This window comes from Zosterops lateralis (genome assembly GCF_965231275.1).
Source record: "Zosterops lateralis genome assembly, chromosome: 4".
Classification (NCBI taxonomy): domain Eukaryota; kingdom Metazoa; phylum Chordata; class Aves; order Passeriformes; family Zosteropidae; genus Zosterops; species Zosterops lateralis.
The window spans coordinates 72,524,082-72,647,815 of NC_139765.1; the positions used below are offsets into that span (position 1 = coordinate 72,524,082).

General features: G+C 45.1%; 1 protein-coding gene across 1 annotated transcript; it reads left to right on the forward strand.

The window, feature by feature from the left end:
* Positions 1-3,219: 3,219 nt before the first annotated feature.
* On the forward strand, positions 3,220-118,791 carry LOC310909073 (uncharacterized protein; the record flags this gene model as incomplete). The annotated part of the gene is made up of 74 exons (XM_083860636.1): positions 3,220-3,268; positions 6,504-6,675; positions 7,193-7,352; positions 8,449-8,542; positions 9,450-9,623; positions 10,634-10,794; positions 12,966-13,095; positions 15,372-15,488; positions 15,990-16,145; positions 17,753-17,869; positions 20,889-21,035; positions 21,165-21,284; positions 22,173-22,331; positions 23,265-23,393; positions 23,608-23,757; positions 25,059-25,196; positions 25,580-25,726; positions 27,114-27,236; positions 29,279-29,513; positions 29,564-29,691; positions 31,648-31,787; positions 33,078-33,201; positions 34,381-34,524; positions 38,110-38,300; positions 38,840-38,914; positions 39,435-39,515; positions 39,604-39,630; positions 39,830-39,874; positions 40,444-40,512; positions 40,609-40,932; positions 41,091-41,144; positions 42,068-42,139; positions 42,380-42,439; positions 42,611-42,646; positions 43,102-43,137; positions 43,770-43,802; positions 45,366-45,428; positions 45,729-45,788; positions 46,448-46,483; positions 47,876-47,938; positions 49,583-49,627; positions 49,942-50,013; positions 51,036-51,089; positions 53,203-53,241; positions 53,414-53,449; positions 55,185-55,313; positions 57,202-57,318; positions 69,717-69,761; positions 70,331-70,366; positions 71,269-71,304; positions 72,910-72,969; positions 73,590-73,715; positions 74,262-74,333; positions 74,488-74,523; positions 74,791-74,850; positions 75,555-75,599; positions 76,663-76,698; positions 78,198-78,233; positions 80,025-80,081; positions 80,190-80,261; positions 83,133-83,204; positions 83,634-83,669; positions 89,385-89,465; positions 91,976-92,029; positions 92,256-92,309; positions 94,107-94,169; positions 94,812-94,874; positions 96,021-96,137; positions 103,959-104,036; positions 105,468-105,521; positions 109,869-109,917; positions 110,505-110,543; positions 117,915-118,085; positions 118,781-118,791. The coding sequence occupies 74 exons, from the start codon at positions 3,220-3,222 to the stop codon at positions 118,789-118,791; spliced, it is 6,690 nt and encodes a 2,229-aa protein (XP_083716762.1).
* Between the last annotated feature and the right edge of the window lie 4,943 nt (positions 118,792-123,734).

Below are 123,734 nucleotides of genomic sequence, written 5' to 3' on the forward strand. Positions count from 1 at the left end.
CACCCTCTCCAGGGGAGTTTTTATCTCCCTGGGAACAAAATTTTCCCCATTTTCCCTGCACCGGCCCCTTTTTCCCTTGCAAACATCCCAGTTCTTTTTATTATCATTTTGCATCCGTGAGGCATTTAAAAAAACCCAACTTTTTAATTTTAAATTATTTTTAATTTTTAATTTAATAATTTAATTTATAATAGTAACTTAATATAAGATAATATAATTTAATAATTGATATTATTGTAATATTATATTTAATATTATATATATTAAATCTTAAAAATAGAATTATTTTAATATATACTAATATAATATATTCAATCTTTAAAATATAAATATATTAAATATATAATAATAGATTAATATATAATATTATATTAATATATTATATGTTGAAATATAAATATATTAAATATAAAAATTAATATTAATGTTACATTTAATATAGTGATAATTTAATATAATAAAATAAATTAACATTATTTTAATATATTTAATATTATTAAATATATTACATCTTGAAAATAGAAATATATTAATTTTATAATAATATAATAATATATATAAGAATATAAATATATTAAATATATAATATAATAATATCTATTATATTATGTATAGAAATATAAATATTTTAAATATAAAATTAATATTCTATTAATGTTATATTTAATATAGTGATAATTTAATATAATATAATTTAACATTATTTAATTTTATATTTAATATTATTGAATATTTTAAATCTTGAAAATATAAATATTTTAAATTTATAATAATATAATTATATATTATATACTAAAATATAAATATATTAAATATATAATAATAGAATAATATTATTTACCATTATTTAATATTATATTTAATATTATATTTAATATTATTTAATATATTAAATCTTGAAAATATAGATATATTATATTTATTATAATATAATAATATATAATATATAATAATATGATATAATATCTAATATGTTATATATAAATAGAAATATATTAAATATTAAAAATTAGTATTATATTGATGTTATATTTACTATAATAAAATTAATGTAATATAAGAATAATTAATAATTTTTAAATTAATTCTTAAATTAATTTCAAAACTAATTTTAAAACTATTTTTAATTAATTTTAAAATTACTTTTAAATGGATTTTTAATTAATTTTAAAACGAATTTAAAAAAAAAAAATAAAATTTCAAATAAATTTTTAAATATTTTAAAATATTTTTTCCCCTTTTCTCCCCCTTTTTTTTCTCCATTCCTTCATTCCTGCCTGGAGCGGCCCCTCCTCCTCCTCCTCCTCCTCCTCCTCCTCCTCCCCTTCCCCCATTCCCGGTGGAAGGAGCCCCGAGGAGCCGGGTGAGAGCAGGGTCCTGTCTGTCCGTCTGTCTGTCTGTCTGTCCGTCCAGGCGTTTTGGGGGTTTTTTTGGCTCCGTTTTGGGTTTGTTTTGGTTTGTTTCCCCCCCCCACCCGCTGTTCAGTCTCAGGTTGCAGTGAAACAACTGAGGAGAGGGAGGAGGAGGGACAGGGGCCGGGGAGGAGGAGGAGGAGGAGGAGGAGGAGGAAGAAGAGAAACAGCAGGTCCCGAGGAGGAGGATGAGGAGGGAGAGGAGCAGCAGTTCTGGATGAGGAGGAAGAGGAGAATGAGGAGGCAGCAGCTCCCAAAGGGGAGGATGAGGAAGATCAAGAGGCAGCAGTTCCAGATGAGGAAAATGAGGAGGATGAGGAAGATGAGGAGGGAGCACCTTCCCATGGGGGAGGAAGAGGAGGAAGAGGAAGGTGAGGAGTGAGCAGCTCCTGAGGAAGAGGAGGATGAGGAGGCAGCAGTTACCAGGGAAGAGGATGAAGAAGATGAGGAGGATGAGGAGGCAGCAGCTTCCAAAGGGGAGGATGAGTAAGATCAGGAGCAGCAGCTCCAGATGAGGAGGATGAGGAGGATGAGGAGGGAGCATCTCCTGATGGGGCAGGGTGAGGAGGAAGAGGAAGGTGAGGAGGGAGCAGCTCCTGAGGAAGAGGAGGATGAGGACACAGCAGCTTCCTGAGGAAGAGGAAGATGAGGAGGCAGCAGGTTCTGATGGGGAAGATGAAGAGGATGAGGAAGCAGCAGTTCTGGATGAGGAGAAAGAGGAGAATGAGGAGGCAGCAGCTCCCAAAGGGGAGGATGAGGAAGATCAAGAGGCAGCAATTCCAGATGAGGAAAATGAGGAGGATGAGGAGGATGAGGAGGATGAGGAGGATGAGGAGGGAGCAGTTCCAGATGAGGAAAATGAGGAGGAAGAGGAGGATGAGGAGGCAGCAATTCCAGATGAGGAAAATGAGGAGGAAGAGGAGGATGAGGAGGCAGCAGTTCCAGATGAGGAAAATGAGGAGGATGAGGAGGCAGCACCTTCTGATGGGGAAGATGAAGAGGATGAGGAGGCAGCAGTTCCCAGGGAAGAGGATGAGGAAGATCAGGAGGCAGCAGCTCCAGATGAGGAAAATGGAGAGGATGAGGAGGGAGCACCTTCCCATGGGGGAGGATGACAAGGAAGAGGAAGGTGAGGAGGGAGCAGTTCCTGAGGAAGAGGAGGATGAGGAGGCAGCAGTTCCAGATGAGGAAAATGAGGAGGATGAGGAGGCAGCAGTTCTGGATGAGAAGGATAAAGGAGGATGAGGAGGCAGCAGCTCCCAGGGAGGAGGATGAAGAAGATGAGGAGGATGAGGAGCAGCACCTTCCAAAGGGGAGGATGAGGAAGATCAGGAGGCAGCAGCTCCAGATGAGGAAAATGAGGAGGAAGAGGAGGATAAGGAGGGAGAGGAGGACAAGGAGGGAGCATCTCCTGATAGGGCAGGGTGAGGAGGAAGAGGAAGGTGAGGAGGGAGCAGCTCCTGAGGAAGAGGAGGATGAGGAGGCAGCAGTTCCAGATGAGGAAAATGAGGAGGATGAGGAGGCAGCACCTTCTGATGGGGAAGATGAAGAGGAGGCAGCAGTTCCAGGTGAAAAGGATAAAGGAGGATGAGGAGGCAGCAGCTCCCAAAGGGGAGGATGAGGAAGATCAGGAGGCAGCAGTTCCGGATGAGGAAAATGAGGAGGAAGGGGAGGATGAGGAGGCAGCAGCTCCCAGAGAAGAGGATGAAGAAGATGAGGAGGAAGAGGAGCAGCAGCTCCCAAAGGGGAGGATGAGGAAGATCAGGAGCAGCAGCTCCAGATGAGGAAAATGAGGAGGAAGAGGAGGATGAGGAGGCAGCAGCTCCTGATGGGGGAGCGTGAGGAGGAAGAGGAAGGTGAGGAGGGAGCAGCTCCTGAGGAAGAAGAGGATGAGGAGGCAGCAGCTCCTGATGGGGAAGGTGAGGAGGAAGAGGAAGGTGAGGAGGGAGCAGCTCCTGAGGAGGAAGAGGATGAGGAGGCAGCAGCTCCCAGGGAAGAGGATGAAGAAGATGAGGAGGATGAGGAGGCAGCAGCTTCCAAAGGGGAGGATGAGGAGGGAGCAGCTCCTGATGGGGGAAGATGAAGAGGAGGAGGCAGCAGTTCTGGATGAGGAACATCACTTTCCAAACCCTTTTTCCTCCTTTATTTTAACCCCCACCTCCTTGAAATTCAACAATTTTCTCACAAATCCCCACCTCTCTTTGGCCTCTCCTTCTTCCCCTGGGAGATTATCCCATTTTTTGGGGATGTATAATCCCATTCCACCTTTTTTAAGGGAAAACAGGAATAAATTAGTGCCCCATTTATTAATGCAAATATCCCATTCTTTATTCCATGAATCCATCTGATGAGCAGTGATTCCTCAAAAAAATTCCTCTTTGGAGTCACCCACCCCAAACCTTCCCTTCTCTCCTGGGATGATTTTTTTTTTTTTTTTTTTTTTTTTTTTTTTTTTTTTTTTTTTTTTTTTTTGGTTTTTTGTTTTGTTTTGTTCAGGAATTGGAGCTCAGGGATGGGCACCAAACTTTTTTTTTTTTTTTTCCCCTCAAATTGTGCTTTTTGGAGAGGGAGGAAAGTTCTGCCTTGGAGATTCTCTTCCCAAAAAAAACACCCCAATGGAATTTTCTGCTTGGAAAAGCCTCAAAATTTAACATTAAAAAGGTGTTTTTTATTGTGAAAATTGGATTTGTTGGGAGCAGGAAAAAGGAGAGGAGGGTCTGGATGTCATTCCCAAGATTTTCCAGGTGTTTTCCTGCTTTTCCCTGGATGCTTCCAGGATAAAAATCCTCCATCCCAAACTCCTTGGGAACATTTCCTTGTCACAGGAATCTTAGAGGGAGGGACTCCTTATTCTCATTAATTCCTGGTTTTAATTGGAATGGAATCTCTGGAAAAGAGCAAAGCTGGATGAAGCCACTCAAAATTAAATTTTATTTAATTTTCCCCCCCCCCCTGAATCCATAGAAGAACTTTTGGTTGCCCATTAAAAAATAAAATAAAATAAAAATTTAAAAAAAAAAAATAATAATAATAATAAAAATAAAATTCCTTTTGGCAGCACCACTTCTGCTCCAAAGGGAGAATTCCCTGTTTTCCAGAGGGGGAATTTTGAATTTTGGGGAGTGATTAAACCATCAGCAATAACCCAGAATTCCAGACTCCTCTGGCACAGTGGGCTGGATCCTCCAGGAATTTCATCCTGGATTTTTGAGCCTGGAGAACAGGGTTGGATGCAGATGATTCCTGATTTTCCTGGCTTTTTTCTCCAGGATTAATGGAAGTGGGAAGTTCTTGTTGTATTTATTCCACCACCAATATTCCCACGTGGGGAGGCAAAGCTGAAACTCTCAGTATTAGCAAAGAAATTAAGGAATTCAAAGATTTATGGATTTTTAATCCAAATTTTCCAAGCCAAAAGGAGCCTTTTTATCCAGAATAAAAATTTTCTTGGTGGTGAGGGTGGGTGAGAGCATCACCCTGAGGTGACTCCATCTCCAACTGTTTCCCTCCTGCAGGTCAGGGACTCTCCAGGCTCTGTCCTGACTCCCAGGAATCTCCAGGAGCTGCTTCCCAAGGGAAATGTTGTGTGTCCAGATCCTCATCCTGGTGGTGGCCACGGGGCCGCTCCGAGCTGGGGCTGTCCATGAAGGTCAGTGACAAGTGGCACCTGGGTCACTCTGGGGAGGAAAATCTCTTTTCCAAGCAGGTTTTCCTGTCCCTGGCGTGGATCCACTCATGGATTTGTAGGGGTGGAGCTTAATTTCCCTTAATTTCCTGCATGGGATCTTCTTAGTGTGGGATCATCTGGAAAACAGAGGAATTCAGGGAATAAATTCTGAGATTTATGGAAAAATCAGGGCTCTGCTCCAGAGGAAAGTGGGGAGAAAAGGAATAAAAACAAATCCCAAATCCTGATTCCTCCTCTGGTTCCAGCCACCAGGAACACAGGAACTGGGAGAGGAAAAAACCTCAAGGAATCCTTCTGCTTTTTTTAGGGATTTGGGATGGCACAAAGATTCACCTCCCTGGCTCCATGCAAACCCACAAAGTTTTTAGGACTCTTAGTTTGGGATCATCTGGATAACAGAGGGATTTGGGGATTTATGGAGAAATAAATCTCAGTGCCCTGCCTCTGCTCCAGAGGAAAATGGGGAGAAAGGGGATAAAAACAAATCCCAAATCCTGATTCCTCCTCTGGTTCCAGCCACCAGGAACACAGGAAATGGGAGAGGAAAAACCCTCAAGGAATCCTTCTCCTGCTTTTTTAGGGAGTTGGGATGGCACAAGGATTCACCTCCCTGGCTCTGTGCAAACCCACAAAGACCTTTTGGGACCCTTAGTTTGGGATCATCTGGAAAACAGAGGAATTCTGGGATTTATGGAGAAATAAATCTCAGTGCCCTGCCTCTGCTCCAGGGGAAAGTGGGAAGAAAAAACAAATCCCAAATCCCAAAGTGGGAAAAAACCAAATCCCAAATCCTGATTCCTCCTCTGGTTCCAGCCACCAGGAACACAGGAACTGGGAGAGGAAAAACCTCATGGAAGCCTTGAATCCTTCTCCTGCTTTTTTAGGGAGTTGGGATGGCACAAGGATTCACCTCCCTGGCTCTGTGCAAACCCACAAAGAGCTTTTGGGACCCTTAGTTTGGGATCATCTGGAAAACAGAGGAAATCAGGGAATGAATTCTGAGATTTATGGAGAAATAAATCTCAGTGCCCTGCCTCTGCTCCAGGGGAAAATGGGAAGAAAAAAGAAATCCCAAATCCCAAAGTGGGAAAAAAACAAATACCAAAGTGGGGAAAAAAAAAATCCCAAATCCCAAAGTGGGGAAAAAAAATCCCAAATCTTGATTCCACCTCTGAATTCCTCCTCTGGTTCCAGCCAGCAGGAACACAGGAACTGGGAGAGGAAAAACCTCAAGGAATCCTTCTCCTGCTTTTTTAGGGAGTTGGGATGGCACAAGGATTCACCTCCCTGGCTCTGTGCAAACCCACAGAGTTTTGGGGATGAGGGGCTGGATCCAAAAATGAGTTTTCCCTCATTCCACGGTGTGGGATGAGCCTCCCTGTGTCCCTGTTGTTGTCCCCCAGCCTGCAGGACAGCAGAGGTGGCCCAGGTCCTGTTCCTGGTGGGGCAGGCGGGGCAGGAGAGCTCCCGGCTGCTCCGGGATTTCATCGGGACCGCGGCCAGATCCTTTGAGAAGGCAGAAATGGGAAGAGGAAACGTCCAGCTGGGCCTGGCTCTCTATGGGGAGACACCAAGGTGGGTTTGACCATCCTGGATTCCTGGGATCCGGCTCAGGGATGAAGAGCTGCTACAGCTCTTCTTGGGGAAGGTCTGAACCTCAGCAGGGTCATCCAGAGGGGCTCGAGCCACAGGGAATCATTTCAGGGCAGGAGGGATGGGTTTAGCATTCAAATTGCAAATTTTAGATCCTGGGTTTTGGGACCACGGCCTGAGGTTCATTCCCTGCCCGCTGTGAAGAGAATTTCTTGGCATGAATTAAATCCATGGAAAGGTTTGGGTGGGAAAGGGACCTTAAAGACCAATTTAATTCCAACTTCCATGGGCAGGGACACCTCCCACTATCCCAGGGTGCTCCAAGCCTGACCTTGGACACTTCCAGGGATCCAGGGGCAGCTTCTCTGGGCAACTGGAAAATGAAATGTCAACATTATTTCTGGTTGTGGTCATTTTCAGTGCATCCCTTGCTCTTAATTCCCCCATTTCTCTTTATTCCCCCATTTCTCTTTATTCCCCCATTTGTTTTTATTCCCAGGATGAGCATTGAGCTCACGGATTACAGGACCATGAAAGAAATGCTGGATGCAGTTCAGGATCTCTCCTTCAAAGGCAGCAGCCTCCAAACAGGCTCAGCCCTGGCTTTTGCAGCTCAGGTTTTGTCCCACCAGGACACCCTGAGAGAGGAGGCAGCAAAGGTGGGTGAGATCCTGAGGTGGGAGCAGCTGGGTCATCCCAGAATCCTGGAATTTTTTGGGTTGGATGGGAACTTAAAGATCACCCAGTGCCACCCCTGTGCCATGGCAGGGACACCTCCCACTGTCCCAGGCTGCTCCAATGTCCAGCCTGGCCTTGGACATTCCAGGGATTCTCTGGCAATTCCAGCCCAGGCAGGAATTCCCAATTCCCAATCTCCCATCCAGCCCTGCCCTGTGGCAGTGGGAAGCCATTCCCAGTTTGTCCCGTTGCTCCATGATTGTTTTGGTTTGGAAAGAAAAGTGTCTGCCAGGGAAAGCTTGGAGCTTCTCTTGGAATGGAGAGTGTAAAACCTCCCCTCCCTCCAAATTATAATTATTTTGGAATTAAGGGGCTGTTCAGGCAAAAATATGGGAATACAAATAACTAGGAATATTAAAATTTTTAAATATTAAAATAAATTTTCAAATTTTAAAATTTAATAATAAAAATTACTATTAAAAATACAAATGTAGAGTATGAAAAAACAACCAACCAACCAAACAAAAATCCTAAAAACACTGACAGAGTCTGACCCCCTATTGGTCAATCCAGCCCTCCTGCAGGGCCAGCTGTGGTTCTGGTGGAGCAATGATCCTGCAGGAGGGTGAAGTTTCCCTCTGAAGCTCCAGTGGGGCTGAGCTGGCTCTGCTTTTCCTCTGGGAATCCAGTGCAGACAGGCTGTGCTGGTGTCCCAAATCTCAGCTTTTCTCCAGCTGGGAATGCTGGGCTCCTCCCCCTGGGTGGAGCATCTCCCCATGGGATGGTGGAATTGGATCAGCCCTGCAGTGAGCCTGGATGGGCCTGGGCAGGAGATTCCCCTGCAGGGAGAATAGGGGTGGAAAGGATAAATAAACGCTTTTCCAGCTGGTTTTAAGTGGGCCATGAACAGAAGATCCCCCTGGAGTTATCAAGGATGGGTCATGGAATAGATAAAGAAAACACCTCCCCAATTGGTTTCAACACATGGAACAGAATAATTTTTTTTTTTTTTTTTTTTTTTTTTTTTTTTGCATAACCCAAGACATCCCATTTCTTCTCTTCTCCCAACTCCTGCAGGTGGTGGTTCTGATCACAGATGGCAAATCCAGCGATTCTGTGGAAGAGGGAGCTCAGATCCTGCAGGATGGGGGGGTGACAGTGTTTGCTGTGGGTACGTGTGGCCACAAATCCCTCTGTGTGACCAACCCTCCTTCTTCTCCCTGAGCAACATTCCTGATTTTCACAGCACCCCCTTCCTAAAAACTGCTCTCATCCCCAAGCTTTGGAAACCACACCAAGTCCAGGAAAATTGGATATTTTTATTGTAGCTAATAACTGATTTATTCAGTGGGAATCGGTGGTTTTGTACCTGTCAAAGCCACTTGGGAATTCAGAAGGAGTCGATTAAATGGTTCCGTAAAAGTCAAAATGTTTTGATGTGACATTTAAAAAAAAAAAATGCTTTTGCTTCTGAAGGTTTCTCTTAATGTTGTTCAGAGACTGACTCAAAAAATGTCCTTCAGAATAATCCCATGAGCAAGGAAAGGTTCCACTCCCTCCCTGCCATCCCCAAGAGTGAAATTCCACCAGTCAAATCCCTTCCCTTCTCCAAATATTTCAGGGAATGACAGAAATTGGGGAAAAATTGGGGAAGGATTGGTTGGTTGGCTGGATTGTTCCCTCTTTTTTTTTTTGTTCAGCCACAGGAACACCCTGGAATTTTCAAACAGCTTCCCAAAATCCCTTTGTCTGCTGAGCACAGGAATGTCTCTATGTCCAATGGGAAGGACAATGTGCTGCCCTGTTCCCTTTTTTTCCACCTCTCAGCCCATTAGCAGCACTGAAACAATCTCTGTGACACCACTGGAGAAACCCTGACATCTTTTCCCTGGTGGAAGAGGCTTCCTCTGCTTCTCCCATCCAGCTTGAGACTCCATTCCTCATTCCCTCCTTTTCCTTGGACACCCAAACCTGGTGTCAAACCCAAAGCCCAGCACATTCTTCCCCCTTTCCCAAGCCTGCCCTGCCCCATGGATGGTGTCTGATGTCCTCTTTTCCTGCTTTTTCCCTCCCCTAAGGGATCAAAGACGCTGACAAGAAGGAGTTGGGCAGGATTGCTTCAGATCCCGCTGCAGAGCACCTTCTTTACGTGGAGGATTTCCAGCTGCTCCCAAAGGTGGCTCTCAAACTCTCCCGGAGGCTTTGCTTCACCGCCTCGGAGCCACCACGTCCCGTCAAGCAGAGGCTGCAAGGTGTGTCCAGGGCTTTCCTTTGATCCCGTTTTCCATCTGCTCAAAACAGTTTCTGGATGTGTTTCCATGGGGATGAACTTCCCTCATCCCTCTGAGGGAGTTTGAGGGGTTGGGTGATCCGAGAGGAGCAACAAGTTCATGGAGCAGCTCCTGCTTTGGGATGGTGCTCCTGGGTGGTTTTTTCTGCCTCTCCATGGTTTGTTTAGAATTCCCAGATCCTGGGAAAGTTTGATGCTGGACCAAACAATGGGATGGAGCAGAATTTCTGTTCCTTGGGGTGTTACACTGTGGGATTGTCACAGGGAATTCTGGCAGCACAGCTTGGGGTCTGGGGAAGAACTTTATTACCTGCTGAAGATGCAAAGAGCAGTCAAAGGGATCTCCAAAGAGGTTTCCAAAGAGATCCAGACCTCTCCTCAAACAGATCCCACCACTGCAGTGACTCCAGAGGTGATAGCACTGAATTCCTGCCCCTTCTTGGCTCACGAGCTCATGAGAGGCTGAGTTAAAAGCTTGGGGTAGAAATGGGGAGAATTATCACCTGAGACTTTAAAGGGTCTTTTTTTTATTTTTTTTTTTAATTTTATTTTATTTTATTGGCTTCTTCTGCGGTTCTGCAGCACTTCAGGGCTTCCTGTGACATTCCGTGGAAAATCCAGGCTTCCTGTGTCATTCCATGGGGCGTCCAAGCTTCCTGGCAGGTTTCTCCAGTGTCGGGAAGGAGAAGGGCAGGGAGGAGCTGCTGCCCCGTGCATTAACTGGGACTTCACTAGGGAAACGTAACCAGAACCAATTTTGGTTTCCTGCTTTGTGCTGGCAAAAAAAAAAAAAAAAAAAAAAAAAAGGAAAAAAAAAAAAAAAATTCTGCTGGAGCATCTCCTGTCTGGCAACAGATCCCAAGTGTCCCTGTGATCCCAACCTGGGCAAAACCCACGGTTTTCTTTGTATAGAATTTGTTGACTCCATCCATGAACTTCCAATCCAAACTCTTCCCTTTATGTTTTTTGCAGCTGAGCAGATCCTGGGCCCTCGGGAGCTGCGTGTCAGCGAGCACAGCCACAGCTCCCTGAGGCTCTCCTGGGTGGCAGCCACGGGCAGGGTGACAGGGTACAGTGTCCACGTCCACCCCTCGCTGCCACCGGGGCAGCCGGAGCCGGAGCAGCAGCGCCAGGTGGGGCCACGTTCCCGTTTTCCAGGGCACCAGTTGGGGTTCAGTCCCCAATATTGGAGGGTCATCCCATGTTGAGGGCACAGCTGGGTTAGGAGGTCACACCACATCCCTCAGCCATCCCAGGCACAGCAGGATTGGCAGGAATTCCTAAGGGTTGAAGTGAAGCTGTGGATCCACCATTGGGATCTGCCAGTTTCACTTCCCAGTGTTGGGTTTCAGTTCCCAAAGTTGAGTTTCTCAATGTTGGGATTCATCCCGTGTTGAGGGCACAGCCTGGTAAGGAGCTCATACCACATCCCTCAGCCTTCCCAGGGACAGCAGGATTGGCAGGAATTCCTGAGGGTTGAAGTGAAGCTGTAGATCCACCATGGGATCCGCCAGTTTCAGTTCCCAGTGTTGGGTTTCAGTTCCTAAAGTTGAGTTTCCCAGTGTTGGGGGTTCATCCCATGTTGAGGGCACAGCTGGGTTAGGAGGTCACACCACGTCCCTCAGCCATCCCAGGGACAGCAGGATTGGCAGGAATTCCTGAGGGTTGAAGTGAAGCTGTGGATCCACCATTGGGATCTGCCAGTTTCAGTTCCCAGTGTTGGGTTTCAGTTCCCAGTGTTGGGTTTCAGTTCTCAGTGTTGGGTTTCAGTTCCTAAAGTTGAGTTTCCCAGTGTTGGGGGTTCATCCCATGTTGAGGGCACAGCTGGGTTAGGAGGTCACACCACATCCCTCAGCCATCCCAGGCACAGCAGGATTGGCAGGAATTCCTGAGGGTTGAAGTGAAGCTGTGGATCCACCATTGGGATCTGCCAGTTTCACTTCCCAGTGTTGGGGTTCAGTCCCCAAAGTTTAGTTTCTCAATGTTGGGATTCATCCCGTGGTGAGGGCACAGCCTGGTAAGGAGCTCATAGCACATCCCTCAGCCTTCCCAGGGACAGCAGGATTGGCAGGAATTCCTGAGGGTTGAAGTGAAGCTGTGGATCCACCATGGGATCCGCCAGTTTCAGTTCCCAGTGTTGGGTTTCAGTTCCCAGTGTTGGGTTTCAGTTCCCAGTGTTGGGTTTCAGTTCCTAAAGTTGAGTTTCCCAGTGTTGGGGGTTCGTTCCATATTGAGGGCACAGCTGGGTTAGGAGGTGACACCACATCCCTCAGCCATCCCAGTGACAGCAGGACTGGCAGAAATTCCTGAGGGTTGAAGTGAAGCTGTGGATCCACCATTGGGATCTGCCAGTTTCAGTTCCCAGTGTTGGGGTTCAGTTCCCAAAGTTGTGTTTCAATCCGAGTTGAGAGCACAGCCCGGTTAGGAGGTGACACCACGTCCCTCAGCCATCCCAGTGACAGCAGGACTGGCAGAAATTCCTGAGGGTTGCAGTGAATCTGTAGATCCACCATGGGTGTGGATCCACCATGGGATCCACCAGTTACAATTCCCAGTGTTGGGTTTCATTTTCCCGATGTTGTGGGGTCACTCTTGGTTAGGAGGTGGCACCCAATCTTCCCAATATCCAATCCTTCCTCACCTTATCTTTGTGATGCCACCACTCAATCCCATCCTTGGCAGCATCTCCTGCTCTTCCTGCTGCCAGAATTTTGGTAAAAACTCTGTGGATTTTGGGATTTTCCATGTCCTTGTGTGAGGGATGCTGCTGTGTGCCCCAGCTCATCCCACACCGCACAAAGTTTGAGAGTAAGACTGAAGGGTGGAAGATATTTGCCCTAAAAGCTTTGATTCCTAATAATAGAACAAAGCTATGAAAGCTTAAATTATTAAGGTGAAGAATATTAATTGTATTAATTATTAAAATTGTATTTAACTGGAATGATCATCCTTGGCAGTTTTTGTGTTTTCCCTGCTATTATGAGATCCTGAAGTTCTGTTTCCATCTCTTGCCCTCAGGGTAGATCAAAATTTCCTTCTCTGAGCTTGAAAGGAAACTTTCTTGGTTGTTTTTGCTTCATTTTCTTTGAAGGATTTTGAGATCACCTTTACCCTTTATGCACTCACTAATGTTTTATTTCCTGGGCTATTCCATGGGCTATTCCATGGGTTGTTCCACAATTTTGAGGACCACATCTGGGTGAGGGTTTTAAGAGGTTCCTGCTCGTGGAAGTCACCTTGAGCAGGTGTGGAATGTTGTGCTGTGGTGGTGTAACAGTGTCCCTTGTCCCCCCGTGTGTGACAGGTGGAGGTGGATGGGGACACGACCACGGTGCTGGTGACAGGTCTGAGGCCCAGCACCAAATACGTGCTGACGGTGAGGGCCAGGTACGGAGGGGCCCTCGGGGAGCCGGCAGCCACCAAAGGGAAAACAAGTGAGTGTCCCCCGGGGCATCCCTGAGGAAAACACCCACAACAAAGCTGGAGAGTAAAGGGAGGGAGGGAGGGAGGGAGGGAGGGATGGAGAGAGGGATGGATGGATGGAGGGATGGATGATGGATGGATGGAGGATAGATAGATAGATAGATAGATAGATAGATAGATAGATAGATGATAGATAGATAGAGGATGGATGGCTGGATGATGGCTGGATAATGGATGAAGGATGGATGGCTGGATGGATGGAGGATAGATGGATGGATGAAGGATGGATGGAGAATAGATGGAGGGATGGATGATGGATGGATAATGGATGATGGATGGATGGATGAAGGATGGATGGATGGCTGGAGGAAGGATGGATAGCTGGATTCATAGATGGACAGATGGATGATGGATGGATGGTGGATGGATGGACAAATGGATGAGGGATGGATGATGGAGAGAGGGAGGAATGGATGGAGAGTGGGATGGATGGACGGAGGATGGATGGATGGATGATGGATGGACAGATGGATGAGGGATGGATGATGGAGAGAGGGAGGAATGGATAGATGAGGGAGGGAGGGATGGATGGACGGAGGGAGGGATGATGGATGGATGGACAGATGGACGGATGATGGATTGATGGATGGACAGATGGATGGTGGAATGATGGGATGGAGGGATGGACGGATGGACGGATGGAGGGATGATGGATGAAGGGAGGGATGATGGATGGATGGATGGACGGATGGATGGTGGAATGGTGGTATGGATGAATGATGGATGGTGGGATGGATGGATGGATGGATGGATGGATGGATGGATGGATGGATGGATGGATGGAAGGATGGTGGCATGGGTTTGGAGCTTCAAAGTTTATTAGAGAAGCTCCCATTGAGTCTCGAGGTGCAGGAAGGACTCCTTGTCTTTCCAAACTCCTCCAAGAGGAGCCTGGATGGGGCTGGATCCATCCCAACCCCGGATTGTCAATGGATTAAATCTAAGGAATTACAGAGGTGTGGCTGAACCTTTGTCCAAGGATTAAAGATGGCAAACCACATAGATTTATATTAAAATTAATTCTTTCTTATGATAAATGAGTAGATAAAAATATCTTAATCAGAATTATTTACTAGACAGTGGAGAAGCTAAAACTACCAGGGTAGGATGGAACCGTGCACTTTATCAAAGTAATTATACTATAGTAATTATATTAAATTAATTATGTTAAAATAATTGTAATAAAATTAGGAAAAAAAAAATCCCAATTATTGAAGGAGAGATTGATGTCACTCACCCAGACCAATGTCCAGGGACAAATCTCTTTTGCTGACCCTCAAGGGGTGACTTTGAGTTTTGTAAAGAATTTTTTCCTTTCTTTTCCCTGCCTTTTGTTCCTCTCCCCCACCACCCCTCCCTGCAAGGTTCTGGAATTGTTTGTCTTCTTGAGGAAAGATCCCTGACAGGATGAATAAATAAAGCTCCTCAATGAGGTTTGACTCATCCGTACTTGCCAGGAAGAAGATGGAATGTCTTTATGGGTGGAAATAAAGCCGTTTGATCTCTCCTCTTATTATCCCCAACACGAAGCCAGAGGCAGGAGCTATAAATCCTTCTGCCATGGCTGGCTGGATCCAAACGGGCTCTTCTCTCTTGGAATTGTGGCCGTGGGAGCAAAGCAGGCTTTGATTCATGGCTTTGATTCCTCAGCCTGCAAGAACTGCAGAATTTCCCCTGCCCAGGTGTCGCCCTGGTCTTTTTCAGCCTTCTGATGTTTGAATTTTTGTAGTGGAGTTTCTCACAGATTTTCATGTAAATGAAGTGATGTTTACATTCCTCAATTGATGGACTTCTAGTTTGACCAGTGGAGTTGGAAAGGTGGCAGACTCATCCTCCAATCCCTGATCATTGTCCAAAATCTATAAAAATCAAAGTAGGAAAATAAACTTCCCTCTTTTTGCCCTGATGACCTGACTGCATGCATGTCATTTTTTTTTTATGTCCTATAGCAACACCCAGGGTAAATTTCCTCTATTTCTAACAAGATATTTCAGATCCCAACACCATTCCCAGAGAAAACTCCCAAAATTTCTGCCTTGGGATGTTTTATCCCTATTTTCAAATGGAAAAAGGGTTGGTAGAAAGGGATTTATTGGTTTTAAGGATCAGCTGAGGGAGAGTTGGTGCTTCTCCTCTTTGTGTCTCTCTATCCCTGAAGACTAAAGATTTTTCCAAGGATCTTTTCCATTATTCCAGCACTTTCTGCCCTATTTTTGTCTCCCCAAAGCTCCTGTGCCTCCAGTCACCAATTTCCGTGTGATAGAGGAAGGACTTTTCAGCCTGAAGGTGGCTTGGACACCTCCCCTGGGCAAACTGGAGGGCTACAAGATCTACATCCCCAGGGGTGAGTTTTATTGATTTTTAATTAATTTTGTTAATTTTAATCAATTTTTTATTATTTTTTTTCTTGGTGTTTGGTTTAAAAGGAGCAGTGATCCAAGGACAGGGAATGTGCCAGGGCATGACTCTGTAAAGAGTCCAGGATAGACTTTTCCAAATATTGTTGTTTATCCAGGATGGAGGAGAGTCCTTGGAAAGGACTTTTCCTTGGAAGAACAAGTTGAAGGTGATGCTGTGACTTTTTTTATTTGCCCTGGCACATCCTGATGTTTTTCCCCACTCCAGTGCCTGCTCTGGTGGGGATTTGGGATGAGTTTGAGCCTTTGGGATCCTCTCTGTGGGATCCAAGGGCTGGGACAGCACAGCCAGAATTCCAAGCGACACCAAATGGATTGGGAGACTCCAACCACATTCCTGATCCACCTCCATGGTGTCAATACCTCCCTGTGGTGGGATTCAGCCTCATGGAAAAGCTTCACCATCCCTTTTCTCCTTGATTTTTCAGCCAACAAGCCCGGGATGACCCTGGAGCAGATCCTGCGGGGCGACGTCTCTTCCCACCTGCTGGAAAACCTGCAGGAGGACAGGGAATACAGCATCAGCATCTATGCTGTGTACCCTGAGGGCCCCAGCCAGCCCGTGGCTGCCCTGGGGAGGACATGTAAGAGCTGTGAGCCCGTGGTTGGTCACTTTTGTCCCCAGGGTTGGTGTCCTGTCCAGGTTTGGGAAGACAGGGGAAAGCTGGAGCTTCCCTTGGAATGGGGAATGTAAACCCCTCCATCCAAATTATTGTTATTTTGCAATTCAGAGGGATTTCAGGCAAAGATATGGGGATAGAAATAACAGGTTTTTACTAGGAATATTAAAAATACAAAGGTAGTAATACAAAAAAAAAAAAAAAAAAAAAAAAAAAAAAAAAAAAAACCAACCTTGACAGGGTCAGAACACAACCCTGTTGGTTCAGGGTGTTGGGAGCAGCACAATCCAGTCCTCCTGCAGTGACAGATTGGAGAATGGAGAATGTAAAGTTTCCTCTCTCCAAGTTATTATAATTTTGAAATTAAAGGGGCTTTCAGGCAAAGATATGGGAATAGGAATGACAGTTATTTATTAGGAATATTAAAATAAAAATGCAGTAGTACAAAAAAAACCCCTAACACAACCTGAGCCCCTATTGGTCAATCCAGCCCTCCTGCAGGGCCAGCTGTGGTTCTGGTGGAGCAATGATCCTGCAGGAGGGTGAAGTTTCCCTCTGAAGCTCCAGTGGGGCTGAGCTGGCTCTGCTTTTCCTCTGGGAATCCAGTGCAGACAGGCTGTGCTGGTGTCCCAAATCTCAGCTTTTCTCCAGCTGGGAATGCTGGGCTCCTCCCCCTGGGTGGAGCATCTCCCCATGGGATGATGGAATTGGATCAGCCCTGCAGTGAGCCTGGATGGGCCTGGGCAGGAGATTCCCCTGCAGGGAGGAGGGGCCTGGAAAAGATAAATAAACACTTCCCCACCTGGTTTTAACATCTGCCCCATTAACAGAAGATTTCCCCAGAGTTATGAGGAATGGGTTCTACAAGAGAAAAAGAAAACACCTCCCCAGCCAGTTCCAACAGATGGAAAATAGAATATACACTTTTGGTTACATATTGCAACCCAAGACATGCCCTCACACACCAAGACCTTCCTAGTTTTGTCCTAACTCTGCCCTCATGGACATCCTCAACCCCATCCTGCAGTTTGGGGGAAGGTGGGAGATCCTTTTCCCTCCTGTTCTGCACCCACATTTCACAGGATTGGTGCTCGGGGGTGTTTGGTCCTGGACAGTCACAGGTTGGGCTGTTCTGCCTCTGGTTTGTGAGATTTGTGAGATGCCTCCTGGAAATCCCTCTCATGGAATCATTAAGGCTGGAAAAACCCTCCAAGATCCCCAAATCCAACCATTCCCAGCACTGCCATGTTTCCAAATGCCAGATCCACATGGCTTTGAAATCCCTGCAGGGATGGAGGATGGATTTCTCCAGGGATGTGACTCCAGCACTCTTCCAATGCCTGACCACCCTTTTCCATGCAGAATTTTTCCCCAATATCCAACCCAAACCTCCCCTGGCACAGCTTGAGGCCGTTCCCTCTTGTCCTGCCCCTCATTCTGTGGGAGCAGAGCCCAGTCCCACCTGGCCACCTCCTTTCAGGTGTTCCCTTCACCCACCTGAGCTGGAGGGACATTCATGGAGGGATTTCAAGTGGAAGCTCATAAAAGTTTCTTTCCTTTCCTCCTTCCAGTGAAGCTCCTGCCTGTGGAAAACCTCCTGCTGCAGAACGAGACCACGGACACGCTCCAGGCCCGGTGGAGCCCTGTCAGGGGAGCAACGGGGTACAGGCTCACCTGGACATCTGCAGGTATGGATAGAAATGGGATTCAGGCTCACCTGGACATCAGCAGGTATGGACAGGGGTGGGATTCAGCTCACCTGGACATCAGCAGGTATGGACAGGGGTGGGATTCAGGATTCAGGCTCACCTGGACATCAGCAGGTATGGACAGGGGTGGATTCAGGCTCACCTGGACATCAGCAGGTATGGACAGACATGGGTGGATTCAGGATTCAGGCTCACCTGGACATCAGCAGGTACAGACAGGGGTGGGATTCAGGCTCACCTGGACATCAGGTATAGACAGGGGTGGGATTCAGGCCCACCTGGATATCAGCAGGTGTGGACAGGGTGGGATTCAGGATTCAGGCTCACCTGGACTTCAGCAGGTATGGACAGGGGTGGATTCAGGCTCACCTGGACATCAGCAGGTATGGACAGGGGTGGGATTCAGGATTCAGGCTCACCTGGACATCAGCAGGTACAGACAGGGGTGGATTCAGGCTCACCTGGACTTCAGCAGGTATGGACAGGGGTGGAATTCAGGATTCAGGCTCACCTGGACATCAGCAGGTATGGACATGGGTGGATTCAGGATTCAGGCTCACCTGGACTTCAGCAGGTATGGACAGGGGTGGGTTCAGCTCACCTGGACTTCAGCAGGTATGGACAGGGATTGGATTCAGGCTCACCTGGACATCAGCAGGTACAGACAGGGATTGGATTCAGGCTCACCTGGACATCAGCAGGTATGGACAGGGGTGGATTCAGGCTCACCTGGACATCAGCAGGTAAAGACAGGGATTGGATTCAGGCTCACCTGGACATCAGCAGGTACAGACAGGGATGGGGGTGTGTATCAGTGAGCAGGGCATGGAGAGATGGGAGCTGTGAGATTCCCAAGGTTTTGGATGCCCTTTGGATTGGATTCCATCTTTTCCCAGAGGAAATTTGGGGTTTTTTTTGGAGGGATCTGTGACCAGTGGAGTTTTCTCTGCCACAGACACAAAAATTCCTGCTGTGGCTCTGCACGAAGCAGGCTGGTGGATATCCGTGGAATTAGTATTCCATGGATTTGCTGGACCTGAGCAGCCTTGGAAATAGCTGAGAGGAGCTGGGAAAACCCTCCCTGCAGAGCTGCCACAGCCCCTGAGGATTTGGGGTCACCCCTTTTTTAGGGGACAGCTGAGTACGTGATTTTTGGGGCCTGGAAGTGCCTGTGCTCATTTTGCTTTTCTCTCTTCCTCCCCCAGAATCCTCATTTTTAGGCAAATTTGGGAGTTCAGAGACAGATCCACCTTTGCAGCTGGAGCTTTTCCCCTGCCCTGAACCCAAACATATTTTCCCTGGTGCTGGGAGGGGGAGCAGGAGTGAGGAATTCCAGTTTGGTGGCAGATTTTGGCCTTGGGAGATGGATGTTTGTGGGGCTCAGGGATGTCAGGACACCTGGGCTCTGTGAATAAAATCCACATTTTCCTCTCCCTCAGCTCTGCTGGTTGTGATGGAAGAAGACATCTCCCACCAGGAAAGGGAGGGGGGATTAGTGGGAGAACAGCTCCAAAGGTCGCCAGGAGGGAAAAATCTTCTCAGGGAAGACATAAAACAGCTTTTATGGCTTTGTGAAAAGAAAGAAAACCCCAAAACTCAGCCTTTTCTCCAGGCTGTGCCCAATATCCCAGCTGGGAATGGAGCTGGGAGTGGGGACACTGAGGGGACAAATCCTCCTCAAGGTAGAACAGGAAGAACCCATCACCTCCACCCCGAATTTCCAGCTGCTTTTTCACCTGCCACCAGCTCACCCCCAATTCCAGGGGTGGAAAAATCCCAAGGGCAGCTCTGCCCCATCCTCTGGATCCTCTTCCCACATTCCCAGGATTAGGGATGTAGTGATGGGATCCAGACCCTGCAGCCCATCCCAGGCACCAGGGAGGGGTTTGGTTTTCCTTCTCTGACTTTTAAAACCAGGATTAGATAAACACAAACTGGAGATGGGGGATGTGGGGAAAAGGGGGATGTGGAAAGCAGGTGGAAAAAAGGGAGATGGGGCTCCGGCTGCTGCTGGAACAGAAAATGGGGACGTGGCACCATCCAGTGACCAAACAGGAAAAGGCATTTTCCCTCTTTTAGAGGTTTTCCTCAACATCCTCCCACCTGCACCTCCCTGCCCTTGGGAATCAGGGGTGGATCCACAGGAATTTGGTTTTAATTCTCCTCCTGCCAGGCACGTTTAGCTGAGCTGGGTTTAGCCCACAGCAAGAACATTAAAACTGGGATTTGGAGGATCACTGGCTTCAATTCCTGCAGGGAATGCAGGATGATTCCAGCATGGAGTTACCCAGGGCTGGGCAGGGTATGGATCCTTTTATAGGATCACTCCTTGACCTCAGTGTGCCTGGTTTGGGGTTTTCCTGGTTTATTCCCTTTGCTCTGCAGGGAATGCAGGATGACTCCAGCATGGAGTCACCCAGGGCTGGGCAGGGTGGGGATCCTTTTATGGGATCACTCCCAGAGCTCAATGTGCCCGGTTTGGGGTTTTTTCCTGGTTTATTCCCTTTTCTTGGCAGGGAATGCAGGATGATTCCAGCACAGAATCACCCAGGGCAGGGCAGGGTGGGGATCCTTTTATGGGATCACTCCTAGACCTGAACATGCCCAGTTTGGGGTTTTCCTGGTTTATTCCCTTTTCTTTGCAGGGAATGCAGGATGACTCCAGCACGGAGTCACCCAGGGCTGGGCAGGGTGGGGATCCTTTTATGGGATCACTCCTAGACCCCAATGTGCCCAGTTTGGGGTTTTCCTGGTTTATTCCCTTTTCTTTGCAGGGAATGCAGGATGACTCCAGCACAAAGTCACCCAGGTCTGGGCAGGGTGGGGATCCTTTTATGGGATCACTCCTAGACCCCAATGTGCCCAGTTTGGGGTTTTCCTGGTTTATTCCCTGCAAATCCATGAGTTGATCCCTGAGCTCTTCTCGGGTGGATGTGGATTATTTCCACCTGCACCCACTCAAGATGGACTGAGCAGGGGACACCATTTCCCTTGACAGAGGGCAGCATCCAGGACGTGACCCTGGGCAGCTCCTACAGCTACTACATGATCCAGGGGCTGGAGCCGGGCCTGGAGCACACGGTGACCATCAACCCCATCTTTGGGGACATCGAGGGACCGGTGGTGACTGGCAAGGCCACCACGGGTGAGTGTCCATGCAGACTTGGGGGTGCTGGCACAAAGCTGGTGTCACTCCTCTGTATCATTGGAATTTGGGGACGTCTTTGAAGCTGTTGGGACCTCAATGGAGCTGGGCAATTTTTCTGTCTTGCAGTGGCATCCAGCACTGTCCAGATGCTGAAAGTGAGTGAGATTTCCATCAACAGCCTCCTGGTGTCCTGGGATTCGGTGGCAGGAGCCACTGGGTACAGGGTGGCCTGGGGTCCCACAGCAGGTGAGATCCATCTCTGCTTTCCCTGGAACAGGAGAACCTCAGGAGTGCTGGGATAGGGCATGTCCAGCTCATGAACTGTTCCCAGCAGCCTCTCCCACAATTCCAGAGTGAATAAATCCAGGGGTTATTCCTGGCCGTGATTATCCAGCCTGGCCCCAGCCCAACACAGAGCGAGTCCCCAGGAAGGAGACAGGGAATGTTCCCAGATTCCTGTGGTCCCTGGATGTGAGATGGTTTGGATTCAGTTCCTCTCAACTGGTTTGGGTGATTTAGGTGTTAAAATTCCAAAATAAATAACCACTCCCTTGCTAAATAAATATGTAAACTAAATAAATATATAAACTAAATATATATATAAACTAAATGAATATATATAAGTAATATGTTAAATAAAGATATAAATATAGATAGATAGATGGATATAAATATACATTGTTATATAATATTATAATATAATATTATAATTCTATTTTAAATTTATATATTATAATTACACTTTATTATATTATTATTATATAATATTATAATATTATTATAAAAATAATATATATATATTATAATATATAATAAATAAATAAACTCTCCCATGCCCCGGTGAGCACATGGAATCCCAGCATCACTGAGGTTGGAAAAGACCTCCAAGTCCAACCTGTGCCCAATCCCCACCTTGTGATGGAAGTGCCACCATCCAGATGTTCCTCGGACACCTTCAGGTGTGGGGACTCCAAACCTCCCTGGGCAGCCCCTGCCAATGCCTGACCACCCTTTCCATGAGGAAATCCCTCCTGAATTATCCTGGAGCAGCAGGAACGCGGCGGATTTCCCAGGATACACCATAACTGCTCTCCAGACTCTTCCTCTTCTTGTGTTTTATTTTCTCTTCCAAAGAATTCTTTGGCAAGGACCGTCCCCGTCACCTGGCTCTCAACAAGTCGGTGACGTCCCACCGGCTCCGCGGGCTGGCCCCTGACACCGAGTACCTGATTTCTCTGTCCGTGCTCTTCGGCCCCGGGGAGGGCCCCGGGATCACCACCTCGGCCAGGACGGGTGAGTGCAGGTGGGATGTGGAGTAGATACTACAGAACACAACCTCTGAGTATCTGCTTCAACCTTGTGTATCCCTGAGTGTGTCTGTTCCTGTGCTATGGGCTTGGGAAGAGCTTTGGAGTCGTAAGAGCCCAGATTGGTTGAGGGTGGAAGGGTTGGAAGGGTTTGGCAAGGTTGGAAGGGTTGGAAGAGTTGGAAAGGTTTGGAAGAGTTGGAAGGGTTGGAAGAGTTGGAAGGGTTGGGAAGAGTTGGAAAGGTTTGGAAGAGTTGGAAGGGTTGGAAGAGTTGGCAAGTTTGGAAGGGTTTGGAAGAGTTGGAAGGGTTGGAAGAATTGGAAGGGGTGAAAGGGTTTGGCAAGTTTGGAACGGTTGGAAAGGTTGGAAGAGTTGGAAGGGTTTGGCAAGTTTGGAAGGGTTGGAAGAGTTGGAAGGGTTGGAAGAATTAGAAGGGTTGGAAGGGTTGGAAATTTTGGAAGAATTGGAAGGGTTTGGAAGGGTTGGAAGGGAAGAGTTGGAAATTTTGGAAGGGCTTGGAAAGGGTTGGAAGAGTTGGAAGGGTTGGGAAGCTTTGGAAGGGTTGGGAAGCTTTGGAAGGGTTGGGAAGAGTTGGAAATTTTGGAAGGGTTGGAAATTTTGGAAGGGTTGGGAAGAGTTGGAAGGGTTGGAAGGGTTTGGAAGAGTTGGAAGGGTTGGAAATTTTGGAAGGGTTGGAAGGGTTTGGAAAGGGTTGGAAGAGTCGGAAGGGTTGGAAGAGTTGGATCTGGGCAGAACATGCTCCTTGATGACCTCAAGGAGTGGTGAGGAGGAGGAAACACCAAGAATAACCAAAAAACACCATTTTTAACCCTTTGATACAATTTTGACTCATTATTGTGTCAATGACGAGCCCTTGGGCAGGAATTAGGACGCTCCTGATGTTCTCCCCATCCCGCAGCTCCTCTGGGATCTGTCTCCAACTTCAAGGTGATGTCCCACACCAGCACCAGCCTGTCCTTGGGCTGGAGTGCCACCGCTGCCGCCACCAAATTCAAACTCACCTGGAGCCCCGTGGGAGCAGGCAAAGGTGAGCAGGGGAAGGACATTCCAACCATCTTCCCAAATTCCTGACCCACTCCTGGAGGTAGAAAAGAGATCCCACAGCCTGGAAATTTGTTGGTGACGGCTCCTCCTCTTTGTTTTCATGGTTTTATTTATGGAGATCATCCCCAGAGCTGTGGGACAGCAGTGCAGCAATTTCCTTGGGAGCTCCAGGCTGTGAAATATCCCTGTTTTTCCAGGAAAACAGGTTGCCAGGACTCGGTACCTGGGCAGCAGAGTGTTGGCCCATCGGATTGAGCACCTGGTGCCCAACACCCTGTACAGCGTCGGTGTCCGGGCTGTGTTCAGCAGGACCGAGGGGCCGGAGGTGATCCTGACTCACCACACAGGTAAATCCTGCTGGGAAAAAACCATCCTTGAGGTGGGATGCAAAGCTTGGATTGGTTTTGGGATTGGCTCAGTGGGTCTCAGGGCCTGGTGGTAAAAACACTGAAATTTTGGGTTTAATCATCGTGTTTATCTGTTTGAGAGTGGGACTCCGTGATTCTGGTGGATCCAACTCAGGAAGTCCTGTGGATGGTGGAGGTGTTAGTGTTGAAACACGTAATCACAGAATTATTATCTGCAGGTGCTTTTATTGAAGAGCTCTGGGAATACAGACCCAAATCTGACTCCCACATGGATTTGAAATGGATTTTATACCATTTTTGAAATTATTTTATACCCTTTCATTATATAACTATATATATTTATTATTAAACCCATATTGTTCTATTGTATACATTGATCTTATCCAAGCATTAATTCTTGTAGTTTCCATCAGCACCCCCCCAAATATCATTTCTCATGATTCTTGTTTAAGATAATAATCATATTCCATCACCAAACAATCATTACAATTTAACAATCACATCATTTATCAGATGATGATGATGATGACGCGGGTACAGTTTCACATGATTTAGTAAAGACAAAACCCAACCTTTGCTTCCACTGCCTACATAGTTTTGGTTCCATTTCCCAGACCTATCCAGGCCCAACCTTTTTTTCCACCTCCCCTGAATCTATTGTATTCAATTTCCATGGAAAAATATGGAATTCCATGGGAATATTTAGAAATATTTTAATGCTGTGCTATCAGAGGCACCAGCAATAATCCATGGCTGTTCCCATGGGAAGGAGTGGACACATCCTTCTGGCACGTTGGACAATCCTGGATTTATCAACACAATTCCCAGAATTATTTATCCACAACCACCTCAGGAATGCAGGAGCCTCTCTTTAGGCACACCCAGGGTCACTCACCAGCCTCCACTCTTGAGGTTTTGGGAATTTCTTGGATTGTGGCTTTGCCTCTTCTGACACGGAGCTCTGGCTCCTTTCTGTGTCTTTTTCACCTGAGTCCATCTCAGTGAGTTTTTCATGGAATTTGAAGATGTGTCTGGATGATCCAGACACATCATGTCCTTCCCTCTGTGTGTCACCAGTTTGGTGTGTGGGTGGGAGATGTGGATGAGATTCCTCGGCTTGGAATTCGTGGATCCATTAGGAATTTCAGCCTGGCATCCTGGATAATGTTTGGAAAGTAGATCTTGAATAAATACACAATTTTTTTCTCCTCCACCACAGCTTGGAGTCGTGGTGCTGCTCTGGGACTGAGCTGAAATCTTGTCCTGGTTTGTTTTTCCAGCTCCTTCTGGAGATTCCAACCCCATCCCGACCATCCAGGACCTGAGAGTTACCAACACTGCTGTAAACACTTTGGAGCTGGCCTGGAAAAAGCTTCCTGGGATGAGTCACTACAGGATCTCCTGGGAGCCATCCAATGGTAGGAATCCCGATCCATTGGTCAGGGAGCACAGGGAACCCAAAAAAATTAGGAATTAGGCTCAGGAAATTCCTTTTTCCATGGGTGGTCAGGGAAAGTGGGGATTTTAATATCCACAGGGACAGGCTGAACTCCTCTAAATCAACCCTGAGCTAAGCTTTAGGCTCTAACCAAGGATATAAATATAGCTGGGATTTGGGAATTCCAAGAATTAATTCCTTTCCGCATTTGCGACCGGATCTCTCCGCTGCCTCAGTTTCCCTGTGGGCAAAATGAATTTCTGCCTCTCCTCCCTGGCCAGGTCCTGTCAGATGTGTGTAGCAATGACTGTGACACTTCCCTTTCCGTGGAAATCGTGGATTTTTTGGGATGTCTCCTCCCAGGTGACTCGGAATCCTCCCGGCTGGTGTCGGCGGAGGCCGATTCCTTCGCGATTCCCAAACTGAAGGACAACACCACCTACACCATCTCCGTGTCTGCACTGGGACAGGGACAGGAGGGAGAGCCCACGGTCCTCAGGGCCAAAACCTGTGAGTGTGGGATTCATGGATTGGGATAAGAACATCTCCATAAAGAGAAACCCCACGGTCCTCACGGCCAAAACCTGTGAGTGTGGGATTCATGGATTGGGATTCATGGATTGGGATGAGAACATCTCCATAGAGGGAATCCCCATGGTCCTCACGGCCAAAACCTGTGAGTGTGGGATTCATGGATTGGGATTCATGGTTGGGATGAGAACATCACCATAGAGGGAATCCCCACAGTCCTCACGGCCAAAACCTGTGAGTGTGGGATTCATGGTTGGGATGAGAACATCTCCATAAAGGGAAACTTCACAGTCCTCAGGGCCAAAACCTGTGAGTGTGGGATTCATGGATTGGGATGAGAACATCTCCATAGAGGGAATCCCCATGGTCCTCACGGCCAAAACCTGTGAGTGTGGGATTCATGGATTGGGATTCATGGTTGGGATGAGAACATCTCCATAGAGGGAATCCCCATGGTCCTCACGGCCAAAACCTGTGAGTGTGGGATTCATGGTTGGGATGAGAACATCTCCATAGAGGGAATCCCCAGTCCTCACGGCCAAAACCTGTGAGTGTGGGATTCATGGATTGGGATTCATGGATTGGGATGAGAACATCTCCATAGAGGGAATCCCCATGGTCCTCACGGCCAAAACCTGTGAGTGTGGGATTCATGGATTGGGATGAGGGCAACTCCATGGAGAGTTTAAAAAAAAAAAAAAAAAAAAAAAAAAAAAAAAATATTTTGGCAGATGGACACCTCATTCCTGGAATTCCAGAACATTTTGGGTTGGAAGGGGCCTTAAATATCATCCACTTCCAGCACATTCCATAGACCAGGTTGCTCCAAGCCTCATCCTTATTTCTTCTCAGATCCCACCAAAAAACAGGCATTGACCCTTTCTTCTTATTATTGAGGAATACTGGGATTTTCCTGTCTTTTCCTGCCAATAATCCCCGTTTTTGTGGCACATTATCTTGGAATTCCCTCTTTATTCAATTTCTTGACCGTTTCCAGCAGCTAAAGGCTGACATCCCTCATGAGCTGTGCCAAAAAAAATGGGCAGGTTTGGAGATCAAACACAGGAAAAAGTCGGGGATGTGGAGCCAACATTGGGATTTCAGGGAGCATCTGGGAAAACAAAATAAAAATCACAGGAAAAAATGCATTACCCACCCCAAAATCTCAAATTTCAGTCAGTTTAGAGTCCAGACTGAAGATCTGGAAAAATTCCCATCAAATGAGGGCCTGGTTTGATTCAGCTTCATGGAAAACATCTGGAGTGCTGGAGGAACTCCTTCCTCTCACCAGAACCATGGAATTTGGGAGACAGAAACTTCCCCAAAGCTGTTTCCAGCCCCTAAATTTTGTTTCTTGATTTTCCAGCAGCGAATTTGCCCAAAGTGACGGAATTCAGAGTGCAGGAGGCCACGGATTCCAGCGTTTTGTTGTCCTGGGATGATGTTCCTGGAGCATCCCTGTATTTACTGACGTGGGGATTGTCCTCAGGTAACGTTTGGGGTGGGAAGGAAATCCTGATCCACCTCCTGAGCTCCTCTGGGGCCAGTTTAGCAGGAAAATCCTGGGGGTTCCTTCATCTCAGCTTCTCCATCTGGCTGGAAAAAAGAGGGAAAAATGGGAGCTGGAGGAGGCTCATAAAATGTCCCATTTGGCCATTGCAAAATCCTTGGAGGGGAGGAAAAAAGGAGGGGTGGGAATAGCTCAGGAAAAAGGAATTTGGGCATTTTCTGTGTCCTTTCCTGTCCATCAAATCCACCAAAAAAAAAAAAAAAAAAGGTGGATTTTTTTTGTCATCCATAAAACCTCGTTCTTACCTGTTAAAAATCTCTGCTCTAATTTTTAAAATTCCTTAATCATTCCTCACCATTCCTTTTCCCAGTTGATTTGGATTTTCAGGATTTGCCCTTTTAAAGCACCGAGTCCATTATTTTTATTTTTTTTTCCTGGACTAAAATCCTCTTTGAATTTGGAATTTTCTGTTCCTGTGGCTTCAACAACAAACACTTTTTCCTGAGATCAGTTCATGTCCAAAGTCAATAAAGAACCCAAATCAAACAGAATTCCCTGTGCTCCCTGCAGAGCTTTTGGAGCTTTAATTTTGATTTTAATTCCAAGGATATTCCAGGATTGGCAGCTCCATACTTGCAAATTGTGTCAGTCAGGATGAACTTCCCTGTGACAGCAACTTTTTTGGGGGGCAAAATATTATGGAAAAGCGATTTAGGAATGGAATTTTTGGATCTCTGGGGTGATTTGAGTGGTCTAAAGCCACTGTTCCCCTTTCCTGTGCTGTGCTGTTCCAATATTGATCCAGAAATCTTTTTTGAAGGATTCAGAAATCCCTGATTTCAGAGTTGTCTGGGACTCAGGAATGGATAATCCCACATCTCATAGTCCCCTCTGTGCCCTCCCTCCATCGACCCTCCTGAAATGGGTTTATAAATATTGATTTCCCATCACCAGCAGGTGAATCCTGACCCCACTTTTTCTCCACAGGATAAAATTTATGCTCCTGACAGAGTAATTTCAGTTTTTCCTGGGTAATTATCCCGGCTGCCAACGTTGGTGTGTAAAAGCAATTAAGAATGTGGTCCTTGTTTTTTGTCTTGATTAATTTTCATCCACACAAATTGATTTTTTTTTTCCTAAATTAAATTTCAAGATGAATTTTACTATTTTATTTCAAGGAGGAAAACCTCCCTTTCAAGGATTTTTTTGTGGAGATTTGAAAACAACAAACTGGATTTGATCTTTGGAGATCTTTTCCAATCTTAATTCTGTGATTTGATGGCAGCAGAGCAGATTATTTGAGCTGCTCTGATTTTATTTATTTTTTTGCCATACAAACTGAGATTTTTGGGTGATTTTTTTTTTTTAAGCAAAATGTTATTTCAGAATAAAAAAAAGGTACAAACTCCACTTAGAATGGTGTCAAATTCATCATTTATCATTTCTAAAGTAAAGCGCTTAGGAAATGTCAATCATTATTATTCTGACATTATTTTCTTATCATTATTTTAAAGCAAAACTATGAATTGTGTGCAACTGAATTTCTCAGTCAGGTTTGATTATATTTTTCATCAAACTTTCCATTCATTCCCAAAAAAGAATCTCATTTCGTATTTCGTATTTCGTATTTCGTATTTCGTATTTCTTATTTCTTATTTCTTATTTCTTATTTCTTATTTCTTATTTCTTATTTCTTATTTCTTATTTCCTATTTCCTATTTCTATCCTTAAGAACCACTTAAGGATAGAAATTGGTCTCTCAGCCTTGAGCCCTGTTTGCACCAAATTCCCTAAATTTTTGCATGAATTCCAAATATTTTTTCCTTCTTAATGCACAAAATCAACCTCATTTCATCTGGTTTAGGACCTGACCATTGCACTTTGAAAAAATTATTTATTTTTACTTCTTCTCCAAATCCCAGGAATCGTCCCCAAATTCCTTTTTGTCACCAACGATGCCACAGAAATGGGAATTACTCTGAAATGGGAATTAAAGTCATGTTTCTCCTTGTTTTCCACAGCTCCAGCTCTTTCCCAGGAATTGTTACCAGCAGCTTCCCGATCCCATCGAGTGACAGGGCTGAGCTCCAAGGAAATGTATTTATTTTCCATAAAACCAGTGTTTGGAGACTCGGAGGGACCGGAGACAACACTCCTTGGACAAACAGGTGTGAAGGATGGAGATGTGGATTTTCCAGGGAAATCTGCTCCTTTTTGGGTTTTCCACCCTTTTCCTCTTTGCTGGAGAGTGACACGGTGGCTAAAAAAAGAGGTTTAAAATTCACTTTTCTGTTTGGATCCTACAGCAGAGTCACCGACTGCTCCAGTGGCTCCTGCGCCGTTGGATACCGGGAAATCTCCATCGGGATCTCCCAGCAGTGTGGGGACCTCTCCTCTCCCAGTGCCCACCAGCACAAAGCTCCCAGAGCTCCCAGTATGGACCAGCACGGTGTTGGCACCCCCGACAACCCTGCCTGGGCCAAGTGAGTGTGGGGATCATGATGATGATATAGAGATGACGTAGAAATGATGATGACGTAGAAATGATGATGACGTAAAAATGATGATGATGTAGAAATAGCCAAAAACTTCCAGAAGCCATGACCTTCTCTGGTCCCAGGAGCTAAAATGGGTCTTAAATCCTTGGATAATGAGAGTGGACAATGTCAGGGAAGACCCAAAGCCCATAAATGTGGTGAAACCATCTTAATTCCTTGAATAACAAGAGTGGACAATGTCAGGGAAGGCTCAAAGCTCATAAATGTGGTGAAACCAATCTTAGTTCCTTGAATAACAAGAGTGGACAATGTCAGGGAAGACCCAAACCCCATAAATGTGGTGAAACCAGTCTTAGTTCCTTGAATAACAAGAGTGGACAATGTCAGGGAAGGCTCAAACCCCATAAATCCAATGAAGGCCTCAGCAGGAGCTAAAACTGGTCTTAATTCCTTGGATAATGAGAGTGGACAATGTCAGGGAAGACCCAAACCCCATAAATGTGGTGAAGCCTCAGCAGAAGCTAAAACCAATCTTAATTCCTTGGATAATGAGAGTGGACAATGTCAGGGAAGACCCAAACCCCATAAATGTGGTGAAGCCAGTCTTAGTTCCTTGGATAATTAGAGTGGACAATGTCAGGGAAGACCCAAACCCCATAAATGTGGTGAAACCGGTCTTAATTCCTTGAATAACAAGAGTGGACAATGTCAGGAAAGGCTCGAACCCCATAAATCCAATGAAGGCCTCAGCAGGAGCTAAAACTGGTCTTAATTCCTTGGATAATTAGAGTGGACAATGTCAGGGAAGACCCAAAACCCATAAATGTGGTGAAACCAGTCTTAAATCCTTGGATAACAAGAGTGGACAATGTCAAGGAAAGCTCAAACCCCATAAATCCAATGAAGGCCTCAGCAGGAGCTAAAACTGGTCTTAATTCCTTGGATAATGAGAGTGGACAATGTCAGGGAAGACCCAAACCCCATAAATGTGGTGAAACCGGTCTTAATTCCTTGAATAACAAGAGTGGACAATGTCAGGAAAGGCTCGAACCCCATAAATCCAATGAAGGCCTCAGCAGGAGCTAAAACCAATTTTAATTCCTTGGATAATTAGAGTGGACGATGTCATTGAAGACCCAAAGCCCATAAATGTGGTGAAAGCCTCAGCACTGCCCTGAGAGGTGAAGGTGCTGGTGGTCACCCAAAAATTGGCATCACAAGAGGTTTGGTGATGCTTTTTATCTTCTTTTTCTGCCAGAGTCAGGATTAAATGCTCGAGACTGTATTTCTTGTTCAGACTCAGATGTTTATTAATTTTTATCTATGTTACAGTCTCACAAACTGTGAGTTCTACAGCACTTCTAGTTAACAAAGTAAAAATGGAGCCACATCTCTCTCTCTTCAAGGCCTTTCAAGGATAAACTGTTCAATTAAGAAATGACACCTAAATTATTTTTACTTTTAACCCAATAACCAAACACCTGTGGCCCACAATGCGGATTTTTCTATCCAATTACAAAATATCACTCAAACCCATGAAGAAGAAGGAGAAAAAAGAAGGACTCAGCTTCTGCTCTAAATCCTTCATCTTGCTTTATATATATTAATATATTCTAAACCCTTGAACTCTAAGTTTTCCACCCTGTGTTATCACACACTTCTATCCAAACCCCACACCCACAATCCCAGTGCTGTCACTCAATTTTGGGAACTTTTTCTGAGGCTTCAGGTCAAATGCAGTGTTTGCCTGTCAGCACAGAAATCCTAAAATTCTCAGTGCCCAGAGTTCCAACAGTTTTGGGTTTGTTTCGTTGCTCTGAACACACACAAAAAAACCAGGATTCTGCTTTTAGGAGCCCTCAGTTTATGGAATTCCTCCCTTCCCTCTGCAGTTTGTGGGAAGCTCAAGGCAGACGTTGGGTTCCTGGTGGATGAATCCTCGAGTATCGGCCAGAGCAACTTCAATAAAGTGAAGGATTTCCTCTTCCGGATCGTCTCCTATTTCCCCAAGATTGGGCCTGAAGGGGCACAGGCAGGATTTTACTATTCCATTTCCTGAAGTTGTTTTCCTTCTGTTTTCTCCTTCTGCTCAGCCCTGCCTGGAGCAGAGTCTGCTCACCCAGGAGTTGTGGAGCAGAGAGGGCAGGGAAAGACTATTCCTGTCTTTTTTATTTTGCTGCGTGGAACAAAAAAGACAGGAATTAAAGTCTCCTCAATGTCAGATTTCCCATTTGGATAAATTTCCATTTCTTAGTTATTTTTCCAAGACTGAATCATTGGGAATAAAGCAAATTCCACACCTGAAATCCCATCTAGGTTAGCCCAGAGATCTGTTGGGTGCATATTCCCCTCTCAGATCCCATTTCCATCCAGAGTGGGAATGGTTGGAAATCCACAGTGGGGAATTTTTGAAAATCCAGAGTGGGAATGGTTGGGAAACCAGAGAGGGGATAGTTGGGAAATCTGGAGTGGGAATGGTTGGAAATCCACAGTAGAAATTATTGGGAAATCTGGAGTGGGAATGGTTGGAAATCCACAGTAGAAATTATTGGGAAATCCAGAGTGGGAATGGTTGGGAAACCAGAGAGGGGATGGTTGGAAATCCAGAGCGGGGAATTGTTGAAAATCTGGGGTGGGAATAGCTGGAAATACAGAAAGGGGATGGTGGAAAATCCAGAGGGAGAATGGTTGGGGATCCAAAATGGGGATAGTTGGGAATCCAGAATGGAAACGGTTGGGAAATCCAGAGTGAAAATGGTTGGAAATCCAGAGTGGAGATGGTTGGGAAATCCAAAGTGGGGAATTGTTGGAAATCCGGAGTGGAGATGGTTGAAAATCTGGAGTGGGAATGGTTGGAAATCCAGGTGTGGATCCAAGTGGGAAATGCAGCTCCCGGCATCTCCCTCTTCCAACAGAGAACCAAAGCCTCAGGTCAGGATGGGAATCACCTCCAGGGCAAATGAAGCCTGAAGGATTTAATGACAGCAAAGCCAATGGAAAGACTCAGTTCCTCATTTATTTGGGGTCATTTATTTAATTCATGTCACATTTAAATGAGGAAGGGAGAGTTACAGAGCTCAGTTTAAGTCAAGCAGGAAATGAGAATTCCTTGGGCTCTGCTTGGAGGTTTTAGGTGAAGGATGAAGTTACCCTGGGTCAACAAATAACTGAAAGCATAAAAAATTTTTGGTTTAGGCGAAGATCTGACTCCCTTTTCCCAGAGAATTCAACCTCTTCCCATTCCAGGCACACCACACTCCCACTCGGGGCAGTCAGTCCCATTTCCCGTGGATTTGGGGATTCTAATCCCTGTTTTTGGCAGGTCGCTGTTGCTCAGTACAACGAGGAGCCCAGGGCAGCTTTTCACTTCAACCAACACCGCGACCGCAACGGGGCCCTGGGAGCCATCAAAGGGCTGAGCTACACCGGAGGCAACACCAGAACAGGTCTGGGAGTGGGTTTGGACACCTGGGATGATCCTTCTGGCCCAGGACAGAACCTGGAAGCCGAGGAAAATATTCCTCTGAGTGGTTTGAAGCCGTTTCCTTGGTGGGAATGTTGTGCTCAAAGTTGTTTTAAATTAATTTTCGGGAGTCGTTTTTTCAACCACTTGGCGCTTTATCCATGTCCTGGTTTTTCCCCTGGGTTTTTCCTGATTATTTTATGATTTTGCCTGCACTTGAAGGAAGTTTTTACACCATAAATCTCAGGATGGCTGATTTGAAGAGTTCTTGCATCCCATAATCCAGATATTTTGTCTCATTAAAAAAATTCAGAGAGAGATGACACTTTCCATGTGCTCATTCCCAGCTGGACACTGGGAATACCTGGTTCCCTGGAGGAACACAACCAGGAATGATAAATTAAAGATGGTTAATTTTAATTTAATCCTTTAGCCCAGCTGGTTGGTGCCAGTAATTCCAAGATTTAATCCCCCTATGGACCATTCAGGAACTGGACTCGATGATCCTTGTGGATCCTTTCCAACTTTGAATATTCTGCAATTTTGTGATTTTTAATGAATTCTTCACATCAGCAAAGCTTCGAGGCACCTAAATCCCTTATCCTGCCTCAGTGGTATTGGACAAAGAGCACAAAAAACCAGGGATAGTCAAAATACAGGAATTTTCATGGGATTGCTTAGGGAAAGAAGGCCTGGAATTGGTCAGGCTGGAAATTCCTGGCTAACCTTGTTTCTAATCCTTTGTTTTATGGAGTTTGTGTCAATTTTACTCCATGTAGGAATCTTTCCACAGCATTTTGGAGCTTCTTGACTATTTCAATCTGTGGGAGATTCCTTTGTGAAACTTTCTTGGTCTTTTCCAAAGACATTTGGAAATGGGAATTCTGTGGGTTTTTTTTTTTTTTTTCCCAGAGGTGCAAGAAAAGCGCTTCAATTTTCTGAATATTTTGGTTTCCCTTTTCCAAAACTATCTGCTGATTCCACCAGAACCATTCCAGCCAAGCTGATTTCCTGCTGTTATCCTTCAAAAGACGTTTTTCCCATGCCCAGGGCTTTCCACTTATGAAGAATTCCCTTCATCCTCCACCTGTGGAAGGAGATCCAGAGTCCAAACCTTTGGAATTAATCCAGACTCCCACCCTGTCTCTCCCTGTCTGCTCAGGCCATGCCATATCCTACGTGCTAAAGGAATTATTCCAGCCCTCCAGGGGGATGAGGCCGGGTTCTCCTCACATCCTGGTGCTCGTGACCGATGGACAATCCCAGGACGACGTGCTGCCCCCAGCCAGAGCAGCCCATGCTTTGGGTAGGTGTTCCCAGTTGTGTTTTCTTTGGTTCTCCATGAATTTCCAAATGGTTGAGGTTACTCCATTGTGTTTTCCTCATTCTCCATGAATTTCCAGAGGGTTGAGGTTGCCCAGTTGGGTTTCTCTTGGTTCTCCATGAATTTCCAGAGGGCTGAAGTGTTCCTATTGTGTTTTCCTCATTCTCCATGAATTTCCAGGGGTTGGAGGTAGCCCCATTTTGTTTCCACGATTCTCCATGACTTTCCAGAGGTTTGAGGTTGCCCCATTTTGTTTCCATGGTTCTCCATGAATTTCCATGGGTTTGATGTTGCCCCATATTGTTTCCTTGGTTCTCAAGGAATTTCCATGGGTTTGATGTTGCCCAATATTGTTTCCATGATTCTCCATGACTTTCCAGAGGTTTGAGGTTGCCCTGTCTTATTTCCATGGTTCTCCATTAATTTCCTCAGGTTTGAGGTTGGCCCATTGTGTTTCCACGGTTCTCCATGAATTTCCAGGGGGCTGATGTTGCCCCATATTGTTTCCCTTGGTTCTCCATGAATTTCCAAAGGGTTGAGTTTACCCTGTTTTATTTCCATGGTTCTCCATGAATTTCCATATGTTTGATGTTGCCCCATTGTGTTTTCCTCATTCTCCATGAATTTCCAGGAGATTGAGTTTACTCTGTTGTGTTTCCGTGGTTCTCCATGAATTTTCAGGGGGTTGAAGTAGCCAAGTTGTGTTTTCCTCATTCTCTATGAATTTCCAGGAGGTTGATGTTGCCCCATTTTGTTTCCATGGTTCTCCATTAATTTCCATGGGTTTGAGGTTACCCTGTTGCGTTTTCCTCATTCTCCATGAATTTGCAGGGGTTTGAGGCAGCCCCATTTTGTTTCCATGATTCTTCATGACTTTCCAAGGGTTTGAGGTTGCCCTGTTTTATTTCCATGGTTCTCCATGAATTTCCATGGGTTTGAGGTTACCCCATTGTGTTTTCCTCATTCTCCATGAATTTCCAGAGGGTTGAGGTTGCCCCATTTTGTTTCTATGGTTCTCAAGGAATTTCCATGGGTTTGATGTTGCCCCATTTTATTTCCATGGTTCTCCGTGATTTTCCGGAGGTTTGAAGTAGCTCCATTTTGTTTCCATGATTCTCCATGACTTTCCAGAGGTTTGAGGTTGCCCTGTTTTATTTCCATGGTTCTCCATTAATTTCCACAGGTTTGAGGTTGGCCCACTGGGTTTTCCTCAGTTCTCCACGAATTTCCAGGAGATTGATGTTGCCCCATATTGTTTCCTCATTCTCCATGAGTTTCTAGGAGGTTGAGGTTGCCCCATTTTGTTTCCATCGTTCTCCCTGGATTTCCATGGGTTTGATGTTGCCCCATTGTGTTTCCGTGGTTCTCCATGATTTTCCATGGGTTTGAGGTTACCCTGTTGTGTTTTCCTCATTCTCTGTGAATTTCCATGGGTTTGATGTTGCCCCATTTTATTTCCATGGTTCTCCATGAATTTCCGGGGGGTTGAGTTTACCCTGTTGTGTTTCCATGGTTCTCCATGAATTTCCAGAGGTTTGATGTTGCCCCATATTGTTTCCATGGTTCTCCTTGAATTTCCAGGGGGTTGAGGTTACCCTGTTGTGTTTTCCTCATTCTCCGTGAATTTCCAGAGGGTTGAGGTTACCCTGTTTTGTTTCCATGGTTCTCCATGAATTTCCAGGGGTTTGAGGTTGCCCAGTTGGATTTCCCTTGGTTCTTCATGAATTTCCAGGGGGTTGATGTTGCCCCATTTTATTTCCATGGTTCTCCATGGATTTCCAGAGGGTTGATGTTGCCCCATTTTGTTTCCATGGTTCTCCATGAATTTCCAGGAGGTTGAGGTTACCCTGTTGTGTTTTCCTCAGTTCTCCATGAATTTCCAGAGGTCTGAGGCAGCCCCATATTGTTTCCATGGTTCTCCATAAATTTCCAGAGGTTTGAGGCAGCCCCATTTTGTTTCCATGGTTCTCCATGAATTTCCATGGGTTTGATGTTGCCCCATATTGTTTCCTTGGTTCTCAAGGAATTTCCATGGGTTTGATGTTGCCCAATATTGTTTCCACGATTCTCCATGACTTTCCAGGGGTTTGAGGTTGCCCTGTTTTATTTCCATGGTTCTCCATTAATTTCCTCAGGTTTGAGGTTGGCCCATTGTGTTTTCCTCATTCTCCATGAATTTCCAGGAGATTGATGTTGCCCCATTTTTTTTCCATGGTTCTCCATGAATTTCCAGAGGTTTGATGTTGCCCCATTTTTTTTCCATGATTCTCCATTAATTTCCAGGGGTTTGAGGTTGCCCCGTTGTGTTTTCCTTGGTTCTCCATGAATTTCCAGAGGTTTGAGGTTGCCCAGTTGTGTTTTCCTTGGTTCTCCATGAATTTCCAGAGGTTTGAGGTTGCCCCATATTGTTTCCTTGGTTCTTCATGGATTTCCATGGGTTTGAGGTTATCCTGTTGTGTTTTCCTCATTCTCCGTGAATTTCCAGGGGTTTGAGGTAGCTCCATTTTGTTTCCACGATTCTCCATGACTTTCCATGGGTTTGATGTTGCCCCGTTTTATTTCCATGGTTCTCCATGAATTTCCAGAGGTTTGAGGTTGCCCTGTTTTATTTCCATGGTTCTCCATTAATTTCCACAGGTCTGAGGTTGGCCCACTGGGTTTTCCTCAGTTCTCCACGAATTTCCAGGAGATTGATGTTGCCCCATATTGTTTCCTCATTCTCCATGAGTTTCTAGGAGGTTGATGTTGCCCCATTTTGTTTCCATGGTTCTCCATGATTTTCCATGGGTTTGAGGTTACCCTGTTGTGTTTTCCTTGGTTCTTCATGAATTTCCAGAGAGTTGATGTTGCCCCATTTTGTTTCCATGGTTCTCCATGGATTTCCAGAGGTTTGAGGTTGCCCCATATTGTTTCCTCATTCTCCATGAATTTCCAGGAAGTTGATGTTGCCCCATTTTGTTTCCATGGTTCTCCATGGATTTCCAGAGGTTTGAGGTTGCCCCATTTTGTTTCCATGGTTCTCCCTGGATTTCCATGGGTTTGATGTTGCCCCATTGTCTTTCCATGGTTCTCCATGGATTTCCATGGGTTTGATGTTGCCCCATTGTCTTTCCATGGTTCTCCTTGAATTTCCAGAGGTTTGATGTTGCCCCGTTGTGTTTTCCTCATTCTCCATGACTTTCTAGGAGGTTGATGTTGCCCCATTTTGTTTCCATGGTTCTCCATGAATTTCCAAGGGTTTGAGGTTGCTCAGTTGTGTTTCCCTTGGTTCTCCATGAATTTCCAGAGGGCTGAGGTTACCCTGTTTTATTTCCAAGGCTCTCCATGGATTTCCAGAGGTTTGAGGGTGGTGCGCTGTGTGTGGAGTCACTTTGAGAGCACAGTTCATTCCTTCCCTCCTTTCTCCTTTCTCTTTTCCCACCTTGTCCTGGTTTGCTGTAACTCACACCCATCTCCGGGTGACTTCTCTGTTTGTTCTACCCCATCCCACCAGAGATTTTTTACCAGGTGTGGGTTTGGAAACTCTGATCCCAAGAATTAGGAGTGGTGGAATCCGTGTCATTCCAGGGCTCCATATCTTTGCTGTGGGGGTGTCAGGAGCTGACCCCGTGGAGCTCCACAGGATCCTGCTGCAGCAGAACCCCCAGAACGTTTTCTACGTCAGCACCTTCGATGACTTCCCCCAAATCCTCCAAGAGCTGATAGAGGCCATTTGTTCTGATCCTCCTCTCCCAGGAACCCAAATCCCACCAGGAAAGGTGAGTTCCTACTCCTGGGATTAAATCCAGCTTGGAGTGAGTCAATAAAAAAGGTACAAATTCCACTTTGAACAGTATCAAATTAATAATTTTTTTTTTCTAAAGTAAAGTACTTAGGAAATGTCAATCATTATTGTGACATTCTTTTCCTACCATTATTTTAAATCAAAACTATGAATTGTGTGCAACCGAATTTCTCAAAGAGAAGCTTCTCAAGGAAAAGCTTCTTGGGAATGTTTTGTTGGATAAAGCCACTGCTGAACACTTAGATACATTAAAAATTCATATTATAAATTCATAGATATAGATTTTAAATGCCTGAAAATTCTCCTGGATGGTCAACTTCACTTTTCTCTTTTTTTTTTTTTTTTTTTTTTTTTTTTTTTTTTTTTTTTTTTTTTTTTTCCTAACCCAAGGAATGTTTCAGTCTGTGTTTCCTGATCTCTGTGGTTTATTCGCCATCCTTTGGTGGATATTAATTTCCTGATAATTTTTTTTTTCTCTTTTCTATTTTCCTTTTTTTTTTCCTCTTTTCCAAGAGCTCCAGGGTCTCAGCAGCTCACAGGGGTTATGATCTCCACAGCTTCACTACGAAGGGAGAGAAAGGGGAGCGGGTGAGTCACAGAACATTCCCAGTTGGAATGGACCCACATGGATCATCGAGTCCAATTCTTAAGGAAATGGCTCCACAGCATGATCCACTTGGATAATTAATGTTTGGAATGGTTTGGGTTGGAAGGGAACTGAAAGATCATCCAGTTTCAACTTTGACACCTTCTACAATCCCAGGTTGCTCCAAACCCAATGTCCATCCTGCCCTTGGACATTCCAGGGATCCAGGGGCAGCCACAGCTTCTCTGGCATTTCCAGCCCAGCCAGGAATTCCTTCCCAAAATCCCATCCATCCCTGCCCTGTGGCAGTAAATTCAACCAAATTATGACCCAGGGAGAGTTCAAGCAAAGAATCACCCTCAGATCTTTTCTATCAATGTTATGATCTTCTTGGAAAATCCAGGAAAAGGGAATTTCTCTGGGATTTGGGAATGCTCTCAAGTGTTTCGGTGCTACATGAAGCTGTTTGGGTTTGCAGACCTGAGGTCATCCCCCCCATGCTGTGGTTTTCCATGTTTTTAGGGTTTCCCTGGGAAGGATGGCATTCCTGGGCTGCCGGGCAGGCCGGGCCGGCCGGGTCCTCCAGGTCCCCCTGGAATCGTGGTATGGATTGCTCTTAAAAAACTCTTCCCAAGGGCCATTCCCAGACAAAAGTGACCAGTTTCGTCAAAAGCTCTGTCTTGTTTTGCAGGGGCTCCCTGGCAGCCAAGGTGATATTGTGAGTATTTGGAACTTCGGGTTGGTTTGGGTTGGAAGGGACCTTAAAATTCATCCCATTCCATGGGCAGGGACACTTCCCATATCCCAGATTTCTCCAAGCCCCATCCAATCCAGCCTTGGACACTTCCAGGGATCAGCAATCACAGTCTTGTGGGTGTTTTTCTGTTTAATATTGCAGAATTTATTTTTAATTCCAGGGATCTCCAGGTTATCCAGGACCAGCGGGGCCAAAAGGAGACAGAGTGAGTTCCATTCCTGGATTTCACTGGGGAAAAAATCCATTTCATTGCTGTGCCCTCTGTTTTCCAAGCATTTTCACCAGGATCTTTGGTGAACGTGGAATTTTTAAGCTGTGTCTACCTAATTCATCCTCAGCTTGGGGAGTTTCCCTCAGGAATTTTATTTCTATATGGAGAAAAGTGCTCAATCCTAATCCCAGGCTCTGGGCACACTTAATTAGTTAATTAATTGCAGGAGAAGGTGGGGTCATTCTGCTTGAATTTCCATAATTAACAAACTTGCTGTAATCCATTCAGGACAGTAAAATATTTCAGTATTAACTATGGACAGACCCCAGGAGCAGCTCCCTGCCCCTTCTCCCAATCTCCATCCCTCCTCTTTCCTTGGATTGGGAATGGATCCTGCTGAAATCCCACTTCCATTTTTCCCTTGGGATTAATTTTTTTTTCCATGCCAGGAAGCAAAACTCAGGTCATGGCCATGTGGTTTTGGGTACCAAGTGCTTGGGATTGTTGGGATTTCCCCTAAATCACCAAATTTCCTGTTTGCTCCTGGATTTCTTTATCCACAGGGAGAGCCAGGCTATGTCCTGGGAGGAGTGGAGGTGATTCCTGGCCGGAATGGGCAGCCTGGTCCCCCTGTGAGTATCAAACCCCAAATTTGGGGGACCCTTCAGCCTTCCCAAGGGTTGGGAGAGATCCCAAATCCCTCCCTCTCCTGCTTTTCCTCATTGCAGGGACAGAAGGGGCAGCCGGGCGTTCCTGGAGTTCCAGGGCCACCAGGTTCTCCAGGGCCACCAGGAATCTCCATCAAGGTGAGTTTGGAGAAGGAAAAGGAGACTCAACATCAAATCCTGCAGGGTGGAGGTGTCTGGAGACCTCTCCTGAAGCTCTGCCTTCCTCTGGGAGTGGGAATTTCACTCTCTTGGATTGTCAGACTGCAGTTGTTGTTTTTTTTTTTTTTTGCTGGGATGAAATTTGGTGAGGAGCCTTTAATTTCCCCATGGGAATTCTCCTTGTCCTTTGTGTTTCAGGGTGAATCAGGAGATTCAGGAATCAGGGTGAGTACCTGAGATCAGCTTTCACTTTGAGATGAAAAACCCTTTTTTTCCGTAACGATTTCCAAGCTGCCCAGGAAGTTCTGCCATGCAAACTTCCCAAAATTCCATGGAGATCCATGAAGGGATCATGGAGTGAGATTTCCCTGTGCTTCATGCAGGGTCCCCGTGGGAGGAGTGGCCTCAAAGGTGACAGAGGGGACACGGGAGAGCCGGTGAGTGGCCCCAGGAAATCAGGAAAAAAAACTGGGGCAGATCCAGAGGAGGGAAAAATGTGGATCAAGAGGGTGGAACAGCAAATGGCCCGAACTGGCAGCAGATCCAAAACAAAATTCTTTTCAAAATTCAAAACTATTCAAGATTTCAAGATCCAAAATAATTTCTTCCCAGAAATCATCTCACAATGAGGTTTGGGGTGTGGGAAGTTTGAGTTCAAGGGGGGATATGAGAAGGAAAAAAGTCTGTGGGAGATTATTGACACCAGGATTGGTTTGGGAATTCTCTGTGTTATAAATAACATCCATGTGTTGTTTTTTCATCCCTCCTGGATCTGTTTTTGGGGTTTTTTTTTGCCATATTGGAGAGCTGTATCCCATAAATCAGCCCTTTCCATGAGTCTGGATTCACCATTCCAGACCAGCAAGGGCTCCCAGCCTCTGCCTTCCATTGTTTCCTCTTCCCAAGAAAAGCCAGGGATTTGTAACTGATTTTTAAAGGGAAAAGAAAATTTGGGAATACACAGACAGATCTGTAATTTTTCAGTTTTAAAGGAATTGCTCAGATGGACAGATCTGAATATATAAATTAATAGGATCTGTATATAATAAATAAATATAAAATAAATATAAAATAAATATAAATTTTAAATCATATATATTATTAATATTATATATAATTAATATTATATGTACTAAATATTATATATAATTAATATTCTATATACTACTAATAATTTTATATGTTAATCCTTTATATAAATATATATTTATATTAATATAAATATTACTCCTGTATATAAATATATCCTATAAATTTATATATAGGACAAAAATATTTACCTGCAGAATTAAAAATAAATGTTTCAAGTTTGGAGGAAAAAAATTAAAATAAAGATTTGATGATGTTCCTTCTTTTCCAGGGAAAACCTGGTTTGCCAGGCCCTGTGGGGCCCCATGGGCTTCCTGGACTGCCTGGACCACGGGGAGAAAAGGTTGGATATTTCCTGAATCCCTGGATATTTCCTGAATCCCCCTGAAGCCCAGGGGGAAAATGAAAGGAATGGCAGAGTAAACCTTGGCATGTCCCAATATTCCTGGAATTTACTGGCTCTGCTCAAAGCCAAACATTTCCAGAGGAAATCTCTCCCCTCTTGTTTTGCTAGGAGCAGAAATCTGGGAAGGATGGGTGCTCTGGGATCAGAATTCCTGAGGATTCTGTGCTTTCCTTGCAGGGAATGGCAGGAATTGGCATTCCTGGCACTGCTGGCACCAAGGGGGAAGAAGGAGAGCAGGTGGGTTGGGAATCTTATAGTGAAATTTGCATTAAAACCCTCTCAGAGTGTTCAGAATCTCCAGTTTTTAGGTTTTCCTTGGAATCCTGCGGTTCCACATGGAAAAGGTGAGAGAATAAAGGATTTGGGGTTAAAAATCAGAGCTTTCACTGTTTCCTCTGTTATTTTCAGGGAATGATGGGACCTCCAGGAGCACCAGGACCAAAGGTGGGTGCTGAAATCTGAGTTCCCAGGCCTGGAATTCACATTCCAAGGAAATAATGAATCACCATCATAATTCCTGTGGGAACCACAGGATCATGGAATGGTTTGAGTTGGAAGTGACCTCCCAAGGCCACCTGGTCCAAAGGGACATCTTCAACCAGGCCAGTTTTCCGTCAAAATCAAAAAAAAAAAAAAGGAATAATTTTCCACTCCCTGGACTCAGGAATTCCTTGCTGCCAGGAGAGACCCAGAATGGCAGCAAAGGGGGATATTTTAAAATAAAAAACTGGCATTTTTGTGGCCAAGGAGACTCCAGAGTTCCAGACTGGAAGAGCTGTCCTGAAATTAATGAAAAATAGGGTTGGAGAGCTCCATCCTTCCCTCCCTCCCACTGGATGGAACCAAAACTGCTGGATCTGTTTTCATTCTGGTGGAAATTCCTTTCTGATTTTTTCCAGGGAAATCCAGGACCTCCAGGGCAGAAGGGAGACGAAGTGAGTGAATCAGTAAGGGAATATTTGACCAGCTCAGATGGAATTATCCTGATTTTTCCTGACTTGTGGGATCCCAAAGGAATATCCTTGAGCTCAGCCAACCCCTCTCCTTGGTTCTGGTGCTTCTGAGATGATTTTTGGGCACTTTTAAGGAATAAATATTAGGAAAAGGATGAGGAAAAAGTTTTTCCTACCTCATATTTATCATTCCATTGGCCACCCCCATTCCTTCCTCTTGCCTTGCAGGGAAATCCAGGATTTCCAGGTAACTTGGAGTGGCTTAGAGCCACTTCTTGTCCTTCAGCTGTGCAGCTTCCATCCCAAAATTCCAGGAATCCAAGAGTTTTTCCCCCCAGAACCACGGGAAAAACTCCCAGACCTTTTTCCCCCCTCACCTCTGTGTGCCATAAGATTCCTTATCCCATAACAATTCTTATCCCATAAAAATCCTCATCCCATAACAATTCTTATCCCATAACAAATTTTATCCCATAAAAATTCTCATTCCGTAACAATTCTGATCCAATAACATTCCTTGCTTTGGAAAAGGTACCATGAAAAGGATATTTTTAATTTTTTTTTTCCCCCACCAGTAAATGAGGATTTCTGTGATTGTTTTTTCTTCTCCTCAGGTTTTGGGACCTCCAGGCACTAAAGGTGTTAAGGTAAATCTGTTAATTGATTGTTTAATTAATTAGCATTGCTTAAAAAGGTGACTGGGTTTTTTTTTTGTTGTTGTTGTTGATTGGGTTTTTTGGGGTTTTTTTTGGTTGGTTGGTTGGTTTTTGTTTGGGGTTTTTTGGGTTTTTGGGTTGGTTGGTTGGAGTTTTTTGTTGATTTTTTTTTGTTTGTTTTGTTTTGTGGTTTTTGTTTGGTTTGGGGGGTTGTTTATTTGTTTGTGGGGGTTCGTGGGGGTTTTTTGGGGTTTTCTTGGGATTTTTGTGGGTTTTGGTGAGTCTTTTTGTTTGGGTTTTTTTGTGGGTTTTTTGTTTGGTTTTTTTGGTGGGGTTTTTTTTTGGGGGGGGGTTGGGTTTTTTGGTGGTTTTTTTTGTTTGGTTGGTTTTTGGGGAGGGTTTTTTGTTTGGTTTTTTGGGTTTTTTGGGGGTTTTTTTTGGAAGGTGGGGAGGTTGTTCCATATTTCCTGAATTCCATCTCCCTTGTGATTGACAGGAGAGCTTGGAAAAGTCTTGTCCTGGGGATATTTCTCTTGCCTTTATTCACATTTTGTGCCTGGAATTCCCATTCTAGCCCAAATCTGGAGGGAAATTTGGGATTTCAGAAGGGAGCCCAATCCCAGAAAATACTTCCAGCCAAGGGAGGCTGAAATCAGGGACAGAAGAGGCTGGAAGGGATTTTTGGAGATCTCCAATCCCACCTTTTACTCAACTCCAAAGCTGGGTCAGCTCTCCTGTGCTGAGAATTCCCATGGATGGAGAATTCCCACATCTTTAAGCCCCTGATGTAGAATTTGGCCTCTCTGAGAGAAAACTGAATGTCCCAGTCACTTTCTCAGTGGCTCTGAGGTGGAACATGACCTGGAATATTTTAAATTGAATTTTTTACCTTTTTTTTTGTTGTTTTTTTCAATATTTCTCTCTCATTGCCATCCTGCCCAGAACCTTCTCTCTGTGAGAAGGATTTACTGCAGGACTTTACTGATTCCCTGTGGCTTTTCCATGGAAATTCCCTGTAATGATTCAGACCTCCCTCATTCCCATTGACACAATGAATTTTCACGTTTTTCTGCTGGGATTGGATGTTGGAATCACCTCCTTTTATTGGTCCTATTTCCCAGACTGCTTAACCTTGGCTGGCAAAAATCTCTTTTCTTTTAGGCTGAGGTTAAATAATATCCTAGGAATTTTGTGGTGGAATGTGGCCTGGAATATCCTATTATTATTATTATTATTATTATTATTATTATTATTATTATTATTATTCCTGACACTTCACTGCCAACCTGCAGAGAAATGGCAGGTTGAGAATTTTATTCAGTTTAAACCAGTAAAAAATGCATTTATGGTGCTTTGTAGTGTGGCAACGATTGTGGTGAATTTTAGATGGCAGAAGGCAGGTGCCATGGAAAAAAAATCCCTATAAATCCAGGATGGGTTGGAATTTTTTCCAGGCTGCACTAGAAGTGTAAAATTCAGCCCTAAGAAATCCCAGGAACAAGATTTGGTTTCCTGCAGGATATTCCTGATTTCAGGCGTGTCTTTTATTCCCAGGGAGATCCCGGACCGGCTGGACCACGAGGAGACAAAGGAATCCCGGGAGAAAAAGGGGAGAAGGTGATGAGTTTGCCCTTCCTTTAGGGATAAAAGGATTTATTCTTTTTGTGGCCACCAAGGAAACTCTGAGGGAGATGGAATTCCTCCCCAAGTCATCCATCCGGGAATCCAAGGTGGAGAATTCCACGTGTAAAAATCCAAAGCTCCTGGAAAGGAAATCAGGGAGGGAATAAATTCTCAGCTCCCTGGTTGTCCATGGGGATGGGAATATCTTGGATCTGATCTGGCTTTTTCTCTCTTTTTGGAGATTTGTCCTGAACTTGGAAAAGCTGACCCTGTATCCCTTTGAGTTTTTTTCAGGGAAGTCCAGGATTTGGAATTCCTGGCCAGCCTGGGCTAAAGGGAGACATCGGTGACAGGGTGAGTGGGACAGTGGGGTGGGTGTGGGATGGGAAGGGCTCAGGGGACAAACCAGGAGCTTCAGGGACAAAATCTCTCCTGGATTTCATGTTGGCCCTCAGCCCTGAGCAGGTGGACACCGGGGAGGTGACAAGGAATAGGAGAGGTGACCCTGTGGAGGTGACAGGGGCGTGAGCTCTGTCCTCAGACCAGCTCCAAAGGTGAGATCCCCCAAAATGTGGAGAATTCCCCATGACGGAGGAAAACAAGGATGGTCAATGATCAACTGGTGACTCTATGGACAGAATCCAAGGAAGTCCCATTTCCAATTATTTCCTCTCCTAAAAATCACTTTCATCTTCCTGAATTTTGTGTCTAGGAAGGTGTTGGTGGCTCCCATATGACCCCACTGATATCTGCTGTCCTCTCCTCCAGGAATATCTCAATCCCATTCATTTAAAACCAGCAAAAACTGGCAAATCTCAATATTACAGATGAATATCTTTGGAACAGGAGTGAGAAGCTCAAAATATTGATGGTTTCAAAGTGAGGGAGACTCTGGACAAGGTTGAACACGGTGCAGCTCCTCATGGGACATTCCCTGATTTTCCAGTTCTCTGATTTTAGCTGCTGACTCCTGGAATTATCTTACCCGTGTTATTCCTTCTGTGTTTCTGCAGGGAAATGTGGGATTGTCTGGGAAGCCGGGTCAGAAGGTGAGTCCATGGAAAGCTTTGTTTCTTGGGAGGGAACAGAATTCCCAGAGGAGCTTTGGCTGCCCCTGGATCCCTGGAAATGTCCAAGGCCAGGTTGGATGGAGCTTGGAGCAATCTGGGATAGGAGAAATTGTCTCTGCCTATGGCAGGGGGTGGAACCAAGTGGTCTTAGAGGTTCCTTCCAACATCTTTGATCAGGCCTTAAAAAAAATTCCTGCTAATCCTCACCTGCAGGATTTTTCCTGCAGGAAAAGTTCAAAAACCAGTCAGGAAATTTCTGGAAAAGATCCCACCTGTGGCATTTGTGTGGGTGTTCCTCAAACAGGGATCTCCCCAGAGTTGGCTGGAGGAGGGTTTGGATTTGGGAATTGTTCCATAGATCAGTGGATGGGATATCTATATTCCAGGGCATGGAAAAATGGGATTTCACAAGAGATAAACAGGATGAAGCCAAGCCAGGAGGTGTTAACGAGATGTTTTAATGAGGTTGCAAAGTGGAGGCAAGGAAAAGGTGTTTGGGGTTGGGAGAAGGCCTGGAGAGGTGGTGTCCCAAATTTCCCAGATTTCATGGAATATTCTGAGTTGGGAGAGACCCACAAGGATCATCCAATCCAGCTCTTAAGGAAATGGGATCAAATCCACAAATTTGTGGGACAAACATCAAACAGAGCAGATGAGGACCCATCCATGAGAGCTCAGCTGATTTAAATGGGAATAAAAATTAAAACGTGGAATGGGAACTGATCTTGTGTCCACAACTGGATCCATCCATGAGAGCTCAGCTGATTTAAATGGGAATAAAAATTAAAATGTGGAATGGGAATTGGATCCATCCATGAGAGCTCAGCTGATTTAAATGGGAATAAAAATTAAAAAGTGGAATGGGAACTGATCTTGTGTCCACAACTGGATCCATCCATGAAAGCTCAGCTGATTTAAATGGGAATAAAAATTAAAATGTGGAATGGGAACTGATCCTGTGTCCACAACTGGATCCATCTCAAGTCTCTGCTAATCTGAGCTGCTCCTGGAGGTGGAGAACCTCAACAGATCCTGTCCTGAGTGAATTCCAGGGATGACTGTGGAGTCTGGATAGATGAGGATAGAGCTGGATGCTTTCCAGCCCAACAATCCTACAACAATAATAACACTATAATTAAATAAACGGAAATACTATAAATATATATTATTAAATAAATCAAAATAAAATAAATATTAATAATGCAAATCCTGCAATCCCAGCCTTTCCTAGCACAGGGTAAATACTCTGAGCCCAAACTTCATCCAGGATTGTGGAATCAACTCCATGACCCTGGATGTGCTGCTGGAATGGCTGAAGTGGGAGGGCTGTGGGATGAAGGATAGGAATGTGACAAGTCTTGTTTCCTTCAGGGGGAGAGAGGTGAACCAGGATTCCCTGGAAAACCAGGAGAGGCCGGGCTGAGAGGAAAAGATGTGAGTAAAGGGAGGATCCAGGGGGGATGGAGCTGCTGATCCCTCGGGACCAACCAACAACTCCAGCTCTGCCCTGCAATGACAAACAAGGGACAACTTTTCTTCCTTGTGGTTCAACATCAGTGACCAGAGCAGCTGTGGCTGCCCCTGGACCCCTGGAAATATCCAAGTGTCCAAGTTGGATGGAGCTTGGAAAAACTTGGGATGGTGAAAAGTGTCCCTGCCCATGGCAGCGGGTGGAATTTAAGTCACCATTCCATGATTCCATGATGAAAGCCCAGGTTTTCTCACCCGAGATTCAGGTTGTTTAAAGTCCTTGGCCCTCTAAAAGCCCCGAGTTGTGTCGGTACAAAGAAGCGGAGTCTTCAAGGCCTTGTTTTCTGGTTTCTTGAGTTGTTTATTATTTGATATCTCAGAGTTTTTTCTCCGCTCCCAGCCGAGGTCTGGACAGGGCTGGGACATGAGGGGACTGACCATTGATGGGGGTCGCCTCACATTTATACAGATAATTACGTGTGGGTTATTTACTATTTTGTACCAATGCCCAGGGCTCACACTAAAAGGGTCAGTTCTGTTTTGACCCAACCCACTCTCACTACTTTATTATCATGGTAAGATGGAGGACGAGGAAGAAGGAGAGGGACACGAGGCACCACCCAAATCCCACCATCTTGTCCCCCATTTACCTCTATTCTAAGAATCCTAAAACTACTGAATTTTGCACATTCTACTGTGCTAAATTACTATTTTCACTTCCTGGTGATTTGCAATTCCTCTCCTTGTGCTGGAAGTTTCTCCCATGGGCTGAGATCAAACTCAGTGTTTTCCTGGGCTGTGCCAAGGTCTCCAAACCCCCTGGAGCAGCTCCACACCCCCTGCCCAGGGCTCAAATTCCCTTTCCTGGGTCCCAGCTCATCCAAAGGGATGTCCTGGACTCCAACAGCCCTGGATAAGCTTTGAGATCCCTTCCAACCCAAACAATTCTGGGATTCTTTGATCAGGGTTTTTGTCACTGGATGTGGAATTTTAGCAGGAGGTGCAGCCACACCAGCCCTGAAGGGCTCGCTGCTGGTTCTGAGCCTCAGGTGAGCTTAATTTGGAAAGGATCCATAAAAATCATGGAGCTCAGTTCCCTGCTCCTCACAGAACTGCCCCAAATAATTCCCTCTTAGGGCCAAACCAGGTGGGTCCTCACAAAAACATCAGAACAGGCTTTTAGAAATTTCTCCTGAGCCCAGTGAAAAGCTTTTCTCAGCTTTGAGGGCTGGGTTGGTCCCTGGAAATGGAATAGGATCCCTGTTGAGATTTCCTTCTTGGGATCAAAGGAGGTGGGTCCTCACAAAGACAAGGTAGTGCCTCACGAAAGCAAAATGGTCAGTCACAAAAACAAGATGGTCGCTGATAAAAACAAGATGGCGCTTCACAAAGATGGCCCCTCACAGAGACAAGATGGCCGCTCACAGAGACAAGATGGCCGCTCACAAAAACAAGATGGCGCCTCACAGAAACAAGATGGCCGCTCACAAAAACAAGATGGCCGCTCACAAAAACAAGATGGCGCCTCACAGAAGAAGATGGCCCCTCACAGAAACAAAATGGTGCCTTGATGGAAAAACCATTTGGAAAGCTGTTCCTCTCTTTTAGGGAGAAGCTGGAGTCCCTGGAGAGCCAGGAGTGAGAGGACTCAGGGTAATAATTCCATTTTTTTCTCACTATTATTATCATTTCCTGCCCTGAAGAGTGGTGGGGCTGCTGTGTTTCCCTTCTCCATCCCAATGGGAACCCTCACTTGGAAATATCCACTTCCAAATATTCCTTTCCTGTGGGAAAAAAAAATGTTTTCCTTGATTTTTTTCCTTTTTCAGGCTCTGTTTGTGATATATATATATATCACATAATTATTATTATTATTATTATTATTATTATTATTGTTATATATATCACATTATTATTATTATTATTATTATTATTATTATTATTATTTTCTCAATCTCTTCTTGCAGGGCCCTCCTGGACTCCCAGGACGACCTGGAGAGCAAGGAATGAAAGGAGATCCAGGAGAACCTGGAAAGGATGTAAGGAATCCCTGAAAGAGAAACTGGGAGAGCTTTTACTTATTCCCAGTGTTATAAATGGGAATAAGTAAATATTTATTTCTTATAAATGTCAGGGTTGGATGGGTCCAACATGGATAGATCCAGCAGAGATGGATTCACTCCATCCTTTTTTCATCCCCGTGGGGGGAAAAAAAAAAATCAGGGAAAATGTTACCAAGTTTCTCATGATTTTACCTAAATCCTATTTGGGAGATTTTCCAAAAATATTGAAGCAACTCCTCTCCCACTCTTCTCCCTGTGGCCATTTTAACAAGAATTGGGAGTTTAAATTTGTAATTTAATTATTTAATTTGCTTTATTTAAATATTTAATTTACTTCATTTAATTATTTATTTATTTTACTTAATTTATTTTACTGAATTATTGAATTTATTCTATTTAATGATCGAATTTATTTTTAATTTGATTTATTCCTGCTGTTTATTTTGTGGGGACAGGGAAGGACACGAGGCAGAGCAGCCACAGCAGCAATTCCCAAGAAATTTTGCTGTCCTGGGAGGGAAAAAAACTCAAAGGGTGTTTTTGGATGGATCCTTTGCAGCTATTCCTGCCAAATTCCTGATTTTCCTGCAGGACTTTTTCTAAGTCACAGGAAAAGTGGGACTGGGAGAAAAACTGTAGGAAACATCCCCATGGATCCAAAGCAGATCCAATCCCAAAGAAATGGAGTTGTTTCCTCAGTCAAGATGTGGTGGCAGGGAAATAAAAGAAAAATTTGGGTTGCACAAGACATAATTCCATTATTCCAGGTGGGATAGCAAAGGAAAAAGTAGGAAAAACTCCCAGGAACATGAACCCTCCCAGAGGTCAAGCTTCAAGGGAAGAGCAGAATTGCCCCAAATTTAACTTAAAAATGGGAATTAGGGAGACACAAGGAGGGGTTGGTTGGTCCCTCTGGAAAAGGTGGTGTTAGTTTGGGATCAGCACAGCAGGAAATGGGAATTTTAGAGGGGAACTAACACATTCCTGCTGGTTTTCAGGGAGATCCTGGGAAGGACGGCCTGAGAGGTGAAAGAGGCCCCCCAGGCCCAAAGGTAGGTCCTGAATCCACATTTTTGTGGTGGTGGCACCACCCTGGGCAGGTCAGAGGGGAAGGAAAACCCAGCTCAGGTCTCCTCTGAGCCCACAAAAGTTTGGGATTTCAAAGCAGAGCTCCTGGGATGGGCTCAGGAACTTGTGGTTGTCGTGGTCCCAAATCTCCACAGAGCTTCTTCAGGAAGAACAATGTTCTTCAGGAGTCAAACAGGATAAATTTCTGGAATATTCACGGATTGTTCCTTCCTTTTCTCCCTCCTGGATGTTGGAGAGCACGTGGAAAAGGGTGGAAGGAATGGCTTCAGATCCCACACATCCAAGATCTTCAGAGGTGGAAACAACTCCTGAATGGAGAGGAAAACGCTGCAGGAAGCAGCACCAGTGGGGACAGGGAGATTTCCTGGTTTCCATGAGAACCCAAACTTTTGGAAAAGCAAAGATTTATCCAGGGGACAGGGCATCCCAAATCCTCCCTGGAGGAGAGGCTGGAGACGCCGTCGGGGCCTTCCTGGTGCCCTTCATTCCACCGGAATCCGTCGATGCAGAACCCGGATTTCAGTGGAGTGAAGCCCCTCAGAGAGGCGGGTCAGCCCCACCTCGGCAGAGGTTCCTCACCCCAGGAGCCTCCAGGATGGGCCTTCCAAATCCCCGTGCAGCTCATCCATGATTTCATCTGTGCACCGTCCGAGATCTCTCACCCAGAAATGGAATTCCATCACTGTGACCTTCTGTGGGAGCCCATCCCACCGGAGATGTTGGACCCAGACACATGTGGGGTCACCAGCACCACGGCCACCTCCAGAAGTGACCACCAGCCACAGGGACACCTTGGCCATTGTCCTCCTTGGTGGCCTCTGCACTGATGGCACTGATGGCACTGAGGGACCTCAAAAATCTTTCCACAACCCCCCTGCAGCCCATCCACGATTTCATCTGTGCACCATCCGAGATCTCTCACCCAGAAATGGAATTCCATCAGCGTAACCTTCTGTGGGAGCCCATCCCGCCGGAGATGTTGGACCCCAGACACGTGTGGGGTCACCTCCAGAAGGGACCACCAGCCGTGGGGACGGCTTGGCCATTGTCCTCCTCAGTGTCCTCTGCACTGCTGGCACTGAGGGACCCCAAAAATCTTTCCTTTTCCACAACCCTCCCTGCAGCTCATCCATGATTTCATCTGTGCACAATCCAAGATTTCTCACCTGGAGATGGAATTCCATCACTGTGGGAGCCCATCCTGATGGAGATATTGGACCCCAGACACGTGTGGGGTCACCTCCAGAGGGGACCACCAGCCACAGGGACAGCTCAGCCATCGTCTTCCTCAGTGTCCTCTGCACTGATGGCACTGAGGGACTTCCTTTTCCACAACCCTCCCTGCAGCTCATCCATGATTTCATCTGTGCACAATCCAAGATTTCTCACCTGGAGATGGAATTCCATCACTGTGGGAGCCCATCCCGCTGGAGATGTTGGACCCCAGACACATGTGGGGTCACCTCCAGAAGGGACCACCAGCCATAGGGACAGCTCAGCCACTGTCTTCCTCAGTGTCCTCTGCACTGATGGCACTGAGGGACACCAAAAATCTTTCCTTTTCCACAACCCTCCCTGCACCTCATCCATGATTTCATCTGTGCACAATCCAAGATTTCTCACCTGGAGATGGAATTCCATGACTGTGGGAGCCCATCCTGATGGAGATATTGGACCCCAGACACGTGTGGGGTCACCTCCAGAGGGGACCACCAGCCATAGGGACAGCTCAGCCATCGTCTTCCTCAGTGTCCTCTGCACTGATGGCACTGAGGGACCCCAAAAAATCTTCCTTTTTCCACACGTTTTTGGAGAAGGAGATGGAGCAAAGCTCTGGCCCAAACCTCACTTGGATGCTGCTCACGGGCCAGGCTTTCCCTACAAAATCCAGTTGTGCCTTTGTCCAGTGGAAGGAGCCCATGGAGCAGGGTGGGATTCAAACCCTAAATGGGATTTATTTGGGATTAGGGAATGGGCTGGTGGCAGATGAAGGGCCAGATATGGGATTACTCCCCTTCCTCTTCTTTCTCCTCATGGAAATTACAGAATTAATGATCTGAACCACTTTATTCCAAGGGAGAACCTGGCCCACCAGGAAAAGCGCTGGAAATGAAGGTAAATAAATCAAAATTAAAGACCTTATAAATGTTGGGAGTGCCCCCCTCTCTGTCTGGGTTGGGATGGCAGAGGGGACCCAATGTGTGTCCCCTTGGCCATCAGCCACCCCCAGGAGAAACCTCCTGGAGAGCAGAGGGGGAGAAGTTGGGACCTTTCTTTCCCCTTGCAGGACCTGGAGAGGCTTTTTGAAGCGTACGGGATCAAGGTAGGGGATCCTTTGTCCTTCCTCCTGACCAGGGGTTGTAATTTGGCTTTTCCATCTCCTCCCTCTGGAATCCTGGAGGTGACATTTGCTCCCACAGCAACCCCAGGAAGGTTCATTCCATTTCCTTTTCCAGGTTATATTTTAGTGTTTCTGGGAGAGATATTTTGGTTTTTTCCTGCCATTTTATGGGGTGTTGGTGGCTTTTAGGCCCTTGTGACAGTGACACTTGGGTCTTAAACCCTCTTTAATTCCAACCTCAACACCTTCCACCATCCCAAGTTGCTCCAAACCCCATCCAACCTGGCCTTGGGCACTACCAGGGATGGGGCAGTCACAGCTTATCTGAGAATTCCATTTCAATCCCTCCCCACCCTCCCAGGCAAAAATTCCTTCCCAATACCCATCCTAAATCCTCGTTCAGTTTAAAACTCCTCCCTCTTGTCATATCCCCCTATTCCCACAGAAAAAAGGCACTCTTCCTCTTTTTTAAAATCCCCTTGAAGTCCTGAAAAGCCACAAGTGTGGGAGTTTTATTTAGGATGAGGAGAGACCCCAGAAAAGCTCTATGAGATCAGCATCTTGATCCCAAACTTGAATTTAAACCATCCCTTGGTTGTCCCTGCCCTGGGAATCTGTCATTCCTTGTTTTGGGGTGGCTGCTTTGGGATTGTCACCTGTTGGGGACAGAGGGATGTCACTGGGCTGTCCCTGTCCATGGGAATCCATCATTCCTTGTTTTGGGGTGGTTACTTTGGGATTGTCACCTGTTGGGGACAGAGGGATGTCACCGGGCTGTCCCTGCCCTGGGAATCCATCATTCCTTGTTTTGGGGTGGCTGCTTTGGGATTGTCACCTGTTGGGGACAGAGGGGTGACACTGGGCTCCTCACTGGACTGTCCCTGCCCTGTGAGCACCCCTGGGAATCCGTCATTCCCTGTTTTGGGGTGGCTGCTCTGGGATTGTCACCTGTTTAGGGACAACAGGGTGGCACTGGGCTGCCCCACTGGGCTGTCACTGTCCATGGGAATCCATCATTCCTTGTTTTGGGATGTCTACTCTGGGATTGTCCCCTGTTGGGGACAGAGGGATGTCACTGGGCTGTCCCTGCCCTGGGAATCCATCATTCCCTGTTTTGGGGTGGCTGCTCTGGGATTGTCACCTGGCAGGGGACAGAGGGATGTCACTGGGCTGCCCCACTGGGCTGTCCCTGTCCTGGGAATCCGTCATTCCTTATTTTGGGGTGGCTGCTCTGGGATTGTCACCTGTTGGGGACAGAGGGATGTCACTGGGCTGTCCCTGTCCATGGGAATCCATCATTCCTTGTTTTGGGGTGGCTGCTCTGGGGTTGTCACCTGTTGGGGACAGAGGGATGTCACTGGGCTGCCCCACTGGGCTGTCCCTGCCCTGGGAATCCATCATTCCTTGTTTTGGGGTGGCTGCTTTGGGATTGTCACCTGTTGGGGACAGAGGGGTGACACTGGGCTCCTCACTGGACTGTCCCTGCCCTGTGAGCACCCCTGGGAATCCATCATTCCCTGTTTTGGGGTGTCTGCTCTGGGATTGTCACCTGCTGGGGACAGCAGGGTGGCACTGGGCTGCCCCACTGGGCTGTCCCTGCCCTGTGAGAGCCCCTGTGAATCCATCATTCCTTGTTTTGGGGTGGCTGCTCTGGGATTGTCACCTGCTGGGACAGGGGGGTGGCACTGGGCTCCTCACTGGTGTGCCCTGGTTCCAGCTGGCGCTGCTCAGGGATCTCTCCAATGCGATCCTGCGGGATGGGCTGGACGGGCTCCTGGGGCACCGGGGTGGCTCCAGCACCACCAAAACTTCCAGGGAAAACTTCCAGGCAGCTGTGCCTGTCACCGTGAGTAGAGTCACCTGCCAGGGGGGGACACAACCTCCAGGGAATGAGGGAGGTGGGAGTGAGACACCAAAGGAGGTGGGAGAGGGGATGGCTGGCACCGGGATCTGGGATCTTTGGGATAAAGGGATAAAAACCACACTCTTTTTTTTTTTTTTTTTTGTGGGAATGAAGGGATCAGTCAAGCTTTGTTGTCCATAGAAGCCATTCTGGGATCTTTGGAGTAAGGAGATACAAATCATTAATTTTTTTAGTGAGAGTGAAGGGATCAGTCAAGCTTTGTTCTCCATAGGAGCCATTCTGGGATCTGAGATCTTTGGGATAAAGGAATACAAACCATTAATTTTTTTAGTGGAAATGAAGGATCAGGGAATCAGTCGAGGTTTGTTCTCCATAGAAGCCGTTCTGGGATCTGGGACCTTTGGGATAAAGGGATACAAACCATCCATTATTTTTAATGGGAATGAAGCTTTGTTGTCCATAGAAGCCATTCCCAAAGCCCCCAAAGTGTCCTTGTGCTCTCAGGGAGCTTTTGGAGTGGTGGAAACACCAAAAGGGGTCATGACAGCAAAAGGGACCCCAGGGAGGGAGGAGGATTTCTTTGGAAGGGAAGTTTGGATGTGGCCACCAAGGAATTGCTGCCCCATCCTGGCTCAGAAATGTCACCGAGTGGGACAGAGTGTGCTGGATATTTGGGAAAGTTTGGAATGAAGGCACCAGGATCCAGCTCCTCATGGCTATGGCTGGCACCAGGATCTTTGAGATCTTTGGGATAAAGGGATACAAAACATTCATTATTTTTAGTGGGAATGAAGGGATCAGTCAAGCTTTGTTGTCCACAGAAGCCATTCTGGGGTCTTTGGGATAAAGGAATACAAAACATTCATTTTTTTAGTGGGAATGAAGAGATCAGTCAAGCTTTTTGTCCATAGAAGCCATTCCAGGGTGTGGGATCTTTTGGATAAAGCGATACAAATAATTTGTTATTTTTAATGGGAATGAAGGGATCAGTCAAGCTTTGTTGTCCACAGAAGCCATTCCCAAAGCCCCCAAAGTGTCCTTGTGCTCTCAGGGAGCTTTTGGAGTGGTGGAAACACCAAAAGGGGTCATGACAGCAAAAGGGACGCCAGGGAGGGAGGAGGATTCCTTGGAAGGGAAGTTTGGATGTGGCCATCAAGGAATTGCTGCCCCATCCTGGCTCAGAAATGTCACCGAGTGGGACAGAGTGTGCTGGATATTTGGGAAAAGTTGGAATGAAGGCACCAGGATCCAGCTCCTCATGGCTATGGCTGGCACCAGGATCTTTGAGATCTTTGGGATAAAGGGATACAAAACATTCATTATTTTTAGTGGGAATGAAGGGATCAGTCAAGCTTTGTTGTCCACAGAAGCCATTCTGGGGTCTTTGGGATAAAGGAATACAAAACATTCATTTTTTTAGTGGGAATGAAGAGATCAGTCAAGCTTTGTTGTCCATAGAAGCCATTCCAGGGTGTGGGATCTTTTGGATAAAGCGATACAAATAATTTGTTATTTTTAATGGGAATGAAGGGATCAGTCAAGCTTTGTTGTCCACAGAAGCCATTCCCAAAGCCCCCAAAGTGTCCTTGTGCTCTCAGGGAGCTTTTGGAGTGGTGGAAACACCAAAAGGGGTCATGACAGCAAAAGGGACGCCAGGGAGGGAGGAGGATTCCTTGGAAGGGAAGTTTGGATGTGGCCACCAAGGAATTGCTGCCCCATCCTGGCTCAGAAATGTCACCGAGTGGGACAGAGTGTGCTGGATATTTGGGAAAGTTTGGAATGAAGCCACCAGGATCCAGCTCCTCACGAGTGTGGTCCTGGGATCTCAGGACTGTCACTGTCACCCCAATCCCTTGTTTTGGTGTTGCAGGATCCGCTGGTGTCCGACACTTCCCGCCCTGTCCCGGCCACCACCGAGGTGACAGGAGAAGGACAGAGCCTGGAGCTGGAGCCTCTGGAGGTGTCTCTGCCTGGAGGATTCCCTGAGGTGAACATAAACAGCAGGAAAGATGAAATTGGGGGGTTTATTGTGTCCAGTTCTGGGTTTTTCCAATCAGGAAGGACATGGAGCATGTCGAGGGGAGGGAATGGAGCTGGGGAAGGGTCTGGAGCCCCAGGAGGGGCTGAGGGAGCTGGGGAAGGGTCTGGAGCCCCAGGAGGGGCTGAGGGAGCTGGGAAGGGTCTGGAGCCCCAGGAGGGGCTGAGGGAGCTGGGGAAGGGTCTGGAGCCCCAGGAGGGGCTGAGGGAGCTGGGGAAGGGTCTGGAGCCCCAGGAGAGGCTGAGGGAGCTGGGGAAGGGTCTGGAGCCCCAGGAGAGGCTGAGGGAGCTGGGGAAGGGTCTGGAGCCCCAGGAGGGGCTGAGGGAGCTGGGGAAGGGTCTGGAGCCCCAGGAGGGGCTGAGGGAGCTGGGAAGGGTCTGGAGCCCCAGGAGAGGCTGAGGGAGCTGGGAAGGGGCTGAGCCTGGAGAAAAGGAGGCTCAGGGGGGATTTTGTGGCTCTGCACAAGTCCCTGACAGGAGGGGACAGCCGGGGGGGATTTGGGATTTAATCCCAGAGAACAGGGACAGGAGGAGAGGGAATGACCAGGGGAGGCTCAGGGTGGACATCAGCAGGAATTTCTCCATGGAAAGGGTGCTCAGGCCTTGGAAGTGCCCAGGGAGGTTTGGAATTCCCATCCCTGGAGGTGTCCAGAGAACACCTGGCTGTGTCTCTCTTGGTTTGGAAAGAGGAAAAAGGCAGGAGCCTCCCTGAAAAATGGAAAATATAAATCCCCTCCCTCCAATATACATAATTTTGAAATTCAGGGGCTCTCAGGCCAAGATATGGGAATAGGAATAACAGTATTTTTCTGGGAAAATTAAACTAAAAGTGCAAAAACAATTAAAAAGCGTTGACAGAGTCAGAACACAACCTGGAATTTTGACTTGTGCCTCTATTTTATTGCAATGGAAAAAGAAATTAGAGAAAGGATAAGGATTTCTGCATGGATCAGTGTCAGGGCTTGGGAAAGGGTCCTGCTGTCCTTTTTTTCCCAGTTTTTCTCAGTTTTTTCCCATTTTTTTCCCAGTAATTAATGGCATTTAGTCAGCATCTATCCATCCCTCTCTGCAGAGCTTGGCTGTGACCCCACCACATCCAGGAGATCTGCAGGAAAACCATTCCCTGGATTTCCTCCAGCCCTTGGAGGAGAGGCTGGAACACCAGCAGGACACCAGCCAGGTACGTTTTTCCAAGGATTTCATCCCAATCCATCCCAGTGATGGACTGGGATGCAAATCTTAATCCTGGGGTGGCTTCTCCATTATCCCTGAAAAACACCAGAGCTGCTGGAATGGTCAGGAAGCTGATGGGAGTGACAAAAAATCCCTTTTGGAATATTTTGTTGGTTAATTCCACAATTTTTTTAGAGGGGGGGGAAACCAGGATAATCCCATTTTGTCTGATCCCACCTGGCCACACCATCCTTGTGTTATTCCAGCTGAGTGAAGAGTTGATGATTCCCAAGATTTTTCAAATAGGGATAACGCAGACTCCAAATGGGGAATTTAAAATAATCCTACAAGAAGTTTCCTTTTCCTTCCTGCTTTCCATGGACGTGGAAATTCATGGATATGATCTCAGGATATTCCTGCTGTGCTCTGGAGCATCTGAGTTGTTTCAAGAGGAGGAATTTAGGGTTTAGGCAGGAATTTTGGGATTTTTTCTGATCCCTAAATTCCGTCTGCTTTCCTGCCCTCCTGAGCAGGGATTCCCTTCCAAAATCCTGCTCCATGTCCAGTTTGGACATTGTTATATCCCTGTGGAATTCTTGGAAATACCCAGAAGTGGGACAGCAACAGAAGTGAAAAAAAAAAAAAAAAAAAAATCCCTTGGATATTTCCTTGGGAAACCAGCAAGGATATTTTTAAGGATGGCAAAATGGGAATAAGTGGAAGTGGGGAGATGCTGCTCCAGGAAATTTATCCCTGAGTTTGCCCAACTCTTCCTTCTGCTCCCATCCATTTATCCCTGCCTTGGATGGGGAAATGAATTCCAGGGTTAATCCTGGAGCTCAGCAGCCACGAGAGGGCTCCCGGCTCAAAGGAAAAATCCTGGAGTGGAAATTGCGGCTCTGGAGACTCCGGGATGTGCCAGGAGCATCCACGGGCTCTGCTTTCCCTCCTGGAGGCAGCAATTCCCTCTCCTGGGAATGGCTGAGCTGGAGAAACACAGAGGATGGAGCCTGAATCTCTCTGTGGTTTTTAGAATCGTGGAATGGTTTGGTTGGGAGTGGTTTGGGATTTTAAGGATCATCCCATTCCATCCCCCTGATATGGGCAGGGAATCTTCCACCATCCCAGGGGGCTCCAATCCTTCCTTGGACATTCCAGGGATTCTCTGGCAATTCCAGCCCAGACAGGAATTCCCAATTCCCAATCTCCCATCCAGCCCTGCCCTGTGGCAGTGGGAAGCCATTCCCTGTGTCCTGTCCCTCCATTCCTTTTCCAAATTCCAGCTCTCCTGGAGCCCCTTTAGGCCCTGGAATGTTCTGGAAGCTCTCCCTGGATCCTTCCCTTCTCCAGGCTGGCAATTCCCAGCTCTCCCAGCCTGACATTGGATCCATCTCCTCTCCAAGAAATCAATGCACTGAGGGGCTTCACTTGGAATCTCAGGAATCCATGAAGGGTCTCCCTTCCCTTTCCCTCTCTTTTCTCTCCCCATTTCCCATCCAAACCCCTCGGGATGGATTCTGAGTGTCCCAAATCCCAGAATCCCAGGAGCAGTTTGGGTGGGAAGGGACCTCAGAGCTCATTCCAGGGACAATTCCATGATCCCAGGGGGCTCCAATCCTTCCTCCAGCCCTGGAGCAGCTCCCTGGATTCCTCTGGATTTGCTCCAGCAGCTCCTCCAATGATCCCTGTTTTATCAGGAGCTTTATAAACATAGAAAAGCCCCCAGAAAAATTCTGGGATGCTCCAAACTCCCTCAGCAGGATGGGATCTGCATCCCAAGGGTGTTTTCCTCGCTCACATTTGGAATAAAATCCACTTTATCCTCATGAGAAGGGAACAGGAGATTCCAAAGAGCAGCTCCCACATCCCAGAGATGCCAGGGAGGGATGGAGTCAGTTTTCCTGATGGTTTTTCCTGCTTGTTTTCCCAGAAGCAGCAGCAGGAATCACAAATTTCCTGTTCCAAGGTTGGTGGAGCCTGGAACAGCCCAGGAGCTCCATCCCTGAGGAGAAATTCCTGGCAGGAGTTAATTGGAAGCCAAGGAAAACTCTGGGAAAAGTGGGAAAAGAGCCCAGAGCAGGGCTGGATCCTCATCCATGGATGAGCCACTGATTTGAGGTTATGGGACCATCCCAAAAAAATTCCTCCTCCTCCATCCCTGGATTTAAAATTATTCCTTTCCAGAGTTAATTTGGATAAATCTCCCTCATCTCCATATGGATAAACCCACAATTGCTTCATTTTTCTCCCTGAAATCCTGACTTTTTTTTCCTATTTTTCCCTTTCCTTTTTTGCAGGAATATTTTGTTTTTCCCTCTCCCTTTTATTTACATTTTTCTCTTCCCTCCTTTTCTCCCTTCCCCTCTTTTCCTTCCGTTTTTTTTTTTTTTTTAATTTTTTTTTCCCTGCCAAGAACAAATCATTCCTTGAAAAAACAGCAGCCTCCCAATTTTTCTTGGAAGTGCCTCATTCCTGGAGCAGGAAACTGCTAAAATCACAGAGGAATTACAGAATGATTGGAGCTTCATTACTCCAAACAATTTCCCAGTAAATGGGATCCCAGGGAACATTTCCAAACCTCAGCCAGGTCTTGGCAACCTCTGGAATCCCGGGAATTGCCTCCACGAGGATCTGTGGAGTATTTTAGAGCCATTCCCAAGGAAATGAGCAGTTCCTGGGAAGGAGGGGTGGGGAAATCCATGTGGTGCCATCTCATGGTGCCATTTCTGGGAGAATTTCCCTCCTTTATCCCAAAAAACCCACCTTGGGAAAGAGGGATGGAAAAATCCATGTGGTCCCATCCCATGGTGCCATTTCCTGGAGATTTTTCCCTCTTTTATCCCAAAAAAACACTCTGGGAAGGAAATATCCATGTAGTGGCATCCCATGGTGCCATTTCTGGGAGGTTTTTCCTCTTTTATCCCAAAAAAACCCACTCTGGGATGGTAAAATCCATGTCGTGCTATTCCATGATGCCATTTCCTGGGGATTTTTCCCTCTTTTATCCCAGAAAACCACCCTGGGAAGGAGGGATGGTAAAATCCATGTGGTGCCATTCCATGATTCCATTTCTGGGATGTTTTTTCTCTTTTATCCCAAAAAAAACCACTCTGGGATGGTAAAATCCATGTGGTGCCATCCCATGGTTCCATTTCTGGGAGATTTTCCCTATTTCTTTTCCCAAAAAACCCACCCTGGGAAGGAAGGATGGGAAAATCCATCTGGTGCCGTTCCATGGTGCCATTTCTGGGAGATCTTCCCTCCTTTATCCCAAAAAAAAACCCCAAAAACCCGCCCTGGGATGGGAAAATCCATGTGGTGCCATTCCATGATTCCATTTCTAGGATGTTTTTCCTCTTTTATCCCAAAAAACCCACCCTGGGAAGAAGGGATGGGAAAATCCATGTGGTGCCATCCCATGGTTCCATTTCTGGAGATTTTCCCTCTTTTATCCCAAAAAACCCCCTCTGGGATGGGAAAATCCATGTGGTGCCATTCCATGATTCAATTTCTAGGAGATTTTCCCTCTTTTATCCCAAAAAAGCCACCCTGGGAAGGAGGGATGGAAAAATTCTGGGAGATTTTCCCACCTTTATCCCAAAGAAAAAACATCCTGGGAAAGAGGGATGGGAAAATCCGTGTGGTGCCATCCCATGGTGCCATTTCTGGGATGTTTTTCCTCTTTTATCCCAAAAAAACCCACTCTGGGATGGGAAAATCCATGTGGTGCCATCCCATGGTGCCATTTCTGGGAGGTTTTTCCTCTTTTTTTCCCAAAAATCCCACCCCAGGAAGGAGGGATGGGAAAATCCATGTGGTGCCATTCCATGATTTCATTTCTGGGATGTTTTTCCTCTTTTATCCCAAAAAAAACCCACTCTGGGATGGTAAAATCCATGTGGTACCATCCCATGGTGCCATTTCTGGGAGATTTTCCCTATTTCTTTTCCCAAAAAACCCACCCTGGGAAGGAAGGATGGGAAAATCCATCTGGTGCCGTTCCATGGTGCCATTTCTGGGAGATCTTCCCTCCTTTATCCCAAAAAAAAACCCCAAAAACCCGCCCTGGGATGGGAAAATCCATGTGGTGCCATTCCATGATTCCATTTCTAGGATGTTTTTCCTCTTTTATCCCAAAAAACCCACCCTGGGAAGGAGGGATGGGAAAATCCATGTGGTGCCACCCCATGGTGCCATTTCTGGGATGTTTTTCCTCTTTTATCCCAAAAAACCCACCCTGGGATGGGAAAATCCATGTGGTGCCATCCCATGGTGCCATTTCCTGGAGGTTTTTCCCTCTTTTATCCCAAAAAAACACCCTGGGAAGGAAATATCCATGTAGTGTCATCCCATGGTGCCATTTCTGGGAGGTTTTTCCTCTTTTATCCCAAAAAATCTGCCCTGGGAAGGAAGGATGGGAAAAATCCATCTGGTGCCGTTCCATGGTGCCATTTCTGGGAGATCTTCCCTCCTTTATCCCAAAAAAACCCCCAAAAACCCGCCCTGGGATGGGAAAATCCATGTGGTGCCACCCCATGGTGCCATTTCTGGGATGTTTTTCCTCTTTTATCCCAAAAAACCCACCCTGGGAAGGAAGGATGGGAAAATCCATGTAGTGGCTCTCATGGTGCCATTTCTGGGAGATTTTCCTTCTTTTATCCCCCCAAAAAAACCCGCTGGGAAGGGAAAATCCATGTGGTGCCATTCCATGATGCCATTTCCTGGAGATTTTCCCTCCTTTATCCCAAAAAAACTGCCCTGGGAAGGAGAGATGGGAAAATCCATGTGGTGCCATTCCATGGTGCCATTTCTGGGATGTTTTTCCTCTTTTATCCCAAAAAACCGACCTTAGGAAGGGAAAATCCATGTCGTGCTATTCCATGGTGCCATTTCTGGGAGATTTTCCCACCTTTATCCCAAAAAAACCCACTCTGGGAAGGGAAAATCCATGTGGTGCCATCCCATGGTGCCATTTCTGGGATGTTTTTCCTCTTTTATCCCAAAAAACCGACCTTAGGAAGGGAAAATCCATGTCGTGCTATTCCATGGTGCCATTTCTGGGATGTTTTTCCTCTTTTATCCCAGAAAAAAAAAACACTCTGGGATGGGAAAATCCATGTGGTGCCACCCCATGGTGCCATTTCTGGGATGTTTTTCCTCTTTTATCCCAAAAAAACCCACCCTGGGATGGGAAAATCCATGTGGTGCCATCCAATGGTTCCATTTCTGGGAGATTTTTCCTCTTTTATCCCAAAAAAACCCACCCTGGGATGGGAAAATCCATGTGGTGCCATTCCATGATTCAATTTCTAGGAGATTTTCCCTCTTTTATCCCAAAAAAGCCACCCTGGGAAGGAGGGATGGAAAAATTCTAGGAGATTTTCCCACCTTTATCCCAAAGAAAAAACATCCTGGGAAAGAGAGATGGGAAAATCCGTGTGGTGCCATCCCATGGTGCCATTTCTGGGATGTTTTTCCTCTTTTATCCCAAAAAACCGACCTTAGGAAGGGAAAATCCATGTCGTGCTATTCCATGGTGCCATTTCTGGGATGTTTTTCCTCTTTTATCCCAAAAAAACCCACCCTGGGATGGGAAAATCCATGTGGTGCCATTCCATGATTCAATTTCTAGGAGATTTTCCCTCTTTTATCCCAAAAAACCCACCCTGGGAAGGGAAAATCCATGTCGTGCTATTCCATGATGCCATTTCCTGGAGATTTTTCCCTCTTTTATCCCAGAAAACCACCCTGGGAAGGAGGGATGGGAAAATCCATGTGGTGCCATTCCATGATTCCATTTCTGGGATGTTTTTCCTCTTTTATCCCAAAAAAAACCACTCTGGGATGGTAAAATCCATGTGGTGCCATCCCATGGTTCCATTTCTGGGAGATTTTCCCTATTTCTTTTCCCAAAAAACCCACCCTGGGAAGGAAGGATGGGAAAATCCATCTGGTGCCGTTCCATGGTGCCATTTCTGGGAGATCTTCCCTCCTTTATCCCAAAAAAAACCCCAAAAACCCGCCCTGGGATGGGAAAATCCATGTGGTGCCATTCCATGATTCCATTTCTAGGATGTTTTTCCTCTTTTATCCCAAAAAACCCACCCTGGGAAGGAGGGATGGGAAAATCCATGTGGTGCCATTCCATGGTTCCATTTCTGGGAGATTTTCCCTATTTCTTTTCCCAAAAAACCCACCCTGGGAAGGAGGGATGGGAAAATCCATGTGGTGCCATCCTATGATTCCATTTCTGAGAGATTTTCCCTCTTTTATCCCAAAAAAAACCCCTCTGGGATGGGAAAATCCATGTGGTGCCATCCTATGATTCCATTTCTGAGAGATTTTCCCTCTTTTATCCCAAAAAACCCACCCTGGATGGGTTTTCCCCATGCCACCATATCCTTCATCCCTCTTTTATCCCTTTTTTTCCCTCATCCTCTTCCAGTAAAGAATTCCAGTTTTAATTGTCTCAAAATTAGAGTTTTTTTCCTCTTTGTGAGCCAGAAATTTGTTGGGTTTATTATCCGTGGGGTGGAATTATCCCGTGGTTTGTTAAAATCCAGGAAAACAGGATGATCATCCCTGAAAACCTCACTGAGCTGCTCTCTCAAACATTCCCTGGAATAGGATTTATTTTTGCTGCTTAAAACATCCAAAAATCCATGAAATTAATGGAAGTAAATCCAGATCTTTGTTCCTAAAAAGAAAAAAAAAAGGGAATATCCCTAAATAAATCCACCACATCCTGATTTTTCATTTTATTTCTTGTACTCCTCAGGACTTTTACGGCAAATAAATCCAATTTTTGCTTTCAGATCCAAACATCCTCCCAAATATTTGGCTCAGGAAATAATTGCTGGGAATATTCTCGATAGGAATATTCTCATTTTTCCAATGGGTCATTTCCCTATTGCTGCTATGGAAAAGCAGGAGCAATTTAGGAGCCGAGTCAGGAATTATTTGCTTTACTTTGCCTTAAATATTCCAAATTATCACCGAGGGGTTGATTAACATATGGTTAATTGGTATTATTTTATAGTTTATTCCAATTGGATGCTCCAGCTGCAATAAAAATGGAGTTGCCCGGGAATGGCTGAGTGGGAAAGGATTTTGAGTTTTAGGTGGGGTTTTATTCCTTTGAATTGGCCGTGGATTTGTGGCCTGGTGATAAATTGAGAAATGGAATCATGGAATTCTTATGGTTGGAAAAGATAATTTTGGTTTATTTGTATTAATATTATCTAAATTATTAATATTACAATAATTTGTTATTATTGATAATAATTAATATATTAATATTGGTATTAATGTTATAATTATATTGATCTGTATAGATATATATTAGTAATATAATATTGTATATAGTAATAATATATACATATATACAATATATATAGTATATAATATAGTCATAATAATTAATTAATCTGTGTAGATATGTATTACTATATAGATAGAGTTTTTTATATATAATAGTTATACATATGTAACTATTATTTTATAGTTCAAATTTCATGGAATCATGAAATATATTCATGGAATATATATAATATATATAATAATATATAGTTATTATATAGTTATGTATGTATGGTTATATATATATAAAATAGTTTTATATATAACTATTATTTTATAGTTCAAATTTCATGGAATAATGAAATATATTCATGGAATATGTATAATATATATATTAATATATAGTTTTTATATAGTGTTATATATAGTTTTATATATATATAATAATTTTATATATAACTATTATTTTATAGTTAGGATTTCATGAATCATGGAATATATTCATGGAATATATTATATATATTAATATGTAGTTATTATATAGTGTTTTATATATAGTTATATATATATATAAATAGTTATTTATGTAACTATTATTTTATAATTAGGTTTTCATTGAATCATGGAATATATACATAGAATATATATAATATATATATAAATATATAGTTATTATATAGTGTTATATATATAGTTATATATATATAAAATAGTTTTATATATAACTATTATTTTATAGTTAGGATTTCATGGAATCATGGAATATATTCCTGGAATATATAAAATATTTATATTAATATATAGTTATTATATCGTGTTATATATATAGTTTTATATATATATAATAGTTTTATATGTAACTATTATTTTATAGTTAGGATTTCATGGAATCATGGAATATATTAAATATATCTATATTAATATATATGTATATATAAATATATAAATATATATGTTTGATTTTTATTTATATATATAATTATATTGGGTGGAAAAATATTACTTTAATAAATAATAAAACTATTATTTTATAGCTAGGATTTAATGGGATCATGGGATGGGAAATCCACGATTTCTCCATAAAACCTTTCCCTGGGCTTTCCCATTCCCTGGGTAAGGAATTCTCTCCTCACATCCAACCCAATTTTCTTCTCTGTTGGTTTTAAACCATTCCTTGTCAATTTATCAGCTTTCCATCCCCACAGGAAAACGGGAATTCCGACAGCGGCTCCGCCATCCCAAGGCACCGATCCAGGAGATCTCCCGGCCATGATGGACACCCCATAAAGATCCCATTCCAAAGCCATCCCCGTGATCCTGGAGGAATCAATGCCCCTTCCCTGGATGCTCCATCCCCAGCTCATCCCCCCGGTGCTCCCGGAGCTCAGAAATTCCAGTTGGGATTCACGGTGAGTGATGGAAGTGGATCCCTGATTTCCCACCTGGGCACAGACACGATAAATGTGGAGATTTAGGGATTAATATCCATAAATAAAGCAGGAAGCAGCTACTGCAGGGACCATTTTTAACAGAAAAACAGATTCTTCTCTGTGAATTTATCCAGGGAAATGAGGGAAAGAAATAATCCAGGTTTTGGGAGAAAAACAGAACAACTGGAATCCCCTTGGAATGTCCAAGAGATTTCCCTGTGGGTGTGGAGATAAACCCACCCATTCCTGACACGCCTGGACATTCCAGGGATGTTTAACACAAGATCCCAGAAATGGGGAGAAAAAAAAAAGGTTGATTTTTATAAAATTTAACAGCAAAAAGTTCCTATTCCCAGCAGTTAAGGATGGAAAATTCGGGATGGTTTTCCCATGAATGGATTTCTTTGAAAGCAGAGAATTCCCAGGAGGAATGAGCTGAGCTCATCCACACCTTCTCCAGATATTCCAGGGTTTAAAATGGGACACCAGTGCTGTTGCCAAAAGCCTGGAATTCCTCAGGAATTGCTCAGGAATTCCTTGGAGCTGGCACAGCTCCCAGATGTCCCATCCAGGCTGGAGCAGATGAGGAGCCTGGAGGCCACCCCAAATCCAACCAGGAACTTTCCAAAGGGTCCTGGTGATCCCTGGAAACCCCCAGATTCCCTCTGGGATTCCTCACTTCCTTCCTCACATCCCGTTCCTCAGAGGTGTCTTTTCCACGGCTCAGGGAAAAGCTTTTCCAGCTGCTCTCACACTTCCCTCTCCTCTTTTTGAATCCAAGGCGTATCCAGGCCCTCATCGTCCAAGGAGAATTAAGGTAGGGAATTCCTCCTGTCCTGCTCTTATTCCTGGGAAGAGGCAGCTGCTCCTTCTTCCCATCCCATGGATCCCATGGGTACCATCCCATCCCATCCTATGGATCAGATCTCATCCCATCCCATGGATCTTATGAATCCCATCCCATGGATCCCATGGGTACCATCCCATCCCATCCTATGGATCCCATCCCATCCCATGGATCTTATGAATCCCATCCCATGGATCCCATGGGTACCATCCCATCCCATCCTATGAATCACATCCCATCCCATGGATCCCATTCCATGGATCCCATCCCATCTCATGGACTCAATCCCATCCCAAGGATCCCATGGATACCATCCTATGTATACCATCCCATCCCATGGATCCCATCCCATGGGTCCCATTCCATCCCATGGATCCCACCCCATCCCATCCCACAGATCCCATCCCACTCATCTCATCCTATCCCATTCCATGGATCCCATCCCATCCTATGGATCCCATCTCTTGGATCCTATCCCATCCCATGGATCCCATCCCATGGACCCAATTCCATCCCATTCCATGGATCCTATCCCATCGATCCCATCCCATGGATCCCATCCCATCCCATGGATCCCATCCCATCCCATGGACCCAATTCCATCCCATTCCATGGATTCTATGGATCCCATTCTATGGATTCCATGGATCCCATCCCATGGATCCCATCCCATTGATCCCATCCCATCCCATGCATCCCATCCCATGGATCCTATCCCATCCCATGGACCCAATTCTATCCCATTCCATGGATTCTATGGATCCCATTCCATGGATTCCATGGATCCCATCCCATGGGTCCCATCCGATCCCATGGACCCAATTCTATTCCATTCCATGGATTTCCATCCCATTCCATGGATTCCATGGATCCCATCCTATCCCATGGATCCCATCCCATCCCATGGGTCCCATCCCATGGATCCCACCCCATCCCATCCCATCAATCCAATCCCATCCCATCCCATGGATCCATCCCATCCCATTGCTTTTTTTCCTCACAGAAGGAGGGAAGTGTCCCAGCAGATCCCTCCTCCCGTGGCCCAAAGGTCAGTGCTTTTATCCCACTTTTCAATGCACGTTCCCGGGATAATGATCCATTTTCCCAGAACTGTCTCACTTTGGAAAACTGAGGAATGACAGGAAAAAAAAAAAAAATCAGGAAATTCAAGATGAAATCAACAGTTTTACTCATTGGTGATGAGAAGAAATTCCAGGGTGGGATCTTTCACAGCTGATCCAAAAGTGGGATTTGTGTTTTGGGAATCCTCAATTGGTTTGAGATTCCTCCTGTCTCCTTCAAATTCCTGGAATTATTGGAATTCTTTAACACCCACAGTATCCTGGGACAGGGAAACCCTTGATTTGTCACTTATCCTTGGCCTTTGCTCCAGGATTTTTTGTTTTCCCTCTGCATTCCCAATAAGGCGCAGGATAATTCCCAATCCATTGTGGGAATGTGCTGGAAATCAGGGATTCCTCCATGGATATTTGCCAAAAAAAAAAACTGGAGCAGGAATGAGGGCTGCACCCACCTGGTGCAAAGAGGGAAGGGAAAATTCCTTGGAATAATGGATTTTTGGGATTGATGGTTTTCCAGGGAGAAATGGGAGCTCCTGGAGCCCGTGGAGACAAAGGAGAAAAGGTAGGGATGGGCTTTTTCCAGCCTGATCCTTTCAAATCAAAATTCCATGTGCTGAGAGGGTCTGGAAAGGGAAAAGAAGTTGGGAATTGAGGAGGGGACAAAAGCTCCAATGAAAGCCAGGATTGGCACATTCCCAACTTTTTCTCCCAAACCTTTCTGAGGATTTTTTCCCCAAATTCCAGCAGTTTTTTCCACTCATGTGCCACGCTCAGGAGGAAATACAAAATTTCAAGGTCGGATTTAGTGATTTTTGGGGGGAATTTTCCAGCTTAAATTATGGAATTATTTTGTTCTACGAGACCAAAAATTCAAGGGAGGAAGTTCCCAATGTTCATTTTCTGCTGGATAAGAGAACAAAAAAGACAAGATGGACAAGGAAAATCCAGGAAAGGGATGGGAAAAAATGCCACAAAAAACCTCATTTGGGCAATGGAAATTCATAGGGAGCAGTTGGCAGATCCAGTGAGGTGGGACATGGAATTTCTGGAGAAAATCAGAATCCCATGGGGAATTTTGGATGGAATCTTGGGAGAAAAGAAGTGGCTGGAAAAGGGAATTTTGTCTTGCAGGGACAGCCTGGGGATGTGGGAGAACCTGGAGAGAAGGTGAGTGCTGGAATCAGCTCCAAAGTTTATTTATTTATTATTTATTGGGAATCTCCTCCAAGAGCAGCCTGGGTGGGGCTGGATCCAATCCCAGCCCTGGAATATCAATGGGATAATATTCCCATTGATAAGAGTATAATAATAATAATAATAATAATAATAATAATAATAATAATAAGCATTGTGAATAATTATAAATATTATAAATAATTATTATAAATATTATAGATAATTATTATAAATATTATAAATAATTATTATAAATAATTATTATAAGTAATTATTATAAGTAATTATTATAAATAATTATAAGTAATTATTAATAATATTAAGGAATAATAAATAATTCTAAGGAGTTACAGAACTGAGGATGAACCTTTGTCCAGCAGGATTATTGGTGGCAAACCAAAAATACTGATATAACAATTATTTATTTAAATTATTAAATAATTAGACAAAAAGATCTTCATCAGAATTATTTCGTATGGAAAAGCTGAAACGCCCAGGATAGAGAACAATGCATGATATCAAAGTAATTAAATTAATTTAAATTAATCATTTTGGTGTTTGAAAATTTAAATTACTGAATGAATTTTTGAGTTTTATTATAATTAATAATAAAATTATTTCTTTTAAAGTGATTATATTAAAATTAATGTAAAAATTACATTTTTATGTGATGCAAAAAAACCCAATAATTGAAAGTAGGGATTGATGTCACTCACCCAGACAACAACCTGAGAGGGGAGTTTGATGTTCCCTGTCATCCCATCACTGAATTCCTTGGAATTAGGGCTTTTCCCAGGGTTTTTTTTCCCCACATTCCAGGCAGAGAATCCCTGGAAATCTCTTCCTCAGATGTGACAATTCCATGACCTTGGAATCCTCTCTTTATCCCCCAGGGCACCAAAGGAGACCGAGGGGAGGAAGGTCAAAAGGTAAAGGACAAAGTTGGTGACTTTTCCTCCTTTTCCCAGATCCCACCTCGGGATCAGTGTCCAGGTAACCTCCTGAGGCCTGGATGGGGAACAGGGGGAGATTCCAGGAGAATCACACGGACAGGACACCTTGGGAATGAGCATTCCCAAATATGAGTGTGCCCCGGGATCAGCCTTGGGGAATAATCCCAAAGATCTGCTGGGAATGGACTGGGAGAGCCCCTGGATCAGCCTTTGGGAATAATCCCAAAGATCTGCTGGGAAAGCACTGGGAGAGCCCCTGGATCTGCCTTGGGGAATCATCCCAGGATCAGCCTTTGGGAATAATCCCAAAGATCTGCTGGGAATGGGCTGGGAGAGCCCCTGGATCAGCCTTTGGGAATAATCCCAAAGATCTGCTGGGAATGGGCTGGGAGAGCCCCTGGATCAGCCTTTGGGAATAATCCCAGGTTTTCCTGGGAATGCAGTGGGAGAGCCCCTGGATCAGCCTTTGGGAATAATCCCAGGATCAACCTTTGGGAATAATCCCAAAGATCTGCTGGGAATGTTCAGGGAGAGCCCTTGGATCAGCCTTTGGGAATAATCCCAAAGATCTCCTGGGAATGGACTGGGAGAGCCCCTGGATCAGCCTTGGGAATAATCCCAAAGATCTGCTGGGAATGGACTGGAAGAGCCGCTGGATCAACTTCTGGGAACAATCCCAGGATTTAGGAATGGACCGGGAGAGCCCCTGGATCAGCCTTTGGGAATTATCCCAGGTTTTCCTGGGAATGGACTGGGAGAGCCACTGGATCAACCTTTGGGAATCATCCCAGGATCTGCTGGGAATGGACTGGGAGAGCCTCTGGATCAGCCTTTGGGAATAATCCCAGGATCAGCCTTAGGAAATCATCCCAAAGATCTGTTGGGAATGCAGTGGGAGAGCCCCTGGATCAGCCTTTGGGAATAATCCCAGGATCAGCCTTAGGAAATCATCCCAAAGATCTGTTGGGAATGCAGTGGGAGAGCCCCTGGATCAGCCTTTGGGAATAATCCCAGGATCAACCTGTGGGAATCATCCCAGGATTTGCTGGGAATGGATTGGGAGAGCCCCTGGATCTGCCTTGGGGAATCATCCCAGGATCGGCCTTTGGGAATAATCCCAAAGATCTGCTGGGAATGTTCAGGGAGAGCCCCTGGATCAGCCTTTGGGAATTATCCCAGGATTTCCTGGGAATGGACTGGGAGAGCCCCTGGATCAGCCTTTGGGAATTATCCCAGGTTTTCCTGGGAATGCAGTGGGAGAGCCCCTGGATCAACTTTTGGGAATAATCCCAGGGCCCTGTCACAGAATTCCCAGGGAATGTGTCTAACCCAGAGTCCTTGAACACCATTCCCAGGAATATTCCAGCTCCCTCTTTTCCAAAACGGATTCCAGCAGCTTTATCTCTCCAGCTCAGACCATCCAGAGGAGATGAGGGCCCTGTAGGATCCCTTGGAATGGGATCAGCTCTGTGGGATTTCAGCTGGATCTCCCTGGAGCAGCACGAACCAACCTCTCCCTGTGCTGGCTTTACACTGGAAGGAAAATTCCTGATTTTTTTTTTCCTGACTTTCCGTCCACAGGGAGAACCAGGAATTGGGTTCAGAGGTCCCATTGGCCAGGCTGGGCCACCTGGATTGAAGGTAAAATTTGATCTCACTTGGAATTTTTTTTCCTTTGAGTTTTTCCTCTTTGTCATCCTGATTTTCCACTGCTGGATGTGGAGCACGGAAGTGGCTTCAAAGAGAAAGTGCCAAAATCATCCTGGAAAGGCAGGAGAAGGATTTGGGATAGAGGGAATTCTCTGTGTCCTCCAAAATATGGAATCATGGAAGGGTTTGGGGTGATTTCTCTGCAAACAGCAGGTACATCCTCAGGCTGGGAAAAGAAAAAAATCCAGGGAATTTTGGGCTCAGCAGGAATGAGTTCTGAGGATCCCTGGGATCAGGAGCTGAAGGCTCTGTCCTTATTTAACCATGGAAAAACCCTTTTGTCACCAAAACTTGGGAAGAAAAGACATCCCAAAGTTCACTGATGATTTCTCCAGCCCTTGGATCTCCTCATGGATCAGGACTGGGAGTGGTGTCCCAAATTCCATGCGTGGGAATTCAAGGAGACATCCCAGACTTTCTCCAGGACCTCCAGAAAATCCCACCCAACATCCCAAAATCCTTGTGATTCCTTTATCAGGGTAAACCAGGAGCCCCAGGACCTCCAGAAAATCCCACCCAACATCCCAAAATCCTTGTGATTCCCTCCCCAGGGTGAGCCAGGAGCCCCAGGACCTCCAGGAGCTCAGGGCATCCAAGGAATCCGAGGCAACGCCGGCATTCCCGGATCCCAGGGGGACACAGGGGCTCCAGGTGTGCCTGGAATTCCAGGACAGAAGGTGAGGAGACTCCATGGGATGTATTTGTCACCCTCAAGATGACCACAATGAATTATTGATGCCCAGGTGGGTTAAACCACCACAATTCCAGGTCTTCCTGAGCTTGGAGGTTGTCAGGGAAGTGGGGATAAATCCTGGTTGGGAAAGGAAATTATTGGAAGTTGTTCTTCCTGGGAATTTAATGGTGTGGCTGGAGGAAGGAATGGGAAGGGGTGGCCATAGAATGGCAGCTGGAATTTTGGGGTCATTAATTCCCCCTGGGAACAGAGGGAGGAATCCCAGGATCACTGAGGTTGGGAAAGCCCTCCAATGTCATGGAGTCCAAGCTGTGCTACATCCAGGAATTCCTTGGACACCTCCAGGGGTGGGAACTCCAAACCTCCCTGGGCAGCCCCTTGCAATTCCTATCAACCCTTTTCCATGAGGAAATTCCTGCTGGTGCAGGGAACACTGGGATCACCAGCTGCTGCTTTTGTCTGGATCAGGGAAATCAGGGGAATTTCCCACCCTCTGTGTGTTTTCTTTTCAATGGATTTTGTTTTCCAGGGGGAACGTGGCAGGAGAGGCCGGAGTGGATTTCCTGGTCCTGTGGGACCATCAGGATCCCCAGGAAAAGAGGTGGATTTGTACATAATTCCCTGTTCCTTTTGGGAGGGATGGATGAGGGATCTGGGCTGGATGGGCTTTGATCCTTTGGGAATGTTGGGGTAGGAGAGCCCTGAGCACTCCCAAAGCAAATCCTCTCTTTTATTTTGTCCTCCTTGTCCTGCAGGGAATTCCTGGGACACCTGGACCCAAAGGCAACAAGGTCAGCGCCACCTTCCCAGGAAAACAGAAACCCTGGGATGGGAATGGGATAAATCCCTGCCTTCTCCTGGCTCCTCATCCCTGATCCCATCCTGCTCCATCCCATTCCACCCTCCCTCCCTTCCTCCTGTGGTTCTCCAGGGAGAGAACAGCAAAAAATCCACAGAATTGAGTCTTCCTGGGATTTCAATCCTGGCCAGACTAATCAGGAATTGTTGGTGGGGTATCCCTGCTCTGAGTGGCACCTCTGGAATTCTCTGTTTTCCAGGGAGAAGTTGGTGTTGGAGCTGCTGGCCCAAGAGGTCCCCGTGGATTCCCCGGTCCTCGGGTAGGTCCATCCATAAATATTCCAAGCTTGGATTCCTTGGATTCATCCCTTTTGGAGGCAGATTTATCCATCACCTCCCTCCCCACCCGTGCCAGAAATTCCCTGAAGGGTTTTCAGGCAGCAAAATTCCCTTTTCCTCCCATATCCCTGAGAAGTTTTGGTTTCCTTCTGGCAAGGTTGTGATTGGAATTTGAGGCCGTGTTTAAATTTGCTGCTCCCACAAATAAATCAGGATTTTATGGCCCAATCCATGGGGAAAAAACTCCCCACCTGCTTTAGGATGAGACCCCTGAGGCAAAACATTCCCTGAAAATGTCAACAGCTGTGGGTAAACCTTGCTGGAGCTCCATTATCCAAAAGAAATGATGGAATAATGTTTCTGCTCTTCCGACTGCGGCATAAATCTGAATCCCGGGATCTCAGTTGCCTTGGCTTCACATGGGAAACCTAAATCTGGCCTCAATTATTTGGAATTTGGACAATTCCCCAGTTTAAAGGCTGTAGGGTCAGCTCGAGGAGGTCATAAAAGGCCTCCATGGAGCCTCCAGCTCATCCTAATCCATAAGGAATCCTGATGGAGGGATGAGGAGGTTGGAGAAGTCCTCTGGAGACAGGGAATTCTGCCTGCCCCATTCCCATGGGGATGGATTTTTTTTGGGATTCCCTGTTGTTGTTGTTATCCCTGACCCCTCTGCCTCCCCCAGGGTGATGAAGGCATCGTGGGAATGCGGGGTCCCCCTGGAATGATGGTGAGTCTTCCAATAAAATGGGATTTTTCCAGTGGGAAATAGAGATTTGGGAACAGAGATTGCAAATAGAGAATTTGGAATTCAAGGAACATCCCCTGAATTCCAGTGGGATGAGGGAGTGGGAATGTTGGGAATTCCTTACTGTCCTTGTCCATTTGGGTGGCTCATCCCAAGGTTTGGATTCCCTCCTGGAATATCAGTCCCTCCCTGCTGTTGTCAGGTTTGTGGGAATTAATTTCAGGAATTTCAGGAATTTCAGGAATTTCAGGACAGGAATTTCAGGCTCTTGTTCCCTCTGGAGTAGGGAGAGACACAAATGACAGCTGGAATTTGGATAAATTAATTATTTATTAATTATTATCTATTAGGCTGTTATTTTTTCATGGAATGAAAGGAAGAAGATTTTTTTTTTTTTTTAATAAGGACATGGAGCAATAGGAAAGGGGTGAATGGTTTAAAATATGGTTTTAAAATGGTTTTAAATCCCTGGAATAGAGCAGAGATAAATGGGATATTGGGAAGAAATCCTTCCCTGTGAGAGTGGGGAAGGCCCTGGCACAGAATTCCCAAAAAAATTGAGGCTACCTCATCCCTGGAAGTTTCCAAGGCCAGGTTGGATGAGGCTTGGAGCATCCTGGGATGGTGGAAGGTGTCCCTGCAGATGGAAATTCCTATTTTCCTGCACATTCCCAGGAATTCAGCAAATTTAGGGGTGACCACGATGACTTTTCACCTCTCCAAATTCACTTCCCATCCTGGCCTGGCCTCCCCTGGATCTGGAGATCCGCACCAAGGATCCACCTCCACCTTGGAGGAACCTCTTGGAGCAACTCGGCTTTTCCTTGATGCTGAGGGTCCAAAAATCCCCGTGGGATTCTCCAAATTAGGGAATTTGGCTGAATTTATCCACCTGAGAGGAGAGGATTAAAGTGGGAGCTCCTGTGCTGGTTCTTCCAGTGGTTTTTCCATGCTGGAGCCCATCCCTGGAATTCCCACCTTCCCATTTTCCTCCTGATATTGTGGATCCTCACATATTTTTTATGTGTTTTTTTTTTTTTTCCAGGGTCCCAAAGGCTTCCCAGGTGTGAAGGGCCAAAGAGTAAGAACTGATTTTATCTATAACTCTTATCTGCAAATCTTATTTTACCTACAATTTTTATCTTATTTTACCTACAATTTTTGTCTTATTTTACCTACAATTTTTATCTTATTTACAACTTTCATCCACAACTCTTGTCTGCAACTTTTATCTACAATTTTTAGTTTATCTACAACTCTTATCTTCTCCACACCGTTCCCTGGTGTTGTGGGGAGTGTTTTTCCCACTGGTTTTAATGTGTTTTTCCCATTTTTAAACCTGTGGGAATAATCCCAAAGATCTGTTGGGAATGGACTGGGACCAGCTCCTGGATCAGATTTGGGAATAATCTCAAAATCTGTTGGGAATTGCCTGGGAGAGCCCTTGGATCAGCCTTTGGGAATGAGCTCAGGATTTCTTGGGAATGAACTGGGAGAGCCCCTGGATCAGCCTTTGGGAATAATTCCAGGATCAACCTTTGGGAATAATCCCAAAGATCTGCTGGGAATGTTCAGGGAGAGCCCCGGGATCAGCCTTTGGGAATAATCCCAGGAGTTCCTGGGAATGAACTGGGAGAGCCCCTGGATCAACCTTTGGGAATAATCCCAAAGATCTGCTGGGAATGGACTGGGAGAGCCCCTGGATCAACCTTTGGGAGGGAATCATCCCAAAATCTTCTGGGAATGCAGTGGGAGAGCCCTTGGATCAGCCTTTGAGGATAATTCCAGGATCAACCTTTGGGAATAATCCCAAAGATCTGTTGGGAATGTTCAGGGAGAGCCCCTGGATCAGCCTTTGGGAATAATTCCAAAGATCTGCTGGGAAAGCACTGGGAGAGCCCCTGGATCAGCCTTTGGGAATAATCCCAGGATCTCCTGGGAGAGCCCCTGGATCCACCTTTGGGAATATCCCAGGATCTGCTGGGAATGGACTGGGAGAGCCCCTGGATCAGCCTTTGGGAATATCCCAGGATCTGCTGGGAATGACTGGGAGAGCCCCTGGATCAGCCTTTGGGAATATCCCAGGATTTCCTGGGAGAGCCCCTGGATCAGCCTTTGGGAATATCCCAGGATCTGCTGGGAATGACTGGGACAGCCCCTGGATCAACCTTTGGGAATATCCCAGGATCTCCTGGGAGAGCCCTTGGATCAGCCTCATGTCCAGCTCCTATCCCATACAATTCCATTAAAAGATTTGAGGGAGAAATTTGGGAAATCCCTCATTTTCAGGATGCCACCCCACCCCTGCAGGATGGAGATGCCGAATCCCATCGGGATGGGAAATCCAGCAGGAATTCCACCTTGGTCCTCTGGGGTTTTATTTATTGTCAGTGGTGTAAATTTGGGTTTTTCACAGCATTTCATGGGGAGCTGAGACTTTTCCAGAGTGTCCAGAGGATCTGAATTCCAGCTCCAGGAGGTTTTAGTGGCTTGGAGTGGGAATCAATGGCCTGAGCAGCACAAGAGGGAATAAAAAGGGAATAATTCACCTATTTTATTTTTTTTTCTTTCCATTTTTAGGGTGATCGGGGACTTCTGGGACCAAAGGGAGAACGGGTAAGACATTCCAGATTTTTTTTTGGATTTTTTTTCTTTCCAAAAAAAGTCTGGATCCATCCTCTCCTTGTTGTGCCTATGAAAATAAGAAGGGACAACCCCTGGATTCTCCCCTTTCTTTTTTGGGGGGTCTCCACCAGTTTAAATTAAAAAAAATTATTCCATCCTTGCACTGGAAACATCTCTGGGAGCTGAGTTTGTGGGATGGATTTGACAGGGATCCTACAAAACACACACACACAAAAAAAAAAAAAAAAAAAAAAAAAAAAAAAAAAAAAAAAAGAGAGAGAGAAGAAAGTAATTTTGGAAATTATTTTCTGGGGCACAAAAATCCTGAATTAAGGGAAGAAGAAAATTTCCCCCCTAATTTTTTTTTGGGAATGAGCAGCTGACCCCAAAAAGCCAACCCTCATTTCCAACAGTAATGGGAAAATAACTCCTCAAAATGCTCCTGGAAAATGCTCAGAAATCTGCTGAACTCCTGCCCAGCATTTTTTTTTTTATTATTATTAAAGTCCCTTCCTGGCTGGAATGGCTGGTTTGGAAAATGACGTTTGGGAAAAAAAAAAAAAATAAAAAAAATAAAACAAGCTCAGTGATGATACTTTTGAGTCACGCAATATTCGCAATATTCGGTGATTAAGGGCCCATTTGTCTCCCGAGGAGGCTCCTCTGGAAAAGAACTCACCCCGGAGGCCAATCAATTCTTAATTTGCTTCGTGAGGAGGCCTGGGAGCTCTTCCCCAGCCCGACGGAATGTGGGATGCATTTTTCCATAAGGAAAAGATAAGGCAGAGAAGGAGATAAAACAGGAGCGGGAGGGGGGAAAATTGGCTCGGGTTTGTTCTGTCTGATTTGCAGCTTAATTTTCTGTCTCATTCTCCCTGGATCAGAGTAGGGATAACTCTGTGAATCCCAGGGTTGGATTAAACATTAAACTGCAGGGTTTTAAATGTCCCTTTTATTCCCAAAAATTTGTTGAGCTCCATTCTGTTAGAGAGCTGGGAAGTAGGAATGAGTCTGAAATCAAAATTGTCTTGTGGTGAGGGGTTGGACAGAGCCCCCAAAAAAGTTGGAATTTTGGGGAATATTGATGGATGTGGAGTTGGTAAAACCCCAGCAGGGCAGATAGATCAGGAATATTTGCACCAGAGGGAGTGGAGTGAAGGGAATTTTCTCCAAAGGAAACACCACCAGACGGTTCCTCATCCCTTTGGAGACACGACCAGAGCAGAGACATTCCTTGGAACAGCCTTGGAATCTTGGAATAACCTGGATTCCACTCCCTGAGGAGCTTGGCATGGGATTCCTGTGTCCCTGTGGCTCCCAGGGGTGACATTTAGGGAGTGTCACCCCCCAAAATCCTCCCTCTGATGGGTGACCTCACTCCCATTCCGAGTGCATCCGTAAACTGGGATACCATGGACAGCTCCATTCCCTATCCCGCCCTTCCCACAGCTGAGAACAGCTGGAATTCTTTGTCTGAGGGACAAAGCCTCATGTCACTCATGTCACTCAGTGTCCCAGCACTGGCAGCCTGGGATCAGGGAATGATCCTGTTGTCCATTTCCATCCGGGAGAGAACTCCACTGGGATAACACCAATGGGAATCCAAAGTTTTTTAGGGACAGGAGCTCCCTGGGAAACTTCAGGATTTGGAATTTTCTGGGCACGTTCACAACCCAACTTTTAATTAAGGGTGATTAACCCTAACAATTAACGTCATTGTTAATCACTGTGTTCCCAGTGGGATCCATGAGCTCCCTTTCCCTGTCTCTCCTTTCTCCCCAGGGTGAATCCATGACTATTTTTGGACCCCAAGGCTACAAAGGCACCAAAGGAGATCCCGTAAGTTGGACTTTTCCAAGCTGTCCCTTCCCTGCCTGGGATCCAGCTGGATCCTTCCAGGAGAGGTGGAAGAACTCAAATTCCACCAATTCCTGGTTTTCCTTTCAGGGCGAGCAGGGGCTGCCGGGTTTTGACGGAGAGAAAGGCGAGAAGGGAGAGGACGGACCTGTGGGGGAAAAGGTGGGAATTTCCCAAAGCTTGAGGGTGGTGAATGGAATTCCCAGAAAAATTCTGGACTCCCTTGGATCTCTGGAAGTGTCCAAGGTTGGCTTGGACAAGGCTTGGAGCAACCTGGGATGGTGGAAGGTGGGATGGGAGTGGGGGATCTTTAAAGTCGTTCCCATCCCAAATCATCCCGGAATTCTCTGCTTTTTGCTGGAAAACACTTCCACATCCAGCTCTGGCACCAGCAGAGAGAGGAGAGGGCTGGAAAGGGCCTTGGGGACACCAAACACATCCCAATCCTCAGGTGTCCCACCAGGAAAAATGATCATTGCATTCCCACATCCCCCTCTCCCTCCAGGAGCTGCTCCCAGAATCTCTGGAATGCTCTTGGGAAGGCTTGGATGGCTCCTGGTGTCCCCTGGGTGGTGGCTGAGCTCCTCCCTCTCCCTCAGCTCATCCCAGGTCCCAACCCCAGCCCCGTTTTCCCGGGAGAAATCACAAAATTCTCCCACTCCCAGCTGAGTCACCGCTCCCATCTCCGTGTCCGACTCATCCCAATTTCCGTCTCCCGGAAACGGCCTCGGCCTCCCCGGCCTGACCCAGGACTGAATAAATTGTAGAAATTCCTGCAGCAGCAGCAGTGACACATCCAGCTCCTGTTATTTCCCACGGGAAGTTGGATCCTGCTCTAGTCCCGGTGGGAATTGTCTGATCCAAGGTGGGCACGTCCCTTGGGAAGAGGCAGATCCGGCTCTTTTCTGGTCCCGTTGCTCAAGTCCTCAAAGTCAAAGAAACTCTTGGAGTTTCTCTCGGTTCCTGTGTTTTTTAAAGTTGGATAAAATTCCATGTGTTTTATTTGTTCGATTGGACTCTGGTGAAAAATACTCCATTAAAAAAATTCATTTAAAAATCCATTTTAAAAAAATCCATAAAACAATAATCCATTTTAAAAATCCGATTTAAATACTCCATAAAAAGTACTCCATAAAAAATAATCCATAAAGAATACTCGATTTAAAAATACATTTTAAATACTCCATTTTAAAAATCCATTAAAAATACTCCATTGAAAAATACTCCATAAAAAATACTCCATTTAAAAATCCATTTTAAATACTCCATTTAAAAAATCCATTAAAAATACTCCATTGAAAAATACTCCATAAAAAATCCATTTAAAATCCATTTAAAATACCCTATTTAAAATAATCTATTGAAAATAATCTATCTAAAAATCTATTAAAAATACTCCATAAAAATAATCCATAAAGAATACTCCATTAAAACACTCCATTAAAAATACTCCATTGAAAAATACTCCATAAAAAATACTCCATTTAAAAATACATTTAAAATACTCCATTGAAATACTCAATTAAAAATCTATTAAAAATAATCCATTAAAAATAATCCATTAAAAATACTCCATAAAAAAAGAATCCATTAAAAAAAAATCCATGAAAATACTCCATTAAAAATATGCCATTAAAAAATAATCCATAAAAAATCCATTTAAAATACCCTATTTAAAATAATCTATTGAAAATACTCCATAAAAAATAATCCATAAAAAATACTCCATAAAAAATAATCCATAAAAAATACTCCATTGAAAATTACTCCATTAAAAATACTCCATTAAAAAATAATCCATTTAAAATACCCTATTGAAAATAATCTATTGAAAATAATCCATTTTAAAATCTATAAAAAATACTCCATAAAAATACTCCATAAAAAATAATCCATTGAAAAATATTCCATTTTAAAAATCCATTGAAAATTACTCCATTAAAAATACTCCATTTAGAAATACATTTAAAATACTCTATTGAAATACTCCATTAAAAATCTATTAAAAATACTCCATTAAAAATAATCCATTAAAAATACTCCATTAAAAAAGAATCCATTAAAAAAAAATCCATGAAAATACTCCATTAAAAATACGCCATTAAAAAATAATCCATAAAAAATCCATTTAAAATACCCTATTTAAAATAATCTATTGAAAATAATCCATCTAAAAATCTATTAAAAATACTCCATAAAAAATAATCCATAAAAAATACTCCATAAAAAATAATCCATTAAAAATACTCCATTGAAAAAATCCATAAAAAATCCATTTAAAATACCCTATTTAAAATAATCTATTGAAAATAATCCATCTAAAAATCTATTAAAAATACTCCATAAAAATAATCCATTAAAAATACTCCATTGAAAATTACTCCATAAAAAATACTCCATTCAAAAATACATTTTTAATACTCCATTTAAAAAAATCCATTAAAAATCCATTTAAAATACCCTATTTAAAATAATCTATTGAAAATAATCCATCTAAAAATCTATTAAAAATACTCCATAAAAATACTCCATTAAAAATACTCCATTTAAAAAATCCATTTAAAATACTCCATAAAAATACTCCATTAAAAATACTCCATTGAAAAATACTCCATAAAAAAATACTCCATTTAAAAATACATTTTAAATACTCCATTCAAATAATCCATTAAAAAATCTATTAAAAATACTCTATTAAAAATACTCCATTAAAAATACTCCATAAAAAAAGAATCCATTAAAAAAAATCCTTTAAAATACTCCATTAAAAATATTCCATTAAAAAAATAATCCATCAAAAATATTCCATCAAAAAATGGAATATTCAAAAAAATTCCATTGGAATTCCCAGAGGTTTCTGCCAAGTCCTGGCACTGGTGGCTTTTTTCCCAACCCTCCTGGGATGGAAATTTTAAAATTTTATATGAAAATTGTACTTTTGGTCATCTTTGTTACCTCCACGGATTTTTCCATGAATAAATCCCAAAGGGTAGGCGCTCAAAAATTATTTATTTAATTTATTTTATATTTTAGGGAATCAAAGGAGAAGCTGGATCCAAGGGAACGATGGGACTTTTCGGGAGCAGAGGACCCGTGGGACAAAAGGTGAGCTCCAAACTTGAGTTGGAAACTTGAGGTGGAAAAATCCCATCCCCGTTTTCCCATGGAAATATAAAATCCCTCATTCCCTCCCCCAAAACTGCTGATTGGAATGATGGAGGCTCTGGAAAAACAGGAACAGCTGGAAAAATCTTAAAGATTTTAAAAGAGCAGAGCTCTGGGAGCTGTTCCATGGTCAAAAAGGAGATGTTGGAATTTCAATATTCCAGGAATTTCAATATTCCAGTTCTCCAATCTCCATTTAAAGCTGATGGAATTTGTAATTTTCCAGATATTTGGGATATCCCACTGTTGTTGTAAGGAGCTCCTCAAAAGCTCTTCTCCAGTCCCTTTTCCAGAATTCCTACAGCATTCCCTGTTTCCTGAGGGATCTCAGCTCTTCCCCAGGATAATCGATCCGTGTTTTCCTTGCAGGGGGAGCCAGGAGAGCCGAGCTCGCCGGGATCTGCCGTGAGTGGGAGAAAAATTCCCTGTTTTTCCAAATCCAGGAATGTGGGAAGGGGTGGGAAGAGGCTTTGGGAACTCAGAGCTGCTCCCCAAAGTCTGAGTTCCAAGAGGTTTTGCTGGAAAAGCAGAGTGGATATCAGGGTTTGGGATTATGGAAGAAATTCCTCTCTGTGAGGACAGAGAGACCCTGGCACAGAATTCCCAGAAAAATTATGGATGCTTCATTCCTGGAAGTGTCCAAGGACAGGTTGGACAGGACTTGGAGCACCCTGGGACAGTGGGAAATGTCCCTGCCCTTGGGATTGGAACTGGAAAGGTTTTAAAGTCCCTTCCCACCCAAACCATTCCGTGATTTTGCACTGAGGAACACAAGAAAAAATACATTTATTTAATAATTTTAATGCCTTTGGTGTGTTCGCCCCAAGTGGAAAAGTCTCTGAGCTCCAAAGATCCTCAGAATCACAGGATCATGGAATATTTGGAGTTGGAAAAGACCCACCAGGATCAAATCCAGCTCTTAAATTAAGGACCCAAACTCCAATTTTCCAAGGTTGTCCAAAGAAATAAGTCCCTGTTGATTCCTGGTCACAACCACAGAATTATTGACAAGCCTGGAATCCAGACTGGGAATTTCTCCCTAAGGAAAAGACCTTCATCTGATTTAATTAATTTATTAATAATAATTATTATTATTATTATTATAAACAACCTTCTGAGCACTTTGTCAAAGCCTCAAGGCCGGAACAAGACCTGGGATCAGCAGTAGGTGTTGGATTGAGGATATTTATGGAATTATTTTGTGTGGAACCCCTGAATCCATCACAGGGTGAATCCATCCAGGAAAGGAGCAAAGTCTGCTCAGTGCAAAGGGATCCCAAAATTCCTGCCTCACCCTGGATTTTTAGGGATAAAAACTCCCACAAAGTCCCCCAAAAACTTCCACAAAGTGTCCTGCCATCCACCATCCCAGCAAATCTTCCTCCTGGAAATATCCTGGGATTTGATCACCTCCACCACATTCCCAAAATCACAAAAAAGCCGGATCCGAGCTGTGACTCTGATGGAAAATCCAGGATAAACTCTGGAATTCATCCCACCTGGGGCTGCCTCTCCCACTGTTTTTATTGGAAGATTTTGGGAATTCTCACCCATCATTCCCATCCATTCAGGGAAAATCCTGATGGGAATTAATTAAGATCCCACTTTGGTTATTCCTTCCCTGTCCATCATTCCCCAAAATCCTCTTTTCCCAAGGACAGAACTCCCATCCTGCCTGGATCCAACACCAAATTTTCCAGGTAAATCCTCGAGCTCCTCATTTTTTTCCTTCATTTCCCACCTTTTATTCCCACAAATTGCCAGCAATTGCTGCTCCTGCTGAATTTCAGCTCCTTCCTCAATTTCCTCTCCCGATTTTCTGATCCCTGGGAGTTCCCATTTGTGTCTCCCCCTTGCAATTATTCCTCAAAAAATTTCAATATATCTTCCTGACCCCATAAAAAAATTCAGTTTTGATATTCCAGGCACCTCCTTTCTCCTCTTTTTTCCTCTGCTCCCTTTTTATTTTGCTGCTCCTGCCTCCTTTTTCCCTCTTTTATGTTCCAATTGCCGCCCCTTATTCCCATTAAATCATCATTTAGATAATTTGGATTCAAGTATTGAGCTCCTCTTCTTTATTCCCTGAGATTGTGCGTTAAAATATTAAAATTATAGTGAGTTAACCCATTGTTCTCCCCCAAAACTCTGATTTTTTTAATGCTCTTTTCCTCTCATTTCTTGCTTCCTGTTTTGGTTTTCCAAGGATTTTGAATTCCTGGAGTCTGGAGCTCACCAGGTTTGGGGTGAGAAGGAGTGGGAATGGTTTATAAACAAGAATTTAAGTTTTTTATGGATATTAAGTTGCCCAGGAAAACTGGGATCACACAAAATCCTGAAATCCTGAGGTTTGGCTCATTCCCTTCCAGATCCTCTCATTCCAAACCCCCTGCCAAGGGGAATTTCCCATTAAACCACCAATTTCCACCCCCAAACACCAAATTTATTTTTTTTTTTTTGGGTGGGAAAAGGAGCTCAAAATCACAGGGAACAATCCTGACCAGATACATCCCTCCAAAATCCAGCAAGGAAAAGGATTAAATGAAAATTCCATTTGCATCATCCCATCAAATATTGAGGAGTAGGAGCCCAGGAGGTGAAAAAAAAAAAAAAAAAAAAAAAACAAAAAACTTTTATGGAGAAGTTTGGGGAATTCATCCTCTTTTTGATGTGTGGCTTCAAACAGCCTTTTAGAGGGGGGAGAATCCCAAAAGATTCCAGCTTTTCCCAGGATGTCCCTGCTCATTCCCAGCTTGAATTTTTGCCTGGAGCATCCAAGGATTCTCTGCGTCACAGGATTGGTGACTCAGCCCCTCCTGCAGTTCAATTCCAGCCAGGATTTAACCCCAAACCCAAAGAGCCCCGTTTCCAGTATTCCCACAGTAATTGCCTTTAAATTGCCATTTAAATTTTAATTTTAATTTACTCCCGTTTTATTGTCCAGCCTTGGTTTCCCTGGGATGGAAATCCAGGAGAACAAATTTCCATTTGGCTTCTTTGCATTTTCTTTTTATTTTTTTTTCCTCCTTTTTTATTTTTTTTCCTCCTTTTTTTTTTTTTTTTTTTTTTTTTTTCCTCTTTTAATTCCTTCTATCCCATCCTGGGAAAGCATCACCTCTTTGAGCTTCTTCCTCTTCCAATTTAAACCTTCCAATCCACATTCCAAAACCTCTCCAGCCCAGGAAAGGCAGGAAACCACTTATGGACAATTAAAACCCAATAATAAAATGAATAAATCTTATTTTTGTTGCCTGGACTGACTGGGGCAGGCTCAGACCCAGCACATCCTCAAGTGAGTTTAACTTTTCCTTAAATTTTAATTTCCTCCTGTTTTATTGTCCAGCTTTGGTTTCCCTGGGATGGAAATCCAGGGAACAAATTTCCATTTGGCTTCTTTGCATTTTATTTTTTTTTTTTCCTTTTTTTTTTTTTTTTCCCCATTTTTTTCCCCCTTTTTTTTCCTCTTTTAATTCCTTCTATCCCATCTTTTCCCTATCCTGGGAAAGCATCACCTCTTTGAGCTTCTTCCTCTTCCAATTTAAACCTTCCAATCCACATTCCAAAACCTCTCCAGCCCAGGAAAGGCAGGAAACCACTTATGGACAATTAAAACCCAATAATAAGATGAATAAATCTTATTTTTTTTTGCCTGGACTGACTAGGCCAGGCTTAGACCCAGCACATCCTCAAGTGAGTTTAACTTTTCCTTAAATTTTAATTTCCTCCCGTTTTATTGTCCAGCCTTGGTTTCCCTGGGATGGAAATCCAAGGGAACAAATTTCCATTTGGCTTCTTTGCATTTTATTTTTTTTTTCCTTTTTTTTTTTTTTCCCCCCATTTTTTTCCCCTTTTCTTTTTCCCTCTTTTAATTCCTTCTATCCCATCTTTTCTCTCTCCTGGGAAAGCATCACCTCTTTGAGTTTCTTCCTCTTCCAATTTAAACCTTCCAATCCACATTCCAAAACCTCTCCAGCCCAGGACAGGCAGGAAACCACTTATGGACAATTAAAACCCAATAATAAAATGAATAAATCTTATTTTTGTTGCCTGGACTGACTAGGCCAGGCTCAGACCCAGCACATCCTTAAGTGAGTTTAACTTTTCCTTAAATTTTAATTTCCTCCCGTTTTATTGTCCAGCTTTGGTTTCCCTGGGATGGAAATCCAGGGAATAAATTTCCATTTGGCTTCTTTGCATTTTCTTTTTTTTTTTTTTTTTTCTTTTTTTTTCCCCCATTTTTTTTTCCTTTTCTTTTTCCTCTTTTAATTCCTTCTATCCCATCTTTTGTCTCTCCTGGGAAAGCATCACCTCTTTGAGCTTCTTTCTCTTCCAATTTAAACCTTCCAATCCACATTCCAAAACCTCTCCAGCCCAGGAAAGGCAGGAAACCACTTATGGACAATTAAAACCCAATAATAAAATGAATAAATCTTATTTTTGTTGCCTGGACTGACTAGGGCAGGCTCAGACCCAGCACATCCTTAAGTGAGTTTAACTTTTCTTTAAATTTTAATTTCCTCCCATTTATTGTCCAGCCTTGGTTTCCCTGGGATGGAAATCCAGGAGAACAAATTTCCATTTGGCTTCTTTGCATTTTCTTTTTTATTTTTTTCTTTTTTTTTTTTTCTCCTCCTTTTTTTTTTTTTTTTTCCCATTTTTTCCCCTTTTTTTTCCCTCTTTTAATTCCTTCTATCCCATCCTGGGAAAGCATCACCTCTTTGAGCTTCTTCCAATTTAAACCTTCCAATCCACATTCCAAAACCTCTCCAGCCCAGGAAAGGCAGGAAACCACTTATGGACAATTAAAACCCAATAATAAGATGAATAAATCTTATTTTTGTTGCCTGGACTGACTAGGCCAGACTCAGACCCAGCTTTCCTTCAGTGAGTTTAACTTTTCCTTAAATTTTAATTTCCTCCCGTTTTATTGTCCAGCTTTGGTTTCCCTGGGATGGAAATCCAGGGAATAAATTTCCATTTGGCTTCTTTGCATTTTATTTTTTATTTTTTTTCCCTTTTTTTTCCCTAATTAGGGAAGGCTGTTTAGGAGAATTTTAATTAATGTCAGGGTTTTTTTAGTGCACAAAAAGAAGCTTTTTGACCCATCCCAGGTCTGAGATCCTTCAGAACTCCAGGCACTCAAAGGTATCCTGGATTTGTGGGATTTAACAATCACACAAATGGTTCATTACCCTCCAATCTGTCCCAGCAAACAGAGACATTCCCATTTTCCCCGGGGGTTTTATGGTTTATTTACAACCCCAGATGGGATTTTCTATTGATTGTGTCAATAAATAGTTACCAATAAAGAGATTTTTGTGCCTGATAGTGCCTGGGACGTGGAGGAACACGGATTTTCCCTGATCCAGGGAGTCCCTGGAACACAAATCTGATCTTTTATTTTTATCTTTATCTTTATTTTTATTTTTATCTTTATTTATTTATTTATCTTTTATTTATTTTTATCTTTATTTTATTTTTAATGATTTTTTTTTCCTCCCAACAACCAAATTCCAAGCAGAGAATTCCACTTTTTCAGCTTCCAAGCAGCCAATTTATTCTCCCCTAAAAGAGCTGAGGGGCTCAAGTGGGATAAATCCAATTTTTCCTTCACATCCAGTGCTGGAAAATGCCATCAGAATTGGCCAGGAGGGATAAGGAGACTGTGGCAACCTTGGAAAAAAAAATTAAAATTTAAAAACAAAAAATAAATGAAGATTTTTTTTTTTTTTTTAGCAATTTTATTTGCTACCACAACAAAGGGAGACTCCATGAAAAGAGGTCCCAGTGCTGGATGTGGCTCCAGAAAGCCAAAAAATTTCAAAAAAAATTGGATAAAAAACTTGGATCACACATTCCTTAAATCCCTTTTCCCATTCCCAACCCCATCCAAATCTCCTCGGGCACAATTTCCCGAGCTGGAAATCCAAATTAATCCTTCCCTGGTTTTATTTGCCAGGGATTCACAATCCCATGGGATTGGGGTGAGGAATGGGAATTAAATCCCAACCTCAGCCCTTGGGGATGTTCCTGGGGCCACTTCCATCCTGGATTATCCTTATCCTTCTTCCCTGAAAAAAAAAAAATGGGTTCTGGGATGGATTTTTCCCAATTTTCTGGCAGGGTGCAGCAGGACTGGATGGGAAGAACGGGATGAAGGGAGCCAAAGGTGACAGAGGATTTCAGGGACAGAAGGGGAAAGCGGTGAGTGGCAGGAGAGGACAGGGATTGTTTGGGATTGTCCTTCCTGGATCCCACATTCCTGTCTGCTCCTCCCCAAATCCCACATTCCTGTCTGCTCCTCCCCAAATCCCACATTCCTGTCTGCTCCTCCCCAAATCCCACATTTCTGTCTGCTCCTCCCCAAATCCCACGTTTCTGTCTGTGCCCTCCCAAATCCCACATTCCTGTCTGTGCATTCCCAAATCCCACATTCCTGTCTGTGCCCTCCCAAATCCCACATTCCTGCTCCTTCCTGGATCCCACATTCCTGGATCCCACATTCCTGTCTGCTCCTTCCCAAATCCCACATTCCTGTCTGTGCATTCCCAAATCCCACATTCCTGCTCCTTCCTGGATCCCACATTCCTGGATCCCACATTCCTGTCTGCTCCTTCCCAAATCCCACATTCCTGTCTGTGCATTCCCAAATCCCACATTCCTGCTCCTTCCTGGATCCCACATTCCTGTCTGCTCCTTCCCAAATCCCACATTCCTGTCTGTGCATTCCCAAATCCCACATTCCTGCTCCTTCCTGGATCCCACATTCCTGTCTGCTCCTTCCCAAATCCAACATTCCTGTCTGTGCATTCCCAAATCCCACATTCCTGCTCCTTCCTGGATCCCACATTCCTGTCTGCTCCTTCCCAAATCCAACATTCCTGTCTGTGCATTCCTGGATCTCATATCCCTGTCTGCTCCTTCCCAAATCCCACATTCCTGTCTGTGCCTTCATGGATCCCACACTCCTGTTTGCTCCTTCCCAAATCCCACATTCCTGCTCCTTCCTGGATCCCACATTCTTGTCTGTGCCTTCCCAAATCTCATATTCCTGTTTGCTCCTTCCCAAATCCCACGTTCTTGTCTGTGCTTTCCCAAATCCCACATTTCTGTCTGTGCCTTCCCAAATCTCATATTCCTGTCTGTGCATTCCTGGATCCCACATTCCTGCTCCTTCCCAAATCCCACATTCCTGTCTGTGCCTTCCCAAATCCCACATTCCTGGATCCCACATCCTTTTGGTGCCTTCCTGGATCCCACATTCCTGTTCTTTCCTGGATCCCACATTCCTGTCTGTGCCTTCCCAAATCCCATATTCCTGCTCCTTCATGGATCCTACATTTCTGTCTGCTCCTTCCCAAATCCCACATTCCTGTTCCTTCCTAAATCCCATATTCCTGCTCCTTCCTGGATCCCACATTCCTGTCTGCTCCTTCCCAAATCCCACATTCTTCTCTGCTCCTTCCCAAATCCCACATTCCTGCCTGTGCATTCCTGGATCCCATATTTCTGTTCTTTCCTGAATCCCACATTCCTGTCTGTACTTTCTTGGATCCCACATTCCTGTCTGTGCCCTCCCAAATCCCACATTCCTGGATCCCACATCCTTTTGGTGCCTTCCTGGATCCCACATTCCTGTTCCTTCCTGGATCCCACATTCCTGTCTCCTCCTTTCCCAAATCCCACATTCCTGTCTGCTCCTTCCCAAATCCCACGTTCCTGTTCCTTCCTGGATCCCACATTCCTGTCACCTCCCTCCCAAATCCCACATTCCTGTTCCTTCTCAAATCCCACATTCCTGTCTGTGCCTTCCCAAATCTCATATTCCTGTCTACTCCTTCCCAAATCCCACATTCCTGTCTGTGCCTTCCCAAATCCCACATTCCTGTCTGTGCCTTCCCAAATCCCACATTCCTGGATCCCACATCCTTTTGGTGCCTTCCTAAATCCCACATTCCTGTCTGTGCCTTCCTAAATCCCACATTCCTCTCTGCTCCTTCCCAAATCCCACATTCTTGTCTGCTCCTTCCCAAATCCCACATTCTTGTCCGTGCCTTCCTGGATCCTACATTCCTGTCTCTGCCTTCCCAAATCCCACATTCCTGTTCTTTCATGCATCCCACTTTCCTGTCTGTGCTTTTTTGGATCCCACATTCCTGGTTCCCACATTCCTGTCTGCTTCTTCCCAAATCTCATATTCCTGTCTGTGTCTTCCCAAATCCCACATTCCTGTTTGTGCCTTCCTGGATCCCACATTCCTGTTTCTTCATGGATTCCACATTCCTGTCTGCTCCTTCCCAAATCCCACATTCCTTTCCCTTCCCACCCCCTAAAGGCCTCAGGGCCTTCCTCATGGTCTTTCCCAAATCCTGGAAAAGTCTCCAATGCACATCCTGGCCTGGTTTTTAGGGGTTGTCCCCCTCCATTTCCCAGCGTGTCCATATCCCAAAATCTCTTACTTATCCCACATTTCCCAGCCTGAATTTTCCTCTGTTTCTTACCAAAACCCAAATTTCATTTCCCTTCACATCCCAAGTCTCTCTGTGCCTGATGGAGAGCAGGAATCCTTCCCTAAATCCCTCCTGGATCTCACTTTCCTGGGATCACCTCCCCTTTTTGGGAGACTCCCAATAAACTTCCTGCACCTGGATGGGATTTTAGCCCAAAATTCCTAAAAAAATTCATCTCCTTTATCCCTTTTTTTTTCCACACAGGGAGCAAAAGGTGACCCTGGGACCACTGGTGACACCGGGCAGAAAGGGACAAAGGTAGGACACGGATGAAATCCCAGAAAATCCATCCTTGGAGATGCCCCAAATCCTTGGGAACAGCTTTGGATGGCACTGCTTGGATCGGGGGTTGGATAAACCTTCTCCCAACCTCAACCACTGGGAAATCCTGGGAAATAAACTTTGGGAGATGGGGAAGGAGCTCCCAGCACACTCAGAATTCCTCCTCTACCCTCATTCCCTGTGGATTTTCCTTTTTTCCCAGGGTTTGAGGGGGTTTCCAGGCCGGATCGGCACTCCCGGAGCCAAAGGTGCCAAGGTGAGCCAAGCCCAGCTTCCCACCCTCCTGCTGCCCCATTCCCAGAATGGGAATTCCACTCATTCCCAGGGAAGGTTTGTGCATGGAATCCTCAGGAATCCACCCCATTCCTGTGGGAAAATTCCTCTTGGAAGGCCCAGGAGGAGCAGAGAATCATGGATTGGGAAGATTTGTAGGGAATTTTGGGATAATCTGGGGTTAAAAACTAAATCTACCCAAATCCTTCCTGATCCATGGCATGGAATCCTGAGGGATCCAGCCCATCCCTCTCAAAGGCCCATGAAGAGCAGGGAATCATGGATTGGGAAGATTTGTAGGGAAATTTGAGATAATCTGGGGTTAAAAAGTAAACCAAACCCAGTCCAAATCCATCCTCATCCATGGAATGGAATCCTGAGGAATCCACCCAATCCCTCTCAGAAGGTCCATGAAGAGCAGGGAACCATGGATTGGGAAGCTTTGCTGGGAATTTTGGGATAATCTGGGGTTAAAAACTTAGGAAGAGCAGGGAATCACGGATTGGGAAGTTTTAAATCTTGCAGAGAGCTTTGGGATAATCTAGGATTAAAAACTAGACCCAGCCCAAATCCTTCCTGATCCATGGCATGGAATCCTGAGGGATCCAGCCCATCCCTCTCAAAGGCCCATGAAGAGCAGGGAATCATGGATTGGGAAGATTTGTAGGGAAATTTGGGATAATCTGGGGTTAAAACGAAAACAAACGCAGCCCAAATCCATCCTCATCCATGGAATGGAATCCTGAGGAATCCACCCAATCCCTCTCAGAAGGTCCATGAAGAGCAGGGAACCATGGATTGGGAAGCTTTGCTGGGAATTTTGGAATAATTTGGGGTTAAAAACTAAACTAAATCCTGCCCAAATCCCTCCCTGATCCATGGCATGGAATCCCAAAAAATCCACCCCATTTTTGTGGGAAAATCCCTTTTGGAAGGCCCAGGAAGAGCAGAAAATCATGGATTGGGAAGATTTGTAGGGAATTTTGGGATAATTTAGGGTTAAAAACGAAACCAAACCCAGCCCAAATCCCTTCTCATCCATGGCATGGAATCCCAATAATCCACCCCATTTCTGTGGGAAAATCCCTTTTGGAAGGCCCAGGACGAGCAGGGAATTATGGATTGGGAAGTTTTAAAGCTTGTAGAGAACTTTGGGATAATTTAGGGTTAAAAACTAAACCAAACCCAGCCCAAATCCCTCCTGATCTGTGGCTTAGCAACAGCTTGGGCTCAGTTCTAAATTCGTGCCAGGCTCTTATCAGCCCCATTAGTCCCTTATCAGTAAACAACGCTAATGAGCCTTAATGGGCTTTTTATGGAGGCTTTGGAAAGCTTGATAAGAGGAATGGGAGCTGTCGTGACAGGGCCCATGTTGTTGTTGCTGTTATTATAATTTTTAATTAATATTATTTTTATTATTGCCGTTATTAAGATTTGGAGTCTGTTTTGTAACTGAGTTTTTTATCTCGGGAATTTCCCACCTCTTGGAGTTGGGATAACCTCCAATTTTAAGGATTTCCAATTATCTCAGTTATGAGTTAAGTTAGTGTTAATTAGTTAATTTATCTCGTTCGTTATTAGTTAAATTTTAGTGATCTGAATTTTCTAGGCTGAGGTGACGACTTCGTCATCCTGGGATTATCCCTTTCCTTGCTTTTCCAGAATTTTCCCAATTTTTTGGGGTTCTTTGTCCTCACAGCCCCTAACCCTAACCCAAATTTTTTAAATTTTCGTGGCCTGAGAGTTCCACGATGCTCCATTGCTGCTCTTCCATCCACAGGGAGAAACTGGCAGTGCTGGAAAACCGGGAATTCCGGGATCCAATGGACAACGTGGATCAAAAGTGAGGATCTGAGTCATGGAATGGTTTGGGAAGGGACATTTAACGTCATCCCACAAGGGTTTTCCCAGAAGTTTTTCCAAATCCACCTCTGGAAAATGCTCGTTTCTTCCAAAGGGCGTAAATTGGGTTTTCTGGGATCTGTTCCCATAAATCAGCAAGGATTGGGTGAAGATTCTTGGATATTGGGATTGGGATTGGGATCTTTACTCTTGGATATTGGGATTGGGATTGGAGTCTTTATTCACCTCCTCAACCGAGTCCATCCACCCCAATCCTGATAGAGCTCCACAGGCTCTTTTCCCAAATCCACCTCTGGAAAATGCTCATTTCTTCCAAAGGGCATAAATTGGGTTTTGTTGGATCTGTTCCCATAAATGAGCAAGGATTGAGTGAAGATTCTTGGATATTGGGATTGGGATTGGGATCTTTACTCTTCTCCTCAACTGAGTCCATCCACCCCAATCCTGATAGAGCTCCACAGGCTCTTTTCCATTTTAATGGGAATTTTTCCCTCTCCTGGAATACCACCAATGCCCAGACTGAGGTGACACTCAGTAAATAACTCCAATCCAAGGAAAAAAACAGTTTATTCCCAAAATTCCAGCTTTTCCAAGCTCATGATTTTACCTTGGCTCCCTCCAGGGCGAACCAGGAGCCTCAGGGAACGACGGCGCCTCGGGAATTCCTGGGGAAAAAGGAGAAAAGGTTGGTGCTGACCAGGCTGCCATTTCCAAGGGACAAATCCCACATCCATCAGCTGGAATTAACAAAATTTAACATTTTCCACATCACTGGTGCCCTTTCCAGAGGGGAAATGTCAACTGGCCGGAGCGTTGGGGTTGGGAATGCAGGTTGGAAAAGGGCAGGAGGGAGAGGTCGAGTTAAATTCACCTCTGTCCATGGATAAAATCCCAAAGGAACCAGTTGAGTGTGAGGAAATGAATCCTGGGATTCATTGGCAGAGTTTATTCCACCAGCATTCCCAGGGTAAATCCTTGGGATGGTCTGGGGTAGGAAAAGTGGGTCGAGCTGTGGCCACCTTGGCTTGGGAAAATGGGAAAGGTCTCCAAACTCCAAACTCTGTCTCCAAACAGATTCCGAGTTCTGTTCTCACCTCCCTGAGGGATTCCCACCTGGATCACTCCCCACCAATCCTCCTTCTCTTCATTTCCTGCTTTGTTCCTTAAAAAAAACACCCCACACTTAAAGTTGTACTTTTCCATAGGGGGGAAAAAATTGGGATTTCTGTTAAAAAAGCAAATTTTTAAGGAAAAAAACAAACTAACACAATGTCAGCAGCTTCCATCAAATCTCTGGGCATTTTCCAGCCCCTCAAGCCCGTCCTGAATTCCAGTCTCCAGCAGATTTGGGATCTTAAAGGATTTTATTGATGACAAATCTGTTCCTCTTTCCCTTCAGGAGGTCAAACACCTCAAGAAATCATTCCCAGGGAATTCTCATCCTCTCCTGGGCTTCTCCTCTCCCACAAATTTATTTTCCAACCACCGCTGAGTGTTGGGTTTTTCCTTCTGCTGAGTTTCATGGGAATATTTTCTGTTCCAGCAGCTCCAGGAGGAAGCTCAGTGGTGAAGAGGAGTGGGAAATTTATAGGATTGGGGTTGGGATCTTCCTCTTTCCTCCTTTTTTCCCAGGGTTACAAATGAAAGGGTTGGGAGAGTTGGGAATTTTGGAATTCTTGGGAATAACTGGGTGGAAAATCCACATCACCAGGAAAGGTGGAGAGCAAAGCTCCCACACCAAAGGAATGTGGAAAGTGTTCCCATATTCCCAATGCTGTGGAAATGTTTGGATGATGTTTCTATATTCCTAAAAACCTCCTGTGATTCCCAGGGAGCCAAGGGAGTTCCTGGACTGGGAGGATTCAAAGGACAACCGGGATTTCCTGGGAAGCCTGGAGGGGCTGGAGCACCCGGACCTCGAGGGCCACAGGGCGAGCCAGGCCTGAAGGTGAGCAGTGGGTCCCCAATCCCACAGATCCCAAATCCCACAGGATCCTGAATTCCACAGGAATCCAAACAGGGGCTGAATCCCACAGATCCTGAACCCCACAGATCCTGAATTCCACAGGTCCTGAATCCCAGAGATCCTGAATCCCACAGATCCTGAATTCCACAGGTCCTGAATCCCACAGGAATCCCACAGGTCCTGAATCCAAGAAGGTTCCAAATCCCACAGATCCTAAATCCCACAGGAATCCCAGCAGGTCCCGAATCCCACAGATCCTGAATCCCAGAGATCCTGAATCACAGCAGGTCCCAAATCCTACAGGAATCCCAGCAGGACATGAATCCCACAGATCCCAAATCCCAGACGTCCCAAATCCCACAGGATCCAAATCCCACAGGAATCCCAGTAGGTTCCAAATCCCACAGATCCTGAATCCCACAGGTCCCAAATCCTACAGGTTCTGAATCCCACAGATCCCAAATCCCAAAGGAATCTCAGAAGGTCCTAAATCCCACAGATCCTGAATCCCACTGGCCCTGAATCCCACAGGAATCCCAGCAGGTCCTCAATCCCAGCAGGTCCTGAATCCCACAGATCCTGAATCCCACAAATCCTGAATCCCATAGGAGGAATCCCAGAGGGTCCTGAATCCCAGAAGGTCTCGAGTCCCAGAAGGTCTCAAATCCTACAGGTCCTGAATCCTACAGGAATGCCACAGATCCCGAATCCCACAGATCCTGAATCCCAAAGGAGTCTCAGAAGGTCCTGAATCCCACAGATCCTGAATCCCACAGGGATCCCAACAAGTCTATAATCCCAGAGATCCCAAATCCCACAAGAATCTCATCAGGTCCTAAATACCAAAAATCCTGAATCCCACAGGAATCCCATCAGATCCTGAATCCCACAAGAATCTATAGGCCCTGAATCCCACAGGTCCTGAATCCCACAGGGATCCCAATAAATCCTGAATCTCACAGGAATCCCAGCAGGTCTTGAATTCCACAGGAATCCAAACAGGTCCTGAATCCCACAGATCCTGAATCCCACAGGGATCCAAATAAGTCTATAATCCCACAGATCCCAAATCCCACAGAACCTGAACCCCACAAGAATCCCATCAGGTCCCAAATCCTTCAGGTCTTGAATCCCACAGATCCTGAATCCCACAGGGATCCCAACAAGTCTATAATCCCACAGATCCCAAATCCCACAGAACCTGAATCCTACAAGAATCCAATCAGGTCCTAAATCCCACACAGATCCTGAATCCCATCAGATCCCAAATCCCACTGATCCCAAATCCCACATGTCCTGAATCCCACAGGAATGCCACCGGTCCTGAATTCCACAGGAATCCCTATAGGCCCTGAATTCCACAAATCCTGCATCCCACAGGAATCCCAGCAGGTCCTGAATTCCACAGATCCTGAATCCCACAGGGATCCAAATAAGTCTATAATCCCACAGATCCCAAATCCCACAGAACCTGAATCCCACAAGAATCCAATCAAGTCCCAAATCCCTCAGGTCTTGAATCCCACAGATCCTGAATCCCACAGGGATCCCAACAAGTCTATAATCCCAGAGATCCCAAATCCCACAAGAATCTCATCAGGTCCTAAATACCAAAAATCCTGAATCCCACAGGAACCCCATCAGATCCTGAATCCCACAAGAATCTGTAGGCCCTGAATCCCACAGGTCCTGAATCCCACAGGAATCCCACAGATCCTGAATCCCACAGGGATCCCAATAAATCCTGAATCTCACAGGAATCCCAGCAGGTCTTGAATTCCACAGGAATCCCAATAAGTCTATAATCTCACAGATCCCAAATCCCACAGGAATCCCAGCAGGTCCTGAATCCCAGAAGGTCCCAAATCCCACAGAACCTGAATCCCACAAGAATCCCATCAGGTCCTAAATCCCACACAGATCCCAAATCCCACAGGTCCCAAATCCCACAGATCCTGAATCCCAGGAGGTCCTGAATCCCACAGGTCCCAAATCCCACAGATCCCGAATCCCACAGGTCCCAAATCCCACAGATCCCAAATCCCACAGGTCCCAAATCCCACAGATCCTGAATCCCAGCAGGTCCTGAATCCCACAGATCCCGAATCCCACAGATCCCAAATCCCACAGATCCCGAATCCCACAGATCCCAAATCCCACAGATCCCAAATCCCACAGATCCCGAATCCCACAGGTCCCGAATCCCACAGATCCCGAATCCCACAGATCCCGAATCCCACAGATCCCGAATCCCACAGGTCCCGAATCCCACAGATCCCGAATCCCACAGATCCCAAATCCCACAGATCCCGAATCCCACAGATCCCAAATCCCACAGATCCCAAATCCCACAGATCCCGAATCCCACAGATCCCAAATCCCACAGATCCCGAATCCCACAGATCCCAAATCCCACAGATCCCAAATCCCACAGATCCCGAATCCCACAGATCCCGAATCCCACAGATCCCAAATCCCACAGATCCTGAATCCCACAGATCCCAAATCCCACAGATCCCAAATCCCACAGATCCCGAATCCCACAGATCCCAAATCCCACAGATCCCGAATCCCACAGATCCCGAATCCCACAGATCCCGAATCCCACAGATCCCAAATCCCACAGATCCTGAATCCGACAGATCCCGAATCCCACAGATCCCAAATCCCACAGAACCTGAATCCCACAGGAACCCCATCATATCCTAAATCCCACAAATCCCAAACCCCACGTTGATCCACCTCTGGACACCCTGTTATGACCCCCTAAATCATCCCCACATTTCCCCATCTCTCCCCCGTTCTCTCATTCCGCGGGAATTTCCTCCATCCACGAATTCCATCTCGCGCTTCGTTTCCCTCCGGAGAATTTTTTTTTTTTTTTCCTTCCCCTCCTTTCCCGTCAAGGTCTGACCTCTCCATGGAGAAATAATTCCAAATGATCAGGACAACGAGTGGTTAATTATCCCAAGATCAGGATGCCGAGGCTCGGTGCCTCTCAATTCTCATTTTTTAATGAATATTTTTGCATTCCGACCACGTCGGGAAACCTTTAGAAAGGCAAGAGGTGGGAGAAAAAAAAAAAATAAAATAAAAATCCTGGGAAATGAGATGTTAATTCTGTCCCTGAGAAGGATCACCCTGCCCTGGAAGTTTTCTTGAGACAGCTCAGAGGAATAAAGAAGTTTTTGAAGTGAAAAAAAAAAGGGCTGGAAATGAAAATTTTCTCCGCGGTTTTGATGGGAGAGTTTCGGGCTTGGATTTAAAAAAAAATCCAGATAAAAATCCAATAAAAAATCCAGGAATAAAAGAAAAGTTGGAATAAAATAACTAAAAAAAACCAAATTTTATCCGTAAGCCCTGTTTGATTCCTGACAATGACGGCAATAATTTAATTTGGATTTTCCCGATAATTTTCCCAATTTTCTGTGAAAATCTGAATGAATCTGGAAAAATTCCCTCAGTAGTTTTGATGGGAGAGTTTCAGGTTTGGATTTAAAAAAAAATCCAGATAAAAATCCAACAAAAATCTAAGAATAAAAAAAAGTTGGAATAAAATAACCCAAAAAAACAAATTTTATCCACAAGCCCTGCTCGATTCTTGACAATGACGACAATAATTTGGATTTTCCCAATAATTTTCCCGATTTTCTGGGAAAATCTGAATGAATCTGGAAAAATTCCCTCTGTGGTTTTGATGGGAGAGTTTCGGGCTTGAATTAAAAAAAAATCCAAAAATGACAAAAAAAATCCAAGAATAAAAGAAAAGTTGGAATAAAATAACCAAAAAAACCCCAAATTTTATTGATTCCTGACAATGACAGCAATAATTTGGATTTTGGAGGACGGAATTTGGGGCAATTCCCGATTTTCTGGGAAAATCTGAATGAATCTGGAAAAATTCCCTCCCTGGTTTTGCTGGGAGAGTTTCAGGCTTGGATTTAAAAAAAAAAAATCCAAATAAAAATCCAACAAAAAATCCAAGAATAAAAAAAAAGTTGGAATTAAATAACCCAAAAAACCGAAATTTTATACGTAAGCCCAGCTTGATTCCTGATAGTGACAGCAATAATTTGGATTTTCCTGATAATTTTCCCGATTTTTCTGGGAAAATCTGAATGAATCTGGAAAAATTCCCTCCCTGGTTTTGATGGGAGAGTTTCGGGCTTGGATTAAAGAATCCAAAAATTACAAAAAATCCAAGAATAAAAGAAAAGTTGGAATAAAATAACCCAAAATCTCAAATTTTATCCTTAAGTCCTGCTTGATTCCTGACAATGACGACAATAATTTGGATTTTCCCAATAATTTTCCCGATTTTCTGGGAAAATCTGAATGAATCTGGAAAAATTCCCTCCCTGGTTTTGATGGGAGAGTTTCAGGCTTGGATTTAAAAAAAAAAATCCAAATAAAAATCCAACAAAAAATCCAAGAATAAAAAAAAATTGGAATAAAATAACCCAAAATCTCAAATTTTATCCTTAAGTCCTGCTTGATTCCTGATAGTGACAGCAATAATTTGGATTTTCCCGATAATTTTCTCGATTTTCTGGGAAAATCTGAATGAATCTGGAAAAATTCCCTCCGTGGTTTTGATGGGAGAGATTAGAGAATCCAAAAATTACAAAAAAATCCAAGAATAATAAAAAAATTTGGAATAAAACAACCCCAAAAACCGAATTTTATTGATTCCTGATAATGACGGCAATAATTTGGATTTTGGAGGATGGAAGTTTGGGAAAATTCCCAATTTTCTGGGAAAATCTGAATTAATTTGGACCTCATTAGATCCACTCTCCTCATCCTACAGATTTTTGCAGGAATTTTTGCAGGTTCACAAAAAAAATCTCTATTCCACCTCATTCCAACAGATTTTTTTTTTTTTTAATTATTTTTAATTATTTTTTTAATTTTTTTTTTAAATTTTTTTTTCCCCAAGCCAATATCCATTGACAACTTTTCCACATCAGGATCAAATATTGATGGGATTTGGGTAAATTCCATATGAAAATTAATGTTTGAATTAATTAAATCATTAAAATATCAATATCTGGAACGGGAGATGTTGATCAGAACTCAAGACTGCTCTTCAAAATGACAAAAAAAATGGGAATTCCCATGGAATTCCCCAAAAAAAAAGGGATTTAAGGCAAGAACAGAAAATATGAATGAGGAACTCAACCCACATCCAGCAATTCCCAATAATAATTTTAATTTTTTTTTGGCACCAGATCTCCTTAATCAACTCCTTTATCACAAAATCCACTTTAAAACGACTCCCAAATATTTCTTTTTTTTTCCCCAAAAAGAAACTTGGATTTTCTCCCTGTTAATTTTCCTTATGGAAACTGAATTTTACCTGGAAAAAAACCTCTGAAAATCAACTTTTTTTCCTTAAAAATAAGAGCTTGGAGTCACTGAATAAAGATGCTGTGACAGAGATATTTAAAAAAAGGAATTTTGAAGGGTGTTTTTAGGAAGAAGGTGGGAAAAGGTCCTTCCAGAACAATAAAATATGGATTAAATCCCCTCTCCAGCTCATGGAAAAACAAAATTATTTCTCCTCCTCTTGCTCCCCAGGCTGTGCCTTGCCGTGAAAAATAAATCAAAGGAATCACAGGAGGGGAGGAGAGAGCTGAAAGTACAACATTCCCTCATGGATATTTAAAAAGGCTGGAATTTTTAATGTTATTACCGAGCACAGAAAAAGCCTGTCTGGGATAATAAATGATTTTTTTTATTATTTATTTATTTTTTTTTTTTTGGACACTGATTAAAGAGAGGTGCCCCTTTTCCCACCCACGCTGCTCCTGGAATTCCGGCTTCTCCTGGAATTAAAGGAGAAACTCTGGGAATTTGTGGGGTTGGGACAGAGGGGGAAAAAATTCCAGAGTATTGATCCCATCTGGAGCATCTTCTGTTATGGCCCAGGTTGGGTTTTAGGGGGGAAAATCCCAAAGAAATGTGGGATATCTCTGGAAATGTTGACTGAAGTCTCTCCTTTTCATGGATATTTAAAAAGGCTGGAATTTTTAATGTTATTACCAAGCACAGAAAAAGCCTGTCTGGGATAATAAATGAATTTTTTTTTCCTTTTTTTTGGACACTGATTAAAGAGAGGTGCCACTTTTCCCACCCACGCTGCTCCTGGAATTCTCCTGGAATTAAAGGAAAAACTCTGGGAATTTGTGGCTTTGTGGGGTTGGGACAGAGGGGGAAAAAATTCCAGAGCATTGATCCCACCTGGAGAACACCTGAGCATCTTCTGTTATGGCCCAGGTTGGGTTTTAGGGGGAAAAATCCCAAAAAAATGTGGGAAATATCTGGAAATGTTGACTGAAGTCTCTCCTTTTCATGGATATTTAAAAAGGCTGGAATTTTTAATGTTATTACCGAGCACAGAAAAAGCCTGTCTGGGATAATAAATGAATATTTTTATTATTTATTTCTTTTTTTTTTTTGGACACTGATTAAAGAGAGGTGCCCCTTTTCCCACCCACGCTGCTCCTGGAATTCCGGCTTCTCCTGGAATTAAAGGAGAAACTCTGGGAATTTGTGGAGTTGGGACAGAGAGGGAAAAAATTCCAGAGCATTGATCCCATCTGGAGCATCTTCTGTTATGGCCCAGGTTGGGTTTTAGGGGAAAAAATCCCAAAAAAATGTGGGAAATATCTGGAAATGTTGACTGAAGTCTCTCCTTTTCATGGATATTTAAAAAGGCTGGAATTTTTAATGTTATTACCGAGCACAGAAAAAGCCGGTCTGGGATAATAAATGGCTTTTTTTTTTATTTATTTCTTTTTTTTTTTGGACACTGATTAAAGAGAGGTGCCACTTTTCCCACCCACGCTGCTCCTGGAATTCTCCTGGAATTAAAGGAGAAACTCTGGGAATTTGTGGCTTTGTGGGGTTGGGACAGAGGGGGAAAAAATTCCAGAGCATTGATCCCACCTGGAGAACACCTGAGCATCTTCTGTTATGGCCCAGGTTGGGTTTTAGGGGGAAAAATCCCAAAAAAATGTGGGATATCTCTGGAAATATTGACTGAAGTCTCTCCTTTTCATGGATATTTAAAAAGGTTGGAATTTTTAATGTTATTACCGAGCACAGAAAAAGCCTGTCTGGGATAATAAATGAGGTTTTTTTTCTTTATTTCTTTTTTTTTTTTTTTGGACACTGATTAAAGAGAGGTGCCCCTTTTCCCGCCCACGCTGCTCCTGGAATTCTCCTGGAATTAAAGGAAAAACTCTGGGAATTTGTGGCTTTTGTGGGGTTGGGACAGAGAGGGAAAAAATTCCAGAGCATTGATCCCACCTGGAGAACACCTGAGCATCTTCTGTTATGGCCAAGTTGGGTTTTAGGGGAAAAAATCCCAAAAAAAATATGGGATATCTCTGGAAATGTTGACTGAAGTCTCACCTTTTCATGGATCTTTAAAAAGGCTGGAATTTTTGATGTTATTACCGAGTACAGAAAAAGCCTGTCTGGGATAATAAATGGCTTTTTTTATTATTTATTTCTTTTTTTTTTTTTTTGGACACTGATTAAAGAGAGGTGCCACTTTTCCCACCCACGCTGCTCCTGGAATTCCGGCTTCTCCTGGAATTAAAGGAGAAACTCTGGGAATTTGTGGCTTTGTGGGGTTGGGACAGAGGGGGAAAAAATTCCAGAGCATTGATCCCACCTGGAGAACACCTGAGCATCTTCTGTTATGGCCCAGGTTGGGTTTTAGGGGGAAAAATCCCAAAGAAATGTGGGATATCTCTGGAAATATTGACTGAAATCTCTCTTTTTCCTCCCCAGGGTCCACCAGGGAAAAGAGGAAAATCCCAGCTCTGCCTCCAGGGCCCCCCAGGTGTGGATGGGCCAAAAGGAGAAGTGGTGAGTATGGGAATGATCCTTCCCAAAATCCCAAACTGGGGTGGGATGGATAAATCCCAACCTGGATGAGCCTTGGAGTTTCCAGGTTTCATTTCTCAGCTCTCCCAATTTTACACCCAAAGAGCAAATCCCAAATTCCAGGTGTTGGACACGGGCAATGCTGCCCCAAAATTCCTGCCTGGAGGTGGGAAAAAGATCCAAATTTTGGATCAGCACATCCTCCAGGCAGAGCAGGAATTAATCAATAATCAATAATCAATAATCAATAATCAATCCAAGGCAATTAACGTGTAATTAACAGAGAATTCCAACAAGAGTTTCAAATCCCAATCCCCAATTTTTTTGGGGTCAGTCCCTACACTCTACAAATCCCAATGTCCCCCCAGGGGGTTTTAGGGTCACTGCTTTAACTCCATGTGCTGCTGGTGAATAATTTGATTTTTCCCCAGCGTGGATTGAGAAAAATGATCCTCTCGGCTCTAATTGGGATCATCCTTCTTGTGCTCCTTGTCCTTTTTAATGTTTTTGAGTGTCCTTAATCCACAAATCCAGTTTCAGGATTTTGTCAGGGTGTTTTTTATCCCTTGTTGACAAAACTCAGCATCTCCTGGTTTTTTCACCTTTCCAGGGCTGGAATTGCAGCTCCGGTTTCAAATCATGTTGGGATTAATTAAATATATTAAAAATTATATAAATTATATATAATTTTAATTATATAAATATTTATTATAAAATATATATAAAATTATATAAATATTATGTTTATTATATAAATATTATATTTATTATATAAATATTATATTCATTATATAATTATATATATATAATTTTTATATATATAATTTTATAAATTATATATTGATATTTAGAACAGGAGGTGTTGATCAGAACTCAAGGCTGCTCTTCAGAAAGACAAAAAAAAATATGTGATCCCATGGAATTCCCAAAAAAAAAAACGGGATTTAAGGCAAGAACAGAAAAGATGAACAAGGAATTCAACCCACATCCAACAATTCCCAATAATAATTTTTTTTTGGTTCCACCAGATCTCCTTAATCAACTCCTTTATCACAAAATCCACTTTAAAAAAACTCTCAAATATTTTTTTTTCCCCTCCCAAAGAGACTTGGATTTTCTCCCTGTTAATTTTCCTTATGGAAGCTGAATTTTACCTGGAAAATACCTCTGGAAATCTTAAAAATAAGAGCTTGGAATCACTGAATAAAGATGCCAGAAGAGATCCAGATATCCCAAAAATTTATAGGAAATTTTATAGGAAAATTTATAGGAAAATTTATAGGAAAATACATGGGGCTTTCCCAGCCGTCACCCCTAAGGATTTCTCATTCCCAGAGCATTCCATGGAAAAATTTCCATGGAATTTGGAGATTTGGTGATGATGGAAATGGGTTTGTTTGTTTTTTTTACCAGGGGGAAAACGGTCCTGCTGGGCAGAAAGGAGCCAAGGGAGAGCCAGGCCTTTCTGTGAGTGATTTATCCCAAAATTATTTCCCATTCCAGGGGGGAAAAATGGAGGAAATCGGCCAAACTCGGCCCTGAGTTTGGGAGGGGAGGAGGGAAATGCTCAGAAATGGATTCACTCTGAGAATTTTTGGAAAATCAGGTTGTTGGTGTCACAAAAATGGGGAAAATCTGCTTCCTTGGGCTTCTAAATCCTGAGGAAGAAGGAAGGGGTTGATCCACACGGATCAGGACAAAATTCCAGCTCCTTCCACTCCCCTTCATCCCAAATTTTGTGCCACTTGATTGATACAAGGCAATAATTCCATTTTTTTTTCCAGGATGTGGATTAATTTCCCAAACAGGATTGATTTTAGCAGGGAGGGGGATTTGTGGGAAAGGATCTCCTAAATCTGAGCTGCTGAAAATTCCAGCAAAATGCCCCGAAATTTGGAATTCCAAGAAGGATAAGAGGTGATGACCCCAGCGGGACATCCACCATCCCACAGGGAAAATTCCCAATGGGATCAGTGACCTTTGGCTGTCCCAGGCATGAGGGATGAGCTCCAAATCCATGAGATTGGAGGTCCCATTCCATGGGGAATGTTGTTGGCTGGGAAAGAGGGAGAGAAAAGCAGGAGAAGGTGCAGCTCCAGATCTCCAGGTGTGGTCCCACAGCTCGTTCCCAAGGGGAAATCCTGGAGGATCATTTGGATGGAGGTGGCTCCGGGGGCTTTTCAGAGATCAGGGAAGTCTGGGAGATTGTGGCTTTGGGGACAATGACAGGAGGGTGGGGACAATCCTGGAAAACCAAACAAGGCTGAGGTGGGACATGGGTTGGGATCCCATTCCCTGTGGCCAGGAATTCCTCCTGGCTGCAGGAAAACCAGGAATTTCCAAAGGGAATGAGGTGCAAATCTTGAACCGAGCTCTCTGTGACACCAAATCTCCAATCATTGCACCCAAAATGAGGTGACTCCACCTCAGTGGGACAATCCAGGAGGGTGGGGACAATCCTTGGAAAGCCAGCCCAGGTGTGACATGGGTTGGGGTCCCATTCCTCATGGCCAGAGGAGCTGGCTCCAGAAAAAACAGGAATTTCCAGAGGGAATGAGGTGCAAACCTTCAACAGAGCTCTCTGTGACACCAAATCTCCAATCATTGCACCCAAAATGAGGTGGCTCCACCTCAGTGGGACAATGACAAGAGGGTGGGGACACTCTTTGGAAAGCCAGCCCAGGTTTGAGCTGTGACATGAGTTGGGGTCCCACTCCTCGTGTCCAGGATTTCTTCCTGGCTGCAGGAAAACCAGGAATTTCCAGAGGAAATGAGCCACAGACCTTCAACAGAGCTCTCTGTGACACCAAATCTCCAATCATTGCACCCAAAACGAGGTGGCTCCACATCAGTGGGACAATCCAGGAGGGTGGGGACAATCCTTGGAAAGCCAACCCAGGTGTGACATGGGTTGGGGTCCCATTCCTCATGGTCAGAGGAGCTGGCTCTAGAAAAACCAGGAATTTCCAGAGGGAATGAGCCACAAATCTTGAACAAAGCTCTCCAAATCTCTTCTCTCATTACACCCCAAAATGAGGTGGCTCCACCTCAGCGGGACAATGACAAGAGGGTGGGGACACTCCTTGGAAAGCCAGCCCAGGTTTGAGCTGTGACATGAGTTGGGGTCCCACTCCTCGTGTCCAGGATTTCTTCCTGGCTGCAGGAAAACCAGGAATTTCCAGAGGAAATGAGCCACAGACCTTCAACAGAGCTCTCTGTGACACCAAATCTCCAATCATTTCACCCAAAACGAGGTGGCTCCACCTCAGTGGGACAATCCAGGAGGGTGGGGACAATCCTTGGAAAGCCAACCCAGGTGTGACATGGGTTGGGGTCCCATTCCTCATGGTCAGAGGAGCTGGCTCCAGAAAAACCAGGAATTTCCAGAGGGAATGAGCCACAAATCTTGAACAGAGCTCTCCATCAAACCAAATATCTGATCATTGCAGAGAAATAAGGTGGCTCCACCTTGGTGGGACAGTGCCAGGAGGGTGGGGACACTCCTTGGAAAGCCAGCCCAGGTTTGAGCTGTGACATGAGTTGAGATCCCATTCCTTGTGGCCAGAGGAGCTGGCTCCAGAAAAACCAGGAATTTCCAGAGGGAATGAGGTGCAAATCTTGAGCTGAGCTCCCCATGACACCAAATCTCTGCTCTCATTGCACCCAAAACGAGGTGGCTCCACCTCAGTGGGACACTCCTCGGAAAGCCAGACCAGGTTTAAGGGGTGACATGGGTTGGGGTCCCATTCCTTGTGGCCAGAGGAGCTGGCTCCAGGAAAACCAGGAATTTCCAGAAGGAATGAGCCACAAATCTTGAACAAAGCTCTCTGTGACACCAAATCTCCAATCATTTCACCCAAAACGAGGTGCCTCCACCTCAGTGGGACAATCCAGGAGGGTGGGGACACTCCTTGGAAAGCCAGCCCAGGTGTGACATGGGTTGGGGTCCCATTCCTCATGGTCAGAGGAGCTGGCTCCAGAAACACCAGGAATTTCCAGAGGGAATGAGCCACAAATCTTGAACAAAGCTCTCCAAATCTCTTCTCTCATTACACCCCAAAATGAGGTGGCTCCACCTCAGCGGGACAATGACAAGAGGGTGGGGACACTCCTTGGAAAGCCAGCCCAGGTTTGAGCTGTGACATGAGTTGGGGTCCCACTCCTCATGTCCAGGATTTCTTCCTGGCTGCAGGAAAACCAGGAATTTCCAGAGGGAATGAGGTGCAAATCTTGAACAGAGCTCTCCATCAAACCAAATATCTGATCATTGCAGAGAAATAAGGTGGCTCCACCTTGGTGGGACAGTGCCAGGAGGGTGGGGACACTCTTTGGAAAGCCAGCCCAGGTTTGAGCTGTGACATGAGTTGGGGGTCCCACTCCTCGTGTCCAGGATTTCTTCCTGCTGCAGGAAAACCAGGAATTTCCAGAGGAAATGAGCCACAGACCTTCAACAGAGCTCTCTGTGACACCAAATCTCCAATCATTGCACCCAAAATGAGGTGACTCCACCTCAGTGGGACAATCCAGGAGGGTGGGGACAATCCTTGGAAAGCCAACCCAGGTGTGACATGGGTTGGGGTCCCATTCCTCATGGTCAGAGGAGCTGGCTCCAGAAAACAGGAATTTCCAGAGGGAATGAGGTGCAAATCTTGAACAAAGCTCTCCAAATCTCTTCTCTCATTACACCCCAAAATGAGGTGACTCCACCTCAGTGGGACAATGACAAGAGGGTGGGGACACTCTTTGGAAAGCCAGCCCAGGTTTGAGCTGTGACATGAGTTGGGGTCCCACTCCTCATGTCCAGGATTTCTTCCTGGCTGCAGGAAAACCAGGAATTTCCAGAGGAAATGAGGTGCAAATCTTGAACAGAGCTGTCCATCAAACCAAATATCTGATCATTGCAGAGAAATAAGGTGGCTCCACCTTGGTGGGACAGTGCCAGGAGGGTGGGGACACTCCTTGGAAAGCCAGCCCAGGTTTGAGCTGTGACATGAGTTGAGATCCCATTCCTTGTGGCCAGAGGAGCTGACTCCAGAAAAACCAGGAATTTCCAGAGGGAATGAGGTGCAAATCTTGAGCTGAGCTCCCCATGACAACAAATCTCTGCTCTCATTGCACCCAAAACGAGGTGGCTCCATCTCATGGGACACTCCTTGGAAAGCCAGACCAGGTTTAAGGGGTGACATGGGTTGGGGTCCCATTCCTTGTGGCCAGAGGAGCTGGCTCCAGGAAAACCAGGAATTTCCAGAAGGAATGAGCCACAAATCTTGAACAAAGCTCTCTGTGACACCAAATCTCCAATCATTTCACCCAAAACGAGGTGCCTCCACCTCAGTGGGACAATCCAGGAGGGTGGGGACAATCCTTGGAAAGCCAGACCAGGCGTGACATGGGTTGGGAGTCCCAATTCCTCATGTCCAGGAATTCCTCATGGCTCCAGGAAAACCAGGAATTTCCAGAAGGAATGAGCCACAAATCTTGAACCAAGCTCTCTGTGGCACCAAATCTCCAATTTCATTGCACCCAAAATGAGGTGACTCCACCTCAGTGGGACAATGCAGGAGGGTGGGGACAATCCTTGGAAAGCCAACCCAGGTGTGACATGGGCTGGGATCCCACTCTTCATTGCCAGGAATTCCTCCTGGCTGCAGGAAAATTAGGAATTTCCAGAGGGAATGAGCCACAAATCTTGAGCTGAACTCCCCAAATCTCCGCTCTCATTACGAGATGGCTCCACCTCAGTGGGACAAAGCAGGGAGATGACACCAGGGTTGGAATTCATCCCTAAATTCTGTTTTTCCCTCTCTGGCACAGGAGGAAGAGGTGAAGGAAGTGCTGAGGAGCGAAATGAGAGGGATGTGTGGTGAGTTGGCCCCGTGGTGACCCTGCCAGCTGCTAAATTGGAGCCATTTCTGTGCCAGCACGGCTCCAAATGTCACCCATTAGCTGCAAGGTGGAATTCTGGGGCCCTGCACATTCCTGACCTCCTGAAAACTCTTCATTTTTATCCCTCAACATCCCCCTCCCCTGTCTCTTCCCATTTGGTTTTGTCAGCAAAACTTTCCTCCATTTCCTCGTGGATTGAGAAACAGAATTTTCCTTTCCCACAGGGAATAACTGCCACCAGCACCACAAAAAAAAATCCAAATTTGGAGATTTTTTTATCCCACTATCCCAATATTGAATGTTTTTGGGGTCTTGCTTTCCTTTCCTTGCAAAAATCCATTTATTTCAGATCCAGCAGAACCTTCCTGCCCCATTCCCTGGGTTTTCCCTATGGATGTGGAAGGCTTTTAGGTTCACCTCTACTGGAATTATTAGGAAAGTTTTGGATCCTTGAAAAGGGAGGGGAAAATAATCCATTAAAATTATTGTTTCCTTGAAAAAATCTTATTTATGTTGGGAAAAAAAATAGCAAACAAATTTTTTCCCTGTCTCTTCTGCCTGCAGGTTGTGGAGGTGAGTTGGGAAAGATCTCCATGGAAAAGGGTAAGGCTGGGAATTCATGCAGGAAAGGATGAATTGCCCCAAACCAGCTTGAAATTGCAAGTGAAAAGTTGTTTTTAGGGAGAAATTTGCTTTTTTTTTTTTTTTTTTTTTTTTTTTTTTTTTTTTTTTTTTTTTTTTTTTTTTTTTTTTTTTCCTGGGGTTCAGTGCAGAAAATGTTGGATCACCAACAGCTTTGGGATCCTGGTTTGAGGGGGATGGATCTTCCTGAGAGGAAGTCTTCTGTTTCCACCTTCTCCTCCAGGACACGATCAAATCCCTTCCTCACTCCCAGTTTTTCGAGCTGAACCCACAGAAATCCCAATCCCTGCCCACAGAAAATCCCAATCCCTGCCCACAGAAATCCCAATCTCTGCCCACAAAATCCCAATCCCTGCCCACAAAATCCCAGTCCCTGCCCACAGAAATCCCAATCCCTGCCCACAAAATCCCAGTCCCTGCCCACAGAAATCCCAGTCCCTGCCCACAAAATCCCAATCCCTGCCCACAAAAATCCCAATCCCTGCCCACAAAATCCCAATCCCTGCCCACAGAAATCCCAATCCCTGCCTACAAAATCCCAATCCCTGCCCACAGAAATCCCAATCCCTGCCCACAGAAATCCCAATCCCTGCCCACAGAAATCCCAATCCCTGCCCACAAAAATCCCAATCCCTGCCCACAAAATCCCAATCTCTGCCCACAGAAATCCCAATCCCTGCCCACAGAAATCCCAATCCCTGCCCACAGAAATCCCAATCCCTGCCCACAAAAATCCCAATCCCTGCCCACAAAATCCCAATCTCTGCCCACAGAAATCCCAATCTCTGCCCACAGAAATCCCAATCCCTGCCCACAAAAATCCCAATCCCTGCCCACAGAAATCCCAATCCCTGCCCACAAAATCCCAATCCCTGCCTACAAAATCCCAATCCCTGCCCACAGAAATCCCAATCCCTGCCTACAAAATCCCAATCCCTGCCCACAGAAATCCCAATCCCTGCCCACAAAATCCCAATCCCTGCCCACAGAAATCCCAATCCCTGCCCACAAAAATCCCAATCCCTGCCCACAGAAATCCCAATCCCTGCCCACAGAAATCCCAATCCCTGCCCACAAAAATCCCAATCCCTGCCCACAAAATCCCGGGATTGCTCCACCAGCCCCAGGCTGAGCTCCATGGAATCCTCAAATCCAATGGTCCACCCACCCCAAAGCATCAGATCCACCCTCAGTGACCCTCAATCCACAGGTCTGGAGGTGCCTGAAGTCCACAGGAGGCTCCAAGGGCATTCCCAGCCTCGGGAATTCTCCGGGAATGGGGAAGAAAATCTCGGCACAACTCACGGCAAGACCATGTTGGACACTCAAGTGAAACCCTTCATGGAGCCACCTCTGCTCCTTCCAGGTGAGTTTCTTCCCACCTTCCCAACCCTGGAACCCTCTTGGAGCATCCCATGGACCTCCTGATCAATCCTCTGTCCCTGGAACTGGGCAGGAGTGAGGCAGGGATGGGCTCCCACGAGCTGAGCTGATCCACCCACCCCAAAGCATCAAATCCACCCTCAGTGACCCTCAATCCACAGGTCTGGAAGTGCCTGAAGTCCACAGGAGGCTCCAAGGACATTCCCAGCCTCGGGAATTCTCCGGGAATGGGGAAGAAAATCTCGGCACAACTCACGGCAAGACCACGGTGGAGACTCCAGTGAAACCCTTCATGGAGCCACCTCTGCTCCTTCCAGGTGAATTCCTTCCCACCTTCCCAACCCTGGAACCCTCTTGGAGCATCCCATGGACCTCCTGATCAATCCTCTGTCCCTGGAACTGGGCAGGAGTGAGGCAGGGATGGGATTCCCAGCGAGGAAAACCTAAATATTCATGGGATATTTGGGTGATCCCAACCTTCCAAAGGGTTCCTTTAAAAAAAGTTGGGAGGAGGCAGCATTTCCAGGGATGATTTTATCCCTTTTTTTTTTTTTTCTCCACATCCCTGGCAAGTTGCAGCAAAACTTCCAACCAGGCAGAAATGGCATCTCTGAGACCAAACACTCATCCCTGACTATTTCTGTCCAGGGCCTCGTGAACATTTTAATGAAGGGTAAAAACACGGCTTAAAACTCACGGAAAAACAACTGGATCTGTTCCTGTGATTGTGTTTTCCAAGAGGGAAGAGATCTGGGAGACCCAAATCTGCTCCTACAGCAGGGCAAGAGTCGCCCCATGGATCTCCAGATCTCCTCATTGGGGGTTGGATTTCCATCTGGAGAGAGGGAAAATAGGACAGGGAGAAATTGAGGGATTATGGAGTAATTTGTGGCAGGACTTGGAGCTCGAAATCCAAATTTTGGGACAGGATTTAAAAGGAGGGAAGAGTTCAGGATCATTTATTGTAATTCAGAAAATTAAGATGCTCAGATTTTGTCACCAGGAGGAGGAGAAGGGTTGGGTACAATTGATGACACAGCCAGAGAAATAATTCAAAATAAATTAAAAATCCCATTGCACTGAGCAAGACACCCCAATGTCATCACCTTTACACCCCAAAATCAGTTTTACAGGTGTGGCCATTTATTATGGGATGCAAGTGTGATGTTCTTTGGGAATTTCTTCCAAATTAGGGAGATGGAGCAGTGGAATGGTTTTCCAGCCTGGGGGTTTGGGGCTTAATTAGACCTGATAAAAAACTGTCATTAAATCCTCTTTGTCACCCCAAAAATATCCTGTAGGGGAGGTGTCAGTATTCCAAATTCCAGCCTAAAAGGGAGTTGGACTCCATGATCCTTCCAACACCTTCCAATCTGGGACATTAAATGGTTTGGGATGGAAAGGACCTTAAAAATTATCCAATTCCAAGGCAGGGAATTCAACAGAAATTTGGATTCCAGGGTTTTTACAGATCTCTTTCCAGTTTGGGACGTGGAATGGTTTGGGATGGAAAGGAATCTTAAAAATCATCCAAATCCAAGGCAGGGAGTCCAACAGAAATTTGGATTTCAGGGCTTTTACTGGAATTTTGCAGGATTTTTTACTCCTTTTCCAACTTGAGACATGAAATATTTTGGGATGGAAAGGACCTTAAAAATCATCCAGTTCCAAGGCAGGGAGTCCAACAGAAATTTGGATTCCAGGGCTTTTACTGGAATTTTACAGGGTTTTTTACTCCCATTCCAATCTGGGACATGGAACATTTTGGCTTGGAAGGGACGTTAAAAATCATCCAAATCCAAGGCAGAGAATTCGACAGAGATTTGAATTTCAGGATTTTTACAGCCCCCTTTCCAATCTGGGACATGAAATGTTTTGGGATGGAAGGGACCTTAAAAATCATCCACTTCCAAGGCATTGAGTCTGACAAAAATTTGGATTCCAGGGTTTTTACAGCCCCCTTTCCAATCTGGGATGTGGAATAGTTTGAATTGGAAGGGACCTTAAAAACCATCCAAATCCAAGGCAGGGAGTCCAACAGAGATTTGGATTCCAGGGTTTTTACAGCCCCCTTTCCAATCTGGGACATGGAACTGTTTGGATTGGAAGAGGCCTTAAGGATCATCCAATCCCAAGCTCATATTCCATGATTTCCCGAGTATGGAGAGCTTTGGGAATGGCTTTAAGCCAAACCCATCGATGACGGCCCCACGTAAGAAACAAAAACATCCCAAAAAAATCCTCCAGCCAAGCCTGGAACCAAAACCCAACAACCCCCACTCCCTTCCCTCTCCACTTTGTGCGTTCTCCCGACGTCTGCGCCGGACGTCAAAAATCTTCCCATCTGGACCCAAACTCGATTTACGCCGTGATGGGGAGGACGTTCCAGGTGTTATCAAATCACAGCAGCAGCCAACAATCCCATTAAGAGCCGGAGCCCGGGCTGGGAAGGCTCATAAATCCCCGAGCTCCAAATGTTAACAGGATTCTGCGAGCCGGAGCGTTATTGCCGCCAGATTCCGATCGCTCCCGGCTTTTCCGAGCTCCTCCCAAACTCCAGCCTGACATTTATCTCGGGCAAACAACCACCAGCTCTCCCCGTTTTCATCCTGACTAACGCGCCCCAACCTTTCCCACGGAGTTGTTTAACACCATTAAAAGGGGTTTTATTGCCGCCGGCTCCGCGTGGCCGGTTGCTCCGTGACGTTTGTTAGGAAGGGCTCGTTAGGCAAAGGAAGGCTCCAAGGATATTTATTTAAATGAGGGATAATTTGTTTGCACGTCCTCGTTCCGTGTGATTTCCTTGAGGTTTTGTTGGGTTGTTTTTTTTTTTTTTTCTCTCCCCAGACAGGGCAGAGCAGACAACGGGGATCTCTCAGGCAGAAGGCGACGGGCAATTACCAGGTGAAAAATCTGGGAATGAAGTGGCGCTTAGGGAAGTCACTTCCCAGGTGAAAATCTGGGAATGAAGTGGCGTTTAGGGAAGTCACTTCCCAGGTGAAAATCTGGGAATGAAGTGGCATTTAGGGAAGTCATTTCCCAGGTGAAAAGCTGGGAATGAAGTGGTATTTAGGGAAGTCACTCCCCAGGTGAAAAGCTGGGAATGAAGTGGCATTTAGGGAAGTCACTTCCCAGGTGAAAATCTGGAAATGAAGTGGCATTTAGGGAAGTCACTTCCCAGGTGGGAAGGGCAGCTCTTTCCAGGTCAAAATCCAGGAATGAAGTGGCATTTAGGGAAGTCACTTCCCAGGTGAAAATCCAGGAATGAAGTGGCATTTCAGGGAGTCACTTCCCAAGTGGGAAGAGCAGCTCTGACCAGGTAAAAATCTGGGAATGAAGTGGCATTTAGGGAAGTCACTCCCCAGGTGAAAAGCTGGGAATGAAGTGGTATTTAGGGAAGTCACTTCCCAGGTGAATAATCTGGGAATGAAGTGGCATTTAGGGAAGTCACTCCCCAGGTGAATAATCTGGGAATGAAGTGGCATTTAGGGAAGTCACTTCCCAGGTGAAAAATCTGGGAATGAAGTGGCATTTAGGGAAGTCACTTCCCAAGAGAAAAGGGCAGCTCTTACCAGGTGAAAATCTGGGAATGAAATGGCATTTAGGGGAGTCACTTCCCAAGTGAAAAATCTGGGAATGAAGTGGCATTTAGGGGAGTCACTTCCCAGGTGAAAATCTGGGAATGAAGTGGCATTTCAGGAAGTCACTTCCCAGGTGGGAAGGGCAACTCTGACAGGATGAAAATCCAGGAATGAAGTGGCATTTAGGGAAGTCACTTCCCAGGTGAAAAATCTGGGAATGAAGTGGCGTTTAGGGAAGTCACTTTCCAGGTGAAAATCTGGGAATGAAGTGGCGTTTAGGGGAGTCACTTCCCAGGTGAAAATCTGGGAATGAAGTGGCATTTTGGAAAGTAATTTCCCAGGTGGGAAGGGCAGCTCTGACAAGGTGAAAATCTGGGAATGAAGTGGCATTTAGGGAAGTCACTTCCCAGGTGAATAATCTGGGAATGAAGTGGCATTTAGGGAAGTCACTTCCCAAGTGGGAAGGGCAGTTCTTGCCAGGTAAAAATCTGGGAATGAAGTGGTATTTAGAGAAGTCACTTCCCAAGTGGGAAGTGAAGCTCTGACCAGGTAAAAATCTAGGAATGAAGTGGCATTTAGGGAAGTCACTCCCCAGGTGAAAATCTGGGAATGAAGTGGCATTTAGGAGAGTCACTTCCCAGGTGAAAATCTGGGAATGAAGTGGCATTTAGGAGAGTCACTTCCCAGGTGAAAATCTGGGAATGAAGTGGCATTTAGGAGAGTCACTTCCCAGGTGGGAAAGGCAGCTCAGCCTTGGGATCAAGGGATGAGGCACTGAAGATGCTCCACAAGGTTAAGACTCAGTTTGGGCTCGGCTTAAAGCAGCTGGGTTTGCCCCAGGGGTGTCGAGCTGGTGGTGGAGGAACTGGATGCAGTTTTGATCCAGAAAAACACAACTGGAATTTTCTGAGTGCAAACATTCCCGTGAAAATGTCCCACCCAAAATCCAGGGTTTGACCATCCCTTTGGAAAGGTCATGGTGGGGATCACAGGGATGGGTGATGGAGGAACATAGAGATCATCCCACACTGGGAATTCCCCGCTGGATGCACTCCCTTATCCACTCTGGGAATCCAGGGATGGAATTCCTCCTCTATCCACTGTGGGAATCCACTCCTGGATATTCCCATTTTTCCACTCTGGAAATCTACTCCTGGATTCCCTCCTTTGTCCAATATGGGAATCCACTCCTGGATTTCCCCATTTTTCCACTCTGGGAATCCAGTGCTGGATGTCCCCCTTTGCCCACTCTGGGAGTCCACTCGGATTTCCCCATTTTTCCCCACTCTGGAATCCAACCCATGGGGAATATGGGATGTTTTCCGACCTGGGATCCAATCCATGGGGAATGTGGAGTGTTTTTCCACTGGATCCAACCCCTGGGCGGTTGTAGGATATTTTCCCAACTGGGATCCAATCCATGAGGGACATGGGGTGTTTTCCCAACTGGATCTAATCCATGGAGAATGTGGGGTGTTTTCCCATTGGAATCCAATCCATGGGGAATATTGGATGTTTTCCCACCTGGGACCCAATCCATGGGGAATGTGAGATGTTTTCCCACCCAAGATCCAATCCCTGGATGGTTGTGGGGTATTTTCCCAAATGGATCCAATCCATGGGGAATGTGGAGTGTTTTCCTGCCTGGGATTCAATCCATGGGGAATGGGGGGTGTTTTCCCACCTGGAATCCAATCCGTGAGGGACATGAGGTGTTTTCCCATTGGAATCCAATCCATGGGGAATATGGGATGTTTTCCCATCCGACATCCAACCCCTGGATGGTTGTGGAGTGTTTTCCCACCCCATATCCAATCCCTGGGGAAGGTGGGGTGTTTTTCCCACCTGGGACCCAATCCATGGGGAATATGGGATATTTTTCCACCTGGGACCCAATCCATGGGGAATATGGGGTGTTTTCCCATCCAGGATCCAACCTCTGGATGGTTGCGGAGTGTTTTCCCACCCCATATCCAATCCATGGGGAATGTGGGATGTTTTTCCATCTGGAATCCAATCCCTGGGAAATGTGGGTTGTTTTCCAACCTGGAATTCAATCCCTGAGGAACGTGGGGTGTTTTCCCACCCCATATCCAATCCCTGTGGAATGTGGGGTGTTTTCCCACCCCATATCCAATCTGTGGGGAATGTGGGATGTTTTTCCATCTGGAATCCAATCCCTGGGAAATGTGGGGTGTTTTCCAACCTGGAATCCAATCCCTGAGGAACATGGGGTGTTTTCCCAGCCTATATCCAATCCCTGTGGAATGTGGGATGTTTTTCCACCCCATATCCAATCCCTGAGGAACGTGGGGTGTTTTCCCACCCTGTATCCAATCCCTGGGGAACATGGGATGTTTTCTCACAGCCCAGTGCCTGCAGCCCATGGACGAGGGCTCCTGCCAGCACCATTCCCTGCTCTGGTACTTCCACAGCCCCACAAACTCCTGCCGGCCCTTCCTGTTCGGGGGCTGCCGAGGGAACGGCAACCGCTTCCCGTCCCGCCGGGAATGCCAGCGCCGCTGCCAGAGCCCCACAGGTGAGACCCCAAATCCCCCCTTTGTCCAGCCAGGAGCCAGGCCCGAGCAGGAAATCCCAGCCAGGATTTGCCCATTCCCATTTCCTCAAGGTGCCCCGTTGGGAAGTTGTGGGGTTTTCTTCCCTTCCCGTTCCCAGGAGCTCCTGGACATCAATTCCATGGGTGGGATGGGCATGGATGCACCTGGACACCAGGTCCTGATATTTTGGGCTTTCCAAGGAGTGAAATTGGCAGAAATTTTGGGATTTTTTGACCTCAAAATCCCGGAATGTTCCATCCAAGGACATTCTGGAATCTTCAGCCTCCAGGCAGAGCCTGAAGTTTAATCCAGACCAGTTTAAATGGAAATTCCATGGGTGGGATGGGCATGGATCCACCTGGACACCAGGTCCTGGTGTTTTGGGTTTTCCTGGTTTTTTGGGGCTTCCCAAGGAGTGAAATTGGTGGGGATTTGTGCCCTCAAATCTCTGGAATGTTCCATCCAAGCACATTCTGGAATTTTCAGCCTCCAGGCAGAGCCTGAAGTTTAATCCAGACCAGTTTAAATGGAAATTCCATGGGTGGGATTGGTATGGATCCACCTGGACACCAGGTCCTGATATTTTGGGCTTTCCAAGGAGTGAAATTGGTGGAAATTTGGGAATTTTTGGCCTCAAAATCCCGGAATGTTCCATCCACGCCCATTCTGGGTTTAGACCTGGATTAACACCTCAAGATTGGGGTCTCACTTCATCCAGGGATTCAATAGGAAAAACTGGAAGCACAACTTGGACACCTCTGGGGGGAAAAAAAAAAAAAAATCCATGAATTCTCCACAATCCATTAAAAAAAATCCCTGGTGAGGTTCATCTGCTCTGAGTTTGAGGGAAACCTTAAAAAGAGAGAGGAATTAAAGATCATAATTTTGGGAATCACTCCAAGGGTTTGGAATCCAGGCCCAGCAGCACCAGGAAATGAGTGAATGAACTTTTTTTTTTTTTTTTTTTTCCCCAGGGAATTTCATTTAGGAACAACTGGGAATTTCACAAAGCAGCTGAAGGTGCCTCCAGCACTTTGTGGGGAGAAACAACCACTGGGAATGGGATTAATCCCAATCCAAAACAAATTCCTGAGTCCTCCTTGTGCCCATTTTTCCTGGCTGGATGCAGGAAATTCAGGATTGGGATATTTGGGATATTTGCTTTTCATGGGACAATCTGGGAATTCCAAGAAGGAATCCAAATTTCTGACATTCCCATTTTTTTTCCTCTTCCCTTTTTTTTTTTTTTTTTTCCCAAAGCAGGAAGAGGGAGATGAGCAGCTCCAAGTTCATTTAAATCCAACAGGATTGGGAGGAACGACTCCAACACCTCCAGGATGGAAAAGAAAAACTTTTGAAGATGTTTGGGGGGAAAAAAAAAAACCAAAAAAAATATGTGGGAAAACTGGAATTATGGACATTGTGGGACGAGGAGAGGAAAACCTCTGGATCCTCAGGAACAAGAGGATGGGAAGGGCAGAATTCCCGAGGCAAAGCAGGAATGGGCACAAATTCCCGAGTTCTATTTTTGTAAAATAAAAAGTGTCTCATTCCAGGGACAATTCCATGATCCCAGAGTGCTCCAATCCTTCCTTGGACATTCCAGGGATTCTCTGGCAATTCCAGCCCAGGCAGGAATTCCCAATTCCCAAGATCCCATCCAAATTCCCATTTTCCAATCCGAAGCCATTCCCTGTGTCCTGTCCCTCCATTCCTTCCCCAAATTCCAGCTCTCCTGGAGCCCCTTGAGGCCCTGGAATGTTCTGGAAGCTCTCCCTGGATCCTTCCCTTCTCCAGGCTGGCAATTCCCAGCTCTCCCAGCCTGACATTGGATCCATCTCCTCTCCAAGAAATCAATGCACTGAGGGGCTTCACTTGGAATCTCAGGAATCCATGAAGGGTCTCCCTTCCCTTTCCCTCTCTTTTCTCTCCCCATTTCCCATCCAAACCCCTCGGGATGGATTCTGAGTGTCCCAAATCCCAGAATCCCAGGAGCAGTTTGGGTGGGAAGGGACCTCAGAGCTCATTCCAGGGACAATTCCATCATCCCAGGGGGCTCCAATCCTTCCTTGGACATTCCAGGGATTCTCTGGCAATTCCAGCCCAGGCAGGAATTCCCAATTCCCAAAATCCCATCCAGCCCTGCCCTATTCCATTCCCTGTGTCCCATTGCTCCAAATCCTTATTAAAAACCTTCTTCCTTTCACCCCATTAATGATAACAACCTATTCAATAATTAAGTGCTCATTAAGGACTCCAAGTGGAATTTTTTTCCCAAATCCAAGAGGGAAAATCCCTCATCTCCCTCCCCTTGGCAGGTGTGGGATGTTGTCACTGAGGCTGAGGAGACACCAAACAGTAGAAATTCCATGGAAATCATTTTTACAGCTGGGAATTCCCATCAGGAGGGGAGGGATGGATTTGTGGGATCTGGGAATCCAAGGAAATTCCCTTCCTGTGTTGTTATTCCCAGGAATTTTTTTGGACAACCTTCTAATTTTCCCTTTCCCATCCCTAAAAACCAGCGCTCACCTCCCCACCTTTGGAATTTCTCAGCAGCTTTTGACTCCAAATCCCAAATCTGATTTCCTGGAGAAGGAAAATAATTGGGAACAGCCTCCCAAGGGAACGATTTGGCCCCAAAATCTTTATTCCTGAGGGATCCAAGGGATTTAATCCAGGTTTGGGGGAGCCAGGAAGAGAAAGTCGATATTTAGGCAGGACTAAAGTCGAGCTCAGTGGATTAAACTCAGCTCAAATTCCCATCAGAGCTGGGAAGGAATTGAGAACTGGAATTTTTTTTAATCCCCTCCTCCCTCCTCTGGATTAATCAAATGTTCCCTATGGATTTGGGCAGAGCCAAAACATTCCAGGAATGGAATTAGCTCGGCCTAATCGAGTTCCTCGGAATTATTTCAGTGTAGGGAGAAGTTTTAGAGCTGATTTCCAGGCTCCCAAGCAGAAAATTCCTGAACATCCTTTGGAAAAAAAAAGCCTTGGAAAAAAAAAATAAAAATAAAAAATAAAAAAGAAGCCAGGCTTTGAGCAGTGGAAATGTGGGATTTAAAGCACATCGAGCCATCCTCATGGAATTTGGGAATAAAGAGGGATTTGGGATCATGTTCCATGGATTTTCTCCTTTCCAGGAAGGAATTCCTGGTGAATCCAGCCAGGGAATCTTGAAACTCTCCTGTTCCTAAGCAACCCTGAAAAGGAGAGGGAGAGAGGGAGGAGAGGCTGGATGGGATAATTTGGAAAATTGGATAATGAGGCAGCCCTGGAATGGCCACGGCTCCCTCTGGACGTGCCCTGGGATTGGGTCGGATCCGTCGGGAAAGAGACGGAAAAATTCCGGAAAAATAAAATCCCGGAAAAATCCCTCGGGGTGTTCCCAGCTGGGGTTGGGATCAGGAAGGGTCAGGAATGAGGGGTTTTGGCAGTGGGAGGAATTGAAGGTGGGTTTAATTAATGGGTTCAATCCTGGAATCCATTGATGGGTTTAATGCTGGAATTCATCCATGGAATTAATGCTGGAATTAAAGGTGGGTTTAATGCTGGAATCCATCAAGGGATTTAATCCTAGATTCCATCCATGAATTTAATGCTGGAATCCATTAATGGGTTCAATCCTGGAATCCATTGATGGATTTTAATGCTGGAATACATTGATGGATTTAATCCTGGAATCCATCAAGGGATTTAATCCTAGATTCCATCCATGGATTTAATCATCGATGGGTTTAATCCTGGAATCCATTAATGGATTTAATACTGGAATTCATCACTGGATTTAACCCTGGAATCCATCGATGAGTTTGATGCTGGAATCCATCAATGGAATTAATGCTGGAATCCATCAAGGGCTTTAATCCTGGAATTCATCAATGGATTCAATCCTGGAATCCACTGGTGGATTTAATGCTGGAATACATTGATGGATTTAATCCTGGAATCCATGAATGGATTTAATCCTGGAATTCAGTCCATGGATTTAATCCTGGAATTCAATCCATGGATTTAATCCTGGAATCCATCCATGGATTTAATCCTGGAATCCATCCATGGATTTAATGCTGGAATCATGGAATGTTTCAGTTGGGAAGGATCTCAAAGCCCATCCCACGGGCAGGGACACCTCCCTCTGTCCCAGGTTGTTCCAAGCCTCATCCAACCCGGCCTAAATCCTGGAAAAGCTTCTGTCACTCCCTCGATCCTCCTGGGGAGGTTTTCCTGCCATCCACAGTCCTTTGGGATGAAATTCCTGTTCCTGTTCTCAAATCCCAAATCCTCATCCCTAAATCCCCATTCCCAAATCTCCATCCCTGACCCCAAATCCCAAACCCCATCCTCATTCCCAAATCCCCATCCCCGTTCCCAAATCCCCATCCTCATTCTAAAATCTCCATCCCTGACCTCAAATCTCCATCCCTGTTCTTAAATCCCCATTCCCAAATCCCCATCCCCATTCCCAAATCTCCATCCCTGACCCCAAATCCCAAACCCCATCCTCATTCCCAAATCCCCATCCCTGTCCCCAAATCCCCATCCCATTCCCAAATCCCTGTTTCCAAATCTCCATTCCTGTTCCCAAATCTCCATCCGCATTCCCAAATCCCCATTCCTGTTCCCAAATCCCCATTCCCAAATCTCCATCCCTATTCTCAAATCTCCATCAAATCTCCATCCACAATCCCAAATCCCCATCCCTATTCCCAAAACCTCATCCCTGTTCCCAAATCCCAAATCTCCATCCCCAAATCCCCATCTCTGTTCCCAAATCCCCAAATCTCCATTCCCAAATCTCCATCCCTGTTCCCAAATCTCCATCAAATCTCCATCCACATTCCCAATCCCAAATCCCCATCCCTGTTCCCAAATCCTCATCCCCAAATTCCTGTTCCCAAATCTCCATCCCTATTCTCAGATCTCCATCAAATCTCCATCCACAATCCCAAATCCCCATCCCTATTCCCAAAACCTCATCCCTGTTCCCAAATCCCAAATCTCCACCCCCAAATCCCAAATCCCCATTCCCAAATCCCCATTCCCAAAGCCCCATCCCTATCCCATATCCCAAATTCCCACTCTCAAATCTCCATCAAATCTCCATCCCCATTCCCAAATTTCCATCCCAAATCTCCATCCCCAAATTCCCATTCCTGTTCCAATATGTCCATCCCCGTTCCCAAATCCCGAATCTCCATCCCCATTCCCAAATTTCCATTCCAAATCCCAAATCTCCATCCCCAAATTCCCATTCCTATTCCCAAATTTCCATCCCCATTCCCAAATCCCTGTCCCCAAATCCCTGTCCCTAAAACCCCATCCCTGTTCCCAAATCCCCATTCCCAAATCCCTGTTCCCAAATCTCCATCCTCATCCCAAATCCTCATCCCTGTTCCCAAATTCCAAATCTCCATCCCCATTCCCAAATCCCCTTTCCCAAATCCCAAATCCGCATCCCCAAATCCTCATCCCCGTCCTCCAGGAATTTTTCCCATTTTGGGATGATCCGAGTTAATCTTGCAGGAATTTTAGGGAATTGGAGCATTTTTTCCCCCTGATCCTTCCCATCCTTTTCCAAACTGGACAAACAAATCCCGGAAGAAATTCCTCCAAAAAATTCCATT